The following is a 144,179-nucleotide window of genomic DNA, read 5'->3' as shown; positions in this document are numbered from 1 at the left end:
ATTGACCACCGTTTTTATTCCGAATAGATTGACAACTAATTGTGTACTTTTACGGGCTAGAGATAGCACAGATCATTGATTTCTAAATGTTATTAAGTGGAAGCAGAAGTATTATTAATGTGGAGTATTCTATAGACATCAAGAAGAATGTAACTAGATAAAAGGCAGACCAATTTGGTTGTTTGGGAATAGGCTTTTTACTTTGACCTCTTGACTTCAACGATGCACTGTGATTTGCATATATGAATGGCAGCAATTAAAACCTGTATAATATCATAATTGGTAAACATTTTTGAATTCCTAATGCTGTAATATTCTGGATACTCTGCTTTTTGTCTTTTAGATACTAAAGTACCAGAAAACAAATGCTTATCTTCACAAACATAGATCAAATTTGGTGTTGAAAATAAATAAATTCTGTTATAAGTAAGGAATCTAGGTATATGGAATGGTTATACTTACAATGTTTCTTAAATTGAATTTTTGAAGATTCGAATGCTATTGAGTGTCTTCTAATAAAGGCGTTTCCTTAGAATATTTTTCCAGTCACATAAGCTTTTCATTTGTAAACAATTAATGTGCCATGCTCTAAAAAGTTGGCCCATACATTTATAATTTCCCTTTTCTCAACAGTGTTTTAAATTCTTTTTAAAAAATCATTTTATTGGAGGTTCATACAACTTTTATCACTTTCCATCCATCCATCCATTGTGTCAGCACATTTGTGCATTTGTTTCCATCATCATTTTTAAAACATTTTCTTTCTACTTGAACCCTTGGTATGAACTTCTCATTTTCCCCTCCCTCTTCCACCCTCCCTCCCCCATGAACCCTTGAAAATTTATAAATTATTATTATTTTTTCATGTCTTAAACTGACCGATGTCTCCCTTTTTAAAAGGGGAGATTATTTCAAGCACATAGGCAAAAGAGAAAGACCAGAAAATGACAAATTTATTTTGGTATTTCCATTGCTGCTATAACATTTTACCACTAAATTTATTATCTTAGAGTTCTTCAGGTCAAAAATGTCACATGAGTTTTATTAAGAAAAATTTAGGTAAATGTGGGATAAAATCTGTTTATTCGTTTTCACCATTTTCAGTTTTAGAGGTTGTCTGCATTCCTTAACTGCTGGGCTCCTTGCATGTTCAGATCCAGTAACTGGATATTGTTCCGATGCTGCTTCTTCATTCCATTTCTTTCTCTGAGCACAGCCAGGAACTTGCCACCGTTCTAAAGGACACACAGTTACTTTAGACATACCCGGACATATCCAGAATGATCTCAACTTCTCAAAGTCAATCTCCTCAATCACACAGGCAAAGAGACTTTTACAATCTTGGGTGACATATTCAGAAGTTAAGGCATCCGGATAGGGACTTCCTTAACTTGCCTGTCACATGAGCGCCCTTCCCTAACATGCCTAATCATTGCATGCACTACATGTGTTTGTAAAGGAAATCAACCATGCACCTTTTCTATTTGCCTGTGGGCCCGTTAAGTCCTGGGCAAGAGATCGGGGCAGCTTTCTCCTATTGCTTCTGAGGACATGGATTGTTCCTCCCTTGGATTGAGTCTCCAGGGGCAGATAGTTGCTTTGGGACCAACACCACTCACTTCTGCGAATCATGTGTTTCTTGAAACCAGGTATTTAAGCCCATTCAGTTTTGTTTTGGTTTTGTTAGCAGACTTTCCCTGGATCACGTTCTGTGGTGCTTTTTCTAAGTGACTCCTTCATAGTCGAAGCTGTCCATGCGACTCAACTATTTATTTCTAGTTTCGATTTCTCCCAATGTTTTCAACTCACTAAATCAAGGGCATGTAAAAAGAATCAACTCTCTGATGCTGCATGTGCATCTGTATTGAGTGTCCTCAAGACCATGAGCTTTAATGATGAGGGCAAGGAGGCACAGAACTAAGAAAAACTAAGAAAAAGGTTGTTCTAAACATCATGACTGTTTTTGCATAGGCAAGAAGACACTCAAGGTGAAGTCCAGAAGAAAGCAAGGATGAGCTTCCAGTTGGCTTCTCCCCCTGGAGTCATCAGGATTACACTTTCATTTCCCATCAACTATGCGTGATAACAAACATAAAGTGTTGCCAACCATGGAAGCTCACCACCCCCTGATGTTCAGAGTGGTAACGGGCTCAGTCACACAGGTGTGAAGGGTATTTCTAACCTTCACTACTCGATCTCCTGCTCCTCTCCTGAAGAGGTCAAGCAGGCTGGCTGCAGGCTCAGCTGTCCAAAAGCTGGTGTTCACTCTAAATCTTACTGCTAGCATAAAGAAGCTGGCAAGCCCAATACCCAGGAGGACAAAGCCACTCTGAGTCTGAGGTCTGATAAATTATCTCCCAGAACTCCCAACAAGAGCCCTTTCTTTGAAATAGCTTGAGTTTGATCACTCAATGTCTGTTGAGTTAAACAATTTGTACTGACCATCTCACACTGAACGTGGCTAAATAAAAACACTTTTCACAAGACCTGTTCTTATTTAGATAAATGGCATGACTATCCATCCCAGGGACTCAAATAAACAAATCTAAAGATTATTTTTAGTAATTTCTTCTTTTTGTCACCCCCATCAGTGTATCAGCAATCAAGAGCCATGCTGCTCATAAAATGTATTTTGACGTCAAGAACACATCTTGACTTCTGAATCTAAAATCTGTTGAGTAATACTTACCTATGCTAACAACAAATATGCTCTAATTGTTGATTAGACTCTTAAATACAGATCTAAGCTCTAGAAGTGACCCAGCATATGTGCATTAATACAACGAACCTTATTCACTAATCTGGAGTCGACATTGGCACATCCTCAGGAATGCTGCTAATTCCTAATTTACTATGACAGCATGTCTGTGACTTGACCCTGATGGGGCGGTCCTTGCTCTAACAGGATAGACACCCATAAAGGAAGCATCTATGCTATCCTGTGTCCCAACCCTGGAGTGTCCCCTGCTCTTGGGGATGGTAAACGAAGTCTTTAGGGCTCAGGAATCTGGGCAGGCGCACTAGACACATCAGAGACAAATATGTAACGGTGTGGAACGTCTCTGCCCGGTCTGTTGGGGTTGACATGCCAAAGTAGCCCAGAAGGAATAGCAGTGTCTTTTGAAGTAACTGAGATGCTTCCCTGATGTCACTTCTCTCAGAGTTTTAGATCAATGCCTGGAAGATGAATCGGAACATGTGAGGAGAGCCACTGAGGGGAAATGTGTTGGAAAGGTTGCAAGAGTGAAGCGCCCAGGCCCCGAGAACAGGTGGGGTGAGCTGTGTGCGCTGGAAAAACAAAGGGCTGAGTCATGGGAGGCCTAATTGACAATGGCACAGCTGTGACAACAATTTGCCGGTGGCCTGACCTATTTGATGAAAGGGCCTCTGCTTTCCTACAGCCCCCTATTTGCAGTGGCTCAGCGGAACGCACCACTTGTGTTTCCAGCCGGCTCAGCCTCATAAATACCTAAACCCATAGATGACATTTTTAATGCTCCGCAATTGCTATTCTGCATTTATATTTATTGCAATTCCACATATCCATTAGTGCATCTATCATTGATAAATTTGTCACTGCTTCACAAATACAGTCCATCATGCTGCATCAATTCCACTTTACAAGCTATTAATGTACGATAATGCAGCTTACAATATCATGTGGATATATTTGATTAGAGAGGAGCCCGAGCCAGTCATACTGAAATGAGAATTGCAAAAGGGCCCAAAATCTTAATTTATTTATTGCAAAGAAGAACAGCCGTGGTGCACGGTGAATGTGTCAATATAACAGGTGTATCTTTTTCACTCTCTTATAGAGGCACAGAGAAGAAAACATGTAAGCAACCTATTTTGACTCCACTTGAAGCACGGCAGACTTACAATATTGTTGTTGACACTTGACATGTTTATTATTTTAGTGAAATCATAATCATATTTTAATATTTCCTGCATTCAATTAGCAGCTTTATCCAAGAGACAATGATGGCATAGGAGCCCAGCAGGTAGGAGCAACTATGACTTTCTGAAAGAGGGTAAATAAAAATGCTAACGCCTTAGTAAATAAAACAGATTTCAATGTGCAACTTGAGATATTTTTGAAGGCTTTAACAATGTATGTTAAGAATAAACAAACAAAAGGCACCTGTGCCATGATAATAAGGAATTATTCCGAAATTAACAAGGCTCATGAATATGGGCTACATTATTTCATTCTGCATCTAGAATCTGGCAATCCTTGTTTGTGTCTGTGGATTTCAGAGTCTAAACAAGATCAGGAAAATCTCATCTAGTTTCATATGTCTCATCATAACAAACGGACTGAGCCATTTGCAAAACCTCATTGTGCTGATTATGACATATAGAGAAAGATCTGGTATGTACTTATGAAAATCTCTTCAAGAAAACACGTGGCTGTCTCCAATGAATATTATGTTTTCTAGAGGTGCTAGTACTAACTTAGGTACCTACACCCTGGAATTAGACAGATGGGATGCTCTTGAACTCTTACTGGTTTATTTTAAAAATATGTGGCATCTGGCAGGTTAATAACTTCTTTAATCTCTCATGCTTTTATCTTTTGTGAAGATAATGGGATCTGATGCATGGGGTTGTTCGTGAAATTAAATGAGATATCCAAAGTATGGTACATTCACACAGTGAAATACTTGCAGCTGTTGAAAATGACCCTGCAGGCTGGGTCATTGCCATGCAAAAGGCCAGGGTGTGATTCTAGGCCAATGCGCTTCGTGCCCAGTCAGCTTGTCTGCCAGTGAACGGTGTGTTGCTATGATGCTATGTTGGTTTCAGCAGTTTCAGGACCAAGCAAGAGCAAGACTAGGAATAAAGGACTGGTGGTCTGTTCTGAAACACTGCCCATCATATGGTTCCACCTGCCAATGATATGAAGATAATGCAGGGCTAGATGACAGCTGACAACTTCAGAGATATTATTTCCAAATAATGATAATAAACTTATAGTTACATTAAAAGAGACATCAGTCAGAAACATAGACATCATCTGTGAAAAATATTATCTCATGTCCATGTATTTATGTATGTGTATATACAAACACACACACACAAAACATGAAATGTATGGTCTCCATAGAATCATAGGATTTACCTTTCCTATTAATACTATTTTATACTATTTGGTGACATGTAATTTTTATAATATGATCAATAATTATGTCTATACAATGAGAAAATGTCTTTCAAAGGTTATTGCATAACAAGAGCTCAATAAACACTGGTTATCTGCATAACATCGGCAATGCATGCTCCTTCCCCCTTAATATGTGATGAAGATCTCTCCTGCAGTTGCAATCAATTGTGTAAAATTTGATTCTGCAATTCAATCAAAGAGAGCTGCACAGGAATGGATGCATCTTAAAGTGTGTGCAATACATGTTTCCATGTCGGGGTACACTGCAAAGTCAACGGTTGCCCACAAGGTAAGCAGGCCGTTTAAATAGATTAGTACCAACCTGAGGGGTCTGGGTGAGCATAAGAGTACATAGGGCAGAGGAGGCAATAGTTTGTCACTTCTTTCCACCCATCGTAGCATTGTGGAGCTTCCTGTCCTGAGTGAGTGCTCTATTTTAAGAGCAATGCTGACAAATCGGAGAACATGCACAGGAAGTTGACCAGGGTGCTGCGGGAATTAGAATCCATGTCCACGTGGAGAGTTGAAGGGACCGAGGATGTAGTGAAAGGAAGCCCTTATCATGACAGATCAAGGGCTGCCGCCCAGAAGAGGATTCCACTTTCTCTGTGTTCATTCCTGGGGGCAAAAGCAAGGACCATTGGGTGGAAGTTAAAAGGAGACATATTTCAGTTTACAGTCACGCTAAAACCTAGCATGTCATGATTTAGCGCAGCAAATGCCACCTTCGGCAAGGATGGACTTTTTTGTTAAATTCTGGAGATAAAATGTAGCAAAGCATCAGGATTCTCATAAGAACAATGTCTCAAACCTAACCTAAATAAAGAATCCTTGCATATTCAACTTTATGAAGGTGAGCTACATCTCAAGGATGAACTCTGTGTCTGCTGCAGCTGTTCAGGCTATAGACCTTCCTGCTGTCCTTGGCTCTATGTCCTTGCTACCCCCATCTGTTTTCAGCAAAATATTTCATCCTCTTGGTTGCTTGTGGAGTTTCTGGATGGTGAAGGCACTTGACTGCTAATCAAAAGGTATAGGTTCACGTCTACTCAGAGACACTTCAGAAGAGACCCGAGGATTTATGTCTGAAAACACAGGCTTTTTGTTTTAATTGAATATATATATATTTAGCCAACGGGAAGTGATTCTGATTTTCTTGGCAACATCTCTAAAGCATCATAGTCAGGAGCCAGTTGAACATTTGCCTTCTTCCCTCATTCATGCCTGGTCAAGGTTTTGACCTTGACTACATCAATGTCTTAGACCTGGAGCTTCTTCACAGCCTGTTTGATCTGGTGCTTGTTAGCTTGGACACAAACGCATTGTTATTTTCAAATGTCTTTATGGCTGACTCAGTGGTGAGGGGGAGCTTGATGTTCAAATGGGGGTCAAGCTTGTTTCTCTGAGAGGGAGGGGTGGGCTGCTTTCTTAGCCTCAGTATCTTGGGACAACAGAAGGCAGGTGGTGTGTGTGTGTGTGTGTGTGTGTGTGTGTGTGTGTGTGTGACTGTGGATTCCTATCAGCAAGCCTTCTTGACCTTTAGCGCATTTGCTTTGGCTTCAGTTTTGGGAGAGGCAAGAGATATCTTTCTTTACCTTCAGCTACATCTTTGTAAAAAAGTCAACCTCCCCTCCACCCCCTCCCAACCTTATTTTATGTCTCATCCCTTCCTTTTGCTATCACGGCCTATAGAGATCAGATATGCGGCCCTACTCTTCTCTGCTGCTAGAATTACCCCTTTACTTCCAAACTTTCCTCCTATCTCTCTTTTCTATCTGTTGAAAATCCATGGAGCATTTGTTCTTTGGACATTGTATTTTGTTTCTGCCTGGCCTGTGTGTTGACGTTGTGTACCAGCATTGGTTGTAAGTCCTTCTGACAGTGGCCCTATATGACAGAGCAGAACTGGCCCATAAGGGTCCTTAAGCTGAAATATTTATGGGAACAGATTGCTAGGTTTTTGGGTTTTCTAACCCATGGAAGTGCTGCTGGGTTAGAACCTCTCATTTTTTCAGTTAGCAACCAGACATTTAGCTACTCTACCACCAGGACCCTTGTATCAAGATCAGGCAGTTAATATCTATTTCCTAGAGGGATATATATATATATATATATTTTCTAATATCCTATTACAGAATGCACTTAATAGATTGAATTAAACCCCTAAACAAAGAGAAAATGAGGGCAAGTACTTGTGGATCAAGTCATGTCACCCTTTAAGGAAAACCTACAAAAGAGATAGATATGATTCTTCAGCATTTCGGGGATTGGTTTTATAGATACATTTAGCTTTTCCCAGGATGCTATTGCAAAGGCTCCAACCCATCAGCATCATCTTTACTTCCTTTAATGGCAACTGTCTCCCAACTGCTGAACATTACTTCTTTGACTGTAAGGTTAAGGTTGATAAGGAATTTCTTTATCATCCGTGGAAATACCAAGGGGCAGAGAAAAACTTCAGGAAGAAACAGAATTATTAAGTTTACATTGGGTGTTTCAACCGTTTCTGTAAGAGAGACAGAGTTATCTGTTTCGGCATAAAGCTACCATGGTGTCAGGGCCACGCATGCACATAATGGTAGCCAGCTTCAGTTTTCCTTTGGCTTCAGGACCCACTCCGAAGGCATATTGGTGAGTTTTAAGTAACTAATGCAGGTTTTACAGGCACCTCTGTTAAAATAAGGAACAAAAGTGCCATGGTAGCCTTTGCTGATTGGAAATTCTAAACCAGGTTAAAATATCCCAGAGCAGAACCAAATGTTTGCTCTAGATATCGAAAAATATAGTTCAAATGTCTTAAAAATCTAGCCTATTAAGCCTATCTTGCATCGCTGTGAAATATTCAGTTTTGAAAAACGGTTCAGTTACTTAAGTAATGGAAGCTAACTACAGTGATAAGAGGGAGCATGTGTTACTCTCTCACAAATCAAGTAATAAGTTATTGTTTTATTTGGTAGCTCAATATAACTTTACTTTCATTTTCTAAGCATCTACTCAATATTAGACCTAGTCCTGATTGCTAATGGATACACATTAGCCAAATGTACCAATATAGACAGAGGAGAACAGTATAGGGATTCGGCATTACTTTATAATACTCATTAGAATTATATTTTTTCATGATAATTTAAATTTTAATATTTCATCCTAACTCTAACTTCAGGAGAACAGAGATCTTCTCTTTATTATTCACCAACAAGACAATACCTGTCTAGCTAATATATATCAAAAGGACTGACATATGAGGAACCAATGACTATTTTTCAGAGCAAAGTAAAGCAAGTGTGATAAGCGTTGGAAGAAAAAAGAAAAGCATATTACATATTAAGGTGGAAGTTCAATAATGTGCCACTTTAGATTTCTTTTAAATATTAAGTTACATGTTTAGAGATTTGATCATGTTCAGGTAGTCGCCCCCACCTTTCATTTCCATACCAAGTGAAGATTTTATATCTAAGACCCTCAAATGTCAAAGGCTGAGCATGAGTAAAAAAATGAATGTTTAATCATTGCTCCCCTTCATCCCACCACCCCACTCCTCAGTGTTCACCTGCCTGCCAGCCCTGGACTCTCATTCTCACAGTCATTTCTAGCAGGGAGAGGGAGCTATCTTGGCTCCCATTCACCGATGATAGGACTACAGGCATTTCCAGCCACGTGCACAAGTGCAGCCCATAGATCAATGGAGCCCTGCGGAGAACTCCAGAGACACAGTATGAATGACTTAGTCCTTCCTGCTCTAGGAGCTACTGGTAGGGAATCCTTTTGCTGTCAGTAGTCCAACTTGCAAGTTCACTCTTGGGTAGGATGACTTTTTTCCCTTTGGTGCGAGACACCCCATTTCGGATTGCTACAGGCCAGCATGCACTCCTGTTGCTACCCAGAAAATGACAGCTTTTCCATATTGCCTCTGGTGGCGCCTCACAGCATCCCCATTGCTTGTTCTCAACGGCTTAGCTCTCCGTCCCACTGTTTCTTTAGCATCTGTCGATCCTCCTCGCTCTCTTCACGCAGTAGTTCTTGGTGGCAGTGGGCTTGGCTTTGATGCCAGTTGGCTTGCACAGTAGGAACTCAGTACTGAGGACTGCTTGTCATTGGAGTTATGTACAGCAGTTGTTACTGAAAAACCGAACACAAGAGTTTCTAAACTGGGGTATAGCTCTGCCAGAGCCATTCTCTGCAGGGTGAGATCCATTCAAAAATGTGTGGCCCATTCATTTGCCACAATTCCAGAGGGAGTAGTGCTTGGAATACCAGGTACTGTAGAATCTCATTTTCTCTGAATTACCGCAGGTTTACTCATCATTTGCTACTTTTCAGATGAATGCAGGCAATATATATCTCCTTAGGATTGGTGGTGCACAATACTGAACATAAAAATTCATAAGAACTGATAACTCTCTTCAGATCAGTTAATAATCAAGGTTGGTCTCAGCACTTTAAAAATTTACAATATGATTATATAAAAGTGGTTTGATGAATTTTCAAGAAGCATTCTCCTGTTTTTCTTTATATTCTCTAGCTGAACCAACTAAACTCATTCTTCATTTTCTATGGTCATTTTGATATCACATTTAGGGGCCATAGTAAATCTAAGTCAAAAACACAAAATAACTTGTAGCCAAAGTATCTAATAATATTGGCTACCTATACATAATTTATTATTCTGCCACTTATACATTTAATTTGGCCTTTTAGTAATTATATATTCAAAATTTAAAATTCCATTTTATAATTGATAACGATCATTTATTGATTACTGCTAGCTTAGCGTTAGTCAGAAATACCGACTCTTTGTTGCAAAGTGTCTCTTTGATTATAAAAATCAGGTCCTGGAGATTTTTCAGAGAATTTGAAAGACTTCTAAAAACAATTTTGTTTTCTAATCTTGCACTCGGATTCAATGCATCTATTAATTTGTTAAATAAGTTATTTTCATAAACAGCATGAGGCTTTAAAATGAAGTATAATAAATAAAATTAGAAGAACAGAAACCTATTATTTTTCTACCTAAATCCAATAAAGTGGCTTAAGTATAGTTGTTTTGTAGATAACAAATATATTTCTTTTGTCCGTTAAGATCTGTCAAGTTCAGATAGGAGTAAATATTAAACCCAAATGCTAGCTTCTGATTTATTTCAATGAGTTATCTCTTTAACATAAGACTATTAACATATTTGAAATTGTGAAAAATCCTAAGTATACTGTAATTTCAGTAGCTAAAGGTTTTTCCTTCAAACTAGCAATGTATTTTCTACTTATAGTAGCCAAATGAATATTCATTGAAGCCAACTCTATGTAACCAAGTATGCGGAGTAGTAGATGTTGTCTACGTTTGCTTAAAAGCACATCAGCACCCATAGCACGCTAAATAGAGGTGGTTACTCATTAGTCTCTTACACACTTGTGGCTATTTTTCTCCTACCAGTGAGTTGCATTATGAGTCAATTATATTTTCTTACAAACTTGTTTCTGGTCATTGGAATATTAGCGATAAAATTCATTTAATATGTGATGAACTAGCAGTTTCTCACATTATTGTCTTCCCATGTGGGCACACTGCAAAGTGCAGAGGTACCAATAGCATGAGGAAGGTGTTCAAAAAGATTTCTAGCAACAGAGGCTCTCCGAGTGAACACAGAGGACATAGGATGAAGGAAGCAGCATCCGGGTACCTCTAAAAGCAGTGAGGTTCTACTGAATACATTGAAACAAAATGGAACACTTGGGAAAATCTTGGTAGGAGGAAATCACTATCATAAACTCTCTCAGAAACCAGCAGTGAATAAAATAACAATAAAGGTCTAGAAAAAATATTTCAAATTTCAGAATTCCTTTAAACTAGGCCAGATTCCTTTAAACTAGGCCCTAAATGTTCATTTCATTTTGAATAAGGCTAAACTAAAATTTATAGTCATTATATTATGAGTCTGGTGAACAGTGAAATTTGCAGTTATCAGCTGTAAAAATAACTGGAAAGTACATGCACATTTAAATATTTTAAGTTAAAACAAAATATTTAAAATATTCTTCACTTTTGTGACTCCCCATGTGTTCGTTTTGGACAGTAACTAATCATCTCCTGGTCTAGAGTCTTTGGAGACTGCGTCTAGCTCTTAATTGTCCTGGCATGAAACATCACATTGAATCCAGTGGTGAGCCGAATCCAAACCCCTGAAGGGAAGGACGAAGAAAAGCTCTGGAAAGCTCAGAGCAGGAAGGAGTTTGTTGATACCTCCCATTTTAATCTACTCGCGGTCACTGCTCAATCTGTCTCTATAGATTATACATTTTTAATTTGAGGGGAGGAATACAAACTTAGATCACCTACTCTTGAATCAGCCACACGTTGAACCAATCACATATATTCCAGAGAAAGAGAAAGAGCCTGATTTTATAGTCGTGTGTCAAGAAGGCGGGACCATTGCACACCATTCACCCTAAGAAAAATCTGACACAATTTCCCATGTAAACTCTATATTTCTTGATAAAAATTTTCTAAATTAGTGGGATTTAAACTTCAGATCACCAACTTTGAGTCTTGTACTTTTAAATGGATAATTTGAGGATTAGTAAAACATGGGCAGAGTTGCTAGCAATACATATAGAATGATTATTTTGGGGTACTGCTCTCAGAGAGAAGAGGACTCATCATGGAAGATTTGAGCGTAACGTTTGGATATGGTGAGGGAGTTGGTATTAGTGCCGTTGAGTTGAGTCGAACTCATAGCAACCCTCTGTACACAGCATGAAACACTTCCTGGTTCTGTGCCATTCCCACAATCCTTGTTACATGTGAACCCATTCTTGTAGCCACTATGTCGATCCATCTCCTTGATGGTTTTCCTCTTTCTTGTTGACTTTCTGCTGGACCAAACATGCTGTATTTTTAAGGACGAAATCCTTCTGATAACATGTCCCAAGAATATGAATTTAAGCTTTGCCAACCTCACTTCTAAGGAGCATTAGAACATTATGGCTGTACTTTGTCCAAGGTAGGTTTGTTTGTTCTTTTGGCAATTCACAGTGCTTCCAATATTCTTCATCAACACCATAACTCAAATGCAGCCTTCCTTCTTAGTGCATCCTAATTCAATATTCAAATTTCACATGTATATGAAGTGATTGAAAATCAAATACCATGGTGAAGGTCAGGCGCACTTTGGTCCTCATAGTGACATGCTTGCTCTTTAAAACTTTAGAAAAGATCTTGTGCTGCTGGCTTGCCCCAATGCAAGGTGTCATTCAATTTTTTAACTGTTGTTCCATGAGCACTGATTGTGGACTTAAACAAGATGAAATCCTTGACAACTTCAGTCTCTTCTCTGTTTATCACAATGTTGTCTATCGGTCCAGTTGTGCTGACTTTTGTTTCCTCACATTGAGTTGTAATACTCACTGTAGACTGCAGTCTTTGACCTTCCTCTGCAAATGATTCAAGTCCTCTCCACTTTCCACTAGGAAGGTAGTGACATCTGCAGACCACAGGTTATTAATAAATCCTCCTCTAATCCTGATACTCTGTTTTCTTCCTGTAGTCAGGATTCCCTAATAATTTGTTCACCTTTCTGATTTTAAGTCAGGCGGCATTGCCTTATTCTGCTCAAATTACTGTCTGTTGGTCCACGTATTGATTTTGCCTGAACAAAATGAAGTTCTCTGGAATCTCCATTCTTCTCAATGTTATCCATAATTTGTGATGATCCATACAGTCAATAAAACACAGGAACACCTTTCTGGTATTCTCTACTTTTGACCAGACTTCCACAATGCTATGTCTTGTGCCAAGTACTTTTATGAATCCAAGTGGCCATTCTGGCAACTTCCTGTGTATGTATCCTGCAACTGTTGTTGAACGGTCATGACAAAATTTTTACTTGCATGTGATATTGATGATATAGTTCAATCATGGCTGTATTCTGTCCAGTCCCCTCGCCTTGGAATGAGAACACTTATGGATCTTTTCCAGTTGACTAGCCAGTCTTTAAAATTTCTTGGAATACACAAGTGAGTACTTCCAGTGCTTCATCAGTTTGTTGAAATATTGCCATGGGTCTTCCATCAATTCCTGCAACCTTGTTTTCTCTAAATCTTTCAATGTAGCTTGTTTTTTGCCTTCCATATCACTCTTCCTCGATCATATGCTCTATGTTGAAATGTTGAATGCTGACAGGCTCTTTGGATGCAATGACTCTGTGTTCTCCTTTCATCGTATTTTTATGCTTCCTCTGTCAGCAACTCTTTGGCCCATACATCTTTCAATATTGCAAATTGAGGCTTTAATTTTTCCTTCAGTTCTTTAAGCTTGATAGATGCTTGCTCTGTTATTCCTTTTTGGTTTCATAACTCATGGTCTTCCACATTTCATAATACTTTACTTTGTCTTTTCAATCTACCCTTTGCCATTTTCTGTTAAGCTCTTTTACTTCAACCTCAGTGAAGTAGAGAGAGTCGCATATAGAAAAGTGGGTTTTTGTGGAAAGGATTTTAGATTAAATATTGTTTTTGGAAATTATTTTGTTCTCATATACTTGGAGTAGTACAGGAAAAAGAGATAATGAAGGATTTTAGATTAGTTATTGCTTTTGGAAATTATTTTCAGTTTTGTATACTCAGAGTAGTATAAAAAAGAGACAATAAAACTGAACGCATTTATTCTATTTAAGATAAAACGGAGAATTGGAAACTTAGGTTATAGTCTTTGCTTGTGAAAATGGCACAGGACTGTTTTGCTGTGTTTGTTTTGCATAGGGTTGTTATGGGCTGGAGCTGCTTCAGTGGTACCTAACAACAACAACAACAACAACAGCCTTTGCTTCCTCACTTAGCAATAAGGACTACATTTACTATAAAGGCATTTATCTACACATCATTTTTATGGCTCATGAAATATATTTGATATATATGAAAATTAACCTGGCAAATACAAATGTGGACAATAGGATGGAAAATGCATGAGCACAGAGCCATTAATAACTTATTGTCCATACTTCTTATTCACTATGAAATCTAGGCAGTGAAAGAATAAAGCAAATTCTAAGAGATATTCTTTTTAAATTTTCCTAGTTTTATTGACATACAATTCATAGATCATACAGTTCATAGTTTTTCACTGCAATCAACTTCAGACCATTTTCTTCTTTCTTGTTCTACTTATCATCAACTCGCCCTCTCTCCAAAGTCAAGAATTGTTCCTTTTCTTCTTTTTCAGGCTCAAGTTTTAATGAATTTTTGAATACATGACACAGGCTTCTAGGGTAAACCTAAATGCCCTCCATTTTACAATACTTTTTCCTGTTTTTGTTTTTAAACCATTTGGACAGGGATAGTTTGAACTATTTATTGTTAGACTTAATTTTCTTTATAGGAGCTATGACTTGCTTGCTTGTTTGTTTTTCTCTAAGACCTGATAATCAAAATCTCTATAACTTCTTGAAACAATTTTTAATAGTGTTATTGGCACATACTTTACATTTAATGCATTTACACATAATACATGTAATAACTATACACAGAGTACATTAAGTACATTACTAATACACACAATACATTTAATACTATATATTTAATAGTATTATTGGCACATAGAATTGAATTACTCAATCGTTCAAACATATCAAGGGGGAATTGTGCAATCATTGCCACATTCGTCCTAGGAACATGCATTTTTTTCTGTACCCCACCTACCACTAGCTGGTTGTTGCCTCTTAGATCTTGACGAGTTTTCTGTGGTGAAATTATGCTTTTAACTTCTGTGTCAGCACAGGCTCTTTTAGTGGCTTCTCCAAAATAGCATGTTCTTCCGCTCATGTGTCATTAAAGCCCCTTTTGCTTTTTGCTTTGTCCTCGGGGAATAAATAGGAGTTATCAATACGTCCTCTTTGGATCGGGATCCCTGTCCTTGGCACTTAGCACGACCCATCGGGGGCCTAGATGTGTGCATTTTCCCTCCTTCAACAAAGGCTCTGCTCTGCTTTCTGGCCGACGGCTTGATGTTTCTCCTTTGTCACTCCATCCATCTGTGGTCCTGGCCCAAGGCACTGACTCCGTCGTTCGGCCGCACCGGCGACAATTGGATGTCGGTCTACTTTCTACTGGTCTAGGCTTGGCTAGCGCCTCAAACAGCTTCTCTTCAATGGCGTTACTTGTGTTTTCTTGACTGGCAAAACCCTGGTGCCCCAGCCCAGACAGGCTGCCCTTCGAGCTACGTGCCTCCTGCCGTGAGCACGGAAATGAAACGCACACTTAGCTTTTCCACGTCTGCTCTTCTGCTCGAGGCCTTGTTGCCGACGGGCTCCGCCTCGCCCAGTGCCCACACCCTCTGCGAGTTCTCTGGGGTGGCTTCTGTGCATGCCACTTTCCGCTCCGAAATAATGGACAAATCAGACAGGTCCACCCTTCGTCCCAGTCGTCCGCCACGCAGCTTTCTCAAGAACTATTCTTGATAAAGCTATATCGTTCCTTTTTACAGGATTCCCGGTGGCACAGTTTATGACTGCTCATGAACACAAGGTGCGCTGTTTGAAACCACCAGCGGCCGCACAGGACAAAGGTGAGGCTGCTGCTGACTGCCTGGGTTCACAGCCTGGGAAACCTTGGCGGGCGGTCTACTGTGTCCTGCAGCGTGACTGCTAGATGACATTGGTTTGAAGAGGTTGGATTTTTGGTTTTACGCTTTCCTCCTTTATCTTATTTCTTCGGGAATATCACAAAGATTACTCATCTTTTCATCAACGTTCCCCACACGTCTATTTACAAAAAGTCTGGAGTTCCTTTCATAGGCTTGTCTGAGTTTCTAAATAACCTTCCCCTGTGACCCAAACAAATGCCCATGGCCCTTGTGTTTTTAGGGTTCTCTTGTTAGGGACTACATGGAAATATACATGCATTATGAGAGAAAAGAGAATGCCTTTTGAGAGAATCATAAATTCTAAATTCAGAAATGTCAGCCCTGCTGTTCTTGGACTAAATGAAATGATTCCCACAGTCAGATTTCTCACCCTGTCTCACGATCTCCTTCCGGACTTGGTAAGATCTTGGGGGCGTCCTTATCTCATTAGCATTAGATTCTAGTATTTCCGAACTTGGATCACCCAGGAATCTCAATAAAAATTCTCCACATCTTTAAGAGAGAAGTTGGTTTGAGTAACTGCCTCCTCATTCTCCACACTTCTCCAATTTCAGTACCCCCTTTGTCTGTAATGCAGGCTCTCTCTTCAGGTAATATTGTTTAAAGAGTCTTCTTGGATAAAAAGAAGACTTCCCATTGCCTAAAAGGTAAGCTATTCATGTGTAAATGAGGAGACTCCTGGTGGTACTTATACTTTTAGGATACCCTGGTATCTCACAGAAAAAAGAATCGTGCTAGTTAATTTTTAGCAGACATAATCTGGGACCTCTTAAATCCCTGGATGAAAAGGGACATCCATGACTTTGTTTACGCAGCAATCTATATTGCAAAAAGATGATGATATTTCATAAACCTAACTCATAAAGTGATATTGAGGATAAGTTATTTCTTTTCCAGAAAGATTCCCATGGAAAGCCTGTTGTTTAAAAATGGTATTCATTGTTTATTTAACTACTCAAAAGAAATCAAAAGTGATTATGCCTATGTTTGCTTAAAGAAGAAGAAGTTAGTTTTTAATCTATTCATGCTCCCTCTATGAGAATATGTTCCAACAGAGAAATGGGATCAAACAGGAAATACTTCATAATTTTTTATGTGAAAGAGAGACTACAGCCATCACTTCTAGTTAGTTTTCAATTTTTCAAATTTTGCCAGCCTTTCATCTCTTCATGATGGGGCACTTCTTAACTTTCATCAGACACAGTTACACAAATGGGTTTCAACAGAGGGAAAACTGCATGAATTATTTAGGAAATCTAAATGCTTTGAACATTACTGTGGAAAGTAATATTTCAACATTATCCTTAACATCCTTTGTGGATAAAACAACTAACATTTATTCTGGAAAAAAAAAGAAATCTGTATTTATGAAAAAGTATGCATATGGATAAAAATTAATTTTCTGATGTATTAAATTTTTAAAAAATTGTATGTATAAGGGGCATTTAATGCCCATTTATTTAATTCTTCCATCTCAATTGTTGTCATGTACTGTAAATTGTTTAAACTACCATCATTTAAGTTCTGTTAAACAGTACAGTTTTATGGAAGTAGGCATTATTATTGCCATCATTAGTATATATTTGTAACCTGAATACTGACTTCTGAGTTCGATGTCATTATTTACTTGTGAAACCATTGACAATATAATGGTCTTTCCATACACCACAACTATAATGTTCACAAGCACTCTGAAAGACTCATTTAGAACTTTGGAAACGCAGAAAATGTGATCAACCATTTGCAAGAGTGTTAGAATTCAATGTGATCATGGTATTTTCTTCTGAAAGGAATTCACTAAAATATTTCAGAAAAGGCCACAAGGCACGATGAATTCCATTTCATTAGTCACTTTCTTTTGCCTATTAATTCCATATTCCGCTCTCTTCTGGGGGTCTTATTAATGAATTTGATAGATGAGAAAAAGATATTTAGGGTAGAAATGACTCTTCTTGAGCAAAGTGTGGTAGAATTTTAACATGAATGAGGGTTCATTTTAAATAGGCTTACGATTCATGAAAAGTCTGCGTTTTGCTGCTTTCAGATGTTATTCGCAAAATCTAATTGAATGAGTACTTTTCTCTTTTGATGTGTATTTTCTCAAATGCTCCACTCATTTGAAAATTAATAAATATTGTTTAAGTTCTTAAGTATGCTTCTGAGGTAGACCTTTAAAATAAAATAAATTACTGTTCTGGTCTTTTTTTTCTGGCCTTGTAGCATGCTGCTCAAGATTCCAATTCCAGTAAAGAGAATCCAAGTGATGTCATTTAAGTGAAAAACAGTACCGTGCTGGTGAGAGAGGCGTGTTGTCAGAGAGGCTAGCAGGAGCTCCCGTTTCCGTTGGAGCAAGGTGGACTCCAGAATGGGTCTCACAAGGGGCAGAGCTACACTCACAAGTTATAGGGGGCATTAAAGGAAGAGGGCAGACGGCAATTTCTGTAGGAATGGTAAATTTTTAGAATAGGGGTTTTATTCCTTTAAAGAAAGAGTGGATTTCAGATTGGCATAGGAAGAAGGCCAAATGTATTTCAGGGATTAATCCACATAGGAAATTGATATTCAATTGTTTATTGGTAATAGTCTAAGAAGGGAAAGACAGGTACAGATCAAACCATCAACAAAGAAGTGAACAAACTGTGAGGAGGACTTTGAAGCCAGCAAATGAAACAAACTTATACAAGGAGTCTTGGGAAAGTCTCTTAGTTTATTCTGTGTTGACCTAAATTTTACCTAGCCATTACCAGCAATATTGTGACATCTTAACATATCTACATCTTTTCACCTTCCTCACAGGGAAATCGAGACTTCTGTGCGTTTCACTATTGAGAATGCTTTTCTACAACCATTCTTCATATAAGCTCCAGCTTTATGTTTACTTGCTATATGATCTTGAGCAAATGTCTTAAATTCTCTGAGTCTTCCATTCTTCACCATCATATATAATCGTTGTTATTATGTGATGTTTATTTTGAAAGTAAAATCTTTACAAAGAAATTTTGTTTGCAGAACTAAGTATATTTTCAATTACATTTCTCACATTAAACTTTATGGGAGAAACAAAGGTGTTATCAGAAAAAACAAAAAAAGTAATTTTAAAGTCGTGTGCCAAATTGAAGGATCTCTGATGGTACAAGGGTTTAGGCATTGGGATACTAACCAGTGGTTGGCTGTTCAAATCTGATTGCTTTTCTGAGAGGAAAAAATGAGCTTGTCTGCACCTGTGAATATTTATAGTTTAGGACATTTTATGGAGCAACTCCATTCTGTCCTATAGACTCACTATGAATCAGAAGCAACTAGATGGTAGTGGGATGGGCCTATCAATGTTCAGGAGGAAAACACAACACAACATCAACAACAACAACAACAAAATCACCCAATAGTTCAATGTAAAATATATGTTCCCAATACCAGAATGATGTTGACATTCCATTGCCTACAAACAGGGCTCTCCGATAGATTGAATTAAAGCTAAACCTATATTTTTATAAATTTATATGAATGACATTTATAGTTTTTTCTTGAATTTTAAAGCTACGTTGAAATAAAAAGAGCAACTTACTTACCTTCAAAAATAATATTAGATTACATTGCTCATTAAAAGAAAATAGTGAGATCAAATCAAGAATGTATCATTCTCTCTCAATTATCTATCAGCAAACAGCAACTGTACAGATATTGTAAAACAGCAGGTAACACAAGCAATGTCTATTGCATTGGCTTGGCAAGCTTTGTTGTAAGTACATTTTACTGCAGGTGTGTCTGAACCTTAGGGGAATTAGGAGTCAGAAGTAGCTTTGCATTAGTTGCCGCAGTAATCAAAAACTGGTTTATTCAGAGGAAAACCCCAGAGCCATTTCCTTAGTGTGCACTCACAGTTATGGAAAATCGCACCAGACTTATTGAAAGTTTTAAAAATAATTACAATACTCTCTTGGAAAATTAGAAAATTAATACCTGGATGGCTTCTCTCTTCCTGTCACACCTTCTCCCCATTGCATTTCTACAGAAACACAGCTCCTTCGTTCTTTGTCAAATATTTTGTTAACTGTGGGACTTCCGTATTCATTCTACCCTTGAATTTTCTCACCCTTATCCCTCACTGTTTTAATCCAACTTAAAAATCAGCTTAAATTCCATGGTCCTTAAGTTTTTATTACCAAATCAAGTCAAAGGGCACTGTCCTATCTCTGAACACTTACGGGGAAATTTGGTATGTTTGATTCCTTTGATATTTGATTTAGTTGTTCCTTATGATATCTATTATATTTCTTCTGTGTTTTAATTTTTTTATTCTTTATTTTTATTTTTAGTTCATTCTTTATATAACATCTAGAAAGACCACTAATAATGTGATCTGTTGGGCACCCAGGTCCAAATTCCTTTCCTTAATTTGTAAAGATCACGCGTCCTCTTCAAAATCATGTAGTACAGTGAAATCTTTCTTGGCCTTATGAATATTTTTTTCTTTTTAAGGGGTTTGTTCAAGGACTGTTTGTTGTCCTTCAAGAGTGTTTTTCCGAACATTTTTTTTAAACTCTCTAGAATACTCTCTGCCTGTCTCTTTCTTCCCATCGTTAGGGATCTGCCTCACATAATTTTGTTTAACTACATTACCAAAATGTGATTGTTTCTGGGTTCTGTATCTTAGCCTTTTTCTTTCTTTCCTAAATTTGCTGGGACTTTCAATTTACCTCTCACGATCTGTTCTTTACCATTCTCCACCCTAGTCTCTGATCGTGAAGTTTATTTTTATGAACGTCATCAGTGAATCACATGCCTTCTGGATTCTGCGTGGATTCGCCCATGCAAGAAGACTCAGACAGTGAGTGCTGGGTGTCCCGCCGGCTCTCTTCCTCCAAATGGCCTAGTGGTGGCGGATTTCCTCCACTGAAAGGCACCCTTTCCTTTCAGCTGCTCCTCTTTCTGGATTCCTATGACTGCTCCCTCCCTGGTTCCTTTAGGCTGAGGACTAGTCCATGATTTTATAAATTGCTGCCCTGTGGATACCCTAAATACTTAGTGCAACTTCATAAATAGTCCCTTTATTACACATCCTGCAATTAACTAATTTGAGAGTACAATTTACTTCCTGCTGGGAACCTGGCAGGTAAACTAGTACTTCACATTGGACATTTGCTTATTTGCATGCTTGTTTATGGTCTATCTCCCACTTTAGGCTACTCTATTCACAGGGGATTGCCAATAACATTTATGAGTAAATCCCTAGTTAAGGAAGGAAAGGCTCAGTAAAGAGTAGAAGGAACTTGACCATGGATCATATTGAGAGTGACACTCAAGGAAAGAAGTGTCTACTTCGCTACATGGACAGTTCACTCTATGGAGGACTTCCCTACATGGGCATTTCTTATACTCCAATCATAACCACAGTTTCATGTAAGACTCGGGGATACATCAAACCCATGATTGCATTTAATGTTCACAGGCATCTTGAAGAAGATATTGTTTACTCCACTTGATAGTTGAAGAATTTGAATTCAAATTGGTTGAAAGAATACCCCAAGTAGACAGCTATTCAGTAATAATATCAGGATTCAATTTTAAGCAGTCTACATAGATTGCCAGCTTCATTTAAAATATAAGTGAAACAATGACACTTGATGCTTTTTTTCTACACCAATTGCAACCACTACTTTAGACTTCCTTTTTCTCCCTTTTCTCTGCCTCTAAATTCATTGCTTTTTTGACTCAAGCTCAAAATAAAGAGTAGGGGGAAAGTCAACATAGTGTTTATACTATTATTGCTGAACTATATAATTCCTAGAGCCTGTTTGACACATTATCAAATATATCAAAGGTCTTCTAGGTGTATAAAATATAACCAAGTAGTCTAAATTAAAAGTAAAATGCATAAAACCACCTCAAAGTATGAGGGGACTTGCAAAAGTTCATGGAAAAGTGTAATTAAAAGTTAATTAAATTTTTACACAAAATGTTTGGAAGTCCTCCATCTCTTTTGATGACACGTCAAACTGGAAACTGCTCACTTTTAAGAATTGTTTGAACTTCTATTTAGGTTAAGTGGAAAAAACCTGCCAAGGCTTTTAACAATAGTGATCTGCATACACTGGCCATATAAAGTACTAACCAAGCTCTCGATGTGATAATAACAACACTGGGACAAATCTTTTAAAATGAGTATTTCAGATGATATTTGAAATGGAACAGCCATTAGTCGTACTTGTACAGTGATAGAAAAGTGCAAGAGAAAAGCAACACAAAACAGGGGTGAAAACTCAGGAGGGATACAGCATTCTTCAAGATTTTAAATCTTTGTGAGTTTTGAAAGAAGTACTTATTTTAAAGTTTGAATGTTTCCTCTCTTTTGCTAAAATATTCCACGTCTAACACTTCCTCCTCAAGCAAGAAGATGGCATAGGGAGGTTTTACTCACTTAAGAAAATTCACAAATCTCTTTCAATTTAGAAAAGACAAAGAGCATGAGTGATGAGAGTGAATGATGAGAGTGTAAATATAAATAAATATGGCGACAGCTGTAGCTGAATAGTTACAGAAGTGGCCGGAGAAATGAAACCTCTGCAGCGCACACACACACACGCACTCACACGCACGCACGCACGCACGCACACACGCACGCACGCATGCACACACACGCACGCACACACACGCACACACACGCACGCACGCACGCATGCACGCACACACACACACACGCACGCACACACACGCACAAGCACGCACGCACACACACGCACACACACACGCACACACACACACTTTGGGTTTATTTATGAAACAGAGACTTCTAAACACAGACCTTGCATTGCAGAAAAGGCAATTAAATAGAACAGCATGAGGTTGTCAATCACCTCAACTACTAACAAAAGCATCTACTATCAAAGCAAATCATGTAAATGTGCAAAAGGTACCTTCCTATCCAAGCAAATGATGTCAATGGGCAGGGGCAAAGGCTTTTCTTTACCAAATGTCACCATTTTAGTGTGTATCATTTTTGCGTATCATTGTGCACATGCATGCCACTCTACTGGTTCTGATGAAATTTGATGTAGAATTGGCCACTGTCATTTCTCAGAGGGATTTAGTCATCCTACGCTGCTTTTGAAAGAGGTGAGGACTTTGTTTTTTCTCCTTCCTTTCTTTTTCTGTTGCTGGTGTTGTACAAATAAATGGACAGTCACAGCTTATCATCACTTAAAGATGCATGTGCATGCAGCAGTTTACTGAAACATGATTGGCTGCTATATAAATCAATCTGATAGAGATCGGTTCCATGAAGAAGAGATAAATCATTAGCCAGAGCTTTTGGAATGGTATTCATTTTAGATAGTGATTATTGATGATTTAATTTTAGTAGTACATGTACATGTCTAGACCATGATTTTTATATAAAATGTTAACACCAAAGATATATTCACTTCAAAAACAAGCATAAAGAAACCAATTACAAGTTTACATGCAAAGCTTGTTAACGAAATCGCACGGTTGACAAGTCCAAAGTTCTAGTCATTAACGAAGTTAGAGTGCAGAACATGCCTCAAGGAACATTCTTCAGTATTTTCTTATCCCTTAGTACAGGGGAGTGGCCTCAAACTTGAGTTGACCTATCCCACTCAGGTGATGAGGCTCAGGAGAATGTGCAGACATATCTCTTGCACCTGGACCTTCATGCATTGTGCCCTCTCTTAGCTTCATTCCTGTCACTCACGTCATTGCAGTACAATAGAGCGACGAGCACTCATCTAGCCGCGGGTTGGCCTTGCTGGTCTGTGCACTGCTGTGCTGATGACAAGGGCGCAGCTACTCTTTCAAATGCTACCAGGGTCACCATGGTGGACAAGTCTCACCGGAGCTTTCAGACTACGACAGGCCATGAAGAAAATGCTGATGATCTGCTCATTAAAATTAACCAGAACTTCCTGGGTTATCACAACAGAATACGGTCCACACACCACCACCCCGACACACACACACACACACACACACACACACACACACACACACTCATTGGAAGACACCAAAAATGGATATTGGCTGCAAGTGGCTCAAGCATATTATTGATTATGAGCTTGACGCAGGCCTAGGCAATAGTTGATTCCATTGTACGTATTGCAGTCATGAGGTGAAGCCAGCTAAGGAGAAGAATAACAGTAAACTGATATATGAGCTGTGACACCATTTTTGTCCCTATGAGTCAGAATTGACTAGATGACAGTGAATTTGGTTTTTATCCAGTAGGGAAATGGGGTGGAAGAGGTGATGCTGGCCCTTGTGTCAGATGGCAGATGAACGACACTGGTCAAGTTAAATTGAGGTGTGGACCAGTTGACCCCTTGCCAGGGCCCTTCTTTGCAAGGTCATGAGAGCATCGTTGGAGAAGTAACAAGATGAAAGAATTATGCTTTTCAGAATATTTCAAAGCAAACGTATGGATCCTGTGCAGAGAAATACTTTTAAAAGCTAGCTGGTAGAGATTCCCTGCTGAATAACAAAGGCTGGTCACTAGGCTATTTTAGAAATGTCTTTGAAGCACTGGGTGGCGTATTCGAGTTTGGGCCAGAGGTGGAAGTTGCCATTAATGGGAAGGTTTTTCTTAATCTTCCCCTCCTGGTGGCCTCCTCCGAAGAAGACATGAGCAGAAGTTTAAGCTGTATTGGTTGACATCATTGTCCTTCATACCTTGCATGGGAAATTAAAGAGCTAAAGCACCTTGGTAAGTTTCAGAGAGGCTTTATTTTGGGTCTGTGTAGAATTTGTCTTCCTAGGCTTTTAAAACCAAGTTCTGGACTTTAACAAACATCTGCCTTCTCCCTGAGGAGACACAGTATACTGAGGATTCTAGTTTGCTGATCTCTTTTGCAGATGTCTTTTCCATCAACAATCCTGCCCTGCCTCATGCCCTGCACCGACACCTTCTTTTCTGACAGCATACAGCCACTTACTTGACATGTCTGTGGCTGGGCTTGCCCTCATTTCCTCTGTCTCCGGGCACCTCAAGATGCCAGCTCACGTCCTTAGCTTATATCAGTTGCCTCATTTTAAGCACTAACTCATGAATGGAATAGGGCGTCCAGGTGGATCCCAATATGTGTTTGACAAGGCCTGAGAAATAGAAGACATCCTGTTTTTTAAAAGGACACAGTCTTTCCCCCTGTCTTGATCCAAATATATTAAAGCAAGGTTTCCAGTAGGAAATGAAGTATTATATTCTCAAAATAAAATAAAGGGTCATATCCTTTGTATAACACACCAGGCTTCTTTGCAGCAAAATGTATTTCCCTCTCTTTGCAGTCACAGAGGAAGTGGGGGTCTTATTTTCATGCTGGACAGAAGTAAGCTACCCAGTGGAACACCGAGCAAGAAGCGAGTGTGTGTGTGTGTGTGTGTGTGTGAGAGAGAGAGAGAGAGAGAGAGAGAGAGAGAGAGAGAGAGAGAGAGAGAGAGAGAGAGAGGCCTCGTATGCAGTGGGTGAGGGCGTTGGCAAAGTCAGCAGTTTGAAACCCTCAGCTGCCCTTCAGGAGCAGGTCGAGGCTCTTCTATGCCTATCAAGATCAGCAGCCTGAAACCCAGTAAGGAGTCACTCTACGCAGTCCTATTGGGTTGCCATGGATCAGAATCAACTCAACGGCAGTATTTTCTTTTCTTTGTTTCTTTTCCTCCTAACAACTCCCTCCCTTAATTTCTTTCATTGAAGTTATGCCTAAGCTCTCGGCAATGTTGTGTTAAATCAAGCAGCCTACCCTTGGCTGTGCTGTCGGGATAACAAGACAGTCCCTGTCCGCGGAGCACCAAATGATCTGCGGGCTCCAGCTCTGGTGTTATGGAAGTTAGATTCCAGAAACAAGAGTGCGACAGTGAATAGACACACGTGGCTGGCTGCGGGAGAAAATCACACCCTGGACAGATTCTGGATCATAGAAGCATTCTCTAGAATGCTTGCATTCACTGGGACACAAGAAATTGTTCAAAGACCAGCATCTCTCAGGGTGGGGTCTCAGACTATTGTTAGGTGGTGTTTAAAGGGAAGGGTGACCCCTGGAGGCCAGAGCAGCCTACAGCAAGCTGGCTTCCGGAGCCGGTTCCTTCCAATGCATTCCATGGTAAATAATACAAAATGCCCACCCTCCCCAAATGCTAGCTAAGCATTTTGAGAAATGCATTATTTTATTAGGCCACCTTATTGAATTAATGTACATTTGAAGCGAAAGGAATAAATGCAGACTTAGCATTGTTTATCCTCCCAGGCACTATCAGCTCCTTCATTCTCCAGAACAACAGACTCAAGAATTCTTCCTGAAGTAACCACGAAACAGTCCCATTGGCAGAACTATCCTTTCACCCCATCTCCACCTTTCCTTCTCCACCCAAAAGATGTTTGTTTGCTAATGCAGTGCGGTGTGGTCACTAGGGGGTCTTTATTTTCACTCACTATGTAAACAACAACAATAACAACAAAATTGCTTCTTAACGTATTATCATTGTCAAAGCCGCAGGAAAAGAGTTCTACCAGTCGCACAGAGAGGTTACACACCGAAAACGCACATGTAGGCAGCGATGCTTTTGCTTTATTCCAAGGGCTGTAAACCGGTGAAGCTGCATTCTAATGGGCACAAATGAACAGAGAGGCAAACCCAGGCCTGGTGGACTATCTTTGAACTGTGGGGAAGCACCATAGTCTTATTGAAAATCATATTCACAATTGTGCCATTCAGACCAGCCCTTGTCTCCTTACATTCAAGTTATGGTCCCCAATGGCCTCACAATTTACCTTCTGATCAAAAGTAGATTGTTCTTTGGGTTGACAACTGAAAAGGTCTGCCTCCTCTCTTTATATCTTAAATCATAATTTTAATCCCATAACCTACTATGCAGCTTTTAATGGAACATCTTTTGCAGGGCAAACTCCAAGAATTCTTTGACTCATTTTTTTGATTAATTTATAGCTGGCTAGGTAAGGTGTGTTATCCTCAAGTCATTTAGATAAAATTTTTATGTCTCTTCATTTTATTTTAAATTTGGACCATCGGTACAACTGCTTAAGGGCCAAATGCTCAGATAATGATGAGTTTAAAAAAAATGTGAGCAAAACATGGTCATTTATTGAGCTCTGACTCTGTAGAAGTCTCTATGAATGCTACAAACTATTTTCCAAGTGATGCCTAACAGAATTGCTTTTAAAAATCCCAATGGGTAAATAGGGTTCTCTGAATAAACAGAAAAATACTGACCTTGTCAGGTTTAGCTGCTGAAAGCCAAGCTGTTTCAAGACTTGGAGGATCAAGGGTCACGGTTATAAACAACACAGTTAAAAAAGAAGAAGAGGAAGAAGAAGAAAGAAAGAAAACTGAAAGGGAAAAGTATAGTGAACTGTACCATGAATATAAGCTATAAATATGTTGACCTTGACCAAAAAGGGATGAGATATTTATGTAAAAATATAAAATAAAAATGAGAGGAAAAATATAAGGTTCTGAATTACTTAGAGAAATGTTTCTTAGAACATATTTAAAGCCGGAAATGAGTCACTTTAACTTCATCTGTTTTTCGTTTCATAAGGGGAGAAAGGTCAAAACTTCTTTGTTTTAAGTAAGCTGGTCACTACTTCTGAAGTGTAACGTGATAGGGTTCAGGATCCTTAATGAAATAGGCATTTCCCAGACACCCAGAGCCACGAAAGTCCATCTGCAGTGGCAGGCCCAGCACTCTGCTTCAGTAAGGTGTGTAAAACAAAGGCAAGGCGGCACATGACCCCTTCTTGACTTCCATACCTGAGTAGGTTTCTCTGTAGTCACTGCACGGACCATAGGATATAGAGATTGACCATCGCTTTATATATATTTTATGGAAGATCCTGTACTATAGTCATACAACAAAACCATGATAGCTACATTTACATCTAGGCACTAAACACAAAACTGCATTTTCTATGTTGTTCTGATACAAGTGATGTTTTCTGTTAAGCCTATACAAATTAAAGAAATAAATTTTAAAATTCTAATTACTGAGAACACTACTAGCATGAAGTGCTAAATAAAAGAAGAAGAAAAAAGAAACTCCTACAGTCCTTAAACCAAGTGCATTCCACATGCTTTTAATGGGAACGTTAACATTTAATATGCTTAAGCACACCTTTCTTTAGCAACCTCCATTCCCTGAGGTGAGACTGAACCTCAGACAGAGGCATGAGGAGGCCAATTCAATCCCTACTCTGGACAGCAGGGGTCAAAATAGCCCGGCTTCATCAGCAGGAAAGAAGACATCCATCTGTACCCATCTGTTCTCCAGATTTGTAATGGCGAGGAAACCTGGGCTGTGGAGAAGAGGGCTTTTTGAAGGCATGAAACACACCTGGGACCTCTGGCAGGCAGGAATGCTTGGTGCAGACTCCACTTTCTGATGGTGGCTGATCTCCCCTACTTTGAAGTCTTCCTCTAGCCCTGATGGAACAAGCTATTTACAAACACCTCCAGTCTCGGGCTGCCTGTTCCAGACTCCACAGCCCTGTGCAGGCCCCTGGATCCTAACCTTGCTTCACAAAGGCCACATATTCCTTCTGCAGTATCACTATCGGGCTTGTCACCATTTTGCTTAATGGCTTCATTTTGATGTTCTTGACCTTGGGCTGACCCCAATAATGAATAACTTCTCTATACTGGCTCAGTGGCTGGATTGTCAGTTCCTTTCCCTGACAATATGCATGTTTTCAGCTGTTAGACATGCAATTGCCATGTAAAAGGGGGATACTATTTACACAGGCTGGATTTAGGGGCCGATACTGGAGATTGCCAGCAGAGATGCCTGCTCATAGAGGTGCGCCAAATGTTTGGTTACTATAACAACGCACCCGGTCCAAATTCCTTCCAGCATCCGTGCCTTTAAGAATGCAGAGAATTGTTTCCCATCCACTACTTGTGCCTTTTAATATAGAGTACATCCTTGTATCTATCCAATTCTTTGGAACATGGTAAAGAAATTGATATCTTTCTTCAACTTTACACTACTAGTAGGTGGCAGACTCATCCCACAAATTTCTGTTTCTCTTCCATTGTTACTATAAAAACAACAGCTATATTTTCAGATAGTTACAGTGTTAGACAAAACCTCATTTAATCTAACAGAAGTAAAGCTTCAGCTTGTTTAGAGAAGTGACTTATTAAACACAGGGTACACACACATGAAGAGAGAGAAGTCAGATAAATAGAGAGAGAAGTTTAGGAAGATTAGGATACAGTGATAATGAGATGGTTTATTGGCCAGGTTGGCACTAAACCTACCTGTCATCAAGGTGGTCACTAGCCTCATGGGGGAAAGACTAAGCTCATATGAAAAAAAGAAAAAAGGAAGAACCCAACTTCCAACTGATTCATTTGCGTTCCTTTCACTATCGGGAAGATGAGCAGTCCTCAATTTCCTCAATAGTCATCGTCCAGCTTGCACAGGCAGCACAGAGGTTCTCAACCTGTGGGTCACGACCCCGGGAGGGGTGTCAAACGACTCTTTCACAGGGCTTGCCTAATTCATAACAGTAGCAAAACTACAGTGGCAATGAACATAATTTTATGGTGGGAGGGGCACCACCACATGAGGAGCTGTACTAAAGGGTCGCGGTGTGAGGAAGGTGGAGAACCGCTGCAGTACAAGGTGCTTGAACCGACTATGGCTCCGGTCAGGTGCATCTTATTCCTCTGAGTGACGTCTTTGCTTCTGAACACTTTAAAGACGACTTTTGCAGCACATTTGCCTACTGCATTACAAAATTGGATTTCTCGATGGTTGCGTCCTTAAATGTTGCATTCAATGAAATACTTGGCAATTTCGAACGCTTCCCCATTTATCATGCTGTTTCTTATTGGTCCGGTTGTGAGGCTGTTTGTTTTCTTAACTTGAAGTGTAATCCATACTGTAGCCTGTAGGTTTTGAGCTTCATCAGTAAGTGCTTTCAAGCCTTTTTTTCCTTAAGCAAGGTTATGATATCTGCATATGCCATATTGTTAGGGGGTGTGGTAGTTACGTAAACTGGCGTCAGGTTGGAACTTGGGAGAGAATTCAGAGTGAAGGGGTGGAGTCTAGCCTGTCAATCAGGTCACAGCCAATGAGGCCTCTGTGGGCATGGCCTGCCGCTGAGGCTTCTGGAAGGCCTCTGGGGTTTCCTCCATGGAGACAGAAGGGCTCTCTCTCTCACTATCTCAGTTCTTTGGAGACTCTTTACTGACAAGGCTGACTCCTTGTGAGACATCCCTGAGGAGAAGCCACATGGACCCACCCCATGCAGAGAACTCTGGACCTGGAGAAGCCACATGGACACCCCTGCCAGCGCTGAGGTGATTACATTGCCACTGGATCCCAAGACTGGCCTGTGATCGCCCTGCATTTGGTGTCATTGCATATGTTTCCTGAGTCTGAAGAGAACTTCATAGATTGGATTTATGGGCTTGGACTGGACTGGGTTGGAATGTTTTCTTAATGTACAATTACCCCTTATATAAAACGCTCTCGTATACACATATGGGTGTCAATGAATTTGTTTCTCTAGTCTGCCCAGCCTAACAGGGAGTTTCCCTCCAATCCTGATGCTGCACCATTCGTCCTCATATAACCCAGTTGATTGGATTATTAGCTCAACCTGCAAGTCCGGCAAGTTTGGTGGAAGGATATAATCTTGTCATACACGTTTCCTCCTTTCAGTCAGAGTAGCTTCCTGTTCTGTTCGAATGACTGGCTCTTGGTGTCCCAGTATCAACACGTGCTCTGGAATTGCCGTTCTTTGCCAAGTTATAAGGTATCGAAGGCTCTATTTCTTGGATAATTTGTTATGGTTCATGCAGATGAACATATGTAAGCATTTTCTGGGTAGTCTACTTTCAGGCCAGATTCACCAGACATTAGCAGCAGTAGTCCACATTCCATGGCCTTTCCTGAATTCGGCTTGACTTCCTGGCAGTTCCCTTTCCATGTATAGCTTCAAGGATTTTTAAAAATAATCTTCAGCAAATTCTTACTTGTCTGTGATATTAATAATTTCTGCATTCTGCTGAAATATCTTTCTTTGGATCCTGAATCCAAATGAATGCTATTACTTAATTGACTAGCTGTCTCGTGGACCCCCACCACCACCTGGCCCTTATTTTGTGATGGATGAGTGTTTCCAGTATTGCACTCATTCCGTGAAGCGTCTCACCTGACAGTCTGCCAATTGCTGAGGCCGTGTTTGATGCCAGTTCTCCCAGTGCTGCTGGATTTTTTCCCTTCAATGCCATAAATTCTCGGTCATATTCTATATCCAAAAATTGTTGAGGTTTGACCAAATGTTTTCGGTACATTGACTCTGTGTATTCCTTCCATCTTCATTTGGTGCCTCCACATCATAGAATCCTTAAATATTGCAGCTTTTGGGTTGCTACATTTTTCTCCATCTTTCTCAGCTTTGGAAATGGGGAACTTATTTTTTCCTTTTGTTTTACTAATTCCAATTCTTTGCAAATTTCATTATAATATTTTACCATGTCTTCTCTTTTGTTGTACATTTTCTTCTATTCATTTTTAGTGCTCAGCATTGAAGAGGAAGCTGCAGAGTACCTTCTGGCCTTTCTTTTGGCCTTAAATTTCTATCCTTTTTAAAAATTTTATTCACCTCTTGATTCTTTTATATTTTCTCTGATGCCATTTCACAGTTCCTCTGCTTTGGGCTTTCTGGTGTTCAATGTTTCAAATCTGTTTTTACATCATCTCTAAATTAAGGTGGGATACATTCATGGTCAAATTTTGGCTTTCATGGACATAATTCGATCTTCCTCAACTTTAACTTGAACTTGCATTGTCCAGTGACATTTTTAAGGCTGAAAATAAGCTCCTTCGTTGTCTTTTTTTCATAGTTGTGGTGTATCTGATTCCTGTGTGGTTCACCTGGCAATGTTCATGTATATGTTGTTATGGTTAGATGCCATTGACTTGGTTCTGCTTCATAGCAGCCTTTGTACAGGACAATAAAATACTGCCTGCTTCTATGCCATACTCATAATTGTTATGTTTGAGCCCATTCTTGAAGGTCCTGTGTCAATCCATGTTGTTGAAGGTCTTCCTCTTTTCATCTCTATAGTCATTATGTGGTTGAAAAAAGTAGTTCCAATTAAGGAGTCATTGGTCTTCCAAAATTCTATCATGTGATTTTGAATATTAGCAGCTTCTATTTTCCAGTAACTGATCAGTCTTTTTGTTTCCAACTGTTGTATTCTGGTACCCAGTAATAATAACTATATCTTGATTATACAGTGGAAAAAGAACCACCTGTAAAGAACCGATGCATTTGAACCATGACGTTGGTGAGGAATACTGGACGTGCTGTGGAAGAAGAAACAAATCTATCCTGGAAGAAGTACAGCCGGTAGGCTCTTGAAAAGTGCGGATGAGGAGGCTTTGTCTCGCATATTTTGGACATGCTCTCAGCAGAGTCCAATCCCTGGAAAGGGCATCATACTTGGTAAAATAGAGGGAAGACACAAAGAGGAAGGTCTTTAATGAGATGCACTGAGACAGTAGCTGTAGCAGTGGTATGTTCAAACACAGCAACCACTGTGAGGAGAGTGCTGCACCAGACAACAGCTTTTTTCTGTTGTCATTAGGGACGGTATATGTGGGAACAGGCTTGATAGCACTAACCATATCACCGAGCTCTGCCATCAATATACTAAAGAGACATACTCTTTAGCTCTTTTTATAAGACCTGGTGGCATGATGGATGAAGCTTTGGGTTGCTAATCACAAAGTGAGTAGTTCAAACTCACTGATAGTCCCATGAGACTTTTTAATCCTGTCTAGAGTTACAGCCTCAGAAGCTCGATGTAGCAGTTCTACTCTGTCTTATAGCGTGATCATATACATCAAATTAGACTCAGCTACAGGGAGTTTGGGGCTTTAGTTCTTCTTTACATTTATTATGTTTGTATTGATTGTGCATCTAAGAGAGGAATTACTTCTGATTAAGAGTCAATTTAGAAGAGAAAAATGACGTGATATTTTGTGAGGATTAAAACAAGGACCATTACCAGTAGAGATGACAACAATACATTTTCTCTTCCTCTCTGTGTCTCTGTCCTACCTTCCTCATACACCCTTCCTCCTGTCATCCCTGCTTCCTGCCTTCCTTCCTGCCTGCCTTTCACCCCTCCTTTCTACCTTCCTTCCCTCCTTCCTTCTTTCCCTCCTTCCTGCCTTCCTATTGGGAATATCATCAGATCTACAAGTCATTCTTAGTAGGGATACAAATATAAGCAAGACATTGACTATACTTTCCAAGAACAATCTATGCAGTGGTGGACTGTGGCAATTTTAACTGTGACCAAATTCTTTGACCTTCCTTTGTTCCATTTAAAGGTTGAATCTATGTTACTTTTTCAGGACTCTGAGTGCACCTGTGTTACTCCAAATATTAATGCAATTTGACTTCTGAAGCTAAGGTATATATGAGTGTGACCTTTGTTGTATTTTTATAGTTTTTACATTTTCCTATTTAGATTTTAGAATGACCTGGTATATAAGAAACCCAACTCTCAGGAGGCCACCATACTAAAATGATCAAATTAATAGGCCATGTGTAGCCAATATATTTTTGGGAACAGTTTTATCCAAGATCAGTCTTTCACCTAGCCCTGCAGTGCCCCATGAAACGTGAGCATAGTCACTCTGGCCCTCCTTACAACCCTTGTACCAGTTTCATGGCACAGAGAAAAGGGGAATAGGTCAATTCCAGGTGGACAAGAAGAATCATCTTGCCAAGGGCTGTTCAGATTGCTGGCCGCCCAAATGATGAACTGTAACAAAATGATGATTGCTTTAAGTGATGACATTTTGTGATAGTATATTACATGTGATAGTTACCAGAACAAGATTATAAGAAATATATTGTAAGGAATTCAGGAGCAATAAAATGTATGATCTCTGATCTTTAGGGTTTGTAATTCGTTCAGGGTGGGGGGTGGGGCGATTAAGAGACTTATATGAAGCAAGGAGAGAGAGAACAAAATTAGCCAGAACAGTCTAGGAAGCCATAGGGAAAGACAAGTTTGAAGTGGATCAAGGTGATACAATATATTTTATTATGGGCCAACTTAGGGGAAAATAAGGATATGATTATTTGAGAAATAGTAAAACATGAGAAGAATTGCTAGTAATACATATAGAATGAGACATCTGGGAAGCTTGTCTGAGAGAGACAAGGAGTCAGCATGGAAGGTAAGGGCATGAATTCTGGATTCAGTGAAGGAGGGCTCAAGGAGAAATAAGCTGTTTTGAGGATGATGATGGCAACACATGTGCTTGACACGGTGGAGAGATGGATGGATTGTGATAAGAGTTGTACGAGCCCTCAATAAAATGAGTTTTTTAAAAGTTAGTGTTATTGCTGGCAGCAGTGACAACTATGATTTATGTAGTGCTTACTATGATTCAAATAATTTCCAATGCCATATATATATATATATATATATATATATATATATATATATATATATATTACTGAGTGTTTTTAGTGAAATGTTGAGGTATGGATTATTATGCCTGTTGTGCCTGGGAAGACATGAACAGCAGGTCTAAGATAATACAGCTCGTGTGGGTCAGAGCCATAACTTAAATGGACTTTCCTGACTCTGATTTTAGACATGCATGATTCTACACTGTTCCTATGAAACCATATTGCTCCATGATGAAAAATGTTACTCTCAGCTGTCAGGAAGTCATACCACCATATGCCCCACAGAAGGACCACTGCATCATCCTGTGCACGCTCACAATTGTCTGGTTTGAGTCTATTCTTGTAACCACTGTGTGTCTTGATCTTCTGAAGGTCATCCACCTTCTTGCTAAATCCTGCTTTACAAGAATGATAGCATCCAGGGACTGGTCTCACCAAATTACTTGAGAAGAGGTTTTGTCATTTCACTTCTAACGGGCAGTTTGCCGTTACTTATGTACACATTACAAGTTAACCCAATTAGTGTTCTTGAATGCTCATTCTTCCAAGTGTAATCAATAATTTTCTATGATCCATGAATTTAAATTCTTTTGCATAGTCAGTAAAACACAAATACTTATCTTTCTGGTATCCTCTGCTTTCATCCGAGGTCAATCTGTTATCCACAATGGTATATTCATCCTATATCTATGTAAAAATCCTATTTGAATTAATGGTAGTTTACTGTTGATGTACTATTCCATCAATCTTTGAGTTATCTTCAATAAATTTTAATTAAATGTGATCTTAATCATAGTATTTCATAATTCTGCATTTTGTTGCAATAGAAACAGATATGAGTCTCTTCTAATTGTTAGCAAAGCAGTTGTATCAGTTTGTTGAAACATTTTACTCCATATTCCATTAATTCCTAGCCCCTTCAATGCAGCTTAGACTGCCTCATTCAATACTATCAATTCTTGATCATATGATACCATGTGTAAAGGTTGAATGCTAAGCAATTGCTTTGGACAGAGTGCTTCTATTAATTTCATCATTCTAAAAAAACTCATTTTCTTAGGGGCTCATACAACTCTTATCACAATCCATACATACATCAATTGCATAAAACACATTTCTACATTCATTGCCCTCATCATTCTCAAAACATTTGCTCTCCACTTAAGCCTCTGTCATCAGATCCTAATTTCCCCCCTCCCTCCCCACTCAACCCTCCCTCATGAATCCTTGATAATTTATAAATTATTATTTTGTCATATCTGTCTGACGTCTCCCTTCAACCACTTTTATGTTGTCTCTGCCTTAGGGAGGAGGTTATAGAGCTTTGTAATCAGTTCCCCCTCTCCACCCCACCCTCCCAGCATCGCCACTCTCATCACTGGTCCTGAAGGGATCATCTGTCCTGGATTCCCTGTGTTTCCAGTTGCTATCTGTACCAGTGTACATCCTCCGGCCTAGCCAGATTTATAAGGTGGAATAGGGATCATGGTAGTGGGGGGTGGGGGAAGGAAGCATTTAGAAACTAGTGGAAAGTTGTATGTTTTATCATTACTACCCTGCACCCTAACTGGCTTGTCTCCTACCCGTGACCCTTCCTCCAATTGCCTACAGATGGGCTTTGGGTCTCCACTGAGCACTCCCTCTCATTCACAATGATAATATTTTTTGTTCTGCTGATGCCTGATACCTAATCCCTTCAATACTTCATTGCACAGGCTGGTGTGCTTCATCCATGTGGGCTTTGTTGCTTCTGAGCTAGACGGTCCCTTGTTTACCTTCAAGCCTTTAAGATCCCAGAGGCTACATATTTTGATAGTCGGGCACCATCAACTTTCTTTGCCATATTTTCTAATGTACCCATTTGTCTTCAGCAATTGTATCAGGGAGGTGAGCAAACAATGATATGCATTTTTGTTCTTTGATGCCTGATACCTGATCCCTTTGGCACAGATTGTTCATCCAGCCTATCTTATTTAGACAGAGCTGTGGAGATAATAACATGCAACAAAAGAAAAGAAAACCACAACAAGCCAATGACAACAAAACAAAACATAACAAAAAGAAAGAAAAGCTTGTAGTTAGCTCAAGGACTGTTTGTTGGCCTAAGGAGCGTTTTCTGGTTGAATCTGATGGGGCGCCAATCCTGGCCCCAAAGTCTATTTTTGGTACTCCTTCGGGACTTTCTTTCTCTGTTCCCTTGCTGTTCTGTTGCATGCCCTTAGTGTTTTGCCTCAGCATGGTGGGATCAAATTGGGTGCAATTCCCACACTGTGTCTCCAATGTTGTCCCCTGTAGGGCTATGGATCAGTGAGGGATGTCGTATCTCATAGTGGAGCCGGCCATATGGTCTTCTTTGTGGATTGATTGCTCTGAGTGGGAATCTCATTGTCAAGGCTTGGTGGTCCAGGATGTGCTTCACTCTCTCTTCCTCATCTTGTTCTGATAACTCTTGCACAGTCCACTATTTTGCCTGAATAATCCTTCAGTATTGCAACAGGATGCTTGAATTACTTCATCAATCTGTCAGCTTGAGATATGCTGAGCTGGTGTTTTTATTGTTATTGTTGTTTGTCTTGGTTTTATAATTCCAGGTATTTGCACATTTCACTATAATACTATCTTTTGCCTTCTTAAGCTATATTTTGAAAATTACTGTTGTTCTCTTTTGTGTCATAATTTCTTCCACTTGTTCTAAATAATATATGTTCAAGAGCAAGTTTCAGAATCTTTTCTGACACCTTCTGCATTGGCCTTTATTTCTTGCCAGTTTCTTTTTAATAACATCTTGTTATTTAAAAATCATTTTATTGGGGGCTCGTACAATTCTTATCACAATCCATCCATTGTGTCAAGAACATATGTACATTTGTTGCCATCATCATTCTCAAAACATTTGCCTTCTACTTGAGCCCTTAATATCTGCTGCTCATTTTCCCCCTCCCTCCCCACTTCCCCCTACCTCATGAACCCTTCATCATTCATAAATTATTATTATTTTGTCATATATTACACTCTCTGACGTCTCCCCCAGCCTTCTTCTCTGCTGTCCCTCCCCCAGGGAGGAGGCTATACATAGATTCTTGTAATCAGTTCCCCCTTTCTACCCCACATTCTCTCCACCCTCCACACATCGCCACTCTCACCACTGGTCTTGGAGGAGTCATCTGTCCTGGATTCCCTGTTTCCAGTTTCTATCTGTACCTATGTACATCCTCTCGTCTAGCCATATTTGTAAGGTGGAATTGGGATCATGATAGTGGGGGGGGGAGGAAGTATTTAAGAACTAGAGGAAAATTATATATATTTCATTGTTGCTTCCCTGCACCCTACCTGGTTCATCTCCTCCCCACAACCCTTCAGTAAGGGGTGTCCATTGGCTACCATTGGACTTTGAGGCTCCACTCTGCATTCACTCATATTTTCAATGATATGATTTTTTTGTTCCTTGATGCTTGATACCTGATCCCTTCGACAGCTCGTGGTCACACAGGCTGGTGTGTTTCTTCCATGTGGGCTTTGCTGCTTCTGAGTTAGATGGCCACTTGTTTATCTTTGAGCCTTTAAGACCCCATATGCTATATCTTTCGATAGCTGGGCACCATCAGCTTTCTTCACCACATTTTCTTATGCTCACGTTTGTCTTCATTGATCGTATCAGGGAGGTGGGCACCCACTGATATGGTTTTTAGCTCTTTGATGTCTGATAATTGGTCCCTTCTGCACCTTGTGGTCAGATAGGCTGGTTTGCTTCTTCCATGTGGGCTTTGATGCTTCTCAGCTAGATGGCCCCTTGTTTATCTTCAGGCCTTTAAGACCCCAGATGCTATATTTTTTGATAGCCGGGCACCATTATAACATCTTGATTTTTCATGTATGATGTTTTTGATGTCATTTCACAACTCATGTGTTCATTCATCATTAATGTTCAATCCATCAAATTTATCCTTCAGATTGTCTGTAAACACACATGGGTTGCACACAAGGTACATTGTTCCCATGAAGTTGTTTATTTTCTTCACTTTCAACCTGAATTTGCATATGAGCAAATGATAGTATGTTCCATAGTTAACCCTTGGCTTTGTTTTTAATGATAAAATCTAATTTTTCTATTGTCTCTTGCCATGGTATAGTCACTTTTATGCCTGTGCATTCCATATGGAGAGATCTGTTTATGTTCTTGACAAAAGATGTGTATAATGAAGAAGTCTTTCCAAATTCTACCACGAGATCTATAGTCTCATTTCTATCACCAAAGATATATTTTCCAATGACTGATGTTTCCTCATAGTTTTCAATTTTTACATACCAAATACAAGAAATAGTCAGTAAATCTTTATTGCATATTTGATAAATTTCAAAATTAAGAAGTTGGTAGGATTCTTCCTCATTTGCTTTAGTGATTGGTACTTAAATTCAAATAATAGTTGCATGAACTGATATTCCTTCTAGACATGTAGATATCATCATATCAGAGAAAATATTTTTCTTCCATATAGATATCAAAATATTCTTTTTGATGACGAATGAAATTCTATTCATCTGGGATTTGTCGTTCTTGGCATTTTAGACTATAAGCTCATTAATGCCTAAGGCATTGGTGTTTATGATTTTTATTTATTTATTTTTTTGCCTTCCAATTTTCTGGTATTCATAATGCATACATTTCACATGAGAAGTATTTATGGATGTCTGCATTTGTTTCGTCTCGTTTCATGTCATGCTCCGTCAGCAGGTGAAAGTCCTCAAAGCTTTTCTCCATTGACATTATTAAGGTAAACTGCTTTGAGGAGCTAGCTCTTCTCCAGTTCTATTTTATATTCCTTCCGACCTAAAGGACTCAACTTCTGGTACTATCTCTGGAAATGTCCTCCTGCTTGTCATGAGGTTTTCAGTGACTAATCTCTCTGAAGCAGACCTCCTCTTCCTTATTCATAGTCTGTTCTTTATCTGGAAGCTCTGCTGAATCCTCTGTAACATGGGTGACCCTGCCAGGATAGGAGATGCTTGTGCTGTAATTAAGTACTTTCCAGCAAAATGCAAGCCACCATTTTACAACAAACTGGAAAACAATTGATGGATATAAGAACTATAGCTGTACCGTAATGTATTTTAGATAAAACTATATTCCTGTTAATAAAATTCAAAATTAATCTTTTCATTTTCTAGTTCTTCAATAAGTAAAACATACTTACTACAAATTTTACTCCTACTTGAAATAACAATATAAATCCAGGGATGGAAACTATTTTACCTATAAATTGGGAAAGTTATTAACATTATCTTTAATATAACTTTTGAGAATTCACAAGTTTAAATATTATTCTTCCAAAAGTGGTTTCCATTTAAAGAATTATTATTGCAATAATCCATAATTTCCAAAGGATTTTTTGTTGAGGGACAGGATCGTGCTAAGAAAATATCCAGGTTATGTAGAATAAGGCAGAATTAGTTGTTTTATAGAAATATCTCAATCCCAATAGCTATTAACCAAACTTGAAATAAGATGAAGGAGCTTTAGTTTCAATATAATAAGGTGAATAAATAATCAAAATTATACTCTTGGTTTTACCTAACAGAAAAGAGATGTGAAGGCCTGAAGGAAGATAGAGTTCAGAGGGTCTACCTGGTATAGAAAGGGTATCAGTGCATTGCACAGTTGCTGCTCTTTGAGACTTCAATTGTCATAAAAATAAGACTGGCTTCTAAAATGATGATCATAAGCTTTACACCACCTACTCTGAATGTCCCAAAATGCAGCAATCTCCTATCTCAGGAGAAAAACACAACACAGTAAGTGCAATGTCTTCACTGAAGGAGCTGCTCTCCAAGTGCTGGAAGGCGATTCCAGTGCGTGTTCGTTGCACTAATACGAATGGAAGTTGCAAGGTTGGTGAGAACATGTCCACACGTAGAGGTAATGTTGTATCTAAGAGCAGTAGGATTTCTTACTACACGTTCAGAAGGTGAAGGATTCAAAAATACACACTTATGACACACACTGCCATTGAGTCATGGCGGACTCATTGGGGCCCTTAAGGACAGGGTAGAACCTCCCTTGTGAGTTTCTAAGACTGTAATTGATTATAGTAGTCGGAAGCCTTGTCTTTCCCGGGAGCTATAGGTGGCTCTGAATTCTGACCTTGCGGTCAGCCGCCAATGTGTAACCACAGTGAATATTCTGCTTCTCATAAATTTGAAAACACATAAAGTAGACTTTTATCTGATACTTAGAGATAACTATTTAGACTCTTAGCAACATAGAATATGGACAATGGATAAACATTTAAGTAATTATTTTACAGTGTTTGCTCCATGGCTAGTTTTTTTTGTTGATTTGTTATTTATTTAATATCTACATTGTTGCTTATATAAACATGAAGTAAAATATTCGTTGGTGAAGTAGCTGTCATCGAGTTATTGCTTGATCATCAGTTTTGTCAAATAAATATTCTATTATAAATTGTTTTCATTTTTTTCATCATGTTGTTGTTGTTAGGTAAGATTGAGTCTTCTCTGACCCATAGTGACTCTATACACACAGAATAAATTGCTACTGTGCCCAAGTCCATTGACACACCACTGTGTCAATCCATGTCATTGAGGACCCTCCTCTTCTTCACTGCTCCTCTACTTTACCAGACATGATGTCCTTCTCCAGGGATTGATCTCTCCTGACAAGATGTCCAAAGAATGTATAAGATGAAGTCTTGCCATCATTGGTTCTAAGGAGCACTCTGGTCTTCTTCTGCTATAGATCGGGTTTTCCTTTTAGCACAGTGTTATTCTGGGTACTTTAGAGAAACAAATCCACAGAAACTCATGTTTCTGTGTAAGAGAGAGAGTTTTATATAAAGGTTAAGTGCATATCAAGCAAATATCCCAACCCAGTGCTGCCCAAACCCATAAGTCCAACATTAACCCATATGTCCCACACCAATCCACAAAGTTCTCCTCCATCTCACAAAACACACACCATGACGCCTACTGCACGACTGCAGGAGGAAAGCTGAATCAGTGAGTAAGCATCTCAGCGCTGGCAGAGGTCTCGAGCACCCAGGGCTGCAACGGGTTAGGTCCACGTGGCTTGTCCTCAGGGATATCTTGCAGGAAGTGAGCCTTGCCAGCTGAAGCAGGGAACTGGCTAAGACAGCTGCACCCTGGTCTGACCATCACAAAGCAAGAGACCTGAGAACTAGAAAGGCAAGGCTCAGTGAGTCATTTATCCCTCCACCCTTCAATTAACCCCACATGTGTTTATTGGCCAGGTTGACACAAAAAACTAACTAAGTCTAGCTGTGTTTGGTACTTCCAGTAAGCTTCTCCGACAGTACAAATTCACTGTGATTCTTCTCTGGTCTTAATTGAGTGTCTGACTCTCAGATGTACATAATGCAATGGAGAATACCATGGCTTGGGCCAGGCACACCTTGGTCCACAAAGTAACATCCTTGTTCTTCAATATATTCTATTCCATTGAAGCACCAAATTCTACCAACTTAACCTGCTATTATTTAGACATCCAGGTATTCATAAAATGGTCTCAACTAAGTATAAATTTTTTATACATCCATAATATTCTTAATATGCATTCCATAAGTCAATTTGCTGGTTCAAAATATGTATATATTGAAACATTTATTATATGTTTGATGTGTAAGTTTGACTTTTGATTACCCAGTTTCAATCCCTATATATATATGCATGTGAAAGATTGATAATGGTTTTGGAGAAGAGTGTTAAAAGTATCATGGAGTGTGAGAACAAACGCATTTGTCTCAGAGTAAATATCTCCAGAAGGCTCCTTACTAGGAAAGATAGTGAGACGCTGTCTCAGGCGTGTTGAATGTGTTTCCAGGGGAGACAATTGCCTGGTTAAACATGCCATGCTTGGTAAAGTAGAGGGTCATTGAAAAAAGAGGACAACCCTCAGGAGAGTCATTGACATAATGACTTCACCAATGGGCTCAAGGTCAGTCACGATTGGACTCATGGCACAGGCCAGGCTAGTACTTCCCTCTGTTGTGCATTATGAGTTGGTGCTGACTCAGTGGAACCTGACAAGTTTGATTCCATTTAGACTCTGGTCCTCTAGAGCAGCGGTTCTCAACCGGTGGGTAGTGACCCATTGGGGGTTAAATGACCCTGTATTTACTTAATAATGTGTCACATTTCTAAACCTCTTCATTGAATTTCAAATTCCTTTAAAATTTCTCTTCTTATTTTTATAAATCTGATAATATCTTGTAATTTCTTCTAGATTGTTAAAGGTTTATTTTAAATATCACATTTTAATACACCTAGAATTCAATTGGACATACCATATGAGAAAAAATAATTTTCCTTACTTAAAAATATATTAAAACCTATATACCCAAATGTAATTTTTCATCAAAGTCATTATCATAGAAAATTAATCACATATTCTACTTATATTGGAACATATTTTGAACTGGAATCTAAATTTGTCGTCGATGACAGTTAAAACTTCTAAGGCCACATAAGCACACCACTGTGGGATTTATGACATGTTTGATTTTGATCAGATATGGAGCAACACAGCTTGATCGCTTATCTCTTTCAGTGACTTTGGCTTTGATTAACTTTTTGCTTTCTCTAAAAATAAAGTCTGACCTCAGTTGGGGAAGATGTAAGACCAAGACGACTTCAAAAGATCTCTGAAAAAGGCACCCAAAGTTCTCACAAGAAGGTTTCCAAAAATATTCTATGTAATGTAAAGTCGTTCCTTCTACAGTGACTAATTTGAAATTGACAATATTTATTTTGCTTATCCATTCTGGCATGGTTGTTTGAAATCAGGTTTCATAATTTAATGATTTCATGTTCTCTATGAATAAAACTCGATAGTGACCAATCTTACACATCTGTTTTGTGACTTCATGATGCCATATGCCTTCAAAATAACATTTATTTTCACCAGAAGAGCATCAGAAAGTTTAACACATGTATATATTATTTCAATTCATAAACTATGTTCTAAATACATGCTTTTTGACAGTAAATCCATTTTTAAAAGTATCAAAGTAAGTATGGAGCTACATCCCAGGAAGTTAAGAAACTGATGTTTTATTCAAAAGGTACCAACTGGTGGTTCTTGTACAAAATTCTGGCAATTCACATAATTCTTTCCTCTTATGGAAATGCCTTTGGATAAGGCCAGTTCCTGAAGTTACCACTGGCTCACACTCTTCCCATTCCTGACGACACTTGAGCATGGCATCCCCAGATGGGAATTTTCTTAGAGCACGACTGTTTCCGTCAAATCAGTCCCAACTCACAGAGGCACTGTGTACAACCGGACCATCCTCACAGTCGTTCTTATGTCGGAGCTCATGGTTCCAGCCCGTATGCCAATCCATCTGGTTGAGGATCTTCCTATTTTTCATTGTCCCACCATATAAGCAAGCACGATGCTTCTCTCCAGGGAGAGGTCTCTCCTGACAACCTGTCCAAAGTACATGAGACAAAGTCACGACATCCTTGCATCTAAGGAGCACTCTTGCTGTCCTTCTGAGAGAGATCTTATTGTTCTTATGCAGTTCATGGTACTTCCAATATTGTATTCAAAAACCATAGTTCAAATGTATCTATTTTTCCGTAGTTTTCCTTATTCAGTATACAACTCACACATACAGATGAGATGATCAAAACACCATGGTTGGAGTCTGGACCATGTCAGTCTCAAAGTAACATTCTCGCTATCCAACACTTGAAAGAGGTCTTGTGCAGCAGGTTTACCTAATCCAATGGGCTGTTTGATCACCTGACTGCTGCCTCCATGGGCCTCGATTGTGGATCCAAGAAAGATTAAAGCCTTAACAATTTCAATATTTAATCCGTTTTCCCTGGTAGTCTATTAGTCCTGTGGTGAGGATGTTGATGTTTGCACTTGGACTTGTTATTCACACTGCAGCTAGCAATCTTTGATCTGCATCAGCAAGTGCTTCATTCCTCCCGACTTTCAACACACAGGGTTGTGGCATCCATAAATCAAAGCTTGTTAATAAGCCTTCTCACTGTCCAGGTACTGCATTTGTCTTCGTGGAATCCAGCTTCTCTGATTATTTGATCAGCATACAAATGAATAAATATGATGAAAGGATACAACCCCGACACACACCTTTCCTGATTTTAAACCACATGCTTGCTGTTTTCTTGTTCTGTTCACATAACTGCCTTTGTATCCATGTACAGGTTCTAAATGAGCACAATGAAGGGTTCTGGAATTCCCATTCTTCTCAAGGTCATCATCCATCGCCAGAATGATATCCTTTGTTCCACATACTTTTCTGAATCCTGTTGAACTGCTGCCAAGTTTCTGTCAGGTACTACTGCAACCGTTGTTAGATGATCTTCAGCAAAATATTCCTGACTAGGCATTATGCACCTATTAAATGAATAAAATGCTATAGGCTTCCAATGTCTTTTCTTTATTTCTGAGAAAAGAGGGTATCTTAGAAGACTGGATTCTCTACCAAATCAAAAATAGTGAAACTCAAGAGAAAGAGGTGCCTCAGTAAAATGGCTAACACAGTTATAGACAGAAGCAAGCCCAAGTCTTTCATGTTTCAAAGTCCATAGGTCAGATGTTGGGCTGGAGGCTTCTCCTGACTTTCATAGCTGCAGGAACTGAAGAATACAAGATCAGTAGGAAGATGACAGACTGGAGGCTGTAGAAGTGAATGAGGTCAAGGTGAACAGGGCAGATAGCAGTCTTCTGACAACTAGGATCAGCAGGCGATATGGCACACTGTTAGCTCAAGTCAAAAGAACTGGAGATTGTCGAACAAGATGTAGGATTTAGCCCCCCCCCCAAAAAAAAAGTCAATTTTTCCACAATGTCCACTTATGCTGGAAGCAGGCTACAGCCCCAGTGAGAACTCCTAACAGTTGCATCACAGCTTTGAGTGGAATAAGGGTGTGGCACCCCCATAATCTTCTTCTTGACTGTTACAGCAGATCCTACTATGGAAAGTACATTTTGGGTCACATCATGGAGGGTGAGTAGGTCTTAATGGCTAAACCACTGTGGACCCTGGTCCAGTTAAGGTCACATTAAACCTGCGACCGGTGGTGATATCAGAAAATAAAGGAAATGTGAGATTGATCATTTAGCCCTGAAAGACTGATACACTGATTCTTTGTCCTTGGAAACACTATAACCTCTTATTCCTGTCTGGGAATCCAGGGGACTCAGACTGCAGAGGCAGTTCCTCTTGTCATCAGGTGTGTTTCAGGGACATCAGGTTTACCACCCAAATGGAAGTCTACTAGAAATGTCCTTTTCTCTTTCCACTTGCAAATTACTCCTTACGGAGTCTTGCATGCATGGGAATGGGTATTGAAACCACATATCCAGATCAAATATCTATCTTCTCCCCTTCTCATACATACCATTTCTGAACAATTGGACTAGAAAGATATTGTCAGATCTGAGAAGCAGTCTCGGGATCATTTAAGCAGGGTTTAAGAGGGATAGGCACAGGGTTCAAGTAAGCATGCCTTTATAATATACCTAGAAAGATAATTTTGGTTATTTATTCTTGGTGTGTGGTAAATTTTTCAATACCATTTACCTTGCTTCTTGGGAAGGGGGAGGGCGGAAATGGTGAAAGGAGGCCCTGTCTCACTCCTCTAAAGCACTAGGTTCCAGACAGAAAACACTCTTGTCTCAATCCACCCATGATTATTATTTCTAAGGTCTACACCTTTAACAAGGAATCTAATCTTAGTTCTCCAGCCAGTCTTTGCAGGGTCACTTTAGTTTTTCAATGACCACAGCTTTGCCTAGACCTATGAAGGTGAAGATTGTGCCTCCACTTCCTTCTGCTGATGACCTGTGTTTCTGCCTTGAGCATGGCCTTACAGCACACAGCTGAAATCTCCACTTAGCATCTTTAGATAATCGTCAGGCTGCTGATATTTTGAGGGTCTTTGCCCACTCGACAGCCTGCTTCTGCCTCTCCTGATCACTTCCCTTGCTACCGTGGGATTTTCTTCTGATCTCCTTGGATGACCTGCTTTTGTCTTCAATGGAAGCTTCTGTGGAAAGCCATCGCAGCAAACACATGTGTCCCAGGTATGGTTGATTCCAGGTCTGGCCCAGGTAGGGGGGTCTTGTGGTTAGTTGTAGGCATAGTGGTAGCCAAGTTCCCAGGTACATGGTTCTTCAAAGTCCACCCTGAACGCATTCTTTAAAGTCATGAAGAAATAATTTCAAAGAGAGTTCTCTCGTTCCTTCTGAACATATGAAAAGTTATTCTAAAATGAGTCAAGCAGATTTACTTTCAGAGTAGCATTCAGAGACTCCTATCGTGTCTTCCTTCTTGAAGATCCCTGAAATTTCTTTAATGGGGATACAGCCTTTCATTCCATAATTAGAGACAAAAGGCTTAAAATACACGGGCCTGAATATGGTTAGACATTTACGGAAACGAATTCACACTCAAGTGTCATCAGTCAGTCAATCAGTTAACACCTAAAAATGGCAGATAGGAGATCTCTTCCTGTTTAAAAGGGTGTGTATGTGTGTGTGTGTGTGGGGGGGGGGTAGCTGAAGAAACTTAGAAAACCAACATTTCTACACAGGAGGCAGGCATTACCACTGAGAGGGCGCAAAAAAGCAGAATTAGAAAGTTGAGAACCTAGAAGACAAAAAGGAAGTAAAACTTTACAGATTTGTTGATATTCTCACTGCCAAGACAGAATGGGGGTAACATCATTTTATCCCCGCCAATGCAATCATTAGGAGCTTGATTGCTAAATGCAAGGTTGACAGTGCTCTCCTGTCCTCCATGTCCCCTAGGAACAAGACCTTGAAGACTTGTTTCCATTAAGATACCAGCCTGGAAAACCTAATGGGGAGGGTCCACTCTGTCACATGGATTGCTTATTGGGTGAAAATGTACTGAATGGCAACTAAAAACAGCCACACATCTATAGCTAATTAATCTCAGATTTAGTCATGTTTGAAGAACAGAATATCATGCTACTCAAATGTAGGCGAGAGACAGTGGCTATGATGGATTTATACTTTAACACCTAATTGCACAGGTGTGAAGTAGCTTTCCTTGTGTGGAGTTTGGGGGCAAGTCACAAATCAAGCACTCACCGCGCCATGCTGGAGGATTTTACACCGTCTTCCGCTCTGTGCTTTCCATCTTTAAGCAAACATCTCACAACAGTAACCGTAACAGTGGTTAGCTCCTCTTCTGTTTTCTCACTCAGGCATCGCCCAAGCCCACCAGCGGCTCTGTTGGAAAACAAGAGACTGTCTACTCCTATAAAGATTTACCATCTCCGACACCCAAAGGAGCCGTGTTCTACTCCTTTCCCAAGGGTCACATTGGCTCGATGGTAGTACATTACTTTTTAGTTTTTAATGGAGATGTTTGATTTCAGGGGGTTCCCTGTGTCCTGCGTGCTCTCACGCCTCCAGGTGAATAGCCTGGATCCTGTCTTGTCTCTTCCAGCTTCTGATGGCCCCAGAGTCTCCCGGGTTATAGGGAATTCCTTTCTCAAATAGCCATCTCTTCTCTGTACGTCTCTCCATCTCTTCCTTAGACAAGGATATCATTCATATTGGATTAAGCCCTTCCCTCCTTTCATATGACTTCTTATTAGCTGATAACATCTTCCAAACCTATTTATGGCAGGGAAGTGGGTGGGAAATGGAAAGGTCACAGCAGACACAGGGAAGGAAAAATATCAGTGGTGATGGTAGCACAACTCTTATGAATGTGATGAAGTAGCGATGTTTGAATGGTATGTCTCTGAGCCTGTGAAAAATAAGTAAACTAGTTAATTTTTTAAAAACCTATTTTCTTAAAAAGTCACATTCACAGGTACTAGGAATTAGAATTTTAATACATCTTTTTAGCGGCTGCAATTCAACCCCAAACATGCTGTAACTAAGAATTTAAGGCATGTGTGCAAATATTGTTTCATCTGTGTTGATCACTTTAGTCACCTCTCGCCCTGTTCGGTCTACCTGGAACCATGATACTTGCACCTATGTTCAACACGCTTCTTATAAGTTTATGGTACCATTCTTGTATTTCTCTCCTCTGAGCTCTAAATCTATATAACCACTTTCTATTTCACATTTTCCATGTGCACCTCTTGAGCACCTCAAATTTGATGTTTTCACACTGAGAGCCTCATATTTCAGAGATAACTGGGTCCTAACCTTAATCATTTCTGAGTAACTAAAATAGCAAACAGATACAGGGACACATACATGGCAAAGAAGAAGACTAAAGAGAGAATCAGATATGTATGAGGCCAGGATTGACAAGGATTTCAGGTCGCTGTTAAAAGCTGAAACAAACAACAAGGATCCTTCCTCTAGAGCTGGGCCTTCATTTAGACTTCTATTCTGTGTTGTAAAAAAAATACATTTCCATTGTTTACATCACCGTGCGGTATTTTCAGTACAGCAGCACTAGACAACTAAGCCACCTGATAGTACTTTCTAAATGTTCAGTGCACTTTCTTGAAAACAACAGAAACAAAATTTAAAGTGCATGCCACTAAAAATTAACTACTGGTTCACCATATCTCAGGCTATTTTGATGATGACTGTACAGATTTCAGAAAGTAAATTTTGATATTTACCTTGAAGAAAGTATTGAACACAGGAACATAAGACCAGAAAATCTGCTGAAGCAGCATCAGTATAAAACATTATGAAAGCCAATAAATCTTTGTAGGAGACTGGGGCAAAGAAGACTATCAGTTGACGTAATCATTAGTGTGTGTGTGTATATTAGTCTTTAAATATGACTAGACTTTAGATTAAAAGTTTATCTCAAGTACTTTTACTTTTTCTGATTCTAAGACATATATGTATATATATTTGCAAATAAAGAATTAAATGATAACTCTTATTCTAAATCCGTCAGCAGAAGGACTGACACTTAATAGATGAATGATATAAATTTTATTTAGTCATCATTAGATACTTCATATGGGAAATAAATTAATTTCTATTTTTTATCCAATTTATGATAGTAGAATAAAACTGTTGGAAATTTATTTTGTCACGAAGATGCATGGCTTGATTAGATATGGATTTGAAAATGATTCAAATAGATTAAGGTATATCAATATGCACTTATTTGGTTTTGTTGTTATATTCAGAAGTAAGTTTTGCAAAAGCACGGGGTCACAGTACAAACAATGTTCTTAATAAATAAGAGTTCTGGAGAAGAAATATATGTAGAATTTGTAACGGTGCATATATAATTTATAATTATGTCAAAACAGTGGATATATCCTAAAAATCAACATAGGCTCTTTTTGTCACTACAAGTTCAATGTGCTATCCATTACAGAGCAGGGTTGCTTCATTAATGTAAAATGTCATGCATTCTATGCTCTGGAAAAACTGGAGTAGAATTGATGTCAGCTGTTCTATAAATGTCGGGGGATTAGTCAGTGAAACCATTTGCGCCAGTACCTTTTTTGGTGTTGTTTGTGAGTTTTTAAGGTCCCAATCAGGCTTATGTCATGTGTCTCTACAAATTTTCGACCTCAGTCCATGTTAGTACAGTGCCCTCTGAGAACTGCTTCTGCTCTGTGTTGGCAGGCTGTGTGTTTTTATTCTTGTCGAATTCAAAGAATTTTTCAATTCCTTCTATTATACTGTAGTTTTTACCCAAGATGTTATTCAATTTCCATGTACTTGATTGGTTTTTCTGCATTATTGATGTCTATTATTTTAGTGTTTTAATCTGAGAATATGTTTCGGTATGTCAATGTTATTAACTTTTTATTTCAGTCGCTTAGGTCCTAACATAGAGTTCATTCAGGTGAAAGTATCATGTATACTGAGAAAGAGTGTATATTGGGCTATTATTGGGTAGAATATTGACATACGTCTACAAACTCAAGTTGGTTGATTTTGTTTAGTTCTTTAGTATTTTGTTGAAAGATAAAATAATTTCTTTCACATTGTTTTATCTTTCATCAAAACTCATGTAATGATTCTGCTATTGTTGTAGAATTATCCATTACTATTGTCAATTTTGTTAGAATGTCACTGTGCATTTAAAAGTAACCTGGATACTATACTTTCAATATTCACCTGCACCATGATTTGGATCAGGCATACCTTAGTCCTTAAAGTGACATCTTTTATTTCTGACAATTTAAATAATCTTGTGGTTCAGAATTGCTCAGTGTGAATTCAAGAACTCAGGAAATCAAATACTACTTGAATGAGCATTGATTGTGGATCTAAGCATGCTGGTCTGATTACCAGAGAGCATGAGAGAGAAGAGCGGGGCTTACTGAGCCATTTATCTCTTTTCCCTCCAATCAAACTCCAATCTTATTATTCCCACGTGTTCTCTTGGCCAGGTTGGCACAATAAACCTATAACAATCAACCCCTTGCCAACTTGGCACCTGTACACACTTCTTTAGCCATATATAATTTCCAGACTTTAGTGAAATCACACTTACACTTAACATCATACATGAACAAAGGAATTATATTCAATAAGCACATATACAAAAGATAAATTGCCAATCATACGTATCACTTTTGTAATAGCTTACATGGTCTTGACCGATAGGTAGAACTACCTTCTTCTACTACCCAATCTGTATTACCTTTGCTCTCAGCCAGAATCTCAGTTGGCCTTCATTGCTTGCCTGGTGGCAAACGGACCTTAATTCTTGAGGGGTCTGGCTCATTAGACATCCTATCAGGATTGAGTTGCTGTAGTTTACCATTTACTTTAATCACAGGGCATGGTAGTACTACGAGACTGCCTAGGGGATCTCCTGAATTCCAGACATATTCTTCTTTGCCTCCATTATGTAGCATCAGTCCAATTTCTCCTTAGTAATCAGGATCAATCACACCACTCAGTAGATTAACACTGTTCCAGACCTGTTGATCCAAAGGCATGAGCAGCCCAAAGTGGCCAGGGGGCAGTCTCAGCTGCCAGTTCAGTGGAATCCGTGCAGTGATTTCCAGGTGGGAGAGCTCCTTTCTTCAGGACCAGGACCTCCAGGCCTGAAGCACATAAGGTTACTGGGACAGGAAGCAAAAATGCTGCGAGTGGATCACTAGGAGTAATAGTGAGTGGTGTCACTCCAGTTTCCACCCCTCCCTTAGTTCCTGGACCCCTGAATCCTGGCTATTGGAGACACAGCACCATATATTGGCCGCTGGTTTAGAGAATATGCAGCCTTCTGGAGAACATTGCCCCAGCCCCGCATATTGTTGCCACCTAGCTGGCACTGTAATTGTGTCTTTTGGAGTCCATTCCATTGTTCTATCAAGTCAGCTGCTTCAGGATGGTGAGGAATATGATATTGCCAGGAGATTCCATGGGTATGAGCCCATTGCCACACTGCATTTGCTGTGAAGTGAGTTCCTTGATCTGAAGCAATGCTAAGTGGGAAGCCATGCCGGTGGATGAGGCATTCTGTAAGTCCACGAATGGTAGTTTTGGCAGAAGCATCGCATGCAGGGAAGGCAAATCTACATCTAGAATAGGTTTGTATTCGAGTCAGAACAAATGCTGCCTCCTCCATGAAGGGTGTGGTCCTACCACCAGGTTGCTGGTTGATCTCCCCAAGGAATGGTCCCATTTCTTGGACTCAGTGTTCTACTGCTGACAGATGGGACACTCAGCAGTGGCAGTGGCCAAGTCATTCATGGTGAGTGGAAGTCCATGTTGCTGCACCCATGCATAACCTCCATCCCTGCCACCACTTTGTTCATGTGCCCACTGGGCGATAACAGGAGTGGCAGATGAAAGAGGAGGACCAGTCTCCACAGTGCGTGTCATCTTATCCACTTGATTGTCAAAGTCCTCCTCTTCATAAGTAACACTTTGGTGAGCGTTCACATGAGACACGATTACCTTTACTTTCTTGGCCCATTCAGAGACGTCTATCCACATACTTCTTCCCCACATCTCCTTGTCACCAATTTTCCAATCATGTTCCTCCCTATTTCCTGACCATCCAGCCAAGCCATTAGCCACAGCTCATGAATCAGTATGCAATATCACATTTGGCCATTTCTCTTTCCAGGCAAACTGAACAGCCTGGTGTACTGATCTAAGTTCTGCCCACTGGGAGGATTTCCCTTCACCACTATCCTTTAGGGAGATTTCAGAAAGGGGTTGTAGTACTTATGCTGTCCACCAATGAGTGGCACCTGCATTTCATGAAGAGTCATCAGTAAACCAAGCATGAATTTTCTGTTCTCAGTTAAATTACCAGGAGGCCCTAGGTGCAGACTGGGAGAAGAATGTACTGTGACAGGAGTGGAGACTGTGGACATTTGGGCCACTTCTTCATGCAGCTTACTAGCACCTTCAGACCCTGTTCTAGCCTGATCTCATATATATCACTTCAATGGAGTGTTGCTGCAGACGTCCAACTTTATGACTCTGTGCGTCAGACAATACCCAGTTCATGATGGGAAGCTCAGGCCTCATGGTGACTTGGTGGCCCGTGGTGAGGCGTTCAGTCTCCAATAAGATCCAATAACAAGCCAACACTGTTTTTCAAAAGGGGAATAGTTGTCTTCAGAGGATGGCAGGACTTTACTCCAAAATCCCAAGGGTCTATGCTATGATTCACTAATAGGGGCCTACCAAAGACTCCACACTGCATCTTTATCTACAACTGACACCTCTAGCACCATTAGCTAAGCTGGATATTATGGTCCTAGTGGCAAAGCAGCTTGTATGTCAGCCTGAACCTGTTGCAGAGTTTATCTTGTTCTGGACCCCACTCAAAATTGGAGGCCTTTCATGTCACTTGATAAATAGGTCAAATGAAGACATCCAAATGAGAGATATGTTGCCTCCAAAATCGGAAGAGGCCCATTAGGTGGTGTACCTCCTGTTTAGTTGTTAGGCAGTGGGGGAGGAAGTAGATGCAACAGTTTATTCTTTACTTGGAATATCTTGACATCCCCCACATCACTAGACCCCTAGAAATTTTACTGAGGTGTTAAGTGCCTGAATCATTTTGGGGCTTGGTTTTCAACCTCTTGTACGTAGATGTTATACCAATTAATCTAGAGTCTTTGATACATCTTCTTTAGTGGGTCCAAACAGGATAATATCATCAATATAATGGACTAGTGTATCATTTTGCAGAAGAGACAGAAGGTCCCTTTTGGATTAAATTATGACACAGGACAGAAGAGTTGATGTACCCTTGGGGGAGAGTTGTGAAAGTGTATTGTTGCCCCTTCCAACTGAAGGCAAACTGTTTCTGGTGGTCCTTTGAGACTGGTAGTGAGAAGAAGGTATTGGCCAGATCAATAGCTGCATACCAGTACCAGAAGAATTATCAATTTGATCAAGCAATGAAATCATATCTGGAATGCCAGCTGTAATTGGAGTCACCACCTGGTTAAATTTACAATAATCCACTGTCATTCTCCAGGGTCCATCTAGGTTTTTTTTTTTTTTTTTTTTTGCAGGCCAAATAGGTGAGATAAACATGGATGTGGCGGGAAACACCACCCCTGCATACCTTAAAGCCTGTGATGGTGGCACTGATCTCTGAAATCCCTCCAGGAATGTGGTACTGCTTTTGGTTTACTATTTTCCTAGGCAATGGCAGTTCTAATGGTGTCCACTTGGCCTTTTCTACCATGATAGCCCTATTCCACATTTCAGGCATCCAATTACTAAGTATGCCTGCCAGTTACTAAGTATGTTTATTCCAATGACACATTCTAGAACTGGGGAAATAATGACAGGATGCTTTGGGGGGCCTACTGGACCCACAGTGAGGTGTACCTGAGATAAAATTCCATTGATAACTTGACCTTCATATTCTCTCACTCTGACTGACAGGCCTTCAAAACATTTTGGATTTTCTGGAATTAGTGTCAGTTCAGAGCCAGTTTCCAGTAATCCCTGCAAAGTTTGATTATTTCTTTTCCCCCAAAGAACAATCACTCTGTGAAAGGTCACAGGTCCTTTTGGGGAAGGCTAGAAGAAAGACTAACAGTATAAACCTGCAGTGATGTAGCAGGGTCATCCTTCAAAGGAACCTGGCCTTCCCCTCATTCAAAGGGTTGTGGGTCTGTAAACAGGCTCAGGTTTGGGAATTTATTGACTGGTCATGCCTCTCTATTCTGCTGTTCAACTGATCGAGCATCCTTCCACTTGTATAGATCATGTAAATATTTAGTAATTTATTATGTATTTCACTCCTAGAGACACCCTGACTAAGTAATCAATGCCACAATTCCACATGAGACAAGTTCCTTTGATTACTATGGAAACCTTGCTGTCCATTAAGATAAATACATCTACCCTGTCTCTGCTGATTCAGTGCTGACACCTGCCCTCTACCATCACAGGGCCCACTCAGTCCCATTGTTGGAAAATTTTGGTGTTCACTTAGGGCAGTTCCCACTGTTTATCCTGATGAACATAAAATAACTATCACAGGACTCTTCAGAGATGCTGGGGCCCACTTCAAAAACTTGCTCTTTATGGTTGTGGTAAAAAGTATGTCCTCAGGACACTCCCTTGTTAGGTCTAGGGATTATTCTGATAGATCCATTCCAACATATTAATTTCCCTAAACTTTTAAATATTTCTTCTACAGGGTACCAAAGTAGGTCAGCGACCTTAAGTTGGTCTAATCTAGGCCATCTGGCTGCCCATGCTTCAGTGAATTAAGTAAAGAGTAATTAGGTCCTCTTTTAACTTCTCTTGTTGACACACTGAAGGAAGAATCTGTGCTTTGGGTTCCATATCCAGAAACTCAGACTGGTCTAATGTTCCATTCCTTGAATCAGTGTCCCACACTCTCAGTAACCATTCCCAAGGAGATTCCCCAGGCTTCTGCTTGTATGTATTAGAAAACTCGAGAAGATTTTTATAAATATAGTGCATTTCTTCCTGAGTCATCATCTGACCTCACCTTTAGGAACTTTCAGAGACTTCTTTCTAGTTATAGGTTTAAGGGGAAATAATGAATGGTGGGGGTGTTTCCTGGAGCCTTTCATCAATATCTTGTAAGGCAACTCCCCCAGGCAATGCTACAGATACAGCCCCACATGGCATTTCAGCTTGAATAGTTTGGTTAATCTACGAAAGTGCAATTTGTTTTACTGATAGTGGATTAATCCTCTCAGGTGGGAGGGGCAGGTCTATTGATTAGGGTAGCTCAATTGACTCTAGGGCAGCAGTTCTCAATCTGTGGGTCACTACCCCTTTGGAGGTCAAACGACTCTTTCACAGGGGTCACCTAAGATCATTGGGAAACACATATTTCTGATGGTATTAGGAACCAAGAAACCGCTCCTCCATCTATCTTCAGGCGGGTCCGCCCACATACAAGTACCTGGTGTCAAGTCTGTTACCCATGCTACATCATGCTTCAAGACAAAATTTAATTTCTTTGTAATTAGAAATAAATATTTCACAATATATAATTATATATTGTTTTTGTGATTAATCACTATGCTCAATTATGTTCAATTTTTAACAATGAAAATACATTCTGCATATCAGATATTTACATGACGATTCATAACAGCAGCAAAACTATAGTTATGTAATAGCAATGAAACTAATTTTATGGTTAAGGTCATCACCACATGAGGAACTGTATTAAAGGGTATTAGGAAGGTTGAGCACCACTGCTCTAAGGGTTCGATACTCTCTTCTGGATCATTAGTCCATATGTTCCCATCCCTTGTTTTAGGGTCTCAATTTTTTCCAATTAATGCTCTAACTTTAATATCAGACAGCTGAGGCTGTAATTCAGCTATTCCTATGATGAGACTCTGGATTTGGTTTTCGGCAATGTCAGATCTATTCCTGGAGGAGAGAACACTCCCCTTGGTAATACATGCAGAAGCTTTTAGGTCTGTTATTAAGTACTTAAGATTATCTCTTTTCTTGATCACATTTTCTAATGTAAAGAGGATCAGCCAACCAGCTTCCCTATGCTTCTCATCTTGACAAAACTGCTGGAAAATATCAAACACAGGATCCTTTAGAGCCTCTCCTCTCACCAGCACCTCATCTATTGGTGGTGAGGTGGATATTAGCTTTGCTTCTTCACACCATAGACTAACACCACCCACTCTAGCAATAGTGGCAGATTGATCCATGCCTTTAGGGGTAGAGGTAGCATTATCAGTGTTGTTAAGCCTAATCAGGCTGGACAGCCAATTTGAGAAGCCCATATTTATGATCTTGTTTCTCTATAACCACTCCCGGTACTAATTGTGTTAGGGTTCTCTAGAGAAACAAAACCAGGACACACACACACATATATATACACACACACAGTGTGAATGAATATAACAGCTAATTAGTCCACAGAGCTGCACAGCAGTATAAGCTCAGTTCTGTGGAACAGTTTATATAATGGAAATCCTTCAACTCACAAGGGATGCTGGGTCCAAGGTCAAGGAAGCAGACATCTGAGTCTTCCTTTGGACAATGCAGGCAGCCTGGCCACAGACAGCAAATAGCAAGGTGGGTCACCAACAGTTATCAGCTCAGGAGCTTAGTGAAGCAGGCTTGGATGGGATATGGAACTCAAGCACTGCAAGATGACAGGATCCCTCAGCCTCAATCTCAAGCAATGTATACACCAGCAGTGTGTTCAAAGGTGCGAAGGAACCTCAAGCTCAGCTTCATGGGTTGGCTGTCCCATAGGTAGTGTAGCTCACAAGTTAAGGAATAGAACTAGCAAAAGCAACCGTATGCTTATCTGATTATCAGTAAGCATGAGAGGGAGGGGTGGGGCTTGCTGAGCCATTTATCTCTACTCTCCAATCAAACTCTCATCTTAATAATCCCACATGTTGGCATGTGCCAGGTTGGCACAATACACCTAACTATCACATAGAGTCACTATGAGTTGCTGATATTAGATGGATCTTGACTGAAAGAGAGAAGACCAAAAGGACATCTTGACTGAAAGCAGATGTGATAGGTAGGTTTGTTGTGCCAACATGGCCAATGAACACATATGAGATTAATTGAAAGTTGGAGAGAAGGATGGCTTGGCGGATTTTCCTCTCTCTCTTTCTCTTGGATCATTAGACCAGTGTGCAGCTTCCCTTGCTGATTCTGTGCTTCCCATGGCAAGCTACACTACTGTGGGACACCTACCCAAGGACTGTGCCACTGTAACTTGAGGTTCCTTCAAGACCTGATTCACCACGTTACTGGAATGTACATCTCCTGAGCTGGGGATGGTCAGACCCTGTCATCTGGTTGACTGTTGGTGACCTGCCTTGCTGTTTGTTGCCTGTGGTCAGATAGCAGGAATTGTTCTATGGAGGACTACCCAGTGCCCCTAAATACTTGAAAGACTGCCAGTGTCTCACAACTGTTTCACGGGAGTGAGTTGCACTGAGTCATTTTTACTGCTTTATGGATCAATTGTTTATTTCCTATATTATCTATTTATCTAAATATATATAAAATTATTAGTGTCCTGGTTTTATTTCTCTAGAGAATCCTGTCTAGCACAGCAGATAATACCAAGGATTCTTACTTGTGTTTTATAGAGTATACAAAGGCATTCACCTGTGTAGATTACAATAAACTAGGGATAATTATGAGAATAGTAAGAATTCCAGAAGACTTCATTGTGCTCCTATGAAACCTGTACATGGACCAAGGACAGTTGTGAACACAGAAAACATAAGACTGACTGCTTTAAATTAAGAAAGTTGTGGGACAGGGTTGTATATTATGCTATTTATTCAATCTGTATAAAGAGTAAATAAGAAAAAAATCGATTATATGAAGATTCTGCATCAGAATTTGAGAGAGGATTATTAACAACCTGAAAAATGCAGATAACATAACTTTGCTTGTTGAAAGTGAGGACTTGAAGCACTTGCGGAAGAATATCAAGGATTGCAGCCTTCAGTGTGACTACAACTCAATATAAAGAAGTCCAAAATCCTCACAACTGGACCAATAAGTAATATATGATAAGAGGAGAAGAGGTTGAAATTGTCCTGGATTTTGTCTAATTTAGATCTACAATCAATGTTCATGAAGCAGAAGTCAAGAGACCAAAAGACACATTGTATTACGTAAATATGCTCTACAAGATCTCTTTTGAGTATTGAAAAGTAAGGGTGTTACTTTGAGGACAAAGGTAAGCCTGACCGAAGCCATGGCATTTTCCATCATCTCACATGCATATGAAAGTTGGACATTGAGTAAGGAAGACTAAAGGAGAATCGATGCCTTTGAATTGTGGTGCTGGAGAGAGATGCTAAAAGAACCATGGACTGCCAAAAGGAAAAACAAGTCTATCTTTGAACAAGTACGACCAGAGCACTCCATAGAGGCATGGATGGTGAGACTTAGTCTTACATTCTCTGGACATGCTGTAAGGAGAGGCCAGTCTCAGGAGAAGGACATCATGGTGGTAAAGTAGAGGGATAGTGAAAAAAGAGGACGACCCTCAAGAGGATGGATTGACATCATGCCACAACAATGGTCTTAGGTGTGGGAACAATTGTGAGAGTGAGAGTGCAGGGCCATGCAGTGGTTTATCCTTTTGTGCCTAAGGTCAGTATGTGTCCAAATGGACTGGATGACACATAAGGACAGCAACAGCTATGTGAGTTGAAATTGACTTCCTAGCCATCGGTCTGTTCCAGTCAACAGAACGACTTGCAGAAGTTCAAAATGGCTGTGCTGTGTCAGGTCAGCTGACAATTCACAATTCATCGCCTCTATCTCTTCACTCACTGCTTTTAGAGCTTGATGTTCAATCAACTTCTCTAGTCCTTTCTCACAAGTGCATGGTTCTAGGAATATCTGTATTTATTTAATTTGGTCATTTGTGTCTCACTGCAGGAAGACTACAAAATATGTCTACCTAGACTATCATCTTGCTGGAAGCATATCTATAGGTTTTCACTGGCCATTTGTTTTCTTTCTCCAGAGTTAGATTGTCTAGTTCTTCTTCCCAGCATGCCTTACTCTGTCCACATTGTACAAACCTGCTGCTGATTGAAAGACAAGAGGCAAGGTTTCTGGCATCACAGCAAGATGCAAACCATTCCAATGTGATAAATGGGGAAATAGCTGTTGATTGAAGAAACCATAAAGGACTGCTTTTGAAAAGCCCATAGAAATATTTTTCTTTGTGAGTTTAAAGACCAAAGGACGGTAATTTAGGGATGAGGTGAAAAATCAGATGTGTATGTATTTTTGGTCATATTTGAGTTCCTGTAACATACTGAGAACATTTTAGGATAGAATTCCGGTGTACCACCGAAAATGATCTTTTTGAACATGCTCTCCTTTTCTGGAAAACAAGCAAACAAATGCTGGCACTTAGTAGAAGCCCTACTTACCTCTAGCTGTGGAACAATAGACACCGTGCTCAGAGGTGGATTGCTCCTGTATAAGCCACTGCGCTTATAGCCTGGCTGATACAATGACACTGTGTCCCTCACGGCAATAGGTTCCCACAGTATACGGAGCTTTTTCTTTCTAGGTTAACTCTGAGATTTTGTCTTAAGAGAATCACATTTCTATCATATTTGCTTATCCAACTAGTTCTGGGAGTTTTCAGAGAGTTTATATTTTCGCAAAATGTTAAATTAAAAAGTGATGCATACAGTCTAAGTAAGGAAAATTTATTTTGTGTCACTCCCTAGCTCTTTTTGTTCATCAGTTTAACTTCCCAAACTTCCTTGGTGGCTCCTGTCTCAGAAGGCTATGGCAAACTCTTGAGAAACAATCTTTCCCATGTGGTTGATATTTATGAGAATTCAAGGTGACAGGTAAGCCAGTGCACTCTATCTATCTATTTGACCCACAAATGCAGTCAGAAGCTTAAAAATATCTGTGTTTCCTAGCTGTGTGGTTATATTAGTATGAGATAAGTGGACTTCATGACAAGGAGAGTTGCCAAAGATAAAGAGGGTATTTCATGATAAAAAACGGATCAATTCATGCAGAAGACATAATCTCAAATGTGTATGTGTCTAATAAAAAGCTTTCAAATACAGAAGCAAAAAGGAAAATTTCAAGTCAACAATCATGGATGGCAATTTTTAGCATTCTTTTCAGTAAATGATAAAACATCTAGACTAAAAATAACAATATGCATAACATTTGAATAGCACTATCAATCCTCTGTGACTAAATGACATTTTTCAGTCCCACTAACCAACACTGCAGAATACACATTCCTTTCAATTTCTTTGAAAAATTCACTATGATAGAAGGTTAGAGCAACAAAAAAATCTAAATAATTTTTAAAATTTTTATTGGGGGCTCATACTGTTCTTATCACAATCCATATATCCATATGTCAAGCACATTTGTACATATGTTGCCATCATCATTTTCAAAACATTTACTTCCTACTTGAGCTCTTGGTATCAGCTCATTTTCTCTTTCCCCCACCTTCCGTCCCTCATGAACACTTGATAAACTGTAAAATATTTTTCATGTCTTACTCAGACTGCTCTCTCCCTTCACCCACTTTTCTGTTGTTTTTGCCTGAGGGGGAGGGGTGGGTATAGGTGGATCATTGTGATCAGTTTCCCCTTTCTCCCCTCATCGTCGCCTTCCCCTCTTGGTCTCTCTATTCTCATTATTGGTCCTAAGGGGTTTATCTGTCTTGGATTCCCTGTGTTTCCAACTCATCTGTACCGGTGTACATTCTCCAGTATAGCCAGATTTGAAAGTTAGAATTGGGCTCATGATAGTGGGGGTGGGGGTGGGGGTGGAGGGGAGGAAGCATTAAAGAACTAGAGGAAAACTCTATGTTTTGTTAGTGCTGTATTGTGCCCTGACTGGCTCATCTCTTCCTTGTGACCTTTCTGTAAGGGGATGTACAATTGTCTACAGATGGATTTGGGGTCTCCACTCCACATTCCCCTTCATTCAGATTGATACGATTTTTTTGTTCTTGATCTTTGATGCCTGCTACCTGATCCCATCGATACTTCATGATCACACAGACTGGTGTGCTTCTTCCATGTGAGCTTTGTTGCTTCTCAGCTAGATGGCCTCTTGTTTATCTTCAAGCCTTTACGATCCCAGATGCTATATCTTTTGATAGCCGGGCACCATCAACTTTCTTCACCACATTTGCTTATGCACCTGCTTTGTCTTTAGCGATTGTGACAGGAAGGTGAGCATCACAGAATGCCAGGTAATTAGAACAAAGTGATCTTGCATTGAGGGAGTACTTGAGTAGAGGCCCAATGTTGATCTGCTACCTTAATACTTAACATATAAATATATGTACGCAAATCTATTTCCCTATCATTATATATAAATACATTTACATATGTACATGTTTGCATTTAGATCTCTATAAATGTCCTTTGCCTCCTAGCTCTTTAATCTATTCCCTTTTACTTTCTGCTTGTCCCACCATCGTGTTCAGATTTTCATTCGGGTTTCAGTAATTTCTCTCAGCGACATTGCCCTTGGTCAAGCCCCACCAGGCATCCTAAGCCCTCCTCGCCGTTGATTTTTCGATCACTTGTTCCATTGTCCCTGGGTTTTCAAAAAAGTTTTAAAACTGAAAATTTATGCAATGTATCTTCTAACCATAATGAAATCTCATTAGAAACAATAATGAAACAATGTATCAAAAATCCCCAAGTATTTGAAATGTTTGAAAAATATGATTTATTGTCTCATCCCTCAAAAATATCATTGACATATGCCATTCAACTTTATGGGAAAATTGTGGGAAAAAATTTGAACAAAAAAGCATAAATTTCCACTAAATTCATCAAGAAAATTAGCATTCAAATCCAATTAATCTTTCTGAACATTTGTGTTCATTAGGCTCTTTAAAGTTGTATCTTGTCCTCAACCATTGGCTGACTATCTCACTATACATGTCTTTGGAAATATAAATAACTTTCATATACCATAAGTAAATGTACTACTTTCTTAGTCGCAAGTCTTCCAAAACACCCAGTGTCTCAGAATCTTTTAAGACCAGAAAGGAGGCTGCTCATTGTATTAGAAATATAAAACAAACAATTTTACTACACATGTTAATGACATTGTTTATTGACTATTTACTCAGCTTGGATGTAATTGGGGTCATTAGGGAAACATAAGCAGCTTGGATCCTGTCAATATCTGACCTTTACAATTCTCAGGACATCCTACGTTACTGGGTATTAAACCAGTGTAATCCTTTCATGGAATTGTAGCTGCAACTGCAACACAGGCAGGGACAGCAGTACCATTCTTTGTTGAGACCTTTTTTTTTTTTTTTTGAAGGGGCTGGGGGAGGAATATCTTCTGCTGCAGACATATGAGTAGTTTTCAAAAATCAGACAAAATATATTTTATGGGAAATCTATTTCAAGATCGACATTCACTTGAAAATCTAAAACTAGCATCTGGATAAAAAAAGGCTGGGATGAAACATCAGACTGAAAATATCTTCCTATATTGTGACACTTTAGCGAATGTAAATGAAGCCACCTTTGAGGCTGTGACAACCAAAGAAACCCAACCGTGGTCTTGATGACTGCAGGGATGTTAAAGAATCTCTCATCAGCAGGCCACAGAGAATAAAGCAAAAGCTATCAGTAATGTTGCAGATGTTATCAGGATGTGACTTCAACACAACCCTGCATCCTGACTGAGACAAAACTGCAGATGTTTAAAGTATTACGGGAACTAACCATAAATTCTCTTTGATTCTCCTATTTTGTAAAATATTTTTAAGACACATGAATTGCACTTTGAAGCAACCTCCTCCAACCTTAATCACTGTGTAAGTGATTACACCCAGGATGCGGCAGAGCTACTGGAAAGTGGCATATATATTACAACACAGGCGTGGGACAGGGTAAGACATGCAAGGGAAATATCCTTTGAGCATTCGTGTGCGGGCAGTGGGAATATAGCTCTCATTTCTGTGTGGTAATGGAACCCTAGGTGTTAGAAAGAGATGTGTACACTGATTTGACAACAGACTTACCTAAATCTGTCCAAGGCCTGGCAAACCAAAATCGCTCATGGAAACTCAGCCTTGTTCAAGAATTGAAGTGATACTTCGAAATATGAAGCAATTAGTTTTGCCAATGTAACTATTTTTCTATTTAAGGCATAAAATGATAGATTAATAATATAATAATTATTTATGATGTATTGAAATTAATTTTGTACCTTTGACCAGCTTCCTATGGGTTCATATTCTTTTTCTTCTTCTTTTTTTTTTGTGAGCATCTCCTGAGCCTCCTTTTTTATGTTCTAGAAGCCAACCAATTGTAAAATCATGAAAAATATGTTGCAAGGTATATGTTTCTTTCACTTTGATTATTTAACTTAGGCGTACTCATTTTCCAGAAAAATTCTGTTTTGCGAGTAATACCTAGCTTATAGACTCTGCTTAAAGACTGTTTGGGTAACATCTGTGGAGTTCTGTATCGAGGAGGTGTCGGTAAGTTTGCTGGTGCCCTCTTCTGCCCAACACAAGTCTTTGCTGTGCATTATCTCTGTTCTCCCTTCACAAGACCTGTTCCGTCCTCAGGGAGCCAAAGGGGCCTGATCCGCAGACCCTTTAATCCAAAGGAGCAAAACTTGGTTGTGTCACATGGACTGAAGATTGTAGAACAGATATAGGAAGAAAGGCCATCAGTATTATTGAAAAAGCAGGACAATGGCCTTCAGATTAAACACACAAATGACACTAATTAATATTTGGGGTAGGCTTTCACTTTCAAAACAAAACAAAACAATCAGGTTTGAAAGAGTAAATGTGAAGAGGCATGCCAAAATTTACCTGTGAGTTTGGTGGATAGGGGGGGAGGATTAATCATCTCCCCCCCCAAAAAAAAACTCCCAAGGAATTATCAGAGTAAGTTCTGATATTCATAAAAAATGAATCATCAAAGACCATAATCACCTGGAATTACGATGGCTTACTCTATTTCCTGAAGTAAATTTCTTTGTGGTTCAGGGAAGCGTGTAGTCAGAAAATCAAGCAGTGTGCTTGATACCAAAAGTAAGGGGAGGAGATGATGCAAATACAGCGCGTAGCAGCCTTGAGTAGCACTGATTCTGATCTATGGATTTTAAAAGAAACCAACCCCAAACAATTCCAGGCGTTAAGTCACTTTTACCTGTGGATGTCCACAGGCGCCGAATGCAGTAGATCTGGAACACTGCGCATCCTTGAGTGCAGGCTCAAAGGAGGCCCGTGTTTTCTTCCTTGTTCTACTCCAGAGTGCCTGGAACCTTGAGACTGTTTAAGAATGCTGGTAAAAGAATCAAATATGTACGATTTCAACATTTTTCTTGAAGAAGGGCCATCTCAGTTTCTAGGACAAAATTCATGTTATTTTTATGCTACACTAGAGAACTTTAGAGAGAATGAAAGACATACTTTGGCTAAGATGTGACCAACTAAAAAATTCAAAATATTTTGAGAAGATGCTATCTGTCAAAGAGATTACGACAATACATGTAGGATCAAAGGAAATTTCACATTTTACCCTGGTGATTAGCTGTAATTAAATAAAGTAACTCTTTTTAAACTTCATTAGCAGCAAGACGTTTGCTACAGCAGAGTGGGCACAAATCATCCATTCTTAATTAAAAGATAATCCACAGGATGGCCATAATCTTGCTCTAAAAATACACCATTTCCCCCTGAAAGATTTTCTCATCAAATGAGGATTTCTGTGAGTTTCTATGAGTTTAAGCCATGAAGGAATGGATGTACCACCCCTTTTGCTTGAGTGAGTGTTGAATGTGGCTGATAACATCACTTTGGCATGCTATTATCTAAAATGGTAGAATACCTCACTTCAGCAAAGTCTGACATAAATCTTTGAAAACAAAGACATTGCATATGTATGAGCTGAAATAGATATGACAGTGTTGGCACATTAATATTCCTGTCACTGGGGGTTTCAAACTTTTAAGGAGAGGATGGGAATGGCTTCAGATGGTAACTGGTAAAATAGGGCAATGTACGGTGGGACAATTAGCCATTAGTGGCCATAATAAAATATGTAGAGTGACTTCTCCCACTACCTGCCTTTGATTAAAAAAAAAATACTGTGAGATAGTCTTTTGGGGATGCCAAGAAAATTCCTTTGACGTTCAGCTTGCATGGTTGTTCTAAGCATCCTAATAAGAATATTCAGTGAAGAGCGGCCCCAATCAGTAGAAGTGAGAACTGTTTTATTTCCCCGCCCCCCTTCTGTAGCCACTGTGGTAGTTCATGGGTAACAGATGCTTCCACTTATTCCACAACTACCCTCATTAAAAGTGACTGTGCGGTCTAATTGAATAGTTCTCCACATAGTTGAATCTGCACAGAAAGTAGTTCCATTATTGGCTGTTCTGCAAGCATTTCTTCTCCTGATGGTGGTTGCTGATATGAAAAGCTTTATCATGACTGTCTGACAACTTTTCTTAAAGATGTAAATGGGAGAAAAATATTCTTTTCTTTGTTTTCCGTCCACCTTGTTCAGACTGACTCTGTGCTGGGAATTAGCCACTAAGAAATTCTAGTTATTTTTCAGAAAAGCATTATAAAGCATCTAGTTCTGGAAAAATCATCACTGTCCAGGAAAGATGACGTTGACAGTTGTATTTGATGCTTCTTTAGAATGGACGTGGGCAAGAGTTATTCAACACTACATTTTATGAAAAATAGTGACTAGTGACAGTTCTGGTGGGTGAGGTCTATGTTGAAATGGTAGACTTTTGCTTTCGGTAAAACACATGCATTGACCTGGTGAGTGAAATGAGGTGCTGCTTATAAGACGTCTTGCCAAAAGCTTTGTGGACCAGTTGATGTCACCCTAAGAACTGAGTCTGAGTCCCAGAGCAGCCACCTCACTGCAGAAGAAAGCTAAGTACAGTCTTCTTTGAGATGGAGTCATGACATAATATTGGATAAAGGCATCCTGAAGAAACAGAGTGACACATTTGCCATTATGCGGACTACCAAGGAAAGCACATCTCACTCCAAAATGCCTTTACTTCTTCACATCTGACTAACAACATCTCATAAAGGTTGCTGAGGTCAGTATCCTTTGTAGAACAATTTAATGTATGGCTGTGCTTTGGATTTGCTTGACTCCTTTCTTGCCCTCCCGTTATTTGTCATTTCACGTGTGTATCAGCATTGTTTGTGAATGGCAAAAGGGTTGGGAACAAACCAAGCATCAAGAAGGGCTCTTTCAGTTCACTCTAGGTAACTTTGTTTTAGAATAAAATGTCCAACCATCATAGGGCACTGGCAAGGTATTGCTGTCTCTTAAAAGAAGTCTTATATTGAAAGCAAAAGCCCTTCAAGGAGTGTTGTCAAAGAACCCTACAAAACGTAGTGTGCAGCATTACCCTTTACACAGGCTCTTTAACTGTATTGCCCTGGAGCTTGGAAAAGAGCTAATAGAAAGAAGGCTTTTTGAAAAGTATTATGAAATTAAATTTGAATGTAATAAATGGCTACTTACTTTCCCTAAATCAAATATTACTTCATGTCAAATGTACATGAACAAATGAACTTCTGCTCTGTCTTCTATCTAGATGAACATTAAATGAATACGGGCACAATGAATTAAAGCACAAATTTGATCCAGGAAAAGTATGAAAGAAAATAATAATAATAGCAATAGCTACAATAATAATGGGATGGGACATCAGTGTGAAAAAAAATACCTTCCAACACAGATTTCCTGATTGTGCTGATTTTTATTTCATAAGAATGTGTTTGTGATCAAACATACATTACATATGAAATAAGCAAGAAATACATTGTATAAAATGAGACATGTGAACTAAAAATGGAAATAGAGCAACTTTAAATGTTTTATTTTATGTCGACTTATAGCTGGAATGTAATGAAGTAGACTCTCTTCTCATGACATATTTAAGATAGTTTACATGATTTTGAAATGGCTTAAATAATTTTCCACTCACTACCGAATGTTCTGAAAAAGGGAAGGAAAATAGGCATTTACTTTGCTAGAGGTCCTTTCTTGCCATCTCCTTCAGTACTTAGGAATACCAAGGATAAACTATTTAAAGAAAGGAAAAAAATAAATTAATGCATATATGTACTTCTTTATATCAAAATGCACGAAGATATTTAAAAGTTACAATACAAAATATGTGATAAGAAGCAATCAATTTAGTAGTATGTAAGCATTGCAAATTCTCTTATAACAACATGTAAGCAAGTTATCCATAAATTGCTGTAGATAAAGAGAATGCTAGGATCATGATTAGAAAAATTATTAGCATTTAAAAATCACTGTAAAGAGGTAGTTTTTGCCCAACCATATTTATATAAAGGAATCTGTTTACACCCTCACAATTTTATTCTTGGGATGAACTCGTTAGTACTATCAGATCATATAGACTGAATGTCCTATTTTGAATTTCATAGAGTCACTGGGATGCAATTTCGTTCTCTATTAGTAATAGGCAGTGCGCCTCTAGTGACTTATGGGGAATGCTGGTGGCACTGAAGGCTGGGTATGGAACTGCTAATCATAAGGTCTGCAGTTGACACTCACCAACCCATTGGTGGCTGAGGTGATCTGCTCCTTTATAGATATAAGCCTCCAAACCCCTACATAGGGTTGCTATGATTCTGAATTGCTTTAATGGCTGTGGGTTTGGGTTTAGACTTTATGGAATCTAGTGTTTTATTAAGCTGTTTAATTATTTGTTTATTTAATATGTCTAATGATGAGATCCGTCATGTCTTATTTATCTTAAACATTTACCACCGCTTTAGTACATCCTACATATTTTCTTTGTGAAATTAAAAGGTCTTGGGCTTGATTTTATAGGTAACTGAAATATTTAAATGCCATTTCACCCAAAAGATAGGGGTAAAAATCCTTACAAACAAATATGAGATAGGCGTTACTGTTGCTGTGTGTTCTGTAGTCAGTCTGGTTTGTGGTATATTTATATGACAGAATATTATTGACCCGAGGGGTTTCCTGGGCTGACATCTTGGGACACAGAGCCTGTCAAAGCTGGTATCTTTCTAAAGCAGAACTCTTCTCCAGGATCCGAGAGAGACTGAGAAGGGGTATAATTGCCCCTTGTCTGGGGTTGAAAATCAAGGCAGGGCTGTGGAATTCTTCCTCTCACAGATTTTACTGTAGGAGTATTGCCAATGAAGAATACCCCCTAGATTGCCAGAGCCCGTACCTCCTGTCACTATGACACTTCACCGTCTAGCAAAGCAAGTCTTCCATCTTACTCCACTTCTGTATATAAAATAAAGGACAGACCATCTTCCTTTCTTATCCATGTATTGCTTACTCCTTGAAAAAAACATATATGTGTATATATATTTATAAAAGAAGTTGTTATGTAAGGATGTATGTCTGCTTTTCTTCAGAAGATAGATGAGAGTGATTCAGCTGACACTAAAGTTGTCGCTTTTTGTAACAGAATGTAATGCTGCATATATAAAAATGCAAAGTGTAATGTAGAGTCAAATGTCTCTCAGCACAAGAGTTGTTCGTTTTAGCACCCATTTTGTTGGTATTTATCAACTCACTAATTATAGGCAAATTGCTTCTAACAAGAAAACTGTGATGACGAGCAGTTTTTTCTGCTAACTCTAGTCTTCTGTAGTTCCAGGAAAGAATGTTGATAATCCAGATTCCTTTCTTTCTCTGTCTCTTGGAACGTGTGGAAATAAAATCATCGGACTGGTTTTTCTCCATTTTGGGGAGTCATGGCTAGGAAAAGGGAAGCCTGCTAGGTCTGGGAGGTCTTCTCAGCTCCTCTCATTGATTGGACAGTCTTGAAGACTCACTGGAGATCAAGATACCAAAAATAGAATTAGGTAATGCCAGTCTCACCAACAGAGAGTAACTCTATTGAGCTCTTGCAAGGGAAGTCCATCAATTGTTCCAACCCAGCATAAAATTTCTATATCAAATAAAAAGAATAAGAAGAGTCTTAAGAGCTAGCTCACATACCATTACACACACCCAGCAAATGGCTGACATATATTGTTTTAAACCTCCTATGCAGCAGAGCTCTCTGATATTGCTTGGTCAGACATAAAACAGTTTGTAACCTCCAGCCCTCCATTATAATCTTTTAAAGTGAGCTCAAATGAAAATGGGAGTAACATGCCAATCAAGAAAATGTCTTCATATCATACAATACAATAAAAGGTTGAATTTTCTATCACCATTGCTAATTTCACCCATTTGCTTCTCATTACAATAAGTAAACAAGATTAAATGGAAAATCTTACAGTTCACAGAGTACATTACGCAGCAGAAACGTCTGTACCAAATACTGACGGGGGGACTTAACCAACTTATATGCCTCTAAGTGAGTATTCCTCCCACTAGGAAGTTTTTACAATTGTAACATTATATTGGCAGGTTCCAGTCAACAATGATTCCTGCCATGCGCGTCTTTCTCCGATACACTGCTTTTAGTCTAATTGCTTATTTGCAGTCTCAGCAAGCAGAGAGAAGAATTTTATCCTCTCTGCCTTGCCTCTGAATACTAACTAGCTGGCCCAGCCGACGCTCTCTAAAGAGGGAAACTGCATGAGCCCCACACTGCATTTGACACTGTCAAGAGGCAAAAGAAAGAGCAAAACAAAAGTCTATTCAAGGCGGAGTCCTCTGATACTCTCCCCACCCCCTGGCCTCTTTAAAAATAAAGGGAGAGGGGGTAAACCCATAAATCCATTCCTGAATGCCAGAGGTTGTCAGAATAAGGACAATGAATGACAGGTGACTGTCAGTGGAATTCACAGTTTGCAAGTTATCACTTTTTGGCATTGTTGAACTAAAAAAGGGCACACATAACAGAGAAATGTGTCATAGATCTCTTAGGAATGCACAGACAAGCTCACTGTAGGACAAGCAACTAAGTATTTCCACATGGACACAGAGTTCCTTCCATTTCTGAGGATTCTTGCTGAACAATATTCTCAATTTATGAAGCATTTTTCTAATAACGACTTTCCTAACTAACTCTGGGGGAACCGCTGAAGGGTTACGAACAGGCTTTTCCTTACCATTTTCTTCCTAGAGTGGGGGATCTGTCACGATAGTTTGTAAAACTCCTTGCACATGTTGCTAACATTTTTTTAAAAGGAATAAGTGCAAAACTGATGAGAATTTTTCCGTTTGATTTTTAAAAGGCTTCTCTCAAGCTATTTCCCCCCAAAGATTCCATTACACTTTCATCTTCACGGACTGCCTTAATCCTCCTGTCTTTGTTGTTCTGTGCCTGATCAGCTTGTTTTAAAGTCCCATCTCCCCCCACATTTGTTAGAACTGAAACTTCACTTCGGGCACTTACAGTTATAAATCCCTACAAACATGCCGGCTTTCCAGAGAAAGGTAAAAAGTGTTGAAGCAGGAAAGGTTTTGATGGTTATTTAAATAATGCATATTAAGTTGTCTATTGCATGAACTCCAGGTACGGGGAGATAGCAAACATGGAGTGACAGAGTAATTTGTAATTAAAATAAGTCTGGCCCCTTCTCAGATTACTGGCTCACTCACGTCTGTTGGCCATCTGTAGTGGAGGGACAAAGATCTTGTTCTCAGTTCCATTGGGCTGCTGCTGCACGATCGCCCAGGATTCTAGAACTTGCCTTACTGGGCAGGAAGACCGCCCATTGTAGCCAGCTTTCGGACGCCGCCGCGTGAACAAGTGATGAGCAGCACGAGGATAGACACAGCGTCTGTGTTGGTCCAAGCACTCACAGGCTCACAGGAGATGCTCGCCTGGCTGTCACTGCCCCAGCAGGTGTCACACAATCTAAATCTTTTGAGAGAAATGAACAAGTCAGAGTGGGAGAACGGAACTAGCATGAAAAAAAAATAAAGAGAAAAGAAAAGAAAATGAGCGTGGTGATTTCCTGATCATACCACTTTTATTTATCTTGCTACAAGGGGAAAAATATCAAAAGGATGACTATTAAAAATGTTGTAGTTTCGCTATTATATATAGCATTTTCTTTTAGAGTTCAGAAATGAGAAGTTTTGGACTTAAAGTAGTCATCAACTCAGCTTTCATTTTGGTCTTATAGAAATTAATTTGTAGAATGTTTTATAAGCTGATGATATGAAAATACACGATAAATTCAATTGCATATAAAATTTATCTTCACACAAAAAGTAAATATTGTTGAATTTTTTAGAAAAAACAGTGCATATGTAATATTAACGGATAGTTTTGAGAATTGATTTAAGAATCTCTAGCAAAAAAATTCATATAATGAAAAAGTTCAGTTTATTCACATATTGCATTAGTGTTTTAATACACATTTGTAACCTTCGTGATAGAAAATCCCAAGGAAAAGTAATAAATTAAAAAAATTATCTTGGTCACAGTTTATCTTAATTTCTAATTATTAAATTTGTAAAACAAAGATGACAATATTTAAAATTTAAGGTTAGAATTTAGTATTGCTTTTTGGATTTTTTAAAACACATGGTCCTAGAAGTTTTATGAAACAATGATATGAGGCAAATATTTGATCTGGGTAATATTTTAACAGACAAAATTAAGTGTATCCAAATTTAAAACAACATTTCCTATTTTTTCCAGCCCCGTGCCCTGACTCCAACATTTTCTATTTTATGAGGAAAGCTTAAGCTAGCAATAAGTAAAAATTAATTCTCAGTAAGTCCATGAAAAATGTTTAAATGCTAATCGTATTGATTTTTTCAACCAACAGTTTGCTTTCTGGCTCACGTGTATGTGAGCACAGTGGGTGACAGTGGACACAGTGTAATACAGGAAGAAATGGTATGGGGAGAGCAGTTGCATCATACCAGGGACTTTTCAGCATAGAGGTATTTAATTCTAAACATTCATTTAGGTTTAATAAGGTACTCACTATATAATTGAGCAATTTAACTATTTTGAAAAATAATGACCTGTAGGTCACTCAGCTTGACAACTGCTAGTGAGGGTTCAGAGCATAACTCAGTTTGAGAAATACAGAAACCCAAGTAGATTGTCATCATTATAAGTGACAGAGATGCTTATATACTTTTTAATGAGGTTATCATCTTATAATCGATTTATTTCTATAGGAGACCAGTAATTTATTTTCTCCAGTGAGAAGGATAAGATGTTGAAGAGAAAAGGAGAGTGAAGAGAAGAAATACCAGCCTACCATGTGGTGCAGGAGTAGGTGCTAATACTTAGTCACTATATTTAAGTCATTATTCATCTTTTAGGTTATAATAATACATTGTCACATGTAAAGAGCGGAGAAAATTAGTATCATTAGCCAAGTAATCAGGGAAGTTCCTTAGGAAAGATGGGGCTTGAACTCCAGATGGAAGGAACACTTGGAGGTCTGGGGGATGAGAAAGAGCAACTTTCTTGCACGAAGGAGGGGTGAGCAAAGTCATAGATATGGGGATGAAGGTTGGTACTAGCTGCTGTCAAGTTCATTCCAACTCAGTGTCCCAGGGTATAAAGTAATACTTCTCCGTAGAGGTTGCAAAGCAAATTGCCCAGCCTGCATTCTGAGACACCTCTGGGTCGGTTTGAACAATAAATCTTTGGGGTAATAGCTCTTAACCATTTGTAGCACCGCGGGTCTCCCATGAGGAGGAATATGGGCTAATGATAGATCAATCCCGACTTTCCCTTGGCATAATTACAGAGATGATATATAGGTAAACAGACATACTAAATAGAGGAATTTGTGTTAGGAGGTAAAATTCAATGATGATATGATAGAAAAGTTCATTGCTTACTAACAGAGCCCTGGGCAATAACATAAGGACCTACCAATCTGTCCCTCTTCCTGTGAAGATTTAGTCTTAAGAACTCTATGGGACGGTTGTACTCTGCCTTTTAAGGACCTCTTTAAGGCCAGAATCCATTTGATAGCAATGAGTTTGACATTACTTTTATTACTTAGTATTGATGTTCATAAAAGGAGTACCACCAGCGTTAGCAATCTGACTGCAAACCACAAGGTCAGCAGTTCAGAACCACTTGCCATTCCTTGAGAGAGAGACTAGGCTCTCTACCCTGGCAGAGTGGCAGTCTCAGTAATCCACCGGGGGAGTTCTACTCGATCCTACAGGGTTTCTATGAGTCTGAATTGACTCGATGGTAGTGAGAATGATGTTGCTATAACCATTACATTTTATGAAAACTCCAAAATGTAATAATATAACAAGCCTTGAGAGACCAAGAAATAGTTGAAAACTTGACAATTCAAGCTTTATTTTATCACTTATATTCTGAGAATTGAAATTCAGATACATTTCTTATAGCAATTGAAATAACCCACCTATGATCTTGCTACTCTTAGGCAGAAATACTCAAATTCAAAAGATTATACAGCAATATTTCTTATGTGTTTTTTTATATATATTGGTGTGATCTTTTTAAGAAAAACAAGCCTGATAAATACCCTAGAGGTCAAAAGTCTTAAAAACCTGAATATACTAGCAATTCTACTGCTTGAAATTTATCCAAAATAAGTAATCAAATAATCCAGGTGATTAAAAAGTAATCAACCTATGTGTGAACCGTAAAATACTAATTGAATAAATTATGCATATCCAGATGACCATCAATACTTAATTTCAACCATGGAAAATCATCAGCATTGCCAATTATTTGAAGATGAAATGGACTAACCATTGTAAATCAGCACCCTTTAGTTGATACATACGTTGTCTACAAACTTTATTTTTGATTGGGTTATTAGACAGCTGTATTCCCTGAGTATATATATGCCACGGAAGCGACATTAGAATTGTTTGGGAGCTGTGCTTCTCCTCTGAGAAGGTATTTTTTAAGCCAGATATAGAAAGATGACAAAACCATGTTCACCATAAGACGACCCATAGAAAATATTATTGCTTTGTCTGGATCCTAAAGAGGAAGACCCCCACTCTGCTGTAAGTTAGTCATAGTGTAGTGGCTTCCCTGTGCTTCTGATGCTGGAAGAAAATGCCACTGGTATTTCAAACACCGGGAGGGTTAAACAATGAGGAACAGGTTTCAGTGGAGCTTCTAAATCAAGAACAGATTAGGAAGAAAGAAATGAAGCCACACACACAATTTTCATTGATTTCTACCCGTGCAGAATTTAATCATGCTTCTGACAATTAGGTGATCATTTCTGAGGAATTATATGAATAGCAGCAGAGTATTTTCTGATACAGTACCAGAAGATGAATTGCTAAATTTGGGAGGCACTCAAAATATAACTGGTCAAAGCTGTCTCCCCAAAGGGAAGTCAACTTCAATGTCACTAAAGTAGTAAAGCTGTCTAACCATTACTTGCTGATGGGACACAGCTCAAAATGGAACGACAGTGGAGGAAGAGGAGGAAGAGGAGGAGAAGAGGGGGAGGAGGAGAAGACTGCTGCAAACATCTGTTAATAGTTGGAACAAAGTGCATTAAGCATGAATCTAGGAAAATTGAAGTTGCAAACAATGAAGCATATAAAATCATTATCATAGGCATTAGGGAGCTAAAAAGCAGGGAAATTGGCCATTTTGAACAGTGAGATCATGTTTTCCTATTTTAGGAATGAAATTTCCAAGAGGAATGGATCATATTCATCTTCACAAAGAACATCTCAAGACATATATTCGCAGGACAATGCTGTGTGTGTGATAATATTCAAAACACCTTCAAGAAAGGCCAGCTAATCTGATTATTATTCAAATTGATAAACCAACCACCAAAGACAAAGACGAAAAATTGAAGAATTCCACCACTACATCAGTCTGAAATTGTGAAAACATGACATTGCGATTTATTGATAGTTTCCAGCTACTAGAATTCAAAAGTTGGAAACAAAAGCCTGTGTTCCCAGTTGAGATGCTTCAGAGCTAGTAACTGTGTCCTCCCTGAGGGAGATGCAAAGCTGGGTGGCATCTGTGCCCCAGATGCAGGGAGGCTTTTCTGGGAGTGGGGCAACAGTAACCTCAGAGATGGGAAGTTTTGCCGTAGGTCCCTGGTGCCCTCCTTGGAGGGGACAGTTTGTGGAGGGCAGCTTGCCCTCTGGTGGCTTGGAGGTTTTCCCTGCTACCAGTGAAGTCTTGCTTGCCACCAGCCATCCATGTTTTAATGCTGATGTATTGGGATCAGAGAGTGTTGGCTGGATTTTACTTTGATTGATGGCACCTGGGAGGCCTGTGATGGGCAGTTAGGCCTGCGATGGGTGGGAAGTTTTGCGTGAAGTGTCTCGAGTCTTATATGATCTTAGCTGAGAGAATATGCTTCCAGAAGCTGTAACCTCAGTGGATTGGAAGATTTAAGATGGGCACCGAGGTTGGTGGTTCTGGGGAGGTGTTGACCTCCACCAACCAAGCTTGGATCCCCCACCAGCCAGCTGCCTTCCTCGTTGGATGGTGTAGTGGGAAGGTACTCCAGCAGAGCCCTCTGTGCCAGGGTGTCTGCTGGTTGGCTGCGTGGTCTTTGCCTGCAGGGAGGCTCTGCTTGGCATGGCTATCATGCTGTCACATCTGGGGAGAGAGAACTCACTCAAAAGTTTCAGGTGTGGAGTTGGAGATGCTTGGTAGCTGGTCGCTGTGCCCTCCGTGGCACAGATGCACGGCTGGGAGGCATGAGTGATACCAGATAAGGGGAGGTCTTGCTGTGCTCACAGTCAGGGAGATGTGCTGTGTATCACCTTGTCCCTCCCACACCAGAAACTGGAATGTAGACTGCAATAGTGACATTTCTGAAGCAATGCCGCAAACGGGAGGAGCCTGAGAACCAGGTTCAGCTCTGATCCCCTCAGCAACCATGTTCTTCCAAGTTCCACCATCTTGGCCTAGCAATAGCACGTAAGAGGATGGATCCACTTTCTTTTCATTTAATCATTATGCTTATGTACTCATATATTTAAAATATCTTAACGTACAAATTTATTTTTGCATGTGTTTATTCATACATATTCATATAAAACATACATTTTCATATGTTGCTCCAAGAGACTTCAGCCTATGGATTCTCTCACTTTCTGTCTCCTCCTCTTGTAGTAAAATGTCTGTCCCATCACCCATGTTATACCTGCCTGCTCTCTCGCTTACTGCTCCTCCCTCCCTCCTTTCTCCTCCACCCATGGTGACATCAACCCTCTTTCTTTTTTTTTAAACATTTTATTAGGGGCTCATACACAACCCTCTTTCTTTAGGTATGAAAACCTTTTCTTGATTTGAAAAAAAATGAAATATAGCAGTCTCATACAATATTTGTTCTTTTGTGTTGGCCTAACTTCACTGAACACCTTGTTGTTTTTGTTAAGTGCCATCAAGTTGGCTCCGACCCATAGAGACCCTGTGCACGAGAGCAGGAATCACGGCTGGGTCCTGAGCAGGCCTCACGACTGTGCCTACACTGCACCCGCAGTGTCAGTGCGTCTTCTGGAAGGTCTTCCCTCCTTAGCTGCCCCTCTACTTTACCAAGCACGATGTCCTCCAGGGACTGGACTCTTCTGACCACATATATGAATCATGGAAAACAAAGTCTCACCATCCTTGCCTCTAAGGGGCACTCTGGCCATCCTTATTCCAAGACAGGTGTGTTTGCCCTTTCAGGAGTCCTTGGTACTTTCAATATTCTTCTCCAGCCCCACAATTCAGTTGCATCAATACGTCGGGCTCCCTTATTCAATGTCCAACTTTCACACATTAAAAACACCATGACTTGGGTCAGGCATAACTTAGTCCTCATAGTAACATCCTTGCTTTTCAATATTCTAGGGGTAATTACATAATCGCCTGTCAATTTGAGAAGATTAAGAACGAAGGGATGGAATTTAGACTGTCAACCAAGTGGAAACTTGATGACTTCATTTAGAGGCACTAAGGAGATAAATAACTCACTTGAGGTGGGACTCATGCTTACTCCCTGGGAGATATTGCAGTTGAGAAGACACCTGGAGATACTCTAGTGCCCCGAGCTGGAGGAGCCACATGGAGACCCCTGCCAGCACTGAGATACTTACAAAGCAACTGGATCCACAAGACTTTCCACCCCCTGGCCTGTGATCTTCCTACATCCGGTGTCATTGCATGTGTTTCATGAGTCTGAAGATGACTTTATAGATTGGTGTTGGACATATGGGCTTATATTGGACTTATGGACTTGCTCTGGACTGGGCTGGGAGGTTTTCTTAATGTACAATTATTCTTTATGTAATGCTCTTTCTCATACACATATGAGTGTTGATGTATTTGTTTCTCTAGTCTATCGAGACTAATACAACTCTCAATTGGTTATGTGCTGCAGATTTACTTAATTCAGTGCCTCTTTTGATAATTTGACTGCTGCTTCAGTGGGTATTGATTATGGATCCAAGCAAGACTAATCCGTACCTACTGCAAACTTTCTCCATTTTTCTTGATGTTACATATTGGTGCAATTGTAAGGATTTTGGACTTATTTACATTTGGTCATTATTTATAGTGAAGGCTGAACTCTTTCATCTTCCTCAGCAAGAGCTTAAAGTCCTCACTTTTAGCAAGCAAGTTTATGTCATTTGGGTATTGCATATTGTTAATAATACAACCAGAACTGCATTCTTCTTCACGCAGTCCAGCTTCCCTGATAATTTACTCAGCATAGATTGAATAAGTCTGAGGAGAGGAGACAGCCTAAACACAGCCCATCCTGATTTTAAACCAGACAGCAATCTCTCGCTCTCTTTGCACAACTGCCTCTTTTGCAGCTGTGCTATCTCTCCACACTCCACATATATCCCGCAAATCTATTCACATTGTGAGATATTTCATAATTTGGCTTTCCTGATTTGTGGGATTCCATTGTGTGTATGTACCGATATTTATTTATCCATTCTTCCACTGACAGTCATTTAGAAAGCTGCCATCTTCTTTCTATGGTCGATAGTGCTTTGATGAAGATGAGTGGGCGTCTACCGGTTCACTCTAGGGTCTTTATGTAGGGTATTTGTCAAATAGCTCTATTGCTGGGCCATATGACATTTCTACACACAGTTGTTTGAAGAAGTGTTTGCCACTACTTTCCACAGTGTTGACACTGTTCTGTAGTCCCATTAGCAGTGCAGGAAGGTAACAATCTCTCAATATTCCTTCACGCATTTGCTATTTGCTGAGTTTTTGATCTTTGCTATCCATTCTGATGTGAGGTGGTATCTCATCTTTCTTCTGATTTGTATTTCTTGGATGACTAGGGATTATGAGCTTTTCTTTGTGTCTGTTGATCACCTAATATCTTCTTAGGCCAACTGTCCATTCATATAACCTGACTCTTTTTCAATTGATTTGCCCTATCCTTATTCTTAGAATTATTTCCCTTTAATCATAGGAATATAGCACATACAAAGGACATCTAACCACACACTGTTGCACAGCGCATAGTAATAGAACTGCGGCAGCTTCCCAGGACATCCCCCCACCCAGCATATGTGCCTCTTTATTCCTCCTCTTCCATTCTTTTCCCACCCACTCTCCTTCATCCCTCCCGGCCCCTCAGCACTCATCCTCTTTCCTCCACTCAATGTCTTCATAGTCTTCAAAGTCTGTTCCTTTGTTGTGAAATCTATTTTTCCCTTTTTATTTTCTTTATAATATTGGTGTTACAAAAATATTTATCTTTATGAGACTGACTGTGTTAGAGTGGGTACTTTAGAGAAACAAACCCACAGAAACTCATATATAAGAGAGAGTCTTATATAAACTTAAGTGCACATCAAGCAAACATCCCAACCCAGTGCTGCCCAAACCCACAAGTCCCATATTAACCTGTCTGACATCAATCCACAAAGTCCTCCTCAATCTCACAAAACACACACTATGATGCCGACTTCAGGAGGAAAGCTGAATCTGTGAATGTGTAAACATCTCAGCGTTGGCAGGGGTCTCCACAGGGTGGTACAGCACCCAGGGCTGCATTGGGGTAGGTCCATGTGGCTTCTCCTTGGGGACGTCTTGCAGTAAGTGAGTCTTGCCAGCTGAAGCAGGGAACTGGCTAAGGCAGCTGCATCTTGGTGTGACTATCACAAAGCAAGAGACCTGAGAACTCGAAAGGCGAGCCTCACCAAGTCATTTATCCCTCCGCCACTCAATTAACCCCACATGTGCTTATTGGCCATTTTGGCACAATAAACTAACTACCTCGCTGACTAACTTTGCTAAGCATAATATCTTCTAATTTTGTCCATACATCAGGTGTTTAAGAGGTTCATCATGTTTTTTAAGGATGTATAATATTCTATTGCGTGTATGTTCCAAAGTTTATGTATCCATTTCTCTACAGGCACAGATGTTATTATTTATTGTCTCTATATTTTTGCTACTATAAAAAATGTCATGTTCATTATCTTGTTCAGGCTCTGTGCCACATAGATTACAAAATCACATGCCAGTTATATGCACATTTTAGAAATCATTTTATTGGGAGCTCATACAACTCTTATCACAATCCATCCATCCATTATGTCAGGCATAGTTGTACATTTGTTGCCATCATCATTCTTGCTTGAGCCCTTGGTATCAGCTCCTCATTTTCCCCCTCCCTCTCTGCTTTCCCTCCTTCATGAACCATTGATAATTTATAAATTGTTATTTGGTCATATCTTACACTGTAAGACGTCTCCCTTCACCCACTTTTCTGTTGTCCGTCCCCCAGGGAGGCGGTTATATGTATGGAGATCCTTGTCACCGGTTCCTCCTTCCTACCCTTCCCGCCCTCCACCCTCCTGGCATGCCATTCAGGCAGCACTGTACTCTTCTCCAAGGAGTCCTGGGAGGTTACACATGGGGCTGCTAACCGGAAGTTCAAAAGTTCAACAGTTCGAACAATCAGCCACTCAGCTGGAGAAAGATGGGACTTTCTACTCCCATAAAGAGTTTGTCTCAGAAACCCACAGAGGCAGTACTACCCTGTCCTATAGGATTTCACAAATCAGACAATGCATGGACGTCATGATCTCTTCACATTCTCTCCAGCTTTATTATTTTGCTTTGCTTTGTTTTTTAAGTTTTGCTATGAATGTTGTTGTGAAGTGGCATCTCATTGTCATTTTAATTTGTGTTTCTTTTATACCTTAGTGGTTGCAAGTATTTCTCCACGTAACTGCTGGCTTTCGGGGGTCATCTTTAGGAAATGGCCTATTCCGGTCTTGTGTGCATGTTTTATGGGCTTATCTGTGTTTCCCTGAGGAAGGTGTAGTTTTCTGGGGCGCCCTGGCGGCTGAGCGGCTTATTTGTTGGACAGCTAATCGCAAGGAGAGGATGGGGCAGAAAGAGCGGATTTTGCAGCCCCAGGAAAGCTGTCACCTCACAACCCCCGGGGGCCGTTCCACTCTGTCCACTAGTGTTTCTTCTATGAGTTACAAGCGACTCCATGGCGGTGAGATTGGAGTTTTCTACAGATTTTAAAAATGAGACGTCATCACATATGTCTTTTTTTTATGTGCTGTTGGGTTTTTAATAAATAGGAGGCACATCACGTCATCTGTTACATTGAATAATAAATAAGAAGCAATAATTCAAGAGGGCCCAGAAAGCTTTGTATCCACAAAATTGAAGAATGGAAAAGGACCTTCACCACTTTAGCCTTTGGTTAACTTTTTCTTTTGATCTCTGTTCTCCCACCCGCATCAGCATGCTACGTCCAGAATGGAACGTGGTCTTCAAGCCTTATACTAGTTGGGTGGCTAGTTTATTGGCTTGCCTTAACAATGGACTCAGGAGAGCCCTAACTTAGCTGAGAAACCTGGGCAAGTCTTCTTTGATTTCAGCTTCATCCCATGGTCCATGAATGTTTTCTTTCAAGAGCTGCAGCCCAATGAGGTAGAAAGGGCAGAGACATGAGATGGACACGAGCAGAAGGGCAAAGAGGATGGCTCCCACACCACTAATGGGCCGAAGGCGGAAAACGCAAAAAGCAGCGTGACCCCCACAGTAGCTGCGAGGAGTACATGCCTTCAGTTTCTTCTGCAACATGGGCCAGAGGGCAAACATCTGGATGGCAAACGTCACCATGATGAAGGCATGCAGGGACCGAGGCAGGCGGGAGGCCAGGCAAACGGAGGCAAAGATGGCCATGTTCAAGGACAGGGTGCTGGACACAATCGCGGAGTTGGCACCATAGTCGAAGAAGATGAGGTGGCCTAACATAACAGCATGAAGACTGACATGACGTAGATGGTGTCAGTGCTGACAGACTCTGTCAGGGCCTTCGGCACTGGGGAAAAGCCGTATGTAAAAGTAATGAAAACCAGCGCGCTCTTCAGGTCTGCCCACCGTGTCCGCCCACTCTTCTTCCGCCCTTCACCTCCATCAGTGAAGTCAAACAAAATATAGCCAATCAGGGACGAAGCCAGGCCGGTCCCAAAGAGCCAGAGAGGGGCCAGCAGACCCTCGTCCATATACCACCAGATGACCACAAACACACTGCACAGCTGCTGAATCACCACACTGGACTCAAACACCACCACCCAGTACTGGTATTTTCGGGCATAGATGTTTTTCCCGAGCTCTTCCAGAAAGCGCCGATCCACGTAGTTATCAGGAAATGGCTGTCGCTTCTACAAGACCTTCTGCCACCTGACCTCGTTGGTGTTCTTTACTGGCTCTTCACACATTATCCTTTTCCTTAAAATAAGGCTGGTTCAAGCTCCCTCGCAGAAGTCCATGCAGTTCTGCTTCTTTATGAAGTTTTGAAGTAAGACCTCACTGGAAATTCCATGCTGTGCTGTAGTTGATGTTCTACCGGCCTTCCCTTGTTTCAAAGGCAGTGGCCCAGGCTAGGTCTGCAATAGATGAGTTTGTTCTCTGAGGCAGAATAGTACAGCAATTTCCTGCCCATGGACTCCCAGGGATGCGCGGCCGGCCGCCCGCATCCTTCCCCATCCGGGCCGCCAGGGTCGCGGAAACCACATATGTCTTTACCAAAATGTTTACCCCCAAAGTGTGAGTTCTCTTTTTACTCTTTTGTTGAAGTTTGTTGGTTCCAGTGCTCGATTTTGCCTTCTATAATCTGGACATTATTCATGAAGTCTGCTAATGTATTTCGGCTCTTGAATTTGTCCCGAATTTGCAGTGTGGTCCCAGGGTGGTGGTGGCAGGAAGGTCTCTGGAGGGACAATTCGGTCTCAGCTGAGATGCCTCACAGTCGGTAAGTGTGCTCTTGGTGACTGGGAGGTGTGGCTGACCGGCATCTCTGCCCGCAGATGAGGGGCAGCTAAGCCGTCAGGTTAGCTGTGCCGTGTGTAAACTGTGCCCTGGAGCAGAGTGCGGCCCCTGAGGATCATCTCAAATATGCTTTTAAAGCATAGATGCGAAGGGTGGGGTGGGGGTAAGTATTTTAGGTAAATGGAAGTGAAACTACTAGAACAGAAGTAATGAGAATGTTGATACAACATGAAGGATGAAAACAGTGTTATTATCTAGAAACTGAGATGGGAGAGGGTTTTACTCTACATATTTTTGCCAAAAATAAAATTGAAAGTAATAACAAAAACTTCTGTCTTCACAAATCAAAATACGGAGCCTTCCTCAAATCTAGTAATTTAATGGGAAATAAATGTATTCATGGATTCGTTCCGCATAAACAATCCTTTCGGTGTTCCAGCGGTACTTTGTGATCGGCTCATTTCAGTTACTAGGAAGGCGGCGCCCTCAGGAAACTTGCATCTGTCATCTTTTCCTATGACCGTGCTGACTGCCAGAGTTCGGGTCAAAGTTGAAAGGTCAGCCTTCATCTGTGGCAGGAGTGTTTCCTTTTGCCAAACACTTGGATACTGGAAACGCTTCTGTTCACAGAGTTCATAATTTACATGAGAAATAGAAATGTGAGAGAGCGTCACTGCTGGGAATCTTATTTCATATTTCATTGCAATTATCCAGCTGATAACAGTTTTCATTTTCCATCTAAATGGTAAAAATGCGTTCATTTGGGGGACACTATCTTGTCAGATAGGCAATAATCACAATAAAGTTCGCCTATCTTGGCTCTCTGAAACCTGTAGTAACCTCCTGCATTGGAATCAATGACGTGAACTGAACACGCACAATAATTACCTTCCAGAATTCACCTGATGGTGAGGATGTGGAAAATTATTTTGTTTTGAACTGAAAATGAAGGCCAACTGATGCATTTTTATTATTTGCATGACTTTTTCAGTGAAATCAGAGCATGCTTGCAAGTAAGTACTATATATTTCAGGTACTAATATGGCCTGAGTGTGAAAAAATAAGATAGACACTGCTACATTTCAAAAGACACTCTAATCTTTTTTAATATATATCCAAGGAAATGTCTTATTATCTGAACTGTCTTTTAAGCATTTTGTAAGAAATTATTATTGACAATGCTGAGAACTTTATGTCATCAGTTGATATCTGACCACAAATTAAATTGTTTATCTTCACTTTATCATTCCTCCATATGTATCCATTTCCCAATATGTCATACTATTTCCATTTCTCCCACTCCCTCAACAATAGAATTTACTTTTTCTGGTTTGGATTTACTGTAGAGTTTTCCCCAAATGAAACATTGCTTTTTGTTTTTCTTATAATGTTGAATGAAAACAAAATCCACAAACACCCTTCTGTTTAGTTTCCCTTTGGAATGGCCAAATGTAGCTGTTAGCTGTCTAACTCGTGAGGGCATTCTCTGTATAATGCTCACACCTTTGGAAAAATATTTATTATTGCCCCATAACTTCTGGTAAAATATGAAAGAATGGAAATTTCACTATTAGCTGTTATTATGTGTTGACTCAGATATGGCTAGAGAAGTGTATGAAGACAAATCAATTTAGATTTCCATTTAGTTCTCCAATGCATATTTATTGAGCACTACTATGTGCTGTTCACGTAAGGATAGAAGTAAGACTAATGTATGACTTTTATTCCCAAAGATTTAATATGTTGTATCATACTGGTAGAATTGATGGTAAACTGTAATGGGGATTTGTGAATATTTTGGTTCGTAAGGGAGGGTGGGGATGTTGGGAAGTAAAGACATGTACTTATATCACCTGGAAGGTCCACATTAGTTTACTTTTTTAAACCTTTTTATATAATACCACAGATTTGCTTAAATGTAATGTTGTTTAATTGTTTGTATCTATCACTCTTAAAATTCATTTATATTTTGATATCCATCAAGGTTCTTAAAAGATTTCAAAGACCAGGCATAGAATGGTAGCATCTAATTCTAGTCCAATGTAAGAAAAGTTTCTCATTTTCTTATCTGTGTCTGGGAAAATGTTAGGTACTCTCCACAGAACATGCTCATCAGGATTAAGAATGGAATTTTTGTGTGTGCATACAGGATATGCATATATAAGGAAACAATACTGACATTTCTGACATCGCAGTTGGATTGAGAGGCTTGTTGTTCTGGTTAGGTGCTTTCTGATTGGCTCTCACACACCGCGAACCTATGTCCAAGGAAACACTTCCCAGTCCTGCCCCACTCTCACCACTGTTGTTAGGCCCGGACCCATGGTTGAAACCACAGCATCAAACCCTCTGGGCCAGACACTTCATTTCTGCTGTCAGGCTACTTTACCAAACATGCCATCCTTTTTCAGGGACTGGATTTCCTGAAAACATGTCCAAAGTACATGAGATAGAGCCTTGCCGTCCTCTTTTCTAAGGAGAATGTTGGTTGTCCTTCTTCCAAGACATATCTGTTTGGTCTTTTGACAGTCATGGCACTTTCATTATTTTACAGAGCACTGTAATCCAAATGCATCAATTCTTCTTAAGTCTTCCTAATCAATGTCTAGCTTTCACATGCATATGAGTCAATTGAAAATACCATAGGTTGGATCAGGGGTACCTTATTCCTCAGCATGCTGTCCTGTCCTGGATCTTCAAAAGTGTAATGAGATCTTGTGCAGCGGATTTGTCCAATGAGATCCCTCTTTGATTTCTTAACTGTTTCTTCCATGAACATTGACTGTGGATCCAAACAAGTTGAAATCCATCCCGACTTTGATTAATTTAGAAAACAAAAAATCTACATGAGATTTTTACAACCAACTTGCATTCATCATCGTAGAGGACATTCATCATCATAAAGGACGTTTCAAGATCCATCTTGAAGTACACTGCGATTTGTGATAGGATTATATCCACATTTCAAGGAAATCCAATCAATACACCTGTTATTTAAATTTATGCACCAATCGCAAAAGTTAGTAATGAATAATTTGAAGAATTCTACCAAGTCATTCAGTCTGAAATTGATCAAGTAGGCAACAAAGATGCATTGGCAATTGGAATACAAGAGTTGGAAACAAAGAGGAAGGCACAGTAGTTGGAAAATACATTCTTGGGGATAGACATGGGACTGGCGATTGCATGATAGGGTTTTGTAAGACAATTGACTTCTTCCTTGCCAACATCTCTTTTCAAAAAAACAGAAGGGGATATACAGGAAAACTTCTCCCACTGGAATACACAGACATCACATTGACTATAAGTATTTGAAAAAATGACAAGGAAGCTGAATCTCAGCAGCTAATCTCTGCCCAGGAGCTGACGTGAAATACACCATCAATATGTAAGTAAAAGTTGAAGTTGAAAAAAAATTAAATTAAGACCTTGAGAGCCAAAATATGCCATTGGATATATCCCACATGAATTTCAAGAACATCTCAAACACAGATCTGCTGCACTGAACATGAGTGACAGATGACCCAAATGAGTTTTGGGAGGAAGATTAACATTCACAAAGAAAGCAAAAGGTCATTAAAAAGAAAGGAAAAATAGAAAATATCAACTTGGATGTCGAAGAGATTCCAAAGCTTGCTGTTACTTACAGAATAGCTAACAAAAAAAAATGCAAGAAATGAAGAAGTCAAAGAACTGAATAGAAAATTTCAAAGGGCAGCTTAAGTACCCAAAGTCAAATATAATGAAATGCACAAAGAGTTAGAAACAAAAAAGGAAAGGTCAACATATCTTAGATTGAAGGAACTCAAGAAAATATTCAAGCCTCAAGCTGCAATATTGAAATACTCTTTGGGAAAAATATGAATGATGAAGTACCTAAAGAAGGTGAAGAGAATACAGCACAACCATGCCAAATGGGAATATTACAGATCCAACCATTACAATAAGTAGCATATGAGCAAGAACCAACAGTACTGAACTGAAAACATTAGTCAAAAACAAGGAAATGGCCGAATACCAATGGAAATGTTTGAATAAGCTCATGAAACAGTAGAAGCACTCATTTGTCTATGCTGGGAAATTTGGAAGACCATTACACACCCCAATGACTGGAAGAGATCCATATTTGTGCTCGTTCTAAATAAAGATGATCCAACAGAATGCTTGAGTTATTGAACAAGACCGTTAGAATCATATATAAACAAATTTTGCTGAAGATCATCCAGTAAGAATTGGTGCAGTACATTGACAGAGAGCTGTCAGAGGATGTGGACAAAGGGTTATCATTGCTGGTGCTAAATGGATCTTGGCTGAAAGCAGGAAATTACATAAAGTGATTTACTTGTGTTTGAATATGCTAATGCATTTGACTATGTACATCCTAACACACCCTGGAAAGCCTTGAGTAAAGAATGGGAATCCTGGACTACAGCATTGTGCTCATGAAGAATCTTTACATGGATCAAGAGGCAGTTGTGTGAACAGAAAAAGGACATTCTGCATAGTTTAAAATCTAGAAGTGTTACACATGCTACCTAAACTTATTCAATCTGTACACGGAGCAAAGAATCAGAGAAGCTGGTTTAGACAGAAAAGAATGCAACATCAGTATTGACAGAAGATTTATGAACAATGTGCAATACACAGATGAGGCATCCTTACTTGCTGAAAGTGAGAAGGACTTCAGATACTTGTTGATGAAGATCAAGGATTGCAACCTTCAGTATGTATTTCAACTCAATGTAAAGAAGACCAAAATCCTTACAACTAGACCAATAAATAACATCATGATAAATGGAGTAAGGGTTGAAGTTGTCAAGAATGTTGTCTTGTTTGTAGCCATAGTCATAATGGGAGTAGCTTGTCATATTATTGATGGATTTGAACCCTGGGCCAGTTGGTTAGCATTTGAGGACTTAAATGATAAGCCTCCAAGACTCTCACTTCAATGTTGACCTGTTTTAAGTTCTATTTCCAGAGTCTGTTCTTCAAAATTATTTAGAGACAATTGAAATCACTTCCCAAGGACACATCACAATGTAGGGCGTTTTCATTCAAGACATTTGAACCTATTCTTTTCCTGACAATTTCACGACCCTGTCATCATAGCCAGGAATACATACAGGTAATGTCAAGAGAGCAAAACAAACACACAAACAAACCGGACACTAGCAGTGAATCTCTAGATAAAATACTAATTCTTATCATACTTTTTTGTTTGTCCAAGAAAGTTTTTTAATTTCCCTTTTAATAAATAATGTATCACTTGTCTTGATTTCAGTTAGATACCATGTATATGTCCTAATAATAAATTGAAGCCCTGGAGGCACAGTGTTAGGAGTTTGGGTATTAATCGAAAGGTGAGTGGTCAAAAGCCACCGAAGAGTCCATTTCACAGCGGAAGATGCGGCAGTCGACTTCCATAAAGATTTACAGCTTTGGAAACCCTGCGGGAAAATTCTCCCTCAGCTCTAAAGGGTGACTATGGGGCCGGCTTAGCAGATATGGATTTTCAAATAGTGAATTAAATCATTTTAAAATCATGGATAAAGTAAATTATTCTTTCCAGTGACTCTTTCATCATAATATAAGTAACTTTTTAATAGAAACCCAGATTCCCCATTAATTTATTTATAATTTTAAAAAACTATTTCATACATGTTAATTTTTGTGTCAAAGGCCACATAAAGCAAAATAGACCAAGATAATTTCTCTGATCTTATCTGATTCTTGTAGTCATCAAAGGGTGTTTTCTTTCAAAAGAATTATGCTCCCAGCTTGTTTGCCTCGGGGGATGTCAATTAAAAACAAATTATTTTATGACAGAAATTTTGCCATTTTTAGAGACAGGGTAAGTGAACTAGAAATGACAAAAATCAAATGAGAAATGTTAAAAATAAAGTTTGATATTAACCTGCAAATTGTTTATCTTTCAATTCAACATAGGTTTCCCCTTGCCAAACATGTCTCCATTCGCAGATCCCTAGTTAAAAATAAGCTGTTTTCATTTCATTCTAGTAACAGCACAGTCCTTTTGGATACACAGTTGAGCTCAGGACTTTTTGAAGCGCTTGGTGTCATCTCCGGGAACCCAGAACTTACACGACTGCACTCTCTGTGTGTGGCCCGGTTCCCAGCGGTCCATGGAGGCGCTGGGGTTCTTGAATTTCAGAGAGAGATCAATTGATTGGTTATGTTGCATGTAAAGCAATTCTCAATTTTTGTCTTTCTTTACAGCATCAGTCTTCAGAAGAAAATATTTCCCTTACATTGCCTTAAAGGGCGTATTGAATCCTACATCACCAAATACCTCTTAAAGTTTTGTCTGTTATTTATAGTGGAAAAAATATGTCCTTTAAGGGGTGGACACTCTTCCATTTGCCTCTAGAATATTTCATGGTTCTCTGTCAGAATTGCTACCCTTTCTAGAAGAACATCTGGACTGTTTGGGAGAAGTTTTTGCATCTTTCATATACTGAACATTTAGCTATTTGCATTTGGTTGCCAACGAATAGTTTTTCTGGGATTGTAACACCTTACAGATTCTTTAAAGTTTTCAGTGCAGGAGAGTGACACTAAATGAGGCATGTGGACCAGAAGAAGGTGGGACTCATATTACTTAATTGAAGTAGATCTGAGTATCAGAATATTTTCCCATGATTTTATTATTCTGCTTCTATCAATGTTTCTTTTATTTTCTTTCATGATGTTAAATTTTCGCTATGAAAATGGACATTTAGGTGAAATCTTTTCTGCACTTTGTGATGTTGGAGATAAGCCATTGGAACCATGTAGGAGTTAGCACTAGACTTGCTGTGATTCACTGCCGGCTCAATGGCAGTGAGTGAGAGCAGGGCATATGCCATTAAAATGGTATCCAGTCAATCTGAGGATATCTCCCCTGAACAGTCTCACTAAACTACCTGTTTGATCAGATTGGGTACACATTGAGGATTCAAACACAATTAATATAAAACAAAGGATTAAAATTAATGTTTGACTACATTCCAAATGGAGGTCCTAATCACAACTCTGTCCATCTATTTCCCCCCCGCAATATTTTGTATTGATATTTACACTCCCATAGTTTCTAATGAAAAGAGGTCAACTCCTTATATTATTGTTCTACCATAGTTTATTTTTGTATGTCACTCTCTGAGAAACTTATTGACCTGCTAACCTATGCATTCAATTGTTTTTTAAATGAGAATGATTCCACAAACTATTGACCAAACAGTGGTGATACAAGAAGATACAAGGGACAAAATAAAATAAGAGCATAACAATGATTTTCAAATATGTAAACCAATGGGTTCCATACTCAGGAACCTGGCCTCCGAAAGCCTGGCTTCCAAGCAATAGTGGGGTATGTACTGAACTCAAAAGTCCATTCAGCTTGTTGAATAGTGCTAGAGAGATTATGATGGTCAAGGCAAAATAAGCTGTAAAAAAGAAAAATAAGAAGCAACAGCTATGGCTTTGTGGTCACAAAAGAACAGCTTTTGTATGATTGGATATTTCTAGAATGAGCAACTGAATAGAGACGAAGGTTGATTAAGGTTAACGGGGTTGGAGGGGAAAGAAAAGACTGACAAGAGGAGGAACCCCATTATCTCATTGAATTGCGCATGCGAAAAATGTTAAGATGGAAAATACTATCTCACTGCCATGAGTCAATGGCAATTCTTAGTGACCCTATAGGACAGCATAGACCTAGCCCTGTGAGCTCCTCAGACGACCTGTCTACAGGAGTACAAAGCTGGCTCTCTCTTCCAAACAGCAGCTGGTAGTTTCCAACTGTCAGCCTTTCAGATTGCAGCCCAGCACATAAGCATTATGCCATCAAGACTCCTCAGCAAATACTATGTTACCATTAAAAACAGCAATGAAAATATACCATGTCCAAGATGGCAGACACTTTTTACTATCAGGTAGAGATTTAACTTAAAATAAATTTTTCAAAAGGAGAAGTATACATAAGAGTGCATATATGTAATCACTGAAACATGACATTATTAGTAGACTTGAAAGAATGAGCCTCAAGGTAAGAATGGTCATGTATTTTACCAGCTTAATGATTTGATTCTCCTTCCATGCTGCAAAATACATATGTCATCTGGCTGTCATATGGATTTTATTCTATGTGTCTCAATTTTCTGTTTGCCCACGACAACAAGTAGCCTGAGAGGAAGAAGAGAAAATCATTTCCTACCTTATGTATGGTTAATGGCAGCCCCTTGTTCCCAGGAGATGCCTTTAAGAACTGGGGAAAAAGAAGTATGCTCGTGAAAGTTCCCAGGGGCTACCGTCTGAGAAGTCAGGAGACTTCCTCTTCACCCAGGCCACACAGGATAAGGAGCCAAACAAGAAGCTAAGTTCTTCTGCCTCAGCTTCTAGAGGCAAAGCCAAGAGAAAGAAAGATATTTGGTTGCGATAACGTCAAAGTAGTTGATTAATTGTTTGCCCAGTGATTATTTAATATGAATTATTTTCTCATAGACCACAAGCCTATTAGTTATATATATGACCCACTTAATTTACAAAGTAGAATTTTCCTTTTAAGTTATTTTGTTCTCCTTGAAATTTAGTAAGTGAAAATTTGAATCCCCAACTGAATTTTTATTAAGAATGAAAAATAAGAAACTCGGAGCAGGGTCCTATTCTGCTGTCTTTAAATGCCTGTCGCATTAACTCCCTTCCCAGCCATCACCACGTCAGTCCTCCTTCTTCGGAGCTATTTGCTCCTTTCCGTTTTACTTCTCTTTTGTTATTACTGTCAGTTGATACTGGATTGGATCCAACTCAGCGTGACCCCATGCACCCTGCATTAGTCCTTTGTGATCACAATTTAAAGGCTATCTCTTTGAACCCTCTCGGATGCTCCTCAGACTAAAGGCCCATTAAAGGATCTATTTCTGAAAGATTATAGCCATCAAAAACCAAAGGAGCCCGGTTTTACTCTGAAACACATGGGGATCTGCATGAGCCCTAAATGATTTGATGGCTTAGTTATCTATACTGCTTACCATAGAGAGAGCGTAATCAAAATATTTCTAAGTTCTGGGATGTTCTAGGTGTTATCCCATGAGCTGTGATATCAAGAGCATCATATATGAAGACAGAAAAATCTCATTAAAAAGACAAGGCATACATGAAAAGATGAACTAAAAGACCCGAATAAAAAATTTCAAACAGTGATTGAAGTAGTATAATGAAATGTGCAAGACTTTAGCTATAAGACAGAAGAGGAAGTATTTGTTTAGCATATCTTAATCTCAAAGAACTGAAGAAAAAGTCAAGATTTGAGTTGCAATATTAAAAGACTTTATGGCTAAAGCATTGAATGATGCAGAAACCATCAAAAGAAGGTGGAAGGAAAGCACAGAGTCACTGTACCAAAAGATCTAGTTGACAGTCAACCATTTCAAGAGGTAGCATATAATTCAGACTGATGATACTGAACGAAGCAGTCCTTACTGCACAGTAGGTGTGAGTGAAAAGAAAGAATCCAGGAACTGATCAACTATAAATTGCAAAAATTCAATAAATTGATGAAGTACTGGAAACACTCATTCACCTGTGCCAATATTTTTGGAAGACAGCTACTTGACCAAACTGCCTGAGGAGATCTATCATTATAACCACATGCCTGCAAGATGCACCTCATTCAACCTTGTTAGTTGAAATCAAGAGGCGAGGCACTGGCTGATAAAGAGCAAGGACTGCAGTCATCAATGTGCATTACAACTCAATGTAAAGAAAACAAGCATCTTCAAAGCTGGATCAATAGGTAACATCACAATAAACAGAGAAAACATTGACATTGTCAAGGTTTTCATCTTCCTTCGATCTACAACCAATGCTCATGAAAGCAGTGGTCAAGAGAGCAAATGATGTATTGCGGTGGGTAAATCTGACGCACAAGAACTCTGTAAAGTGCTGAAGAGTAAAGATGTCGCTTTGAGGACTGAGGTGTCCCTTACCATAGTCAAGGTATTTTTAATCGCCTCACATGCATATCAAAATTGGACATTGAATAAGGAAGACTGAAGAAGAATGGGTGTAGTTGAAGCACATCTGGAATGTTCTTTAGAAGTGTGGATGGTGAGAGTTAATGTCATGTACTTTGGACATGTAATCAAGAGAAATTAGACACTGGAAAGGGACTGCATGCTTGGTAAAGTAGAAAGGCAGGAGACTGAAACAGAAGAGTCTAGACAAATTGGATGGATACCTTGGCTCCAACAATGGCTTTAAACAAGAAGCAACATTGTCAGGATAATGCTATGTATTGTTCTGTTGTGCATACTTATTATGAATAAGAACTGAGTGCAAAGCACTGAACAACAACTGTTTGTGCTGGAAGCACACCTTTGATTTGTGTGTTTTAATACGTGCTAAACTAAACAGCTTTCCTATCACCACAGATGCCCCAATCCTGAAAATATTATATAATAGAATTAAACCAATTTAAAATCCTATCACTCCAGGAAGTAAAACATAGTCTGTAAATACTTATCTGTAGTGTCTAAACTTAAAATGAATCTCTACACCAACGAGCAGAATTATCTTCAAACTGTGCATTTGGAGAGAGAGCCAAATACAGAGAGAGGAACACAGGTTGAATGTCAAGTGAGTAAACATATTATGACCTTGGATTTTCTCAGGGGAGGATTAATATCTGGAGTTGCTAAAACAAACAAGCCCAAAAACCTTTATTTGGAGAATTATTACCTATTCCATGGTCATTTGGTGCTTAGGATGGTGTCAGAACCTCTCTGCTGCTGGGCCATAGGAGGAGTGTGGTGTGCAGTATTTCAGCTTCACGTGTCTTGTTTTTGGAAGCATTGTAGAACAATTATGAGCTCTAGATCACTAGTAAGGAATAAACAAAGACTGGCTATGTAGGTTCATTTTTAGTGCATCACCAACAGAAATACTTCTATCGTCTTCCAAGTCTTGTTGTATCTAGGGTCCTGCTGTACTTCCCCATGTATGCTAACTAAATGCCTTCCAGCAAAGGCCGATGCTTACTGTTGAGATTTTTCTCCCCAGGGAGTGTGGGGGATCAATCTCCCCAGAACCAAACAGGTCCAAGGGGCAGTTGTATAATTGAGGGGTAAATTAAAGAGACATCAGACAAGATAAAGCATGTAAGGCCTCACTGCTCACTCATGACTTCAGGAGCCAATTGTGGGCAGAGAGAATAACGTAATCTCACGAGTTTCTGTAATCTGGGCCACACAGGTCACAATAAACACATATGTAACAGGAAGGGGTTGTACAATAGGTGCACACGTAACAGGAGGGGGACAAGCTCGTGGTAGACACACAGTAGCAAGGGGTTTCACTCAGGGCACACATGTGACAGAAAGTATATACGTAACAAGATAGGCAGACTCTAGAGTCAAAATGGTAGCCTAACCTTGGTCATCCCTGAGTTGGCTTGACCTTAGGTGTCTTTGAGCTCTCCTTTTAGGGAAACATCCATGACCCTTATCAGTAGGGAGTGGGCCCTACTTAGGGTGAGACTGACAATAGGGTCTGATAGTCTTAGATGGCTGACAACCTTCAGGCAGACAACCTTCCAGCAGTTGGCCTCTAAGTGTGTAGTCAGTGACCATGTGTTTGCAAACAGCACCTTAAATCCATTATTCTAGGGAGCCGTTGTGGGGAATAATTTTATTTAGGAGAATGTGAGTAGGATGCAACTCCAACCCATGAACGTGAAGTTGTCCTCCACGGGAGCCTTGGCCTTTCAGACTCCTTAAGGTAGGAATGTTGAGAGTTTGTCTGTAGACACTCTCTTCCCGGTTCTGTTTCCCACAGTAGAATTCTCCAATCAAAAGTCTATGGCCTACATTTTGCTTGAACTACAAATTCGAAGTGCCACAGTACAGCAGCTTCATTTTTACTTTTTATTCAATTATAACTGCTAAATAATTATTTTCCAGCAAGTAGCAAAAAGAGAAAAAATATGTTTTCTTAATACTATACTTCCTTAGCCCAGTCCTAGGTACCCTATAAAGCATTTGATTTCTGTATGAGCAACGATTCAAATATTTGAAATGTCTAAATAAAGCTTCCTCTTTGACATGCTTAGAAGAGACCCTAGCTTTGACTTTTTATGCTTTCCAATGCACTATGAATCATTCTGCCAAATGCCTGCCCTTCATGGGAATGATATATTTTATTTACACTCTTAGAAAAAAATCTATGCATGGCCATTATTAATCACTCGCACCTTTAAGAATGATCTTAACTTTTAGCTATTCATCAAGATCGGCAACCTTCCTGTTAGAAAGAGACACATCATAACTGATGGACAATCAAACTGTTGAAGGGTCCAAGAACACAGCTATTACTAGAACAGATATCTCTTCATTTTAGAATTACACAAACATGCACGCACACACACCTGCTCATTCACTATCTATGTAAGCTGCATCTACTCTGGTAACTCTCTTTAAAATGCTGAAAACATGTCAGTTTTTAGGTACTTCATCACTAGGATATTGAAGAACAAGCAGCTTTTCCAGTGCTGCTTCCTCACTAAGAAAGACCAAGAAAATGTTGAATGATCAGAATTAAAAAGTGTTACGTGATTATCATAGTTAATGATTTCCATCAAAAGCAATAGGAAAAAATAAGGCCAATAGTAACTTATTAATGGTTATGCACTAGTCTCAAGAGAAGTCCAGTATTTAAGATGATTATATAATCAAGTCTTCATTTAAAAGTCAATAATATCAATTTCACTATCTTTGAAAATAATTGTAATTGCTTTTATTCATGGAGAAATATTAAATACATTGAATGGATTAAATTCATGCAATTTAGTTGTGGATATGGTTGCGTACCTCTTCAGCCTGTTGCCAGAATACTGAACAAATGACGCTTATGTTAACCTAAAAGGAAACCCAAACTAAGCAGATTGACATATCTTGTTCGTCCTTCTTCGTTAGCTACTACTATGATTTTCTATCTGGATAAGACTTGGAAAAGACCAACAATGTTGATAATTTCTAAAAAGCATTAGATAATACGTTAAGATGTATTATAAACAAATGCTTGGGAAAATGAAGATGTGTTAAAGTTAACTGATTATGAAAACATACCTGCCTGCAAATATGCATAGCCTCAGAAGTAACACTGAAATGAATATATCATGACAGAGACATTAAATGATACCAGGATCTCTTTAATACTGCAAGATCAAGTCAACATTGTGACAAGGCTCTGAAACTTCAAAGAGACTAAGAACTCTCGTTTCAAAATGATGATCAATTCCCTGGGCCCTAGCAGTTATTCTTAATAGAGAAAAGAATATCATATGGGGGAGAAGTATAGCCGATATTCAAGCTGCTTACAATTTTTGATGGGCCCTGATATCACGGCAGCGCTATGGTTACCTGCTTGGTTGGCACCAGAAAGGTGAGCAGTTGGAGCTAACTCACCAGCCACTCGTGGAAGAAAGAGGTAGCAGTAAATGCCATGAGACACTTACACTCCAGCCTATAGGAGTTCCCTGAGTTGGAATTGACCCTGGGACAATGGTTTGGTTTGGAAGCCAACACAAGGAAGCTGAAAGTCACTTGTGGAAAATATCTAGGCTTTCAATTCCATTTGGTGTGGCCTTTTTGAAGTCCCTTTGTACATAATATAGATAAAGAAGCAAATCACCCCATGCTCCCATCAAAACTTCATTTGTTAGGAGTTTCTCATTCATTACTTTTTATTTGCTGTTATTCAACACTTCTGAAGAGAAAGGCTTTCTGTATTCCGGCTTTCTGTATCCATGAAAAGCTGATCTTCAAGAAATCAGATTGTTCAAAGCTAAACTCAGAGCAAGGGAACGATCCCGGGGGAAAAATACTGCAGGCGTATAGAGGTATACCTATATCTCATCAGTAAGTTTTCCAAGGAAGAGCAGCATCCAATCTTTTTAAAACTGTGTTCACAGTGTCCCTGGCATTGCGTGGACTCCTGGCTGGCATATCAACGTGCAGTACAGGTCCTCTTTTAAAGGAGCTCACAGCCTTATCTGTGCAACCAGCAGCCATTGAATCAAAGCTGCTTCTTGGTGACTGTGTTTCAGAGTCGCCCTGTTCTCTAGGGATTTCAATGACTGTCACCTTCCATAATTAGATCACTAGAGTTGATTGAAAGTACCAAACTTTTGGTTAATAGGTGGACATGTAACTCTAGGTGACATCCGGGGAATTCAACATGTGACTGATGTGAGGAGGCCCATCATAGAGATGAAAAAACAGTCTTATAGAAACCAACACTTTACAAATTTTACTTGGCATGTACTTCAAACATGTTGTGGATGAGTTGCCCTACATTGAAAGATATCTTATTGGGAACCTATATTAGTGATTGTAGATATTGTGCTGCTTAAAATAAATGCATCTCTCTTTCTTTCTTTTTTTTTTGTATTTAACTGGCAGTTTTATTCAATAGAATGCTACACCAAGTAATGACAAATTCAGAGTAAGACTAGAATTATCTTCATGCTCCAGGTAGGCAAAGGCAAAGACAAAGAAATGCCCCATTCGAATCTGGACCATTTTCACCTGTTACATCTCAGCCTGAAAAATATGCACACAGATTACCCAAAATGGTTATAAATACAACATTTGATCTTGGGATAAATTTAATCTAGGAATCAGGTGCTCTTTGGTCACTTTATAAATGTAGTATTTTATAACAGCATTCTCAAAGATTCAGCAGTGCCTGCCCAGCATTGTGGATAAAATATCAGACAGAAGTAAAAATAACTCCCCAGAAAGTCCCTGGCATTCATGTTTCTATTGGTGAATAATTACCGAAGTCAGTTTAAGAGCTCGCCTCAGAGTAGTGGAAACACTACCTCCCACGCCCACAGAAATGCAAATGACTCATGTCCTATCATCTTGAAGTAGTTTCTACAACATTCTGGCTCCCAGGTTTTTGGTGTCCCAATTAGTGACCACATTCAAGCTCTCTGGAAGGAAACCGAGAGTCCCTGGGCAGTAAGAAGAACCACCCATATACATCCTGTGACAACAGAATTTATCCCTGGAGATTTAGTAATTCTAATCCTATTATTTTCTAATCCTATTACTATAATGTTTAGATGAACTGAATATATTTCCTGCTTTATCTGTGTAATCTCATCTTCCCTCTGATTATGACTCTTGGCTGACCTTGCAAACATGTTTTGCCTGTAAAATTCTTAAAAAGGAAATATCTATGTGAAAGTTTACAAATCGAGGTGAAGTTTACAGCAACATCCAGTATTCTGTCTCCTTATGGTGGACCATGACACAGCTAGTGGTGCACTGACTGTACACAGCCTATGACGTCTTGTCTTTCCTTAATTCAACTGATTATTGTATCAGAAGACATGGTTTCCATTGGGTGGAATTGAACACACATAGTCACGCTATTATGCGCTTACTTGTGTGCAAAATGCTGCATAATGAGTTACTGAGATGTGTACAGAACAAAGTGCTAGACAATTGCAAATTACAAGGATGTAATTCCATCACCGGGCCTCCTGGTGACATCATGAATCACAAGAGCAACATACAAACGGACTGTGCTTCTTCTGCTGTGACTGTAAGGTGGTCCATCCTCCCCAACAGCCAGTCCTCTCCACAGGGATCATTTGTGCGCTAATTTCCACCTTCTCCCTCTCTATTTTTCCTCATCAACTTCAAGCCTTCTTTCTAACCCCAGAAAGAATTCATTTTCCTCTCTGTGCTATTAGAGCAGCTATATTTAAATAGAACACTGGATTGTCCCAAGTTTAAGTTTAACAATTCTAAAAACCTTGCCATCCTGGGCGAAGTGTCACACTCATGCAATATGACAGACAGGTGACAACACACTGAAGAACTGAGAGATTGTCTCCTGTTGGATAATAGTGTGCTCCATGCACCTGTGCTCCATTCCTCAAAGGCTGGGAAATATAATTACATAGAGTACCTCCATTATGACTGCAAACATAGAAATGGTTTTACAGCATTGCTTTTTATTCACATCTGAAGTTCACTGACTCAAAGTACTATTTTAATTTATTTCTTATGTCTTAGGTAATTCTCGTTTCTCTCTTATGCTGTCTTACAGAAGAACAAATTAACATAAAATAATAAGTAGCCCCAAATTTTGTCCAAATTTAAATATGTCCTAGCAAGACTAGCCCATTCTAATTGCTTTCATGTGTCACTTTAAAGCGAGTAGATCCAACCTCCTGGCAGCTTTGCTTTGGGTCTTAATTAGCCACTTAACTGCAAATTGGTTGGCACCCTAGTCCTTTCATCAGTTATTACCCAAATAGCATCACCGACTTAGGGTAAAGAAAAGAAAGATCCCACATGTAGCAGGCCTTTCCATCATTACTGACCTTTAACAGAAGAGGGGGTTCCCAGCTCTAATTAAGAGTACATTTCTAATAGGCAACCGGCATCTTCTTTAACTCTCAGTGCAGAGTCTTCAAGGGAAAACAATTGTAGTCATGTGTGCTCTGTGGTGTAGAATTTACAAAATACTTTCACCTACTTTATTACTTTTGCATAGTGTCTGTTTAGTCAGGTATTTATCAATATGTTTTTATTGCCATCATCTAAGGAGCAGATTGTATTATGCTTCTTATTCCAATTATCTGAATATTCTATTTTTACTAAGTTATTCAGCACAACTAACCAGACCCTTCTCCAGCTCTAAAAAGGAGTTAACATCTTTACTTTGTGTCTTTCTACGAGGAAATGGACAAACTGATCAGTTAAAATATGGACTATCATTTGTTGGAAAAGGGAGCCTACACACTTAGTGGGCAGTAGACTCCTCATCTTCCAAGGAGACTGAAACTAGCTATGAAATAGAAGCAAAGCGTGAGCAAAGAGCAGGGACGTTTTATTCTTTGAGACAGAAATCAGGGAATCGAGAAGAAGGAGAATACATATAGCTCTAACAATAGGCTCCAACATGAGCACAATCGTGAGGATGGTGTAGGACTGGCCGTGCTTTGTTTGGTTGTAAGCAGGGTTGCTAAGCCAGAACCGACCTGATCGCACCTAACAGCATCGTGCATATATATATACACACACACACATATATATACACATACATATATACACACATATATATATGCCTGTATACGTGTACACACATGTACGTGCACAGGAGCAATTATATACACAAGGGGTACCCCCAAACACTGGAATTGTGCTGGGCAAAGCAGATCTTTCCTAGTATGCATTTTATCAAGAAATTCTGAGTTATGCACCCAGTGGTGTCTCCTGGGAAGGTTCATTCTGGTCACAGAACATTGTTTCATAAAAGCAGTTTTGCTCCAACCTCAATTTTTTGTGATGACCAATTTAACAGAATAGCATGCGGTTGTGAAGTTTTGTTTCTCGCTCAGGAAAAATGCCGCGGAAACTGTTGTGATGTTGAACACAGTTTACAAGGAAGCTCCGTGGGAAAAAGTCAAGTGTACAAGTGGTTTTCTCATTTCAAAAAAAGGTGAAATGTCAAGTGATGGCAAACCTTGTTCTGGACATCTGTTAACTTCCCAAATGGACAAAAATGTCAACTCCTAATGCATTTGGAATTTTTTCCACCAGGTCAGACTCTTAATCAGACTCTCTGTTTAGAGGTTCTGAAAAGATTGAGTAACAGTGTGGGACAAAAAAGACAAAACAAAAAACCCACCTGATTTCTGGCAGACAGGGTACTCATTTTTCCACCATGACAATGCAGCTGTTCACACAGCCATGTCACTGTGCCAGGTTTTCACAAAAAATAGCATGCCTCACTTGTCCTGCACACCTTACTCAGCTGACCTTGGTCCATGCCACTTTTGTTTTTTCTGCGGAGACATGAAAGGATAGCGATTTGACGACTTAGAAAAGGTGAAGGAAAAAAAAGAGGGCGGTGCTGTCAGCCATCCAAACAGATGAGTCTGAAAAATGGTTCTTAGAAAGGAATTGAAAATTTGACAAATTTATTAAGTATAATGGAGAGTGCTTGGAAGGTCATAAGGTTGTTTTGTTAAAAAAAACTTCAATACATATATTTGAAAAAAATCAATTTTTTGGTATGCTCATATATACATGTATATGTATATGCATATATGTCTATACACACAGAGATGCACATCTTGTATAGGTATATCCAAATATATCCTATATATTCAGCAAATATATCTATATGATTCATATAAGAAAGGTCAGAATTTAAAATGAAAATTAGTATTAGAAAGTCATTTGTTTAGTGCTTCAATAGAACCTATCATATTGATATTTTGCCTGCAATGTGCTATAACATCCTTTTATATCCACTTGAAAAGAAAGTAAATACTTGCATTGTCATTATTTGCACTCAGCACTGAGGAGAATTTTGGTTTTTTAATTTTTAAACTATGTTATTAAAAACCAAAACATGTTCCACCTTCATTTGGCTCAGTAATTCCTCTCAGCTGCATGGCCCTTGATTGAAGCCCACCAGGCACTTTCTGTGGTCCGCTCCATCGATTTTAGATCTCGTGTTCCACTGTCCCTGGGTTTGTTGGTCCCCCTCCTTACCCTCCCTCTCCCTCTCTCCTGTCCCACTGGAAACTTTGGTGCCATTGTTTTCTCCTCAGGATTGCTTATCCTGTCTACCTTACATAGACAGACATGAAGAAGAAGAAGGAGAATAAAAAGGCCTACAGCTAGTTCCAGGTGTGTCTACTGCCCCTTGTGTATATTTCCCAATCCCGTCTGAGGAGGTGCCAAGCCCTGCAGTCTGAGTATGAAGTCTATTTTCAGCATTCCTTGGGGACTTCCTTGCTGTGCCCCTCCCCCTGCTGCTCTGTTGTATTCCTTTCATGCTCCACCACAGTATGTGTCTGTGGCTGTGGGGGAGGGGGTGCGTGTCAGACCAGGCACAATTCCCACACTGTGTGTTCAGTGCTGTCCCTTGCCGTGCTGTGGGTCAGTGAGGGGATGTCATGTCTTGTGGTGGGGCCGGCCCTATGGCCCTCCTGTGCATTGGCTTTCATGAGAAGGAATGTCATCCTCAGGGTTTGGGGGGAGGGGACAGGTTGTAGTCCATGTTCTCTCTTTCTCTCTTTTCCTCTTAGGATGATCTCCACCGGTCTGTGAAGAAAGTCAAATATGAGGGTGGGACAGGAGGAAGGTCAAAGGAAATAGAGGAAACAACCAGGAGGCAAAAGACATTTATAGAGGCATAAATATAGGCATATACATATGCAAACATATTGATATGTAGTGATAAGGATATAGGCCTAGGTACATATATTTATATGTTAAGTATTATGGAAGCTGATGGGCATTGAGCCTCTAGTTAAGTATTCCCTCAGTACAACATTTTGTTCTAATAATCTGGCATTCTGTGACACTCACCTGCCCAACACAATCTCTAAAGACAAAATGGGTTCATAGCAAATATGTTGAAGAAAGCTGATGGTGCCCAGCTATTAAAAGATTTAGAGCCTGGGACCTTAAAGGGTGGAAGTTAAACAAGCAGCCATTTAATAGAGAAGCAGCAAAGCCCATATGGAAGAGAAACACCACCCTCTGTCATCACACGTTGTTGATGGGATTAGGTACCAGGCATCAGAACACCCAAAGCAAACAATATGTCGATGTGAACCAGGGGGGTCAGAGTGGAGACTCAAAGCCCATCTGTATACAGTTGGACATCCCCTCACAGAAGGGTCACAAGGAAGCCATGCATCAACCAGGTGGCAGTATAGCACCGGTGAAATACACAACATTTCTCTAGTTCTTTAATGCTTCCTCCCCTGCCACTATCATGGCCCCAGTTCTACTTTACAAACCTGGCTAGACTGGAGCGTGAACACTGGTGCAGATAAGGGTTCTCAACACACGAATCCAGGACAGATCAACGCTTGCTCTGCCACCTCTCCCCCAGAACAGTAATGAGAGTAGTGATACCATGAGGGTAGTGGGAAGTGGGAGGAGAAGGGAGAGAGGCGGGGGACACATAGCAATAGCAAGGATGGATGGTTAACCCCCTCCCAGGGGAATGAACAGCAGAAACATGACTGAAGGGAGACAGTGGATGGTGTATGATATGAAAACAACAATAATTTATCATTTATCAAGGGTTCATGAGGGTGGGAGGATCAGGGAGAGTTAGGGGGAAATGAGAAGCTGATACCAAGGGCTCAAGTAGAAAGAAAATGCTTTGAAAATGATGGTGGCAACGTATGTACAAGTGTGCCTGATACAATTGATGTGTGGTTTGGTATAAGAGCTGTAAGAGCCCCCAGTAAAACAATTTATTGAAAAAAACAAAAAGTCACTGCCATCAAGTCGATGCTGACACATATCGACCTCTACCCTACAAGACTGGGTAGAACTGGTCTGTGAGTTTCAGAGACTGTAACTCTTTACAGAGCAGAAAGCTCCATCTTTCTCTCAAGGAGTAGCTAGTGGCTTTGAATTGCTGAGCTCGCAATTAGCAGCCCAAAGTGTAACCACTGCGCCACCAGGGATAGTACCCTTAATTTATACTATAAAAAAGTTTATGCATTTTAAATGTAGACATTCTATTCTGAAGATTTTGAGTCACTGAGAATTATACTTAGCTATGTAAACTTAAACGTGTGTCTGCCCTTTAGAAAGATACAGTATTGAGCCTTTGCACACCCCAAATTTCCTCTAGCGATCTGCTGTCAGAGGTATTTATTTCTACAGGAAGGATAGCTCCTGCGTCTCAAAGTCAAATCCACAGGCTGACCAAAAGTAAGCCCCTTCCAGTTTTTGAGAAATGGAAAATAGTAAATTATGTTTATGAGATTCATTTCTAAACTGCACCAGAGCTTAAAAAATATTAGTATTTACAATATCTCAGAACAGCAAACACAGTATGAAGACAGCTGCCTCATCAGAGACTAAGCAATGATGCTCTCAGACATTTGTCTATTTATCATAGATTGGATTTCTTTGGCAAACAATTCAAAAAGGAAGGCAGCCACACCAGCCCAACACTATACTTGACATTCTGATACATTTCTTCCTCAGCTTCACGCCAAATGCTTAATACTTCTACTTGGGAAGTGTATTGGCATTAAGTTTAAGTGTCAAGAATAGCAATGCAGAGCCAAGATCAAATGAAGGCAGGCGTTTGATTAAATGCAAAATGAGAGGTATTTTGAAGAGAACACAGATATTTTTCTTTTTGGCCAATGTAGGCAGTATCTACAATTAAATCCCCAAAGGAGCAGATGTATGCTTACAAGAAAGATTTCAAAGAAAAATCATTAGGTTTTATTGTGCTCTAGCAAACTAAAAACAAACTTGTTCTTGTGAAATATATGAGTTATTAACTCTGGCAACACTGTGGCATTTTTCTCTCCCATATGCGATTATACAGGCCTCTGTTTTAAAGTAGATTATGCATTTGAATGTATTCAACAAGTTCTCTACTCCAAATAAAATTGCAATAATCTCCTGAAGCAGAGTGGTGATAATGCAATTGGTATGAATGGCTGTGCTGACAACAGTTGCACGTTTCTATGTCAAACAGACAGACAAATAAAGTAATTTACACGGTACCTTCCATATAGCATGCATTGAATAAATCGAGCAAACTCAACAGCTAATAAGAAAGAGCGAGATCTAATAAAGGAATAGTTTATCTAATGCTACATTGGTTTCATCTTTCATATCTGGAGACTCTTGTTCTAACCACTTCAAAAGGAGTCATATTTTATTTTTATCCATCTAGTAGAATAATTCCAGAGTGCAACTGTTTGCTCATAAGCTTTTTTTCTCCAAAAAATGCATATCTCCCTGTAATTAGTGTTCAGCCAAAAATGTTCAAATAAAACCCCACACAAGCACAATTTGGGGTGTCTAAATATTCACCAGGCTCTACATGTGCTCGGCATTACCCTGTTAAATAAATGTACTGTCATTCTCCCTCCCTTTAAATTGAATGTATTTGGCGACTAAACACATTCCAAAGTTTTTCGAATTTCTCTATTAGGTGGGTTCAGGTGGTCGAGGTCAGTAAGTCAAGACTACAATGCCTCCAGCCTCTCGGGCCCCATAACTTTTCTGTAAAAATGGAGGCTATTCCGGGTGGAGCTCACCCGCTGCTTTGAAGCGGACTTCATGCTGACCACCCCCTGGGCCAGCCTGGATGGCTGGACATAAAAGACACCAACATGACTCAACAGAAGGGAAAGCAAGCTTGTGGGGGAGGCGGCTACAGCAGGAGGAAGAATAGTTTCCTCAGATGAATCATGGGCCTTGCTGTACTCGATTCTGAACATACTTCCTATGAGCGTCCCTCTGAACTTAAGACAAGGAGGAACCTGGCTCGGAGCGCTGCTGAAGGAAGAGCAGAGCAACTCCAAGGCCACGGAGGCCGCTTTCCTACTCTGTCCTGAGGTTTTGCAAGTTGGTCTCTCTCTCTCTCTCTCTCTCTCTCTCTCTCTCTCTCTCTCTCTCTCTCTCTCTCTCTCTCTTTTTCCCTACATTCAGATGTGGACCAGCCCTGGTGGTGTGGTTGTTATGCATGCGTTGGGCTGTGATCCTCAGGGTTGACAGTTTGAAACTACCAGTCGCTCATGGGGAGAAAGACTGGGCTTTCCACTCCTGGGAACATTTAGAGCCTCAGAAACCCCAGCGCTCCCTCTGAGTCAGCACTCCTGGCTGTTGGCGCGTCACATGTGGACTGGGGAGCCCTGGTGGTGCAGTGGTTTACACACTGGGCTGCTCACAACGTTCTGCATTTGAAATCACGAGGCTGATGCTGTAATGCTCTAAATATGTCCAATCTCAGAAACCATTGGGCCTTTCTAGCTCAACCAGAAGGGTCCCTGAGTCACGTGTGATTCAGTGACAGTTAATTTGGAGTTTTCCCCTTTCATTTGGACTTATTGAACTTACTATAGATCCTGTAAATGGATTAGAGAACTGATCTCTACAAGGAGAATTTCAAATAAGTGACTGTTTCTGAAGTATGGTGTGTAACACAGATGTGAATGTTGTTCTTTTGTAGTTTTCCTTTAAAGACATTGTTTTGGCCAATTTTACAAACAGAACTTAGTTTCACAGACTGTCATTCAAAAAAAGAAAAACAAACAAACCCACTGCCATTGAATTGATTCCAATTCATGCCTAACCTGTAGAACAGGGGAAATAACAGCTGCAAAATGTCCCCAGAATTTCAGAGAGGGACACCTTTATGGGAGCAGACAGCCTCATCTTCCTCTTGGGGAGGAGATGGTGGGTTGGAACAGCATGCCTTCCTGTTAGCAGTCCAATTCCTAACCCAGGTCCTCTCTCAGTTTTTCATTAGGAGTTGAAAAAAAGTGACTGTCTTTTATGATTGTATCCACTATGTAAGCCTCATGAAATTAGTCTTACTCTCATCCATGCACCTAGCACTGCACTAGACTCTATATTCTTTTAAAATCCCCAAAACCCACTTCCATCGACAGGGTCTGACTCAGAGTTCTCCTGCAGGCTTTTCTGAGGCTGCAGTCATTCTGGCAGCAGATCCTCAACTTTCTTCCGGTGGAGTGACTGCTGGATTGAAGGCCCCACCTTTGTTTAGAAGGGCAATGCTCATTGGACAGCGCCATAGCAGTAGACAAGTATTTGTTGAGTAATTGTCTGAATGAGTGCTGGGCAAGTCAGTTATTTGCCTAATCAAAGAAGTAAACTAGAAAATCAAGCTAAACTGAAACCAAGACCCTAATGTAGATCCCAGATGATGAGCCAGTTGCAGTGACCACCAACCATATGCAGCTTGGTGCCTTGCATTACAAACCACAAATGCACCCACAGCCATGTGATTCCATTTCAGATTCATGGTGCATGAGTATCTTTGCAAGGTGAACACGGCATTTCCCTCACTGCCCACCACTGTTCCATTTCACACATTGTCCTGACCTGCCCGGCAACAGAAGACAGTTAGTTTTGTGATCCCTGAATTGTAGCTGCATACAACTCTGTTTGCATTTGCTCTCAATCTGTGGAGAAGCTTCAATTTCATCCTTAATTTTCCTTATATATCTTTTATAATAAGCAGATTGTGTGTATTTGAGTTTTAAAAATAGGGAAACCCAAAAAGAATCTTGAACTAGATAACTTATAAAGTGTCTTACAAATATGAAAAATTATGAAGTCATTGGTGACTTCAAATCTCAAGTATTCAATACATCTCAGGATCTCAAGTATAATTTAATGAAGGCAGGTATATGGAAACACAAGCAAAAATAAGTAAATAAATAACAGGGTTATGCCTTGTGGGATGGAAATGAATTAACTTCAGATGCACGAATCTCAATAGTTATTTGAAAGTTTAATGTTGCTTTTAGAAGAAAGCAAGCTGGAAAATTGGATTACTTCTTCCAGGTTATCAATATGACAATAGATTCAAAGTCCCCTACTGCTCTCAAGAATTGAAACAGAAAGACAAAACACACACGTACAAAAATACTTCTTTACCTGATCTTATTTTTCTTTGACCATCATCTCTTATCACCTCAGAATATTTACTCAAACTATTGTCACTTCCTGAAAGAGACCACAAGTTCTTTGGCTTTTAGGACTTTTCTCCTATAGCTAAACCAACATGGAATATTTTTCTCATTTTATTCTCTTGATTAATTTCCCTCTTCTATGGCTGATTCACATCCCTTTTACGGGTCAAGAGCAAAGACAGAAGTAAAACTATTTTCTGTTTGTCTTCCACCTGAAATTTGGATTAGATTCTTGCTTAGCATGCAAATTTTTGTTATCACTTGATACTATTGAAACCATAGGAGCCATGGTGGTAAAGCGGTTACATGTTGGGCTGCTAGCCACAAGGTCATTAGTTCAAAACCACTAGCCAGTTCTGAAGGAGAAAGATGAAACTTTCTACTCCCATAAAGAGTGACAATCTGGGAAGCCAACAGGGGCAGGTCTGCAGTGCCCTAGAAGATCTCCAGGAGACAGAATTGACTTCGTGACAGTGAGCTGAGTCAGGCCTGACTCATCTGCAGTCTCTGTGGAAGCAGATCACCACATCTTGCTTCCCATGGAGGTGCCAGTGAGTTTCAACTATCTACATTTTGATTGGCAGCTGAGCTCTTAAATACTATCCCACAAGGGATCCTTTTTATTATTACCTAATCATATTCATCAAGATTTTATAAGGCACATACGCCACCCTTTGTTTGTCAGTTTGTCCTGCTGTGGTGGCTTGTGTGGTTCTGGGATGTTGGAAACTCTACCATCGGTATTTCCGGTACCAGTGGGGTCACCAATAATGGACAATTTTCAGTGGAGCCTCCAGATTGACTACCGACAATGAAGAAGGAATGGACCCTCCAGCCCGAGGGCTTGGTCACTAAATCATTGTGGACAGCAGCAGCTGCATGTTGTCAGATGTAGGACTGCAAGATGAGCCAATAAATAAATATGTTTATTTAAGTCGGTTTGAGTTCCACACCCACTGTTTGTTTGTTGTTAGATTCTGTTGAGTTGAGTCTGACTCATGGCCAACGAAACAACACACTGCCAGGTCCTGGGGCATCCCATCAATTTTTGTGTTTGAGCCAATATTTACGAGCACTGGGAGAATCCATTTCATCCGGTGTCTTTCCCTTTGTCCTGACTCTCCTGTATCCCAAGCATGATATGCTTGTCCAGGGACTGGTCTTTCCTGATAAGCCATCTAAAGTATGTGCAAGGAAGTCTTGTCGTCTTCGTTCTCGGGAGCAATCCGGCTATACTTCTTTCAGGAAGATTGGTTTGTTCTTCGGGCAGTTAACTGTGCTTTCAATATTTTTATCAACACTGTAACTCAAATTCATCAGTTTTTCTCTGCCTAGCTTATTAATTGTCTAGCTTTCAAATACACATAAGGTGATTGGAAATATCATGGCTTGGGATAGGTGCGCTTTAGTCTTCAAAGACAGCCTTTGCTCTTTAACACTTTAAAAAGGCCATGTGCATCCAATTTATACATTGCAATACACAGTTTGATTTATTGACTGCTGCTTCCACAGGGATGTGTTGTGAATTTAGGCGAAATTAAATGCTGGACAATTTCAGATTTCCTCTATTTCTCATACTATTGTCTATTGGGCCAGTTTGAGAAATTTTTATTTTCTTTACAAATAATTATAATCCATGATGAAGGCTACAGTCTTTCATTTTGATTGGCAAGCCCCTCAAGGCCTCTTAACTTTCAGCAAGTGGCGTTGTACTGGCATATCACAGGTTCTTGATCATATGCTACTTCTTGAAATGATTGACTATAGACCAATTCTCTTTTTTTTACAGTGACTCTGTATTCCTTCCAACTGAGTAGTTCTTCTCATTAAAATCCAATGCTCAAATCTATTTTTGAGATGCTCTCTAAAGCCTGAAAATATCCAAGGTCACATTTGGCTCCTACGAACTAGCTTTAATTTTCTTTAACTTCAGTCTTAACTTCTGAACAAGTAGTTGATGTTCTGTTCCATGGTCACACCCTGTCTTGTTTGGGCTGATGATATTGAGCTTCTCCCTAATCTCTTCACGCAAATGTAATCTATTTGATTCATGTACATTCCACACGGTGAGGTTCAGGTGTATAGTTAGTGCTGTTGCTGACAAGTATTTGCGGTGGAGAAGTCATTGGTCTTGCAAATCATGCAATATTCACCTTCATTTCTCTCCCAAAGTCTATATTTTCCAAGTACTGATCCTCTTTGTTTCCAACTTTGTTTTTAAATCACAAACAATTATCAGTGTGTCATGATTTGATGTTTAATTGATTTCAGACTGAAGAAATTTATATGTTTTCCCTTTCTCCATCCCTAGTTTTAGTTGTTGGTGAACAAATACGAATAATTATATTACCTGGACCTCATTGTAGTATATATATTCTCCTACAACAGACAACATTGTACTTCAAAATAAAACTCGAAATATTCTTTTTTACAGGAACATGATTATATGCCTCTTGAATTTGTCATTTACATCGTAGTAATTCATGTTATTTTCTGATTCAAAACAACCAACACTAGTCCATTTTTGATCACTAATTCTTAGGATGTCAATTCTTATGCATTCTATTTAATCTTTGTTGGCTTCTAATTTTCCTTCGTACAGTCATGTACCAATTTTTATTGGACGCTTGCAGCTGTTTCTTTTCATTTTGGATCTTGTCCCACTAGTAAATGAAGGTGACAAAAGCTTATTGCATTCCAAATCATGAAGGTCAAATATAATTTGAGGAAGCAGCTCTATTCCAGTTATATTTTGAGTTTCTTTTAACTCTAGGGACTCATCTTCTGGCACACTATCTGACAATATGAAGTTTTTATTTATAACATTTTTAGTAGCCAATTCCTAACAAATGGGCAGCCTCTTCCTTCTTCTTAGTCTGAAATTGCCTCTGAAACCTGTTCTCCATGAATGACCCTGCTGATATTTAAACTACCAGTGACAGAGCTTCCAGCACCACTGCAACAACTAGCAAGCCAGTAGAGTATGAACAACTTACAAGTGGAAGACTAATCTGCAAAAGAAAGAATAAATAAAAGACACAACTACCCAAAGAAAGCACAAACATGTGATTCTGTCAAGTAGAATGACTTATGTGTGATTGGAGTTCAAGATCCAAGCAAGACATCGCCATGCATCATGAAAGATGAGAGGATAAGCACATGAATGAACACCACACCAGAAAGACCCCAAAAGAAAACTGCAATGCATAACATCATTAATTTATCAAAACCAAGGAGAAGAAAAGAATTCTGAGAACATATCAGGAAAAACAGAAAGCTATCTACAATGGGGAACTAATAACACTAATCACTGCTTTCTCAGAAGAACCCATGCAGGCAGAAAAGTCAATAGCATGATTATATAAAAACCTAAAAGAAAAAAAAGCCAGCCAATAATCATATACATCACCAAAACTGTCCCTCTAATATGTGGTTAAAACTAAGATCTCCAAATAAGAAGAAATTAAATAAATTAGTAAAATCTAGACAACCTTCCAAGAATTTTTAGACATGATTTTGGGACAGAGAACCAACAATCTGAGATTAACACATGTGACACCCTCTGGAAGTCAAACAAATGTAGAATTATCCAAAGTCCACAGGGAAGAAGCACACCAACCTGTGTGATCATGAGGTGTTTAAGGGATTATGTAGCAGACATAAAAGAAGAAAAAAAATCATCACTGTGTGCTCACCTTTCCCATACAAATGCTGAAGGCAAATGTGTGTGTAAGCAAGTGTGGTGAAGAAGGCAGAAGGTGCCCGGCTACTGAGAGATATAGAGTCTGTGATCTTAAAGGTTTGAAGGTAAACAAGTAGCCATCTAACCCAGAAGCAAGGAGAAGACGGGTCACTCAGAATGCACGGTAGCATCGATGAAACACTCAACTTTCCTCTAATTCTTATATGCTTCCTTCCCCCCACCCCCACCCCTATTATCATGATCCCAATTCTACATTACAAACTTGGCTAGACCAGTGGATATACACTGGTGCAGACAGGAACTGAAAACACAGGGAATTCAGGATAGATGATCCTCTCATGACCAGTTATCAGAGTGGCGATATTGGGAGGGTAGAGGAAGGTGGGGTGAAAAGATCCTTATTAGAAGGATCTACATAAACCTACTCCCTAGGGGATAGACAACAGGAAAGTGGGTGAAGGGAGAAGCCGGGCAGTGTAAGATAAAATAATAATAATTTATAAATTATCAAGGGTTCATGAGGGAGGTGGAGTGGGAAGGGAGGAGAAAAAATGAGGAGCTGATACAAAGGGCTCAAGTGGAAAGCAAATGTTTTAAGAATGATGAGGTCACAAATGTGCTGAACACAATGGATGTATATATGGATTGTGATAAGAATTGTACGAGCCCCCAATAAAATGATTTAAAAAACACAAAAATACCTGAATGTGGGTGTAGGTTGACAAAGGATGAAATAAGATATGAAAATTAATAATCTATATCTTATGAAGGGTTTATGTGGGAGGGAGGGGGAAAATGAGGAGATGATATCAAGGGCTCAAGTAGAAAGAAAATGCTTTGAAAATGATGATGACAGCATATGTACAAATGTGCTTGACCAATGGATGATTATATGGATTGTGATACGAGATGTAAGAGCCCCAATACAAGTATTTAATTAAAGAAAAATTTCATTTGTTTTTTTGTTTTTGCTATTGCCATCAATATGCCAACTCCTCTTTCTCCCTGTTAAGTCACTGGCATGGAGTTTTTCAGTTGGTAGTTCAGTTGAAACGTAACTGTGTTCCCTCTGTTTGTTGTTATTAGGTGTCATTGAGTTGGTTCTGACTGATAGCAGGCCCATGTACAACAGAATGAAACACTACACAGACCTGAACCATACTCCCAATTATTCTTATGTTTAAGCCCATTGTTGTAGCTTATTTGTGGGTAACTGCAAATCCAAATTCTGTCCAAAGATCACTGAGAAGGATGGTGAAAGGTGCTAAATCTACATAAAGATTTTCCTTTGTTGTCCTAGATATTCTAGGCATAATTTTAGTCCTTGGTTAAGTATGCTTATTATACTCTGGAGGACAGCATTCTAAACCTGCATAATATTTTCTCCAAGCTTGCACCTGAGTACAGTATTTAATGAGACTTCCATTATGCTGTTATACTGATTTATTCTGGGATTTGGGTTACAGGCCATATATATGTATCATAAACTGAATTCCTCTGTTGGAAGCAATGTTGTATGGCTTTCCACAGCAGCATAGGAGACATTTTGCAATCTCTGGTAAAGGTACTGTGGTCAGGAACAGCAGTTCTGTATTACAGCAAATTACCTATGTGTCAGTTTCAATCTCTGCTGATGACAGGGTAGACATTATACGGTGATAATAACTAAATTAATGGTATTGAGAAGAAATTTATGCATAGTTTCCAACCCATGTACCACTGTGACTCTTTTCATAGTACTGTTACTCAGCCCTTTTAGGGATGGGAGTCTCCTATATATCCATGTGTTGTCTTAACGAGTGTTCTCTGCTTTACCTTTCTAGGATATAATATCCATTGCGATGGCTACACAGAACTCACATTAATGGTTAAAGGGTTTCTTAAGGTAGTGAACAGGTTACAATGCCAGTGAGGAATGCTCAGGATCAAGTAGTTTATCAGGGCATGTTACAAAGCTCTTTCAGGCTTGCTATTAAATTCCAAAAGGGACGTACCACTCCACTGTAAGCCTCAATCCAAAGACCCAGGACATTAATTGTGTAGTGATATCAGGACCAAAGGATGCACTCTGCTCCCGGATGGTAATCAAATCCCTCTTTCTGTTTTCAGAGGGATTGTTGTATTCATAGCAGGAAGGAACGCCAGGGAATCCTGGCCACAGTTTCTTACCGGTTAAACCTATCAGTATCTTCCCCTACCTTCTTACTAATCCAATTTATGAAACGGTTCTTTGGTGGGAGTTAGAGACTTTGGCTGGAAGAGCCACCTTAAATAATGCACTGCCTCAGTACTCCTTATGTACAATTCCTTATCTCAAATCTACTCACTGTCTAAGACTGGTCAGCCAAGGCAGTCTCTACTACCCAGGGTCTCAGTATAGCCACACCTCTCACCTCCTCAATTCCCATGAAATGAATGATCAAGCCCCTGCTGTTGCTCTCTTCTCGCTAGTGGAATTTCCTTTAAACTTGGCCCTGGTCTCAATTCCACACGGAAATACACTCACTGGTCTCCAGTATTTGGATACACAACACAAATGAACTGGTCCAAATTTCTGTATAACTTAAATGTAGCAAAGTGCACATGAGACCATCAATGTGAGCAAGGGAGAGGCAATGTGCACATCTAATAAAAACAGTCAGAGTGCATGAAAGGACCATAGTTCACGTAAATCCAGTTATATAATGGCCAATGAGGCAGAGGATCTGAAGTACTGCACAAGAAATGCCTGATACACTCCCTCAATCTTCCCTATGGACTTAATTATAGACTACATTAAAATATATTTTTTAATCATTAGATGCATGTTTTCTAAGCACTGATAAAGTTCACTATTCTAAATCAAAGGAAGACTTTTCTGTGCAGGGAGATACTTTAGATTGGAAAAAAGATTCTTAATGGATGAATTTTAGGGAAAAGTGGACTCAAGAGCTATCATAAAAATGAACGAAAATGACTAAGAAAATAAGCAGGGATGATGGAATAAAGAACAAGAAGAGCGAAGGCTAAGGTAACTCAAGCGGAATTTACATCGTCATGTGGCTTGGAATCTCCTGAAAGAAACATTGTGGGGAACTGTCCCATTTTAGAATGACAAATTTGCATCAGCTTTTCTGGACTGTGAGTGCAAGTTGGTGCAGAAAGAACGGTGCGCTGACAATTAGGTAATGGATGTTTTGGACCCATCTCCGGCAGATTGAGCATTTTCCTAAGTGAGAAACGATGTGAGGCATGGAAGAGAAGATCTTGGGAATTCCTTCAGGCTCTGTGCTTATGAGATGACGATTCCAAAGCAGAGGAAAGGAATTCTGTAAAAAGCTAGGAGAAGCTTCCTTAAAGGCTGAAAAAAGATCATTTACAAGGTGTGTGGTGCTGACAGTGCTATATAAAAAATGAGATAAAGCAATTAGGTGGGCAGGTGGTTTATTGATTGTTAGCCTAAGCTATTTCTAGAGAAATAAAACCAGTGAGACTTGTGGATATGTATACGAAAGAACTTTACATCAAAAGAGAAATTTATTGGGGCGGACCCCAATCCCAATTGACCCCTTCCTCAGGGGAATGCACTACAGAGGCCAGCACTGAAGGTACAGTCAGGGAGAGTGGCAGGTCTGCCCAGACCATGGGGGAGCAAACTAAGAGGGAGAGAGAGAGAGAGAGAGAGAGAGAGAGAGAGAGAGAGAGAGAGAGAAGAGAGAAGAGAGAGAGAGAGAGAATGAATCCTGGCTTTCCAAGCCCCGAGGATGACGCTAGTTTTCAGAGTAGCCAAGGCACAAAGAGACTTGCAGGGTAGGCCACACCAGGAGCCATAACATCCCGCACTGACCCACAGTGCTGCAGGGGGAAGACAGTGTGAGAACGGTGCCTGGTCAGACCCCCCACACTGGAGCGAAACTGGAAGAGAGCACAACAGAGAAGCAAGGGGATCAAAGTGAAGAAATCCTTGAGGAATCCCGAAAATGGGCTTCCGACTTACAGGGCAGGTCTTAGTAGTGCACCAGACTCTATCAGAAAACATGCATAGTGGTCAGCAAACAGACCTGGAACTATTTATAGGTCTCCCACTTTTGTTTTACCCTTCTGCTTCTTGTTTTCGCGTGTATCTATATAAGATGGGCAAGAGAAACTCTCGTGAGAAGAAAACAACAGGATCGACGGTTCTGGGGGGACAGGGGAGAGTAGGTGAATGAAATGGAGTGGGGAGCCAATGAACCAGGGACAAGGGAACAGTAAGAGATCTAAAATTGATGGAGAAGAGGGTGTAGAATGCCTGGTGGGGTTTGATCAAGTGCACTGTAGCCAACAGGAACTACTGAGAGCAGAATGAAGGTTGAACTTGATAGAGGGACAGGAGGAAAGTAAGAGGAAATAGAGGAAACAACTAGGAGGCAAAAGACATTTATAGAGGCATAAATATAGGCATGTATAAAGGTAAAAGTATTAAAATATAACAATAGCTACATAGGCTTATGTACATATATTTACATGTTAAGTGTCAGGGTAGCAGATGGACAGTGGGTCTTTACTCAAGTCCTCCCTCAATGCAGGAACATTTTGTTATAGTAACCTGGCATTCTGTGAGACTGACCTTCCTGATCACTGAAGTCAAAAGGGGTGTTTAAGCAAATGTGGTGAAGAAAGCTGATGATGCCTGGCTATTACAAGACATAGTGTCTGGGGTCTTAAAGGCTTGAAGACAAACAAGCATCCATCTATCAGGGAAGCAACAAAACCCACATGGGAGAAGCACACCAGCCTGTGTGATCACGAGATTTTGATGGGATCAAGTAACAGGTATCAGGCATCAGAAGATCTGAAACAAATAATCACTGATGCAAATGAGGGTGGTCAGAATGGAAACCCAAAGCCCGTCTGTAAGCAATTGGACATCCCCTTACAGAAGGGTCACAAGGAAGGGATGAGTCAACCAGGGTACAGTGTAGACTGATGAAACATACAACATTCCTTTAGTTCTTTAATGCTCTCCCCAGCTCCCCACTACCATGACTCCAGTTCTACCTAGAAATCTGGCTAGACCGGTGCATGCATACTGGTACAGATAAGAGCTCTCAAGACATGGAATTCAGGACACATAACCCCTCAGGAAAAATAATGGGAATAGCAATACCATGAGGGTAGGGGGAAGGTAGGGGGAGAAAAGGAAAACTGATTGCAATGATTGATGTATACACAACCCCACCCCTACCTCTGGGGGATGAACAACAGAAACAATAGAAAAATGGGTGAAGGGAGACAGTGGACAGTGTAAGATATGAAAATAATAATTTATATTTTATCAGGGCTTCAAAAGGGTGGGAGGGGAAGGTGGAGGAGGGAGAGGAAAAAAGAGGAGCTGATACCAGGGGGTCAAGTAGAAAGAAAATATTTTGAAGATGATGAAGCCAACCTATGTAAAAATGTGCTTGATACAGTTGATGTATGGATTGTAACATGAACTGCAACAGCCCCCATTAAAATGATTTATTTTTAAAAAAGGAAAAGAAATTTATATCAAAAAGTGGTCCAGCTCAGTCTATGGGCTGAAGTCCGTGGGTTAGATGCTACACTGGGGGCCCTTGACTCACACTGCTCCCTGTCAGTGAAGTAGGAAGGCAAAGTGGGGGCTGATGGGCACAGAGTTGATGCATCCAAGATTGGCAGGAACATGGCAAGGTGCTGACAGTTACCAGGATTGGGAGGCCACATGGGATTCCGGATCCAAAAGCCAGATGTAACATGCAAGCAAGCAGGAAGGATATAGGCCAGAGACAGGCCAGTCCTGCATGTGTGAGTAAGCCACATCCCAAGGACACATCATTAGGCTGAGTACTGATTGAGGGATTATGCTCCAACTGCATTTCCACCGGGACAGCCAGTTGACACAAACACCACACACTGATATAGAACAAAAAAATGTGATGGAGAAGACAACTGTATGGAGAGAACGGAAGTTACAAGAAAATGAATTCCCATAATGCCCAGTGAGATATTTCATTGAAATATTCTAATGAGTAAGAGTACTGGGAGACATGAAGAAATACAGATAGTTTAGAAAGATATCTGCTGCATATTTATCTGGCATCTAGATTGCTGGCAGTAGATAAAACTATTAAAGCCTTAATAAAAGCATGTTAATTTGGAGTCCCACAAAACTTCCTATGGAGTGCTATTGAAGAAAGTTCTGAAAGAGTAATTGAGAGGTAAATGTAAGGAAATCAAAGCTATAAGGTAATTGAGACAATAGTGTATTGTAACAAGAGAATGCACAAAATACAAATAGTTTAGTTTTGCTGATTTTGAAGTGAAACTATTAATAATTTTGATACAGAAATGTATGTGAATAATAAAGAAAGCTACTAAATCTAGTGCCTTGATATAGTTACATACAACATATGTTACCTAGGGCAAATAGCAGGTAGCTTTTTATTCAGCATCTCAATAGCTCAAGAAAAAGGGTACAAAAATATATAGAAATAGCTTTTATTCTTTCCCAAACTGCTCTGAGCTCCAGGCAGGAGGAACTGTATCTGATTTACAATGGATCTCATCTGATTGTAATCAGAACTGATCTCTTGTTGATAATAGAATGGCTAGATAACCTCTGTTCAGCACTATAAACTTAACTTTCTCTTTGTTTTTACATTGTGGGTTTAATAGTGAATGAGAAATTCTGTTTCGTGTTTTCGAACGCAAAAACCCACTGTCATCCAGTGGATTCTGGCTCACATCCACCAAGCAGGACAGAGCAGCACTGCCCTGTGGCTTCAGAGACTGTTACTCTTTAGGGGGTGGAAAGCCCCATGGAAGGCCACTGTTCTCCCATGGAAGGCCTGGGGTTTCCAACTGCTGAATTTGCACTCAATCAACAATGGTTTCATGCAAAAATGGTCAATGATGGGTTGGCAGATAACTTCTGTAATGGGGGGGACCCCAAAAACAACAAGCCTAAACTATTGCCACTTGCAGAATATTTCTAATGAAAAGCTAATTATGCTGTCTTTGGGTCCACTTTCCATATAAGGACTCTAAATATCTTTTCTTCACTATAAGGACCCTGTGTCATGCATCCTCCATGACAAAGCTTAACGTAGGGCATACAGCTGTGACATTGTGCTATAAAATTCCAATTCTATCCATCTGGATCAAATCCTAGCCTGCTATTATCCATATGGAAAATTGCAGAGAGCAGAAATATGACTTTCATTAGATTTATAAAATCTATTGAAATAAGACAGGATGCATTATCTATCAATCTGTTGATCACTTTGGACAAAGGTATGTGTCAATTATCCAAGCCTATACTCTCACACACACAATTAAAGCTCCCTTGACATTTACATCTGGGTGTGGAGTCCTCTGTATAATCTTTAAAAGTAATCAGTTGCTTTAATCTGGCTCTCTCTTCCCCATAACTGTGGCATGTTTTAAAGTGTCTTAAAGAATCATGTCTCCATGTTTAATTCTTTCATATAATGTCAGATTGAAGGTTAGTTTGACCTATATTAAATAATGATAGAAAAATAAAAAATCAAACTTTGGTTATAAAAAATATTTAATTCATTTTGGTGGAAGCAAGCAACTCTCTTATAGTTTAAAGTTGAAAGTGGCAAAGGCTCACATAAGTATGCAGTACTGTATTGGTCTTGTGTTAATAAAAACAATTTATATGCAGGGTAGTGAACAAGAAGGAAGTTATGGAAAACATTTCTCACCTAGAGACAGCATACCAGATGTGCTAAGACTTATGGGAGCAATCAGAGGTGACCCAAACCTATTCTGTGGATCTTATTAAGCTAGATTGTGACCCAGCACCTTCAACTTATTAAGCTGTCTAAACTTCAGTGATTAAAACCAAAGAAAAGTCAAATATAAACCTTCGGAATATCTCTGGATTGTTTTCTTTCTTAAAGAATTTAGACCAGTGGTTCTCAACCTGTGGGTTGCGACCCCTTTGGGGGTCAAACAACTCTTTCACAGGGGTCGCCTGATTCATAGCAGTAGCAAAATTACAGTGGTGAAGTAGCAAAGAATATCATTTTATGGTTGGGGTCACCACCACATGAGGAAGTATATGAAATGGTCACAGCATTAGGAAGGCTGAGGACCACTGCTCTAGACGCTCATGAAGACACTTCTCTGGATGCATGTTCTTTAAAAACTAAACATATGAGATGGAGGGAAATTTATTGTAGGTGATACTGTAAGGTCTCTGTCTCTGGCTAGATTTCAGCCTTGGTCCTTGGCTCCGCACGAGAAAGATTTCATGCCGAAGCCGGGCTCGTGATCCAAGTGAATTTAATGAGAGTTAAAAGAAGTTTCAGGTTTTACGCGGCACCCATAGGATTCTTTTGACCATGCAGCCTGGCAGAGACAGCCCCGGGTCACGCAAGGATCTCTCTCTCCTCCCACGAAGTCTACCAGACCAGCCCAAGCAAGACCCTCTCCCTCTCCATTCCTGCCTTTTTAAGGGTTCCCGGGGGAGGCGTGGTGAACGACCCCAGGTCAATCCCATTGGCTGAATTGCAGTCACCTGGCCCAGGTGGGCTGCTCCAGGTGTAACGCCCATCTCCGCCCATCGGCAGGAAAATCCAGCTTTGTCCTTTGCTGGCTCTCCTGGGCATGCATAAATGGACTTCCCAATTCCCTAAGCTAAGCTGCCTAACAATATTTCTTCAGGATTTTCCATACCAATTTCAAAACATATATATATATAAAGAAATATCTTAGAAGGTGACTTTTCTTATCATCAGAGGTGATCTCAGAGGAACAGGTTAATCAGGATCTCAAGATGTGTAGTTAGAACCTAAAAGAGAAATGAGATTTGATATTGATCATGGAGATTTTATGAATAAACTTTGAGAATAATGATTACAATTTGCAAAAGTTTAACAAAAGCTGCATTTGTTGAGCCTTTAATGCTGCCCCAAATCATACACGAGGCTCTAAACACTGTATGGGCTTCAATAAATGCTTTCTCTCTTGGATATTTCCTCTTCTTTCCCAAGGGTATCTAACTACCCTCGACTCAATTTGGAATCATGGTGAAACTATAGGACAGTGGAATTGCCCTTTGGGTTTCTGAGATTGTAACTCTTTTTTGTCTTTTGCCCCCCAACAGTTTTATTGACACATAATTTACATATCATACAATTCCATAGCCCAATCATTCAGTCATGCCCAGGGGCCTTGTACAGTCACCACCACGTCCAGCATAGAGCATTTCCCCTGGCCCCGCACCCACCGTGGCTAATCACCTGTTACAAGAGTTGTGTACTCACAATCAGTTCCAGGGCTCCCTCTCCCCCCCGCCTTCATTCTTGACTCCCTAAATCCATTTCCCTATCTCCCACCCCCCATGCCTGACTCCCTAGAATCCCTTTAATCAGTTATTCTCATTATGCATATCCTTCTCCTATGCTTCACAGCTGCAAAACCCAACAGAAAACAGTAAAAAACAAAATCACACTAAGGTGGTAAGGCTAAACTCATAATAGTATAAAGATAAAAATACAAATAATGCATAAGAAGGAAAAGACCTCCATTAACATTCAACAAGCCAGGGAGGGAATTTGTGTCATGGAAAAAATAAGAGAATACTTGCTCTCAGTACAAATTCAGGTCATATCCAAGGAGGGTCAATTGACCAATTATCAAGTTCGATCCAGTCTAATCAAGATGGCAATGGTCTCTGCCTGATAGTAAGGCTGTTCCAGACTCCTGCCTTTGGCTGGAGCACATCTGCCAGGGGATGGGTCTGAGAGATAGTTTGCAAATGGGTTTTGGGCTCCTATGGTCCTCCGTAGCCTTCCACAAATTGGGTGTCAAAATTTGAGCTCCGATACTTTTCTCATCACCATCTTTGAATGTTGTAATTGTCGTCTTTGGATCACACAAGCTGGTGAACTTCTTCTCTTTGGACTTAGTTCACTCCTCTCTTAGATGGCTGGTTGTTTGAATACAAGCCTTTAAACCCAAACACTATTCCAATTGGTAGCTGGGCACCATCTGCTTTGTTCACCACACTTTGCTGTAGCACCCTTATCTTCAGTGATCATTTCATGAAATCGAGTATTGATCAAGCAGGACTATGATGTAAGAGCTAACTGTTGTTAAGTTAGAGCAAGGATTTACTGTGATCCCTAAACCCAATCCTGGATCTTTACCTTTTCTTTCTTTCTTTCTTTCTTTCTTTCTTTCTTTCTTTCTTTCTTTCTTTCTTTCTTTCTTTCTTTCTTTCTTTCTTTCTTCCTTCCTTCCTTTCTTTCTTTCTTTCTTTCTTCCTTCCTTTCTTTCTTTCTTTCTTTTTTCTTTCCACCTTTCTTTCTTTCTTTAAATTTGCTGTAACTTTGGAGTTAATACATATGTCATATCATTCCATATTTCAATCATGTCAAACACGACTGTACAATTGTTTCCATAATCAGTCTCCAAATATACTTTTCCTTCCTGGACTTGTTGACATCATCTCCAACCCTCTTCTCTCCCCCTCCCCCAAACCCTTGTTATGTTTACTTTCCCTATAGGCTCAACATCCCAGAGTTTCATTTACCAATAACAGAGAAACCAGTAACACAGCTTCAATCAGGTGACCCACCCCCAAAGGCTGTGTCCCTTTGACATAACCCCAATTTAAACATGTAGAAACATGATATAATGGAATGGTCATCATAAGATTTCTGGAATAATACGTGTCCAAATACAACATACAGGGCATTAATGTAGTCAGATCTTGTTTGTCTGACTACAACTCTTGATTGGATAAAATGTCTTGTCTTTTTCCCTTGGAGTGCCTGGTGGATTTGAACTGCTTACCTTGTGGTTCACAGCCCATTGGACATAACCATTAGGCTACAAGGACTCCTCTCAAGGGTATACGTGTATGCTATTATGAAACAGTGACTCTCTAAACTCTGAACATAAATAGATATGCATGCATACATAAAGGAGCATCATGTAAACAGGATGCTTCAAAAAGTTCATGAAAAAAATAAAATTAAATGACAAAATTTTGAATACCTTCCTATATAAATAAATATTATACGTGCATCCGAGACTGTGTTAAAAATTCCTGTTCTAATTTTTGAGTTTAAGAAGATATTTTAATTCATAAAAAACTGCACCCAATTTGGGGCTTATGCTTAATTCTATCCCAAATCTAAGAACAGTGATCACTTATGACATAGCCCTGATGGGTGCTCAATCTCATGAAGAGTTGGATCGCTGAAGATGTGGGTGTTTTAGCAAAGTGTTGTGAAGAAACTAGATGGTGACCAACTATTCAAAAGAACTGTGTCTGGAGTCTTAAGACTTGTTTTCAAACAAGCATCTATCTAAGTGAAGTGTCAAGTAAGTCTACGTGGAAGAAACACACAAGCCTGTGTGATCCTAGGATTATAAGTAATGGAATTGAAATCTGAAGGAGGGAACGGCATCCGACCTCAAATTGTGGACACCTGGTTTGCAGAAGGTTCTGGATGACAGTGGAAGCCTAAAATCAATTTGCAGGGTCAACAAATGGTTGAAGGTTCTAGAGAATCCTCTCGGATCATGTTGAGGGATTTGAACAGTACTGTTATCAGACAGAGAGTATTGTGAATTTGAGAATGGCAGGTATAGTTAGCTCACAATGTAATGTCTTATGATTTGATCTCATGTAGACCCCTTTTACAGATGTTTCAATTTTAAAAAAAGTGAAGAGGATTCACGGGGATTAAGCTTCTGGGGAATCCCCTCTGACCATGGTCAAGGATATGAATAGATTACTAGCATGTATTATATTGGCCAGTGCATGTATTATATTGTTGCCGATGCAGTTTGGTTAAAATTTAACACACATGCAAACACCTAGAATTAGAAAACCAAAGGAAGAACCTGCTCAGTATCTCTGAAACTGAAAAACAAAACCCAAGAAGAAAAATCAAGCCTTGAAATGTACTTTGGAAAGGTTCAATAGGTAATATAGTGATTGATGCTGGAAACATCACGAGAAGATGAAAGAAGACACAGGGTCACTGTAGCAAAAAGAATTCATCAGCAGCCCAGAATTTCAGGGATAGCACATGAGCATGAAACAAAGATGCTGAAGGAAGAAGTTCAAATTGCACCGAATGCATTAGCCAAAAACAGTGTTCCAGAAATTGATGAAATACCCACTGAAATGTTTCAGAAAGTTAAAGAAGCACTGACGACCGCATTTATTTATGCCAGGAAATTTGAAAGGCCAACTTATTGTAAGAGATCCATATTTGTGCCCATTACAAAGAAAGGTGACCCAACAGAATGCTCAACGTTAGAATGACATCATTGATATCCACAAATAAACATTTGCTTGAGAGCACCGACGATGGCTGCAGCAGCACAGGGGCCAGGAACTGCTGCCGGAAGCCCGGGCCTGCATCAGAAGAGGACTTGGTACAAAGCCATCATCGCTGACATCAGAGGGATCTTGGCTGAACACAGAGAATGCAAGAAAGATGGTTACTGGTGTTTCATTTGCTATGCAAAGCATTCAACCATGTGGATCCAAATAAACCCCGAATAACCTTGAGAAAAATGGGAGCCCTTCATTGTGCGCATTCAGTACTTGTACATGGATCAAGATGCAGTTGTGCAAGCAGAACAAGGGAATACTGCATGGTTTAAAACCAGGAAGGGCGGGTGTCGGTGTATAGTTTCACCATACTTGTTCAATCTATATGCTAAGCAGATCATCAGAGAAGGTGGAATGTATGAATAAAAATGCAACATCAGTATTGGTGGATGGTTTATTTAACAATATGATATACAGATGACACAACCTTGCTTGCTGAGAGTGAGGAGGAATTGAAGCACTTGCTGATGAAGATCAAGAGTAGTATTTTTCAGTGCAGATTATAACTCGATGGAAGGAAGACCAGTCCTCACAAGTGGACCAATAGGTAACAGCATGATAAATGGAGAAAAGATTGAGGATGTCACAGATTTTGTCTTACTTGAATCCAGAACCATTGCTCATGGAAGCAGCAGTCAAAGACCAAAAGACAAGTTGCATTAAATAAATCTGCTGCACAAGACCTTTCTTAGTGTATTGAAAGGCAATGATGTTTCTTTGAGGACTGAAGTATGCCTGACCCAAGCCATAGTATTCTCCATTGCCACATATGCATGTGACAGTTTGACATTGAATAAGAAAGACACAAGCAGACTCTATGCATTTGAACTGGGGGGCTGGAGAAGAACACTGACAGTGCCATGGACTGATAAAAGAGTGCCAATACTTTGGACATATTGTCAGGAGGGTCTAGTCCCTGGAAAAGGCCATCATGCTCGGTAAAGTAGACGTACAGTGAAAAAGAGAAAGTTCATTGAAGAGATGAACTGACACCGTGGCTGCATCAATGGGCTCAGGCATCAGGGCAGCGGCGAGGCTGGCACAGGACCATACAATATTTCTTTGTGTTGTGCATAGGTGGCCGTGGGTTAGAACTGGCTCAATGGCACTTAACAATAGCAGCAACAACAAAAATATTATTTGATCTTCCTTATGATCCATTTAAATTTGTTCTAGCTTTAATATAGTCTTTCTTCTCTATTAATGTTTTTAATCTGTTTTTACTTTGTTATTCTTATAAGTGGTTTTTGTAATTTGTTTGTATTTTGTTTCCCTGTATATGAAACCCATCATAGGTAAATCTGTAGAGACGGTAACTGGATTAAAGCCCCCTTAGGAGTATAGTTGGGGAGGTTGGGGAGAAATGGGGAGCTAATAATCATTAGTACAAGGTTAAAGAAAATGTTCTAAAACTGACTGTAGTGATTATTATACACTTCTTGAAATGACTAAGGCATTGAATTGTTTGATATGCAAATTATATGCCAATAAAACTGTTGGGAAAAGTAAAATTTTAAAAAATCGAATATAAAAAAAAACTACCCCAACAGCCCCACACAATATGTTGAACTACGCCTTGTGACATAAAAGATTGAGAGAGGGATTCCGACAAGTGCACACTGTCACTCACGTTTAGACAATAAGGAGTGAGTTGGAAATAATATTAATTGCCACACATATCTTTCCTCTTTGCTACTTTCGCTTACTTCCTCCGATCAAGTGAAGAGTGCTGTCTACAAGAGAGGTATTTAGAAAGTTGTGTTAAAGTCCCTGGGATGGAGGGCTACCGTGCTTGACTCCTAGCGTCGTGGGCGAGCAGCGGGTTGCAGGGTGGGCTGGGAAGGACAAGGAAAGCAGCGTGAAGGCACCAGCCTCTCGGTGAGAACGAGAGGTTTTCTTTTCTTTTTCTCTTTTATTTAATGAATCATTTTATTGGGCTCATACAACTCTTATCACAATCCATACCTACATCAATAGAGTAAAGCACCCTTATACATTCGTTGCCCTCATCATTCTCAAAATTCGCCTTCCACTGAGGTTTTCTATTCCAGTAAGACCCACAGCCTCAGAAACCCACAGCGTCACTTCTAGTCTATCCTATATAGTCTCTGTGTTTCTAATATACCTAGAGGGCAGCGAGGTTTTCTGGTTTTAGATCGGATTTCTATTTCCTGTAGGGATAATTCTGAAGGAAGTACAGCAATAGAGGAAAGGCCATTTTAAAAAAATGTTCTCCATGGGTTCCAATAAGACTTGGTTCCTTCTTGCAAGTGCTGTAGATGAGATCGATAGCTCTGCTAGCTCCAGAACCAGGTCACCGATGATAATTCTTATTATCAAGCAGAGAGTAGTGTGATAACTCAGCAGGTGCCCATTAATTTGTCATATATGGATTACACAGTACTGTGATGCTGTAAACTATATCACTGATACTTTAAATATCGGTAGGGCCACCTAAACAGATTTCATTTGGATTTACAGACTAAGATAGACTGAAGAGGAGAAAGATACTGTCCACTTCTGAAAACTTAGTCAATAAAAGTGTATGAATAGCAGTGGGATGATGTGTGAGAGCACACTGGAAGAGCAACCTCTCCTGCTGGAGAGTGCTCCCTTTGAATGTGACTGCGGAAGAGGTACAGCCTCAACAGAGAGTTGACCTGCACGCAGCACGATTTGCGGGATCTTCATTAGCTTAAGGGGCGTGGCTTAAAATGGGCAGGAAATGCTGCAAATATCCATTAATAACTGAAATGTATAGAAAATGACTAAGGAAAAATGGAGATCATAAAAATAAAGCAGAATACACAAACATAGATATGCTAGTCATTTCAGAGCTAAAATTGACTGGAATTGCCTATTTTGAATTAAATAATAATGTGATCTACATTGCTGGAAAGGACAAAGTGAAATAGAATGTTATTGCATGCATTGTCAGAAAAAGAAAACAAAAATGTCAAGATCTATCTTGAAGTACAATGATGTCATGCAAAGATAATGTTAATATAGCTATAATGAATACCATTTATTATATTACTAAATGTATCCATAAAACACTAATGCTAAAACTGAGGAAATTAAAGATATTCACTGATTTCTGTAGTTTGGAATTTACCAAACATGCAATTAAAATGCAAAAGTTAGAATCAAAGAAAGATTAGCAGTTGAGAAATATGGCTTGGTTGACCAAAATGACACTAGACAACACATGATAGATGGGATTTAGAAGTGCAGCAAATTATTCATTGGAACTTCTATCAACAATATAATATGTGACGAAACCCATGAACCGTGTTAGGTGGAATGCATAGGAATCAAATTGACCACGTCTGTGGACAAGGACAATGTAGACGTTTGATCGCATCCAAAGAAGGCTGGAAGCGAGCAGTGAAAGAGGCCCTCAGTTTGCCATCTGTGGTTGTTAGGGGCCATCACGCTGGCTCCAACCCACAACTACCCGACCACAGAATGAAAGATTGCACAGTTCTGAGTCCTCCTCACATTCATTTCGATGTCTGAGCCCAAGGATGCTCAACTGCTCATATACAATTTCAAAGTGAAGCTAAGAAAATTAAAATAAGCTCACAAGAGCTATAATGTTAGCTTAAGTATATTACACCTGAACTTAGACAGCATCTCAAGAATAGTGTTGGCACATTGATCCCTAATGACCACGGTGTAGACAAATTATGGACTGGCATCGAAGACATCATGCACAAAGCCAAAGGCCATTTAGAAAGAAAGACAAGCACAGCTGTTAGACAAAACTGTAGAATATTCTCTTCACCACAGAACAGCTCAATGAAATGAGAGGAAGGATAAAGTAAAAGAGCTGAACCGAATATTTCATAAGGCAACTCAAGAAGTGAAAGTATTTTAATAAAACATACAAAGACCCCAGGTGAGGAAATCAAAAGGAAAGAACTCCTTGGGCTTCACAAATGGCGGGAACTGGAGGACAGCTCGAGTCTCACGCTACAATATTAAAAGATGTGTAGGGTATTCTTGTGTGCCAGTGTGTCATGTTTTGGTAGCTGTGTGTGCTGTGTTCGTGGAAGCTCTGCCACTGATATTTAAAATGACAACAAAGGTGAAGAGATTTCAGCAGAGCTTCTGAACTATGAACACCCTGGGAAGCAAGAATTGGCTGTCCAGTTCAGAGGAAGTGGCTGCTGAAACTTCTGCAGAGAATAAGACATTGTCAGATACAGATGGCCTAATGAGTGGAAGCAAGACAATGTTTCAGATAACGCCAGAGGATGAGCCCGTCTGGATAGCGGGCACTAAACACATGACCGAGGAGGGGCTGCCTGTTTCAAAGTAGAGTCCACCATGGTGAAGTGAATGGAGTGAACTCTGGAAGCGTAAAGTCCTCAGAAACTTCATTTGCTGATGGGACTCAATTCAAAATGAATAGACACAGTTGCAAACATCAATTGATAACCAGAACTTGGAATGCACAAAGTAGAAATCTAAGAAAATTGTGTCATCAAATATGACATGGAATTCATAAAGATCAATATCCTGGGTGTTAAAAAGCTGAAATGGACTGAACTGGTACTACCAGTTTTTTAATCATAACATCATATGGTTTACAAGAGACATGGCACTGCATTCATTGTCAAAGTACATTTCAAGATCTATCTTGAAGTACAATGCTGTCTGTGAAGGAATTGTCTGGATCTGCTTTCAGGTAAATCCAATGAGAACAACTATTATTCAGTTTTATGTTCAAACCATGAAAGCTAGTTATGAAGAAATTAATGAAATAAACAAACTTCTTCAGTTTGAAATTGTTCAAACATGCAATCAAGATACATTGACACTTACCGGTGTTTGGGATGCAAAAGTCGGACACAAAGAGGAAGGAGGAGTAGTTGGAAAATATGGCCTTGGTGATCGGAACAAAGCTGGAGATCAAGGGATAGGATTTTGCAAGATCAACAAATTATTCAAAGGAAATACCTTTGTTCAACAACACAAACGAGAACTATCCACATGGAATTCCCTAGTTAGAATCTAATGGACTAAATCTGTGTGAAGAGATGATGGAGAAGCCCAAGATCAGCAGCTAAAAATCAGTCCAGGGCTGATGGTGAAGCAGTCTGTCAATTGCTCACAAGTAAGTTCATGTTGAAGCAGAAGAAAACCCAAGCAAACCAAAACAGGAGTCAAAATACTTCCTTGAGTAGAGCCCACCTGAATTTCTAGAACTGCTCAAGAATAGATTTGAACGCTAATGACAGAAGACCTTAGGATCAGTGGGAGGACATGACGAGCATCATTCATGAGAGCAAAAGGTCATTGCAAGACAGGAAGTGGAAAGAATAAAGCAGATGTCAGAAGAGCCTCTGAAACTTGCTCTAAACCATGGAGCAGCCGAAGCATTGGGAAGAAATGATGAAGTCCGAGAGCTGAATCCAGATTTAGAAAGGACAGCTCAAAAAGACAAAGTAAAACATATTGAAAATGACCCCTAGTGGGAAATCCCAAAAGGAAGAACATGCTGAGCATAGAAGAAAGTGCAAGAACTCAAACAAAAATTCAAGCCTCCGTTTAAAATACAAACGATTGCATGGGCAAAACATTGACTGATGCAGCAAGTATCAAGACAAACGAAAAGATAAGCAAGGGTCACTGTACTAAAAAGAACTAGTCAACACTCCACTGTCACGAGATAGGATATGAGCAAGAACCCTGGGTACTGAAGAAAGACATTCAAGCCACTGAAAGCGTTAGACAAAAATAAGGCTCCAGGAATTGATGGAGAATGAATTGAAATATTTCAACAAGCTAATGAATCACTGAAGGCGCTTGCTCTTCTATGCCAGACACATTGGAAGCTAGCTACTTGGCTCAATTAAAGGAAGAGATCCAGATTCGTACCCATTCCAAACAATTACGAGCAAACAGAATGTTCAAATAATAGAATAATATCATTAATATCACATGCAAGTAAAGTATTGCTGAAGATCTTCTCACATGGTGTAGCAATACACTGACAGGGAACTGCTAAAGGATCAGGCCATATTCAGAAGAGGCGATGGAACAAGTAATAATATTGCTGATGCCAGATGGATCTCCGCTGAAAGCATAGAATATCAGAAAGAGGTTGACTTATATTTTATTGACTATTTCAAAGCATATGATTGTGTAGATCATAACAAACTATGGATAAGCTTGGGAAGATTTGGAATTCCAGAACACTTACCTGTGCTTATGTAGAATTTGTATATGGACCAAGAGGCAGTTGTGTAAATAGAACAAGGGAATAATATAAGATTTAAAATTAAGAAAGGTGTGCACAGGGGCCATATTCTCTCACCATACTTATTCAATCTCTATGCTGAACAAATAATCAGAGCAGCTGGAGTCTATGAAGAAAATTCAGGATCAGGGTTGGAGGAAGGCTCATTAATAATCTGAGATATGCAGATGATAAAGGAACTCCGTCTTCAGTTTGAAGTACATTTCAATAAAAAGAGATATAAAACTCAAAATTGAACAAATAAATAAAATCAAGATAAACAGAAAAAATACTAAGATTTTCAGTTATTTACTTGGATCCACAACCAATGCTCATGGAAATAGTGATTAAGAGTTCAAATGACATGTTTCCTGTGGGGGTGAGATTTATTTGAAAGATCACTTCAAAGTGTTTAAAGCAAAAATATATCACTTTGAGGAATAACATGTGCTGACCAAGCCATGGCATTTTCTTTTTTGAAAAATCAGGTTTTTTGGGGGGTAAAACAGCTGTTATATGACATTCCATACATCAATTGTATCAAGCATATTTGTACATATGCTGCAAATTCATTTTCAAAACATTTTCTACTTGCGCCCTTGCTTAAGCTCCTCGTTTTGCCCCTCCCTCCTGCAACCTCCCATCCTCTTGTATCCGTGATCAAGCATATATTGTTATTGATATTTCATATCTTATACTGTCCATTGTCTCCCTTCACCCACATGTCTATTTTCCATCCCCTTGGGGGGTATATATATCCCATCTTGTCATGGGTTACCCCTTTTTCACCTTTTCCCCTCTCTGACCATCCCCTGCCCTCATGGTATCACTACTCCTATTACTGATCCCGAGGGGTTTATCTTTCCTGAATTCCATGTGTCAACAGCTCTTAGCTGTACCAATGTGTATTTTTTGGTCTTGCCAGATTTGTAAGTTGGCACTGGATCATGGTAATGGGGGGAGGAAGTATTCAGGAGCTAGAGGAGTGATGTGTGATTTGTCAGTGCTGTACCACACCTTGGTTGACTTATCCTTTCCTTAACCCACTTCTGTGGAGGGATATCCAATTATCTAAAGATGGGCTTTGGGTCTCCGCTCCAACACCTTGCTTTTGCATCAATATAGATGTTTGTTTTGGATCTTTTGATACCTGATGCCTGATCCCATCGATACTTCATGATCCCACAGGTTTCTTCTATGTGGGCTTACTTAATTCCCCACTAGATGGCTGCTTGTTTGACTTTAAGCCTTTAAGACCCCAGATGCTATATCTTTTGATAACTGGGCACCATCTGCTATCTTAATTATAAATTAATATATTCATGTATATACATGCCTATAGCTATACCTCTGTAAAAGCTTTGCTTCTATTTCTTTCATCCATTTTCTTTCACTTTCCTCTTATCTCACTATCATGCTCACCCTCCATTTGGCTCTCACTATTTCCTCACAGATATATTGCTCTTGATCAAGCACCAGCCAGCATTATACACCCTCCTCACAATCAATTTTAGATCCATTTGTTTTAAGTATTGCCAGATTGATTTCCATAGTGGCTGCACATATCTACAGGACCACCAGCAGTGGATGCGAGTACCTATCTCACGACATCCTCTTCAGCACTTGTTGCTTTCTGATTTTTTGAATTGGAATCTTTTTGAAGGTGTTGGGTGGTATCTCATAGTTGTTTTAATTTACATTTCCCTCAAGGATAATGATTGAGAACATTTTCTCATGTGTTTATTAGGCATTTGAGTTTCTGCCCTTGTGAAACATCTGTTCAGGTCCTTTGCCCACGTCATTAGTGGTTTGTTTTTTTCCCTCTTGTTGTATTATATATTTAATAATATTAAAATATATTATTATATTTTATAATACTTGTTGCGTTATATATTTTAATAATAAAGCCCTTTGTTTGATGAAACAACAGCATTTTCTACTGCTTCATGTGTATCAGAAGCTGGAAAATTATTAAGAAAGATGGAAGAATTGATGTCTTTGAATCATGGTGTTGGTGACAAATATTAACTATCCATGACTCAGAAGAATGAACAGCAATCTCTTGGAGGAAGTAGAGTCAGCATTCTGTTTAGCAGCGAGGATTGTCAGACTCTGTTTCATAGTGCTTGACCTTGTCATCTTATGTGCTGCACAAGTAAGCCAACGGTCAGCAGTTTGAATCGATCAGTAGTCCCGCAGGGAAAGACGAGGTCTTCTGCCCTCAATTTCCAGCCTCAAACCCACAGGAGCAGTTCTCTGCCTCACAGGGTTGCTATGAATCAGAATAGACCGGATGGCAGTGGATTTGAATCGATTGGATTTGTCCTCAGGAGGGATTATCTCTGGAGAAGGAATCCTGGTTTATCATATTAGAGGGTCACGCCCACTCCCTAACATAAAATAGGAAGGTGCTCAGGAGCTGAATTAACACAGTGGTTGCGACCATGGGGTCAAAATAGGAAGGGGCAAAAGGAGGCAGGATTAGGCAGTGTTTTATTCGGGTGAATAGATCATTGAGCCCTAACAGATGCAATGACACCTACTAAATACAGCACGGGTAGTAACTCACCACAGCACAATAGCTTCCTCTTCCTTTCCTCTCTCTTTCTCTCCCCCTCGCCAAGAGGACTAACGTCCCTACAGAAGGGACCCAAGAACCACTGCCTGTCTTTGTTTTGGGGTTTGTTCTTATAGCAGCGGTCTTAATATATTTGTCTTTTTGTCATTGGTTGACTTCGCTCATCATAATGGTTTCTCAGTTTATATATGCTATGAAGTGGTTCGTGGTTTCGTCATTGCTTTCTTTTAGCCATGTGTCGTATGGTGTGTGTATGCAGCAAAGATTCATTGTCCATTCTCCTAATGATGGGCTTTGGGACTATTCCTCTTTTTGTCCTTGTGAATTATCCTCTGATGAATATGAAAGAGCATGTATCTCTTCATGTTATATCTGTGAGCCACATTCTTGATAGATATTATTTTCCTGATATTAACTTTTCTCTTTATGTACATATATAAGTGCCCTGGTTTTGTTTCTCTAGAGAACCCAGACTAACTCTCCAATCTATTATTTTCTTTAGTTGTATTGTTATTTTGTATCAGTGCCCCAAACCCTGTGCCATCCAGTCTATACTGACTATAATAAAACCCTATAATTTAGACTAGAATTACTCTATTATGTTTTCTTCATTGTAATACTTATAAGAACTCACCACCAGGACTTTCTCCCGTGATCTATTCAAACTGCTAAGATTTACTAAGAGTTCAGAGAAAATTGTTTGCACCAATTGCCAACTCCAACACACCCTAATCTGTCTCTGTGATTTTAGCATCTGGGTTAAAATCTTTCTCTCCTTTATTCTTGACCTGCCATCCCATTACTATGTAATTCACATTAATAACATTTCAATTTCAAAGTACTTTGAGTTCCTCATCTCTAGTCAATTACATCTTCATTCCATTCTAAGCAAATATGAGCACACCTACATTTCACGTATGATTATTTTCTTATAATAGTTGATCCACCATAATCATGACCGATGGATTCAGATACAGGATTCATACTTACGATACTACAAATGTGCTTTAACTTAAAGCCAAGATGTGACATTAAAATTCGCTCTATTCTAAATGAAAATTATGTAGTATTGTGGAAGATTGACTTTCATACGTCTCCACCTTTCATACATTTTCGCCTGAAGTACTATATGTAAGCATGCCGATTAAAACCAGAAAATTAGTGGTGTTAAATCAATATTGGTTTATGGTGACCCCATGCGTATCAGAGTAGAACCGTGATCCACAGAGTTGCAATAGCTGAGCTTTTGCGTGTGTGTCAGAATTAGACCACCAGGTGTTTCTTCTAAGGTGCCCCTGTGCAGCCTCCACTCCCCACCCTCTCAGCTTCTAGCCGATCGTAGTAACTGTCCATACAGCCTAGGTCTGCTAGAGAGAAAATGGCATGATGACCTTACCTTATCTCCTCAGCTTTGGTAGAGGGAAGAACAGTCCAAGTCCCCATCTGACCATACTTTCTATGATGCAGCAGTCACAATCTCCATCCCTCTTTATCCTAGTTTGACAGCAACCATTTTCCCCACGGCATTGTCGCTCTTCACTGCATCTGATAAGCAGTTTCAGTGGCCACACAACATTCACAGACAAGGATCATAATTAGGATATTAGTAGTTTGTCCCAACACAGGATCAGAAAACATTAGAGGTACAGCCATTCACCCACACCATCTCCTTTTCTGAACCATGGCAGAAACTTTGTTGCTCGCTCTCTGGTCCTCAATTCTCAGCCACATGACCCCTTGGCCTCTGTCCTGGTTGAGTAAATATTACAAAGCCTCTTTAGTGCTAATAAATGCCTGGAGGGCAACTAACTCTGAAGCCAGGTTCCTGTCCCAAGGCACCTGGCTCTTTACTCATTCTATGAGCTCAGAAACCCTCTGCTCTCTCTCAGGAGCCGAGTGTCATAGCCTGTAATATCTCCACTACTTCAAGTAGGAATCTTGCATGTACTTCAGTGATGCCATTTCTATCTTGATGGTCAAGAGATTCCTCTTCCTACATGTGTCGCTTTCACACCCAGTGCGATGGTAAAATGGATCAGTCCTCGAGTTAGAGACCTCTATACTTTAATGGCATGTTCCCATATAGTCATGGAATTGGACATACAGAGACTATGGCTTGAGGAGTCATAACACATAATTTCATATCATTAGACCTAATATGCTGTCTAGTAAGTGAATATGAATGCATGTATGTTAGACAGGATTCTTTAATGAAACAAAACCAGGACACTTATGATTTTATATATATTTAGATAGATGTACAACGTATGAAATAAACAGCTAATTAGTCTATAGAGCAGTACAAGTGGCTCAGTGCAACTCTCTTCCCTGAGACAACTAATACACTGGCAGTCCTTCAAATCTTGAGGGCTCCCAGGTGCAAGTCAGGGAGCAGACAGCTGAGTCCTCTGCAGAGCAACTCAGGCGCTCCGGCCACAGGCAGCAAACAGCAAGGCAGGTCACCACAGTCAGCCAGATGACAGGGTCCGACAGTCACCAGCTCAAGCGATGTATACTCCAGTAGCGTGGTGAAGTAGGTCTTGAAGGAGCCTCAAACTACAGCTACACAGTCCATGGGTTAGGTGTCCCACAGGGAGTGTAGCTTGCAAGTTCAGGCAGAGAACCAGTGAAGGCAGCCACACATTGGTCTGATCACCGAAGAGCAAGACACAAGAAAGGCAAGGCTCACTGATCCAGTTATCTCTCCACCCTTCAATTAATCCCACATGTGTTCATTGGCCAGGTTGGCACAATAAACTCACCTATTACAAAATGAATATACACACTTTCTAAAAATGGTTCTTGGGTTTTAGTATGAAGATATATTATCTCTTATAACAGTGGCTTCCATTTTAAAAATATTCTCCAATGATCTAGCCATTCAATGTGCATTACATCAACTCCTCATAATTCTGCATTTTTTGTTAGAGAGAAAAATTGAGATTTAGTTACCTAAGAGTTATCTGCCTCTTTAATACCAGAATCATTATTTGAATTTTACTCTGACTCAAAATTCTAGATATTCATCTCTACATCTCTCCTATATGCAACCCATATTATACTTTGAGTGTTAATATTTTTAGGATTGTTATGAACATTGGAGGCTAAAAGTGGATACATAAAATGGCATGGAATGACTATAAGTAAAAATAGAAACTCTTTAATTATATAGTTAGAAGTCCAACTTTTCCATATAGTATCTTGGGAATATAAGCCAGAGTATTGATAAATATCAGTTTCATCTTGTATAAAATAGAAAAAATGAGATCACACATTTGCTAGCAGGCTGCTGTTAAAATGATGAAATGAGATAATATATAGAAACTGGTTAGCAATACATACTCAAATATTGGGTTGATATTATTATTTTTAAATTCATTATTAATTGCAAGTTAATACATATATCGTATCATTCAGTAGCTCACCCACATCAATCAGAATTGTACAGTTGCTCCCACGATCAGTTTCTAAACATTCTTTTCCCTCCTGGACTCCTTGGCAGAGTTACTGAGTCTATGTGGTGGAACAGCTAATACATTTAGATGCTAAGCAGGTAGGAAGCTTAGTTCCATCCAGAGGAACTTTGGATTAAAAAAGGTTTGGCAGTCTACCAAAATCAACTATCGAAAACACTATGAAACAATATTCTGAGACACATAAGCCGCAATGAGAAATACTTGATGGCAGATTTTTTAATAGTATTTTTTACTACTACTACTATTATTATCCTGTATTTTTAATATTTTTCTAAATTATTTAGAAATATTTCCAAATTATAGCTAATTTCGTAATTATTTAGCTACACCAATGAGATAGCATAGGAAGACATATCTGACTAAAATATGTTTAATATGTTACCTTATATTTTCATGGTGCTTCATTTATCACTGTAGTAGCCCTATTACTCAGACTGACACGATCTTCAAAACTGTAGTCTTGTTTTGAAAATTTGTTGCAGTCCATCTTGTTGAAGGTCTTCCTCTTTTTGTTTTTTATTTTTTATTTTTGATGCCTTTCTACTTTAACAAGTATGACGTCCTTTCTGAGGAACTGATCTCTCCTGCAGACCTGTCCAAAATAGAGATGAGACCCAGTCTCACCCCCTTGCTTCTAAGAAGCACTCTCACTATACTTTCTCTAGAAAGGTATTTGTTGTTCTGGAAGTTCATGACTTTCCATATTCTTTGCCAAGACCATTATTCCAATGCGAGTCTTCCCAGATCTTCTTTATTTATTGTTCAGGTTTCACAAAGATATGGGGCAATTGGAATTATCATGGCTTAGTATTCGAAGTAACATCTTCGCTATTGATACTTTAAAGCAGGGGTTCTCAACCTGTGGGTTGCGACCCCTTTTGGGTCTAACAACCTTTTCACAAGGCTCGCCCAATTCATAACAGTAGCAAAATTACAGTTACGAAGGAGCAACAAAAGTAATGCTATGGTTGGGGGTCAGCACAACAAGAGTAACTATTAAAGGGCCGCAGCATTAGGAAGATTGAGAACCAGGGCTTTAAAGAATTCTTTCCCAGCACATTTACCCAATGCCATATGCCTTTGACTTCCTGACTGCTTTCATGAGTGTTGATTGTATACGTAAAACAACATTTTTGACTTCAATGTTTTCTCCATTTAGCCCAGTTATCACTCATTCAGAAACTAAATTCACTGTAATTGCGTCAATGCTGACTCATAGTGACTCTCCTGTGGGTTTCTGACACTGTAATTCCCGATGGGAGTGGAAGGCCTCGTGTTTCTTTCTCAGAGTGGCTGGTGGCTTCGAACTGCTGACCTTGCAGTTAGCAGTCAAACTTGTGACCACTATGCCATCAGGAAGCAATGTCATTGCTGGTACAGTTTATATTTTAACTTATATAAAATCACTATCCTACGTCATAGCCGCCCCCCCCCACCCCTCCCCCCCCACCCCTTTCTTATTGCCTTCTGCATTCTATCTTCATGGCAAAAAGACAAAAAAGATTCTGATATCAAAGTCACAGAGCTTCAATTCCCAGCCTGGATATTTCCTTAACGTTTCGGTGTTCAGAGCCGTGGGTGCAGGCTGGCTGCTCCAGCTCGCACACATGTGGCCCACCATAAGTGCTTTCATGCCTGTTTCCCCGCCACCTTGTAATGAGTCCCTGGTGCTGCTCTGTTAGAAACTGGGCTGTCATCCTCAAGTTGGCAAACTCTGCTTTCAGCCGCACTGCTTCTGACAATGTGTTTGTTAGGGGGGCAATTTGCTAATACCTGATGAAGTATCACCACCATTAAGCTTCAGGAAAATGAGCTTGCTTTGCTAATCTAAGGGCTGTGGAACCTTTGGGAGTAGGGTGCATAGTAATGACTAAGTTTGGTTCCAGACCACCTGTCCGTGACAAAGGGCTGGGGAGTTGAGACTTCTCTGCGATGCAGTCTGCACGGTAACGGAGCAAGGGAAGAAATATGCCTCTCCAGTGCAAACCTCCTTCTCATTCAGTGACAGTTTACCCCCCAGGGGCTGACAGCCTGGCAATTTTCTGCAATGAGTATTTTGCTTGTCACACATTCTCTCCAGATTCAAACCAACACCTTAACTAAGGAGCAGAGTTTATCATGAAGGTTAAAACCAGTTTAAAGTGATGTTAAAGAATACTGCTTACTGCTTAGTATTTTCTGAAGATTTGTGGGTTTTAAAAGCCCTAGATCAATGCTTCTAAAAACATCACCAGAATTATTTGGGGAGCTGGTAAGTAATTCAAATTCTGGGCCTTACCTTCAGAGATTGAAGCAGTAGGCCTGACAAGGTGCCCAGAAATCCGTATTTTAGCATGTGTTCCACTTGCTTCTAATGCAGATGGTCCTGAGAACCACTTGAAACTACAATGTCCTGGAGTTTATTTAAGCTGCAATTTAGTCCTTAGCTGCCATTTTGCCCTGGTCGGAGTCAGACAAAAATAAAATCCACACGAAAAATCATCTCCAAAGTATTCATTCTCTTTCCATGTTTGGAATCTCTTTTGCTCCAGTCTGTAGGCCTATCACTCATTTAGTTTCATTGTATCAAACTGCGGGCTCACTGTATATATCCTGTCTTGTGTCAGATGTCTCCGTCTTCGGATTGCGTCACCCGGTCTCTCCCCTGCCATCACAAGGCCAGTGGGGGTGCAATTAGGGAATTTCCTTTGGGTCCTCGCTTCTGACAGAGCTACACGTTTTAATACCCGACTCTTCGCTTAAAGGTGATCATTACTCCATCTAGCGTGTATTGGTTTCCGGTGAGTCACAGCTCCTTTCTTTTACCTTTCTGTCCTGTCCCTCAAATTGCCTAACCTGGAGCGATTCATTGTTCCCAGTTAGTTTTTCCAGTAGGCTTCCAAAAGTCTGATGGATAAATGGAATTAAAAGATAATGGAATTTCTCCCATGAATGTGTGTAATGCCATCCATATATTGTTAAGTGTCCTGGTTAAATTGTCTTACGCTACTCCATTAGAATGTGACATGCCTTCCCGTGGAGAGCTCTAAGAGATATATGTATTTACTAGGTTAGACGGTCTCCTGGGAAGATCTCAGAAAAATAATCAGCGCAATATTGTAAACTGAGATAGGCACAATGACAGAAGTATATGGTAATAAAAAATCACAGTGGAGGTTATAAGGACTTTATCTAATTAGTTGGAAAATATACTTATGGCTTGAAGGTAAACAAGCGGCCATCTAGCTCAGAAGCAACATAGCCCACATGGAAGAAGCACACCAGCCTGTGTGATCACGAGGTGTTGAAGGGATCAGGTATCAGGCATCATCAGAACAAAAAAATCTTACCATAGTGAATGAGATAGGGAGTACAGAGTAGAGACCCAAAGCCCATTTGTAGGCCACTGGATATCCCCTTACAGAAGGGTTTCAGGGAGAAGACAAACCAGTCAGGGCGTGAAGGGATCAGGTATCACACATCATTAGAACAAAAAATCTTACCAGAGTGATTGAGCGGGGGAGTGCGGAGTGGAGACCCAAAGCTCATTTGTTGGCCACTGGACATCCACTTACAGAGGGGTATTGGGGAGGAGACGAGACAGTCAGGGTGTGATGTAGCAATGGTGAAAAATACAACTTTCCTCTAGTTCCTAAATGCTTCCTCTCCTCCCTCCCACTGTCATGATCCGAATCCTACCTTGTAAGTCTGGCTAGACCAGAGGATGTACACTGGTACAGATGGGAACTGGAAACACAGGGAATCCAGGGTGGATGATCCCCTCACGACCAGTGGTGTGAGTGGCGATACTGGGAGGGGATAGGGAGGGTGGGTTGGAAAGGGGGAACCGATTTCAAGGATCTACATGTAACCTCCTCCCTGGGGGACATGCAATTGAAATGTGGGTGAAGGGAGATGTTGGACAGAGCAAGATATAACAAAATAATACTTTATAGATTGTCAAGGGCTCATGAGGGAGGAGGGAGAGGGGAGGGAGGGGAAAAAATGAGGACCTGATGTCAGGGGCTTTGGTGGAGAGCAAAGTTTTGAGAATAATGAGGGCAACGAATGTACAAATATGCTTTACACAATTGATGTATGTATGGATTTTGATAGGAGTTGTATGAGCCCCTAATAAAATGATTAAAAAATATACTTATGAATGTAGTGACAATGCCATATATGATTAGGGATTGCTGAAGTACAAACAATACAGGGGGCATATTCCATAGTTACTGTTAATACTCGCTGCCAGCATACGACTTAAAGTCACTGTGATTTCTCATGAGGGCTACTGCTACAGGTCCCCTTTTGTCTGTCTTACCCTTCTCCAGTTCTTTCCCATCTTTCTCCAGCAAAGTGGCTGATGCAGTTGAAACACGCATCTCCTCATTATCATCCTAATGCTTAACCCAAAGAACCACCAGGTTTTCAGAGAGTGAAGACACAGGAGGGATAAAAAAAACCTTATTTGTAGTTTTTGGTTTTTTTTTTCTGTATATACTAGCATTCTCATTGATTTTGTAGAAGAGATCTTATTATCCTTTGGAAATTGTGTTTGATTGGTGTGTAAGGTCAGGTTGATTAGAGAAATCCAGTGATACTCATGTATGTGTAAGAAAGAGCTTTATATCAAAAACTAAATATGTATCAGGAAAACATCTCTAAGTCAAGTCCATAAGTCTGATAGTAGTCCATAAGACTTTTTCCAGACTTATGCAATCACAAGCAATGATGCAGAATTCAGGAATGTCACAGGTTGGGTGGGTCAAAGTCACATGGATCCCATGACAGTGGACACAGGACTTTGAAAGCAATCAGAGTCAGCCAACGGGAAGGTGAAGGCAGAGAGAGAGGGGAGGTTTCCAGAGCCCTTCTTATGGGAATGCCGCCCCCAGTAGGAGACACCATCAGCCTGTGACCTGATTGACAAGTTGAATATCACCCTACACTTTTATATATCTTCAAGTTGATATGAAATTAAGTAATCAGACTCTCTAGGAGAGCAAAATTAGTGATGCTTATATATGTCAATGTAGTGAAACTAAAAATTTCTGCCATCAAATCAATGCTGATTCCTGTGACTACGGGACAGGGTAGAACTGCCTCTGTGAGTTTCAGACACTAACTTTTTACAGAAGTAGAAAGTCACCTCTTTCTCCGAAGGTGTAGCTGGTGGGTTTCAACTACAAACCTTGTGTATCACAGCTCAACTTGTAACCATTCTGCTTAGGGGCTCTGTGTATATCGAAGGATTTTGTGTTACCAAGTGACTCACACAGTTGTAGAAGCAGGTAAATCTATTCCAGTTCAAGTGTGTGAGTGCGACAATAAGCTAGAGCCTTCTCTTGACTCAGGTAGCTACAGGGGTTGAATAACCAGGAAGTAAGAAGACCACAGGCTGGTGGATACAAAGTTAAATCCAATGATGGCTTCTAGGATTGACCAGCAATATGGGAGTAAGTCAACAAAGCAGATGTAGAATCCATACCCCATAGAAGTAAGGCTTTTCCAAGAAACTTGCTTAAAAAATGAATGCCGGGAGTGAGGGGGAAAATGAGGAGCTAATGCCAGAGTCTTAAGTGGAGAGCAAATGTTTTGAGAATGATGAGGGCAATGGATGTACAAATGTGCTTTACACAATTCATGTATGTATGGATTATGATAAGAGTTGAAGGAGCCCCTAATAAAAGGATTTTTTTTTTAAAAAGAAAGAAAAAACAAAAAAGAAGACCACACCTTCAAGGAGTGTTTAATTCAATTGCTTTCCGGCTATAACTTAATCAAGGAGACTGCATTTTGCTGTAGCTATTGGTTACTCACAGAATCTATTTATGCTGAGATTCTACCATGGAGTTTAATAAAATGTATGAGCTCACATCATGGAGGATTATTGAAGAATTGCTGTAAACCTTAGCTCCGCCAAATTGACACTAAAAACCTAACTATCACAGAAATATTCCCTCAAACTAAGCTTTTCCCACAGCAACATTGCTTTCTGTGAAAAGGTATTCTTAAGTGTCAAAATTCGCACTTCAGATTTCACAATTGCCTAGATCTGTTCTGAGATCATGTAAAATTCTAAATTTTCTTTATGTTGCTTTATAGTTAACATTTTGAATGAACTTGACTGGGCTAAATTCCTCAGCAGTTTGGTAGATGAGACCTAGTAATCATTCTCCCATGCTGGGGTTTCTTTGGGAGTATGTCCTGCTTTCAATAGAAATAGATGCTGTGGAAAATTTGCTTGCTGTCAACTGGATAAAGATCTTGCTCATCATCTGACTGCTGGTTTTTCTACTTGATCCATCAGCCAGCTCTATTGCCTATTAGTCCTGGATGGAATCAGCTGGTTGCCAATTTACCTATCAACCTTAGATTAATTAGCCTCTTCAGCCATATATCTACTGCATCTTGAGGTCATAAATACCTATAATTACATGATTTTGGAGGTCTCCAGACAGTTATTTGACCCATGGACTTGGAACTTGCCAACATGTACAATTGTGTAAGCAATTTCTTTAAAAAAATCATTTTATTGGGGCTCTTACAGTTCTCATCACAATATGTACATACATCCATTGTGTCAAGCATATTTGTACATATGTTGACATCATCATTGTCAAAACATTTTCTTTCTACTTGAGCCCTTAGTGTCAGCTAATTACCTCTCACCCTCCTTCCCTCAGAAGCCTTGATAATTTATAAATAATTATTTTTTCATGTCTTAATGTAAAATTTTCCTTATCTATAAATATATAATATTTTATTTTATAGAATACCTAGTATTGAAGAGAAATTTTGCATTGAAAGGTTACTTTAACCTTAAAATTCTTTGTGTTTTCATAATTTACCTTAAATTTATTGGGTATCTTTCTTTTTCATCATTTTCATGCATGCATTATTAAATTATGTATTTCTTCAATAACTTCTGGCATTGGGATAAAGTATATATATTCACAGACATTTAATCACAGGGTTTTGTTGGACGATCATGATGTCTTTAAATTATTAAGCATGGATTATCCCAAAGTACGAGGCTACGTCAAACAGTACTACTAAAAAAAAAATCATTCAAAGTTTTACTAAACAAAGCTGTCTAAATATGCCAGCATTTGTGTATCAGTGTGCAGCACAGGGGTGGTTTGTGTGTTTTGGGTATTTCAAATACCATCAAGGTCATTCAAAATGAACACGTGTCAGCATAGCTTTCAGACTCAGCACAGACCATGGGGAAAGTATAGGCTGTCCACTGCAGTGGTATTAGTGAATGAAAACCCTATGGATATGTCTAAACCTTATCAGACACTGAAAACTTCAGGCACAAAAGCAGAATATCACCAGAGAGTGCCAGAACATGAGCCTCCCTATTAAAGGTGCGTGTGATAGTGAAGTTTATTGTGTCAACCTGGCCAACAAATTCATGTGGGATTAATTGAAGGGCAGAGAGATAAATGGCTTGCCGAGCCTCACCTTTCTGGTTCTCAGGTCTCTTGCTCTCTGATGGTCAGGCCAGGGTGCAGCTGCCTTAGCCAGTTCCCTGCTTCAGCTGGCAAGGCTCACTTCCTGGGAGACATCCCTGAGTAGAAACCACATGGACCTACCCTGATGCAGCCCTGAGTGCTGGAGCAGCCATGTGGAGAACCCTGCCAGCACTGAGATGCTTACGTGTTCATTGATTTGTCTTTATTCCTGAAGTCAGCATCATTGCATGTGTTTTGTGAGATGGAGAATTTTGTGGATTGGTGTCAGATATATGGGCTAATGTTGGATTTATGGCTTGGATTGGACTGGGTTGGGATGCTGTCGTAATGTACACTTACTTTTTATATAAATCTCTCTCCTATACACATATGGGTTTCTCTGGATTTGTTTTTCTAGTCTACCCAAACTAACACCATGCTTAAAATATAACTGAGAAAGAAATGCCTTCTCAAGTCAGCATCTGCGATAATGACATGGATGGAGTAAAGCCATTGGGAGCAAAGCCTTTGGATCATTAAACTGCTGATGGGACATGGCTCAAATTGAGAGAAAAAAAGATGCAAACATTAATTTATGATTGAAGCTTAGAATGTATGAAGTATGAATCTAAGAAAATCATAATTTAAAAAAATGAAATGGAATGCATAAAGATGAACATTATATGCATTAGTGAGTTGATACAAACTGGTATTGACTCTTTTGAAAGTATTGACTCTTTTGAAAGTAATTGGTTTACTATTCTATGAATGAAAATTCAGCAGAAATAGATGTGAATTCATCAACAGGGATATTTCAAGATCTACCTTTAAGTACAATGCTGTCTGTTATAGGATAATATCTACCCATATAAAGGATAATTCCATCAATACATCTCTTATTCAAATTTGTGCACCAACCACTAAAGCTGGTGGTTCCAGAGATTGAAGAATTCTACTAACATCTTTAGGCTAAAATTAATCAAAATCAAGAAATAAAGATGTTTTGGTAATTATTGGAAACTGGAATGTAACAGTTAGAACTAAAAGGAAGGAAGAGTAATGGGAAAACATGATCTTGGTATTAAAATCCAAGCTGGGGATTGCACCATAGAATTTTAAAGGACAATGACTCTTTAATCACAAATGCCTTTTTAAATCAACACAAAGGGGAGCAACACTTCTCCAGATGAAGTATTCAGAAATCAAGTTATCTATATACAGCTAAAACCAAGCCAGGAATTTACTGTGGAAAATTCCACTAATTGCTCATATTTAAGTTTGGGTGAAAGCTGAAGTAAATTAAAACAAGGCTACATGAGTGAAAATACCACCTTCAATATGTCCCATGTGACTTTGTAGAACATCTCAAAGGCAGATTTGATGCATCAGACACTGATCATAGAGACCTGATGAACTATGGAAAGACGTCAAG

The 144,179-nt window shown here is 39.6% G+C and overlaps 1 pseudogene; it reads right to left on the bottom strand.

The window, feature by feature from the left end:
* Positions 1–80,977: 80,977 nt before the first annotated feature.
* On the bottom strand, positions 80,978–81,861 carry LOC142440897 (phosphatidylinositol N-acetylglucosaminyltransferase subunit C-like; annotated as a pseudogene).
* Between the last annotated feature and the right edge of the window lie 62,318 nt (positions 81,862–144,179).

The sequence above is a fragment of the Tenrec ecaudatus genome, chromosome 2, assembly GCF_050624435.1.
Source record: "Tenrec ecaudatus isolate mTenEca1 chromosome 2, mTenEca1.hap1, whole genome shotgun sequence".
NCBI classification, from domain to species: domain Eukaryota; kingdom Metazoa; phylum Chordata; class Mammalia; order Afrosoricida; family Tenrecidae; genus Tenrec; species Tenrec ecaudatus.
Note: the sequence above shows the minus strand (reverse complement) of the source record. Positions and strands in the feature narration are given on the sequence as shown.